At 38.0% G+C, this 115,664-nt stretch overlaps 7 protein-coding genes and 1 long non-coding RNA gene across 10 annotated transcripts; 4 read left to right on the top strand and 4 right to left on the bottom strand.

Annotated features, from left to right (window-relative positions):
* Positions 1 to 10,786: 10,786 nt before the first annotated feature.
* LOC116267127 (ethylene-responsive transcription factor ERF023-like) lies at positions 10,787 to 11,762 on the top strand. Its single transcript, XM_031648711.2, has one exon. The coding sequence runs from the start codon at positions 10,814 to 10,816 to the stop codon at positions 11,426 to 11,428; it is 615 nt and encodes a 204-aa protein (XP_031504571.1). The 5' UTR covers positions 10,787 to 10,813; the 3' UTR covers positions 11,429 to 11,762.
* A 2,553-nt stretch (positions 11,763 to 14,315) lies between these two features.
* LOC116267245 (uncharacterized) lies at positions 14,316 to 17,480 on the bottom strand. The gene is made up of 6 exons (XR_004175556.2): positions 16,904 to 17,480; positions 16,515 to 16,818; positions 16,317 to 16,450; positions 15,739 to 15,851; positions 14,666 to 15,583; positions 14,316 to 14,563 (listed from the first exon to the last, which is right to left on the bottom strand). It is a non-coding gene; the product is annotated as an uncharacterized LOC116267245 (long non-coding RNA).
* Positions 17,481 to 20,948: 3,468 nt separating this feature from the next.
* On the top strand, positions 20,949 to 39,510 carry LOC116266867 (PP2A regulatory subunit TAP46). The gene is given in 11 exon segments (XM_031648310.2): positions 20,949 to 21,101; positions 23,512 to 23,615; positions 26,730 to 26,852; positions 28,242 to 28,328; positions 28,494 to 28,595; positions 32,200 to 32,361; positions 35,170 to 35,205; positions 35,334 to 35,349; positions 35,352 to 35,404; positions 36,833 to 37,113; positions 38,964 to 39,510. Coding segments are annotated over 10 exon segments (1,197 nt in total). The 5' UTR covers positions 20,949 to 21,101; positions 23,512 to 23,519; the 3' UTR covers positions 39,205 to 39,510.
* Positions 39,511 to 42,887: 3,377 nt separating this feature from the next.
* On the bottom strand, positions 42,888 to 49,300 carry LOC116266900 (auxin response factor 9). Its single transcript, XM_031648359.2, has 14 exons — positions 49,019 to 49,300; positions 46,968 to 47,086; positions 46,744 to 46,839; positions 46,595 to 46,651; positions 46,356 to 46,508; positions 45,909 to 45,993; positions 45,670 to 45,760; positions 45,398 to 45,562; positions 45,156 to 45,269; positions 45,007 to 45,082; positions 44,760 to 44,913; positions 44,006 to 44,661; positions 43,739 to 43,929; positions 42,888 to 43,636 (listed from the first exon to the last, which is right to left on the bottom strand). The coding sequence occupies exons 2-14, from the start codon at positions 47,076 to 47,078 to the stop codon at positions 43,528 to 43,530; spliced, it is 2,058 nt and encodes a 685-aa protein (XP_031504219.1). The 5' UTR covers positions 47,079 to 47,086; positions 49,019 to 49,300; the 3' UTR covers positions 42,888 to 43,527.
* A 29,176-nt stretch (positions 49,301 to 78,476) lies between these two features.
* Positions 78,477 to 82,639, bottom strand: LOC116266904 (exportin-2). 2 transcript variants are annotated; one of them, XM_031648370.2, is made up of 2 exons: positions 79,554 to 82,639; positions 78,477 to 78,989 (listed from the first exon to the last, which is right to left on the bottom strand). In XM_031648370.2, the coding sequence occupies exon 1, from the start codon at positions 82,449 to 82,451 to the stop codon at positions 79,554 to 79,556; it is 2,898 nt and encodes a 965-aa protein (XP_031504230.1). In that variant the 5' UTR covers positions 82,452 to 82,639; the 3' UTR covers positions 78,477 to 78,989. The 2 variants fall into 2 exon arrangements, with proteins under 2 accessions (XP_031504230.1, XP_031504231.1); XM_031648371.2 differs by having other exon boundaries at positions 78,477 to 78,959.
* A 1,550-nt stretch (positions 82,640 to 84,189) lies between these two features.
* Positions 84,190 to 89,554, top strand: LOC116266599 (60S acidic ribosomal protein P2-like). The gene is made up of 3 exons (XM_031647870.2): positions 84,190 to 84,356; positions 88,987 to 89,219; positions 89,311 to 89,554. Exons 1-3 carry the CDS (start codon positions 84,269 to 84,271, stop codon positions 89,335 to 89,337), a joined length of 348 nt encoding a protein of 115 aa, XP_031503730.1. The 5' UTR covers positions 84,190 to 84,268; the 3' UTR covers positions 89,338 to 89,554.
* Positions 89,555 to 101,910: 12,356 nt separating this feature from the next.
* On the top strand, positions 101,911 to 104,383 carry LOC116266638 (uncharacterized). Of its 2 annotated transcripts, XM_031647939.2 has the most exons (3): positions 101,911 to 102,017; positions 102,110 to 102,872; positions 104,129 to 104,383. In XM_031647939.2, the coding sequence occupies exons 2-3, from the start codon at positions 102,153 to 102,155 to the stop codon at positions 104,267 to 104,269; spliced, it is 861 nt and encodes a 286-aa protein (XP_031503799.1). In that variant the 5' UTR covers positions 101,911 to 102,017; positions 102,110 to 102,152; the 3' UTR covers positions 104,270 to 104,383. The 2 variants fall into 2 exon arrangements, with proteins under 2 accessions (XP_031503799.1, XP_031503798.1); XM_031647938.2 differs by lacking the exon at positions 101,911 to 102,017 and having other exon boundaries at positions 102,032 to 102,872.
* A 1,047-nt stretch (positions 104,384 to 105,430) lies between these two features.
* LOC116266539 (uncharacterized) lies at positions 105,431 to 110,581 on the bottom strand. The gene is made up of 3 exons (XM_031647776.2): positions 110,381 to 110,581; positions 107,045 to 107,127; positions 105,431 to 105,627 (listed from the first exon to the last, which is right to left on the bottom strand). Exons 1-3 carry the CDS (start codon positions 110,457 to 110,459, stop codon positions 105,595 to 105,597), a joined length of 195 nt encoding a protein of 64 aa, XP_031503636.1. The 5' UTR covers positions 110,460 to 110,581; the 3' UTR covers positions 105,431 to 105,594.
* Between the last annotated feature and the right edge of the window lie 5,083 nt (positions 110,582 to 115,664).

The following is a 115,664-nucleotide window of genomic DNA, read 5'->3' as shown; positions in this document are numbered from 1 at the left end:
AACGCCTCTTAAAAGTAAAGGCGGCTGAAAAGTTTATTTTGGTATTAATACTAATCACGAAAAACGTTTGAATTTTTTTTTTATTGTGCAAATTAATTGGTGTTCAGCAGATTTACTCCAAAATGGAGCTCTCTCGATTTATTGAACTTTGGATACCATATAATAATATCTAGGGGTGTTTGGCAATGGAAACACTGAGGATTTAGCACGAGCCAGGAAAATTAAATTTGGTTATTTACTTTTTTTTTTGAAAGCAAAACTTATTTCCATTAAATTTGTGAGAGCAACTTCCCACATAGATTCCCACAAGTTCCTTAGTTATATATTAGTTATTCGCAGTTATCTGTCTATTTATGTAAATTCCATAAACTATTTTACTATATATTGAAGGGTTTTAGATTTTTTAAATCGGAGCCCCTCAGTTAAAAATTATAGCTTGCCTCATTTACTTCACCATTTTGGATGCCAAGCACATTATTTTCAAATTTTTCAAGAAATTACGAAAAAAAAAACTTCAACATTAACTAAGTTGTTACAGTTTGCATTAAAGTCATGCATGTTCAACAGTAAAACCTAATGTCATGTTTCTTAAAGAAAAGTAAATTACGACACTATGTTGCTAAGAGAACCATGAACTGTTGTTGTATCATAAATTGTTGCTGTGTGACAATATATATATATATATATATGTGTGTGTGTGTGTGTGTGTGTGTGTGTGTACTGGTAGCTGCTAAACCTCATATACCAGACTTAATTGGAATCATATATGATGTCAATTACAAGTAGATCAGATAGGGGAAATTAAGTTGCAAATATATAAGTCATATTATTTTTTCAAGAAACCAGAATACCCTTCAAATGAGGCAATGGATTTCTTTTAAGGGAACTCATTTATTTGTCACTCTCTTTTTTTCTCCCTCTTGATGGGTATTTTGAATCTTTAAAAACAACTTAGCTTCTATATTTGTAACTTAATCTATGTTTAATCTCATATATATATATATATATATATATATATATATATATATATATATATATAAGAAGTACCAGACTCTCATACATATTAGATCGACTTAATGAAAATCATATGAGTTATCGATTAAAATGAGATTAAACGTATATATATATATATATATAATTTTTTTTATAATTTCAAATTTAGAAGACCGCAAAAGATGGATCATGTTAGACGTTAATGTAGCTTTTTTAATGTGTGGTTTTTTTCTAATCGTTTCTATATTTCACATTTTTCATGAGAATCCCCATTATAACGCACATGCGCTGGACCACAAATACGGAAAAGTTGATTTTTTTCTTTCTTTGTTATGTTCTTCGAAGGCCATTTATGTATTCAAGGACAAAGAATGACACTATTGCATTTATAGTAAATTTTCGGAACCTTAATTTTGATTTTTTACTTCTTACCCAAGATGACTGATAGTTGGACAATGATGCACGAGCTGGCTGCTAATACATTATCGTTGTTGTTGTTATTTTTCTTGTCGTATTTGTTGTCCCTTTCAATCTCACTACCAAATGGAGAAACCTTACGTAAACCAAAGGTAAAAGTTCTCGATGAAAGTGTTTTGCAAAAACATGTTTCTTGTTTTTAATAAATTAAAACTCGTTTGGTTTCTGAAAGAATCCCAAATGAAAATATTAAGACTCATGTTTCAACAGTGCAAAATTAAACGCTTTAATTTATGAAGATATTACACTATATGGACAATTATATTAATTAAGTGAAATTTGTCTTACAAATGCTAAATCTTGTAGTATTAGCTTCATTTAGCCCATTGTGTGGTATCAATGATTACAAAATACTTTGATATTAAATAATACATGTGCATGTCAGTGTAAGGTAGGTCAGATGTTGTATTCAACTTAGAAAGAGAGATGAATGGTCACATGGTTGAGATCTTCTTGGTTCACAAACAACTTAACGTCGATTTGGTAGTACACCTATCTAGCTTCAGCCTTTATGGGAATTCAAAGGAGTTTCACATTTAGAACTCACATCACACGGGTTATTTGGCAAGTGAAACAGTAACAAATCTTTTCACTTGGAGCAGATACATGTAACAATTTGTTCTTATTCCCAATGTCAAATGGCCCCATAAAGTCGCACCAACTTGGTGACATTTATGAATTACTTCTAATGAGGGGGGCCGTAGGGGCTTGGGCCCTCCCTTAAAAAAATTACATGTACATTTTAGAAAATTTAAGTTGTCTTGTATAAAAATTTTAAAGAATAATATTTTGGCTCCTGTCAAAATTTATGAATTTTAATATGGTCCCCTTATAAAAAATTGATAACTCTCGCAGGTCAAACTGGGGACCTGCTGCATAACACATTCCCGCCCTCTCGTATGAGCTATGTCCCTTCCCTTGATGCCTTTACTTTGCATATTTTGGACAAGAATTGTGACTTTGATAAGAAAGAAGCGGACAATGTTGGTAGTACTTTTGGTTTCCTCTTTTTTTGCTTTGATCTTGTTCGTTTAGAATTATTTTGAATAAAGGTGGGGGGAGACTGATCTCCCACCAGCTTGCATTGAAAACCTTCTTTGAGGGACCAAAAGAAAGAAGAACCATGGGTTCTAGTGACATGTGGGTTTCTAAGAAAAGATGAATCATTTAAAAACGGAGAACCACGGGTTTTTTTTGTACGCGTGTTTCATTGCATAAAAGAATGTGGAGATGGCAACGGTTGGCCACAAGAATTTGTATGGCTCACGCACGCTGGGAAAAGTTATGTTCTTGATTATGGCACAGCGACCTTACTCCAACAAGATCATTTTCTTTTATTATTATTATTATTATTATTATTATTATTATTATTATTATAATGTGTTAAAAAATAACAGAATCAATTTTCACAGATGTGAAAATTTGCAATCATGTCTGTTGACATATGATTATGTTCTTTGGGTGAGTGAAAGCCACTCGAAAAAAGACTGAAGCCCTCTCCCTTCCCAACTGCCCTTTTCCCTTTGCTTCTAAAGTACACCTATCAACTAAAGTGTCATACTGTCGCAGATTGCAATTTAAAGGACTAGCACCTATAGGGATCAAACCTCTCATGGGCCCACCAACTCAATCAAATACGCTACACCCCTTTAGACTATGATTATGTTATTGAAATCCATGTTATTATGCGACATGTTCGAAATGATAATGTTTGTTCTTAAGACCCATGAAGTATTGTGTGGAAATATTGTGTCGTTATGTCTATTTTTTATTGTTGCCCTTATGAATAATGTTGATAATCACTCTATGTTTTAAAATTAAAACATGATGCTCTTGAAAAATGCATTTATTCTCGGTTCATTTATTTCAAGAGCCCATTGTTCTACTTATCAAACACCCTAGGTCAAGGAAATGGCCATGACTGTTTTACATGCCGGACAAGGGATTTAAAATCAAAACCAGAACTGATCTCCTAAGAGCAGCCAGTAAAAACGGTTAAGGGCGGTTTGATAGCCTCATGTTTGAAATCCATAGATCTGAAATCCATAGATCTGATTTGGATATCATGTAGCATGTTTTTACTGATGTGACAAAAGATACACAATAAAATTCATTTGTCCATGAAACTAAGGATCTTAGGACAAACCTAAGGTTTCACATTTAAGATCTTTATTGAGAAAAAGTCGGATTTAAGATCGGGGTAGGGAGAGTCTGATCTTAAATCAACGGTTCTCAAATATTGAGGATTTCAAATCTAAGGCTAACGGATATGGGGGAACAACGAATCAAGCTACTCTAGCTCGACTCATTAAAGCTCGGCTCTTGAACGAGTTTGAACCGAGTCATTTGCTTAATGAGTCGAGGTCGAGTTCATGAGTTGATTCAGTTCAAATAATCGAGTTGAGTTCGAGTTCAACACGTACCCGTCGAGTTGAGTTTGAGCCTTAATCAAGTTGATATATTAAAATGAGTTTACTCTAGCTCTACACGTAACGATGAATATCAATTCTATTCAAACGAGTTTGTCGAGCCTTAATTGAGTCGAGCTCGTGCTCAACACGTAACTACTGAGTCGAGCTCGAGCTGCTTCCATCGAGCTATTCTCGAGCTTGAGCTGACTAAACTCGGGCTCGACTCTGCTCGTGTTTGCCCCTACTAACTAATATTCCCTTAGTTCAACTACTAGCGGCTCCAAGAATTTCACCAAATTAGCTCAGGATATGCAACTAGTGATGCCAATGATAGTCAAATTACGACTGAGGGCAAATCTGACAGGCATAGCCTGCCCCATTACATGAGCTCCTTTGGACCTTGGGAAATCCATCACCTGAAAAATATTACAATGTTGACTAAGGGACTTAGAAATTAAGGCATTATTTTACAAAATCTAGAGGATCTTTCATATTAAATATATCATAAATAAGTCTTATGTTGGAAAACTAGCATACAGCTTTTCTTGGCTAATAACAAGTTCTGCTTGGTTACACTAATTAAAACATTGGGCAGTGTTTACAAGCATTTTGTGCATGTGACACTGTACCTCATCTTGCTGCTCAGCTCAGCTGGAAGAAAGAAACTTAAAAAATTCAGGCAGGCCACCTAATCTTTCCCTTAATTTCAGAAAGAGACATGTTTTTTATGGCTTCCCAGCTATATCCACTCTAAGTAACCTGAACTTCAGTTCTTCTCCAGCTTTTTCAAAATTGACTGGCAAACTTTAACCTGACACTGCACTTGTCAAACTTAAGAAAAGCAGTTGACGGTGATAGGAAATTAAAAGCAACGAGGATCTTTCATGCCTTTAACAGCAAAAGGAAGGCTGCCAGACAAAAAAAATTTACAAAGAAAAATTCTATAAACTGAGCCATAAATTTTGCTTCCTTGGTCTTAGACCATTGTTAGCTGTTAATGTATTTAACCAACTGACCCTTTTTTTTAACTTCTTTTTCTCTTGAAAGGTGTAGTGGAGATTCTTCCAAGAGGCGGAACGCCCAAAGCCCCCTCTCCATTCCCTTGCCTCTAAGGTCTAGAGCTACTTTAGGACTTAAGTAAACCTACAGTACCTCTATCAACCAGAGTATCACACTTTGCACCAGTTCCAATCCAGAACCTTAGCACCCACAAGAATCAAATGGCCAACAGAATCTTCACCTGCACAACCGCCCGACTAGCTACGTGAAGCCTCTTGGAGTATATATCAACACCTAGTCCCAAACTTTCTTACGATTTATGTAAGATGTTGAATTTTGGGGTTTACCCAAGATTTAACTATTAAGTTTTTCTATTTATTGGAGGACTAAATTCCTTGTAGTAGAAAAAAATTGAAACACACACACATATATATATATATATATAAAAGAATGGTGCCGTCGGTTGCGTGAAAATAGATTCAATTTCGATCATACTCTCCCTGACAGAAGAAGACGAAATCCGCATACGGAATCCAATCAGAATAAGATCCCGTGTGAATAAGATCTGTAACTGGTTTTAACGTAGTGCCTTTGCAAAGATGGGACATGATTGCACTATTGCCCATATTCATCATGCTCACGTGGTAGTGACAAAGCCGCCCTTTACTTCGACAGCCTCTTGCGGGAGGAAATTACAAGTGCTGAAGCATTATTAGACTTGGAAGCATGCATCACGCGATCGTTGATCGTACGACAAAATATGCAACTCATGCGGTCCTGCGACAAAGAATCACGACTTTGAAGGGTCCTTTCTTAGATGCATCCAAATTCATATATAGGATGATCTTTCCTTGTCTGCTTCGTTGTAATATTGTTGTCCAACTTCACAACCATGTATGTCATTTTCCCACATCAAATTATGTTTACAAAGACAAAATATCACTGGTTATTTTTTTACGTGTTTGAAAAAATGAATTTGCGTATGTGTAACACTTTACAAATCACCAAAGAAGTTGGTCCGAATGCTCATAAACAAGTGCATATGGTCCACATATTTGCTTTTTCAAATATTTTATGTCCATTTAATTCATATTTGTTCGTTTGTTTATTTATGGAAAGCTCCAACATTTAGAAAGTGTATCCTACATGAATCTGGACATCCAAAAAAGGTCTTCCGCAGTAAATTTGTAGCCTTAATGTGAATAGATTTTTCAATTTCATTTTCATGTAGTTGTGGCCTTTAATTTAAGTCAATTTATTCATCTTTAACGTCAATGATATAGCGTTTAATGTGCATTGATTCATGTCTTATTTAAAGACCACATCTTGTCCTTGAATATTATTTTTGTCCACATATATTTTGCCAATAAATTAGACATACTCACCATGCTCTCTCTCTCTCTCTCTCTCTCTCTCGCTATATATATATATATATATATATTTGACTAAATGTTCAATAATGGTGTCAACAACAAGAGACAAATATTGAAGCCAAGTTGTCAGTTATTTAATAAAGAGAAAAAAACAGCTAGACCTTGAGACTAATTAGACAATTTTTTTTATTATTCTATTTTCATCTCTTGGACATATATATGCTCATTATTGAATATTTAATTAACGGTGGGACTCAGAATTAAAATTAAATTGTCCAAGATGTGTAGACAGAAGTTTCCAATATATGTTATACATGCGCGTGTGTATAATTGTTTAGTTTGCTAATATAATGTAAAGTAACCGCTGATATTCTTTTTCACGTGGATCAGGATATTGAGATTATCAAGACGGGTGAAGAAGGGTCCAAATCTGTCGTTATTTGTCGCGGACGAAAAGATGGAAGCTGCCACCCCAAAGTAGTGTGGTCGCATCAAACTTACACCGAGCCTCGCCTCGAAACGAATCCAAAGCAATGAACTAAACAGCTACTTCTTTCAAAGATGTGATTGCATGTCGTTATAAGTCTGACATGATTGAAATTGTTGTTCGTTGTTGTCACATAATTAAAAATTAAATAAATTGTCACTAAAAGTACCATGAATCATTATTACATGATAAATTGCTAATACTAGTATAAAAGCATGTGTTAGGGACAATTCTTTTAAGACGCATATACTGCGTTCCACAATCGTGTAGAGACACGCGAGAATGAACAAATGAGTGTTCATCGTCGAGTAAGGCGATGGTCGGCCGCCTTACTTAATGACATATCGTCGTCAACTAGTTTCGGCTGGAGACTTCTTCTCAAGGGAAGTCTTCCCCCACCTAGATTTTGTGTGGAAATAGATAGGTACTTGAAAGAATGGCGACGTTCTGACAATGCCTCATGACAACAACTTATTGATGATTTACAAAAAAATAAATTTGGGTGATGATGGGTCGAGTGCTTTGCACTTCTCGTCTAATCCACAGTCTCAAAAGATTGATGAACACTTTAACAAACTTAAATTCTGAGGAAACCTTTGACGCAGCACGAGCCGAGCGAGCAAGGCTTAAAAAGTCAACCGGTGACATTTTAATGGTATTTTTTACTTTTAACCATGTTACAACTTCAACATGTGTCCAAACAAAGTTAAGTTCAGTTAAGTTCCTCTGAGCACTGTACTTTTTCATCCAACCAAAAAATATCACAAAGACGTGTCTGATCGGGTTCTTCCTCCTCCACCAGAAAGATGGATTGGAAAGGCTGAATAGACGGGTTAGACAGTGACGTTGAGATGACGTGAACATGGAACGGACTGGCCGATGAAGATCCAGCTTTCTTTTCACCGCAGTGATCTCGTTTGGATACTGCGGACAAACTGTCCTCAGTACTGCGGACAAAATTATTTTCGTTTTGTTTAACTGATGAGGTAAATGTGTCGTTACATATTTATTTTAACGTCTTTTCTTTTCTTTTTTTTTATGAAGTTCATGCGAATGTGACTGTTTCGGGTAATTGGTGCTTCAGAAGTACTCGCTGCAACGATGAAAATCATCCCCGTCCCCAGAAGCAGCTTCATTTTAACGATCCCATGAGTGTGGCTTCTCTTAAGAAGTACCATCAGATCAGTGAAGCTCAGGATGGTGGTAGGCGAGGGTGCCGATCATGGCACCACGACAGTGCTAAATCCATTCATCCATGAGTTTAAGGGAAGAAGAAAATGATTTGGGGAAGGAGAAAATCAAGCAATAGTTTTAGAGAAAGAAGGAATTCTGACCACAAACTCCCGCGCTAAGTGCACTTAAAGCCAATCTCCGAAAGATCCGGAGCGAGATCGAGATCAAATTAAAACAAGCAAACGCTAAGAATGTTTGAACATACAGCAAGTCCAGATCCAAGAGCTTCAAATGATAACTCGAATCAAATCAAATTAATATGCTTCACTGCATAGGTGGAGCCACATATGAGCATAGGTAGAGTTCAAATTTTTTTTATAAAGGGGGCCGAATTAAAGTTTCTAAATTTTAACTAAGGCCGAAAGATCATTTTTCAAAAATTTTTACGTAGAACAAGTGAAATTTTTTAAAAATTTACATGTAAATTTAAAAAAAAAAAAATCGAGGTGGGGCTAGAGCCCATTCAGGCCCTGCCTTCGCTCTGCCCCTGCATATCGGCACACCAGGCCATCAAAGGTTTTTTTTTTTTTCATTTTCAAACTAATATTTTTGAATATTTGCTAAATTATGTATATGAGTGCTCCATTTGATACGAAAATATGTGAAGAGTGTCCCTTTTCTAAAACTTTTTTCTGGCTTTGCCATTGATTTACTGTCCGACCTACTTCTTGTTCTCTATGAATCCATGCTCCCAATCTATGTATGGCTCCCGTTCGTCATGTTATTCAATCCTTTCCATTATCTTCACCTTTCTCTTACTCGGTAATGCCACATTCTACTTGTTTGAGCTGGGCTGCAAACTTCTTATGGACCAACACTGCTCCTCAGGTTGTAACGAGATCGAGTTGCCTGTTCCTGCAACAAATGTACACTCAAAGGAAACAGAGGGAAAAGTGGAGTATTTTAAAAATATTTTATGATGAAGTGTATCTTTTAAACTTTTAACCTTGTTTACAATTTTCCTTTTGTCCTTTTAAAACCCTCCGTTTTGCACTTCCTTAAGGATATTTTTTTATCATTTCACACTCCTGTGATGATGCAGCATATAACCTTCTTCTGCATACAGGGATAGAAGGAAAGGTGAAATTGGCAGAGAGTCATCACCCTCTCAAGTTTTAAACATTTAAATTTTACCCATTAAATTTTTCAAAAATTTTAGTTGTGCCTTAAAATATTTTAGAGAAAAGATGGCTTGACCCTTATTAAAAATTTTCAAAAAAAAAAATTATTTAGTGGCCATGGGACATTTTCAAACCTCAGCATATTGTACTATTTTGTGAGGACCAGCCAAAGGAGAGAATGACAGTACTGCGACGGTGTTTGCTGGGTTACTACAAGCTGTCACATGTCATGCACGTTTGACATGCACACGCCAAAAAAGTGTAACAACGACATTTCAAAGGTCTTTATTGCACTACATTCAAAACCGGTTATATTTAAGAATAATGTTGTCATCCTTGTGGCAAAACTTTGGATAATTTACTGAGTGCTGCATAATTAATTCATCCACTATTGATGAAAAGTCGAACACGGACTTACCTTTTGAAAGCTACAAGTTAGAGATGCAGTTGATCCATAAGTTTAGTACATTGATTTTGTGTTATTTTACCAAGATTGCCTTCTTCCTCACATCAATCAAAGAGAGGTCCTCCTTTTTCGTTCTGAAACAACCCGACTCACTTTTGAGCTCGGGCCCTTGGTTCAGTGGATCCCAACCCACCCCTAACATTTTCGGCTCTAACCACAACAAAACTATTAAGCACCAAGACAAGACAATCATCTTTTTGATGACCCTCTTTTATAAGCTCTTAAAGATTCCTCATAATCTTTAATACGGGATTAAATTTCTGACGTGTCTCTTTCTCTAAAATGTAAACTTATTTTTTCATTTTGGTTTATTAAAAAAACTCATCTCTCTGCTAATTTTAGTGGGTGTTTATAAAGAGCATATTCGCTTCAAATGAAACGTATGGAGTACTTCTTCGATTCGTCCAAGCAGCCGCTTTGCGTACCCAAGGAAACATCCCCAGCATATGGTTGAACATAATGACCTACAACATTTATAAACAATGAACAAGTTGTCTAAAGAAAATTATTCGTGGGGAGGCACATAAATACGCATGCATGCTCTTTAACTTACGTACTCACGGCTTTTAGGGTTCGTCACATGGCACGTAATGGGGAGTGTCAGTGCGTGCTAAGCAGTCCAGTAGATTAAGTAATCTCATCTGTCAAATCACATTTCCTTTAAAAAAAATAATACAAGAAGAAACTTACAGAATCAAAATATCTACCCTCCATTCATTTATTCGGTCATAAATTTGATGTACCTTTCGTTTGGATTGAGTGAGGAGAGGCGAAGGTTCCAGTCAAATTCTTATTCTTTTTATGGTAGGGGACTTGACTCGAGCTGGGCTCGACGACTTAGCCTGAAGTGAAGTGGGCTCGGCGGAAGGACACGTGAAGCCACGCACCACGTTTCTAAAGACCGAAAGGGTCGCTCTCACCACGTGCAATTACACAGGGTCCAAGGGACCAATAATGGATCGGGTCGGGTTTTTCATGATATGGATCCATAATCCCTCCTCTTACCTGGCAAGATCGTACTGGCAACCCAGCTGGAGCCCACGAGAGGAGGCTAGTGGGATTTTTTCTCCGTAGGATACAGAGGGCATCCTACGGCTGACATCATCCAACGTGTCCTATTAAACTGATTTGATTGGGCCACGTTTTAAATGTACTTTTTCCAGTTATCTTTGAAAGCGAGGCTTCAGTTTTCACGAGGAGCCATATATTGAGGATGGGGAGTGAGGAGGGAGCGAGCGGGGAACGGAAGGGAGATGAAGGCGTCCAGCGACCGGAGATCGGAAATTCCGGCGGATGAGAGGCGAAAGGCGGTGGGCGGCAGTAGCGGAGAAGCGACGAGGCATCCAGTGTTCAGGGGGGTAAGGAAGAGGCGGTGGGGAAGGTGGGTATCGGAGATCCGAGAGCCGCGGAAGAAGTCGAGGATTTGGCTGGGGTCGTTCCCGACTCCGGAGATGGCCGCGCGAGCATACGACGCGGCGGCGTTGTGCCTGAAGGGGAGGAAGGCAGCCCTCAACTTCCCGGACGAGGCGGAGCTTCTTCCACGTCCCGCCACCTCCTCCCCTAGGGACATCCAGGCCGCCGCTGCAGCGGCTGCCTCGTCTTTCGTGGGGAAGTCGGTGACGGGTTCCTGTGCGGATGGTGGAGCCGCCTTGGTGGTGGGGGTCGCCGAAGAGTTCGTCGTTGGTGGCGAAGGACGAGATGGCAACAAGGACGACTTCTGGGAGGAGTTGCCGGCATTGCTCAAGGGGAACATCAACGAGGAGTGGTGGTCGGGATTGGACTGCGGGCAGGCCGTGGGAGAGGTGGAAGAGTGGTCGCCGGATTGCGTTACGGATGTGTGCCTGTGGAACTTTTCCTGCGTCTCCTAGCGGATGAAGATGCCGGCCGGACTCTTGTCTCCCTCCCTCGTTTGCGGGTTGAAAGTCTCTTGCACCTTTTTGTGCTTATTTTTTCTTCTTCTTTTTTTCAGCACCTACGTAAATGTTCCATAACCGAGTCTCCACAGTCCACCCTCCTCCCCCATTCCTCTCTCTCTCTCTGAAAATCCCAAGGTCAACTCTGACGCGCATGCACACAGACCCACCATCTCTCTCTCTCTCTCTCAGTTGTAAACGCAGGCAATTAATGTACTCCAGCTGAATACGTTGGTCTGTTTTCCAATATTAGATACAATAAAAAAACGATTTGATTGTTTTCTTGTAATGAGGTAGAAAAAGTTTTACTGCAATATGAGACATTCGTTTTCGGAGAAAGATATCAACTAGTATTTAGGTGAGGTCCCCTGTCAAGTATCACATTTTTACCATTTACAATAGAAAGAAGTAACACCCATAACTAAACTTTCATTGATTTGTATGTCCAACCACCTATGTTATGTTCCTCAAAACACCTAAATTGAGTATATGGTGTATTGAAATCTACCAACAGCTGCATTTTAGAGTAAGTTTGGACATTGTTAAGGCTCATTTTCAGCAGTCTTTTAAAGAAAAAGACAGCAAATTAACGAGTGTTTTTTTTCATGTAAAAAAGTTGTTCTACATTGCGGTCCATTTACTTAAGAAAGCCTGTGATATCGGATTAGATAATTATATAAAAAAACTAATAGTATTTCATCACCAAATGTTCGATTCTATCAGTCACTTAATTGCACCTCTCTAGAAGCATGTACTGAACATTATAAAATACTGGATGTCGTACATATTTAACAATGAGTAATAAATAAGCACGTTCAACAACAAAAAGTCATTTTAAAACACTTAGAAGTATGTGTTGCAAGATTCCAATGGAATATTATACAAAAATTGTATCCCAAATCAACCCATTCTCGTCCGCATATATGAGTTCATGAGCACCAATTTTTTTTTTTTAAGATTTTTTTCCACAGCAGTCCACATCTTTCCAGCTCCAAGATTTTCCCCCCATTTCGGACAAATAAGTTCTGCTGTAGACAAATAGCTCTTTTGTATTACACAACGATGCGTAATGGATTTGACAAAAACTGGTCGGTGCTTCATGTATTTGACTATGGAGACAGAGAGAGACTCCAACGTTGTAAAAATCATTTGTTGGTTTTTCTTTTATATATTATATATGAGTTTTATATTGTCATGTGTCGAATGTTGCTGGATGACTAAAATTTAAAAATCTATTACTAACAATTAGTTCATGTATAAACATTAACAATATGGTACTTCTAGCAGTGGATTTTAATTTTTAGTTGTCCTCTTCAACATGACCAGTAATATAGAATTATCCCACATATATATAGATTCTGATTCTCCGAAAAACCTTGACAGCTATGTCACATGTGTACGGGGTGCGGGTGCCGATGTAAGATGTGGTAAGTTCTAAAAAAATTGGGTGCAGGTGAGGCGAGAGCATATATATATTTATAATTTATTATATAAGTAATTTTATTTATCTATATTTTTAAACTTTTTTTTGTCAATGTTACCTTAATTTGATATATCAATAAAAACTCAGTCAAAACATTTTTTAAAACGGCCAAAAATCATTTAACCTATGTTTCCTATCGAATCATTCCTAAGATCGTTGATATCTATAATGTTGTAATATTTCACAAATAAAAGTTAATTAATCAATTCAGGGGGCTGATTTCTATCTCGATCTAAGCAGTGCGAGAGAAAGTGACAGAATAAAGAATTTTCATTTTCACTGTCTTTGCCATTAGAAGCCAGATTTTGTGGCTGTGTATATAAACTTTATATGCATGTCAAAAGAAAAAATTGTTTCATACATACTTTTGGGTGAGCAAGAGGCTATTCCCACTGTTCTATGGTGATTTGAGGAGGCACCCTCATTATACTTCAACTTGCATATCGATTCCCTGCTTTTGCAGCACAGAGGGTTGAGGCCACAATAGTTCGAAATGAAGACTGACTGCCTATCACCTCGCCCCAACCGTTGCACCGACACTCTTGAGGATCTATTTTCACACACACTTTCAAGAACTAGTGTTAAAGGTCATTGTCTGCATTAAATCCAGACCTTGAATCTCGGTTGACTTGATAATTGAGAAGCCCTTCCAACTTAACAACCATTTATAAAAGGTTGAAAAAGTCATTATCAACATGATTAGGATGATCTAATTTATATACTGATCATAATAACCAGTACAAAATAGATATTGAGGAAGTTTCACTACAAGTTTAACTACTAACTCAAAATTCTTAACGATTTTTTTCTCCTTAAAACTCTTTTAAAATAAATTTCTACAATAATTTTAGCTTATAAAACTGCCTTTGAAAATCATGACACATGATAAGGCCTTCGAAATATTGGCAGGTTCTAAAGATGCTATACTTTAGCGTTGAAAAAGATCAAAATAAACGTCACAGAAGATAGTTGAGGTGATTTAGGTAGTCACTTTTTATTGACGCAGGAATCGTGTCAATGATAATTTAGAGTAACAGTGAGACAACTGCTGCGACTCAATGAAACTACCAGCTAGGGTTACTGCGAATGATCTTTCCGGTGAATTTCGCACCGCCATATCCTTGATAATTAAATTAAAAAATCTGAATGAAGCAAAATTTCATAAAATTACATATGAATTGCATGTTTAAATTTGAATCCTGGCATACCAAAAGAGTGAATATTAAATTATATATCAAAATCTGCCACAAAAACCCTCTTCTTAAGTTATCACATATATTTTTATATATGCTGTATATCAGTACAACAAAACCTGTACGTATAAAAAGGAGAAATTTGTGTAGAGACAAAGTATAGATTATTACTATAAAACATGCTCATAGCAGGACAGGAAACTATGAACTTATTGCGTTCGGTACTCAATACCAAGCCAATCTATGTTCATGTAGACACTGATCTACATCAATTCCATGTCATCTTCAAACCAGAACATGAAGACAGTTATGTTGAGTCGTATAACAAACATTTTCAAGAAATATCTATATCAATTCTGTTTTCTTATCAGCAAATCCACCAACAGCCACATTACATGGTGCACAAACCAAAACCTAGCAAGCGAGTGGTGACAATAATTAATGGAACAAAAACCTGGCAGATAAGATACAACGAAGTTGTTGGATAATGATAAAATATGTAAAACCATTACATACCAGGCTCTGTCTTTAGCCTCGTTTGGCCATGTGATATACAAGAGCAACAGAAGTAACAGTCTTTCCCTATGCTAGGATAAAGCTGATTGACTTCTACAAAACACTCTTAAAAGCAAAAACCTGAAAGTTGACCAGAGGGACCTACATTAAAACATCAAAAATATTGAAACCATCTTGACAATGTTATTAGCAGGGAAGAAAATGCAAAGCAAGAAGCATCACTGCTTAACAGATGCACCAACATCTTTATCTTCAGTGACTCCTAATGATAATAGCACAAAAAAAGCATGCACATGCCGCACAGGATGCAGTAAACAAGAGGTTACAGCAACACTTCATATCTAATTAGACAACAACAGTGCCAGGCAAAGATGCACGTGATATGTATCAGAACAGAGTAGAACCGACATGCATAAAGCTGGTGCATCAAAAAAAATTCTCTTGCAGAAGAGACAAACCAGTTGCCACTATTTACAGGGCAAAAATCCAGGGGAACCTACAACATCCCAATCAAGAAAATCATGGCAGAAAATTAAGAGGAAAGTTGCACAGACAAAAATTCAGACTAAAATGGCACAGAAACACAAGTCTAATTAAGGTGGATACTGTATGCAATTGATCAATATGAAATCCTTTATGTGCTTCATGTCTAGAGTTAGATCATGCAAATCAATTACATAGGCATTACGATGACCTAATTCTAATAGCAATAGCAAAACCAGAATATCTCTTAATCAGAAACTGTCATAAACAGTCTTCAGCAAGGAAAACACGGACAGGTGAGAGTCCATTGACCAATAGCTAGTTCATCATATATGTTTCTGCACTGACCATTTAACCCAACAAGAAAATGTCACTTGATAAACATCAAGTAACAAAAGCACAAGCACCTCCAGACCCAACAGCTTGTTAAATGCCCTGCACAAGTCCAATCAATAGAATAAGGTATCTATACAAGAAGGGGACAGAAAATGCTTTACCTTGAGAGAAATGGAAAATTGAAGAAAAAGTTATACGTATAAGAGCTGGTTAACTATCGACATAGCACAGTAGGACGATGGTTCCCAACATACTGTTATTGGTGAAAAGAAGATTATGGGAACTGGAAGATCCAAGCATCAGTGTAATTCAACGTTCCATTGCTCTGCCTTCATCAACTCTTCTTCGTACTCAAGTGAATCGATGCCTACAATCAGAACATGGCCACAGTTAGAAGAATAAGACATAAAGTTAATTCATTAATGTTGTCAGTCCCTTTTTTTCGGTTCCTTTCAGTCCACACATGTACGCGAAGGTGTGGTCCTTCTTGAGCAATTCCCATAATGACAAGGTGCTTTATGCATAGTGTCACATGTTGGAAACACAAACAAATCACAATAAACCAAATTCATATCTAATTGTCAAGAATTTCAGCTGAAATAACTGATGCAAAAAATAAGAGCCAACTATGCAAGAAAAGACGCGTTATCGTTTGATGATAATCATCATTAAGCAGCCACCAGAAAATAAAAAATCGAAAGGAACTAACCAAGCAAAAAGAAAACAGAGATATTCATAAGGCTCTCAAAATGTGCTCGGGAATGGAAAAAGATCATGTCTTTTAGAATTTCATTTTCAGCTTCAGAAGGACACCATGAGAGGAACTGCCTACCCAATGCCTTGAGTGGATCTGTCATCTGTCCGCCTGGATCTGCTCACGCACACTTCCAACCATCAAAAGAAGGTCCAAACCAGCACGATAAGGGTCACAAGCTACAAGGCCCCCATGTTTGCAACAGTTGCCACCTAAAAGGTAAAAACCGAGCATGATAATGAATAAAGAAGTAAGAAAAAAAAAGTGACGACCTACCTCATGATCACAATCAACAAGCTGCTGCTCGCGTAGGCTAAGGAGCTTTAAGGCGGCAAGATTCTGGTTATTTCTTTACGCAGACTCATGCTCACCTCCTCTGCTCTCTCACTGGCCCTCATGTAAAGATCGAGCGGTATTCGCAATCAGAATATTAGCAATCTCAGGAGTACGATTTCATGGTAAATCCGCGAATCCTCTTGAGGGAACTCGTAAACGTTGACGATGCATCAACAGTCGTAAGAATATTAGCTCATTTCAATGCACCGGTCGTGCTGAAGGCCCGGCAAGACCCCCCAAAAACCTACAAACAAAGATTAGAGATTTTGTTATCAAGGCAAAGCTACTTACTAGAGAAAGGGACTATGATACAAGTTTACTGATCTAACCTGGTCCTTTTACGCCCTGTTTGGTTGGAGGGAAAGGGATGGAGGGAAAGGGAAGGAAAGGAAAGGAATGAAAAGGGAAGGGAAGGGAAGAGAAAGGGAAGGGAAGTGAATGGAATGAAAAGAGGTGATTATAAAAGCTTGTTTGGATAAAAGTGAATGGAATGGAAAGGAAACAATACAATTTATAATAATACCCTCAATAGTCAAAAGTTGAGAGGCAAGGAGAAAAAAAACGTGGAGGGGTATTGTGGGCAGTCAACACTTTTGTACTTACTCCCTTTCCTTTCCCTCCCAATCCGTTCGATTTGGGAGGGATTGAATTTACACTATACAATCCTTTCCTTTCCTTTCCCTCCCCTCCCATCCAAACAGACTTTCTCTTTTTCCCTTCCTTTCCCTCCTTTCTAATTAGCCAATTAGCCAACTAAACACAGGAGGGATTGCTGAATCCCTCCCTTTCCTTTCAACCAAACAGGCCCTTAAGGGAGAGAGAGAGAGAAAGATTTAAGTTTTATAAGAAATTGCACCGTCATTGGATAGCTTCGAGATAAAGAGAAAAACCGCACCATCGAGGGAGGAAGAGAGCGCGCTTGGGAAGACGAAATCGGAGGGAAAAATGAAAAAGGGGGGGAAGGGGGACGTTTGTACGCGCCTTATGAGCCGAGGATCTCTCGCACGAAAGACAGCCACTAATTTTTGTACTTCACGCGTCAGTAATGTTGTGAAACGAAACTATTTGGTAACGATGCCAGGAATGCGTCAACAATTGTTCAATCATAGAAAGAAAAAACTACATTTCCGCTGCTGACGTCCAATAGATGACTTACCAACGATTTCTTTTCCATGACTGGTGCACTACAAAAATAGATAAAAAAAAGCATTACTGACACGAGAAACAGAAACCATCAGTAAATGGTTCATATTCAAATATGCTTTCAGTAACGCTTGTAAACAAACCGTTAGTAAATGATGATATAAAGTCATCGTCCAAGATGCTACCAACATCTATCACTAATGGTTCTATTTAGTTCAATTGACAGGGACCACTAGACGTCAGTAAAGGCACCATCATTATTGACATGGATGGGTGCCGTCAAAATTTTACTGACATATCCGCTGTGAGTCACTGAAAGTACAATATTTTTTTCTTTTTAACTTTCTTTGACGTAGAAGAAAGAACAGTACGTAAAATATATCTTTATTGATGCTGCCCACCTTGCGTCACTAATGGTTTTCCAGTTGCACTGGCGTGGGATCACCAAACGCATCATTACTGACATTTAGGTGGAGCATGTTCCCAGAGGATATTTGTTTCTTAACAATGTTAAATTTTAGATTCCTCTTTTTCCTTTAACACCTCGAGTGATGGCCTCTTAAGAAATGCCCATTTGTTTGTCTTAATAGGGAGACAGCGGGGATCATAGTAAAATATTTAACCCCATATATTAAAATGCACTCACTGACTCACATATCATGAAAGTTTGCCCCAACGTCTAGTTTTTTTATGGCACAAATGATGTGCATAATGCGCATGAGTGTTTGCCATGACCTTGCAAAGTAATGTATGTGTCCATCTGAAGAGTGTCCTATTAATTCTGTTTCTATTTCTTTGTTTCTATTTGATTTACAATTGTATCCTGAGGGGCACTCAAATCAGTTGGCATCTATAGTTTGGAAAAATGCAAAATGACATTTATAGTTTGAAGCATAGTCACAAAAAGCACATTTTAAAAAAAAACCCTCAAAAACGCAATTAAATTGCTGTTTAAAACATTTAAAAACACGTTTTTTCACTTTTTTTTTATTTTTTTAATGTCAAACAGGTTTTTTAAATTTTTAATTTTTTATTTGTTGCAAATATACTTACCGTTTCATGTTTGTGTTATTAGTTTCTCACTTTTCATTTTCAGTTTTTTTTTAATTTTTAAAAATTTACCATATTTTTTATTTTTTTTCAGGATTCTCGTATTATACATGAGAAAAACCTCACTGTTTAAAACTTCGAAACGTTATTTATAACTATGGTTTGAAGATCAATTGGGTACTGACTTAATTAGGCTCAGGCAGAGACACTAGTCCTATCCGCAGACTCTATTGATGGCATGCAGTGTGTGCTGCCGATTTCTTCAAATAGGGAGATTCATACCTCCCTTTTCTTAGGTAGTGTTTGATAATATGAGATCTCATATCTAAGGCTGCATTGTAAGATCATCAATTTAAACAAGCTGAGGATCTTAATAATGTGAACCTTAAATCCATATTACATGTAAAAAAACCGTGGATTTAAGGTTGGACCGGGGAGGTCCGACCTTAAAGCCATGGATTTCATATCATGGTAAAACAAACACACCCATTGTCAATTGGGTAAAAGTTGGTTGATCTATGGTATCTTTGTGTTTTCCAGAATGTTGGTTTCACTTTCATCCAGTGTTGCTTCTGGTTGTGTAATAGGCATTTCTATGATCGGATGGTATTCTGATATTTTACCAGCTTGTTGATTCAATATAATAACGTCTCTTGGAGGAACAGATTAAGAAGCACCAATTTCAGATAAGTATTCTGCAAACATCAAAAGGGTTTTGTGCAGGGGCCAGAAAATTCTGGCTAAAGAGCATTAAGTGTAAATTTTCAAATTTTTAAGTAACACCAACATGTAAATGAGAAAAATTGCTCACAAATATCAATATTGGAAATATTTTACGATAAAGAAGGAGCTGCTTCTTGCGCTTGTCATAAACTTAAAACAACTATTAATATGTTTTTTTTTTTGGGAAATACGGCTGCTAATTTGGTGTTTTTGTAAAATACTAGCAATTAAAAGATATTCGCTCAGGCAAAGGCATTGAAATTAGCCAGCTAGAGAATTTACCGGATGACAATTTATAATATTTTTAATAAAGGTTTATATTACATTTAACCGTAATTTTTAAATATTTAGCCATATAATAACATCCGCACAAAGATTCTCACTTTCCCTCTCAAGCATGGATGCCACATGCTTGTGTTCAACGGTTGATGCAACGTGGTCGATATCAACATTAAAACCGACATAAGACCCACGTTGCCACATTCAAGTTTAAACCATTTAAAAAAGTATGCAAAATTTTCTTTATATTGAATTATTAGATACGTATATATATAAATTTCTTTATATATATAGATATATATATATATTAATGTTGAACCGATGGATTCACTAAATTGTCATATTTCTGTTCGAGTTGAATTCGATTTTTATGGGCAGTAGATTAATAATTCTTTTGGTTCCTTCCATGTCGCATTTTTCAGCAATCTTGAGGCAATCTGGAGTCTCCGTTTGGTATTTGTAGATATAAAGTAGCCACTTGTTGCAAGCGAAAATTAACGGCTATATGGGCGAAAGACATGTACAAGAAAATAATATATTGCAAAAACCTTCACAAGTCGTTTCAGATCCGCCGGCGACCGTTGCTTGCTTAAACGAGAGGGACCAAAATGATGCGTCCATCGGGAGGGAAGCTAGGGGCTGTTGTTAGTTAACAGATTGGATTTGGATCCAATATCTGATATTCAATGAAAAGCTCTTATATTATATGTACAAGAAAAAGTTAACATTATATGAAATTCAGATTTAAGAAATGACGTTTGGAACATATACATGTTTGGATTCAGTTTTAAATACGTATTAAATCAGATAACCTATATCTATTAGAAGTCGGTTCTTAACACATCATAATGCGGTTTGGATTCGATTGTATACACTTTCAGATCTAGATTCAATGTGAAAATAACATTCCTATTAAAACTGAATCTAAATTGTGAATTTCAAAATTGGGTTAGGCTATGATATAGACCTTTTCATTCATATTTGCATCTGATAAATCACATATGATACAATTTGAATCGGATCCGTTAACATTCCTAAAATTCCGGATACTGAGACATCAACACATGCGTCATTGAGGGATGCTGAAGCGGATAATGGGTTGTGAGTGCCTCGATAGAGCGATCCGATCTGTGCCGGACAGTGTTATAACATTTTATAAAGAAGCTAAAAAATGAAAAGAAAAGGAAAACTCAAAAGGCGGTGGATGCCCGACGGTACTTGATGAGTTCATAGTTTCAGAGCCCCTGGTTACGTTCTGAGCCGTCTGCACTGCCGGGGATCGCTGGGGACGAATCTCTCCGAACTCTGCCTCGCTGAAGATCGCAGGCCACCGTACTTTATCTTTCGCTTCTGTTCTGAATTGTTTTTTGGAATCGGATTTCTGAATATTGATTCCGCTTGATGGTTTCTATTTTTTATTGTGCTATGCAATCAATTCCATTGCTAGTTCCGGCCTAAACTCTCTTCTGTTGATCCATGCGTGAGTTTTGGGCTTTTCATCGTTCGGCTAGTTGGAGTTAGGTTTCTCGGGATTGATCGCCGGGTGAAGCGTACGCCTCACCCAGGCCGTCCGCTTCAGGCACAACGTTTATTTTTATTAAAAATTCCCTATTTTGATGTGGTCTTTTAACTTCTTCAACTCGGTCGAAACTCTCTCTGTGTCAGCATTGAAGACTTGAAGCTGCCTCTTTCTGTCGATTCACGGTATACTTAACTGGACGGGGTCATTCGGTGTCGATTCCGGTCGGTCACCGCCTTTATCTTTCTCTCTCTCTCTCTCTCTCTCTCTCTCTCTCTCATCACCGCCGGCCAGAGTCTGTCTTTCTTGCCCAAGGAGCTTCTTTCCGTCGCCTCAGGCTCTCGATTGAGCGCCACTGGCCGGCCGGTAGCACTAGCCCCTGCCTTACTTTGTGTCTCTGAATATCTATTCTCTTTTCCTCTTCTGCAAACTAAGACTGCTGGCCAGCCGGCAGCCCCGGCCCTCCTCTTGCTCTCCATATCTCTCTCTCTTTCTAATGTTGCCTTCTCTCTCTCTCTCTCTCTCTCTTTATTTACAGCACAAGAGGGCTTCCGGCCAGCAATGGCCGGCCTGCAGCCCTCGCCCTACCTCTCTTTCTCTCTAATCATGTGTTGATTGTCAAATTGTTGATGCCGTGCAATGTGCAAATACAATACGAATCATATGATGCTGTATCTAGTATCTACATATGCATCAAGAAAATGAAGGGAGAGACATCATCTTTATCTATCCATCCGATATTAAAGATCCGTACAATTATTTAATTGATAACTTATTTGTTATCCTGTTGCGCTCTTTAAAAGTTTATATTCATCTCATGTGAATCTTAGATAAGCAAATCATGAACTTCGTAGATCATTCTTAACGTGGTTCTGTAAAGTGTAAACCAGCCTATGGTTTATCATCACTGTTATGCTGTTACCCACCAAGAAAGTTGATTTTCTATTCTTTTTTGTTCGTACAAATTTTTGTTGCCGTTCTATTCTTTATGCTGTTTTCAGAAAGCATTAGCTTCACATATTCCCTGTCCATTTTCTGATAATTTGTCAATTTGGCCTATTATCATACCAAGCAACGTATTTAGTCCTTTATTCAATGCAAATATACAGGTCCCAACAACATTCAATAATTTCAATATATACATGTGTCTCTTAGTTAAAAAAAAAAATTCATTATCTAAATTTCTTTATAATTGTGATGTGCTGTTACGCTGACCTGAAATTTCTGTATAATTCAAGATTACATATAAGTTGACAATTTTTTACTGCTTTTTTTCCTCTTTTGAACTCAAGTTGGCCTAATTTTTTCACTAAAAAATAGGGATTTGGATAACAAAATAGTGAAGTCAAAGTTTGAACGTGTAAGTTGTAAGTTGTAACACCTATGAAATTGTAGGTGGTCTCAGACGCTGATGTTATTTGAGCATTTTGCTGCAGCACTTTAATGTTATGCTGTTGAATTTTGAGTTTTTGCAGTGTTCAAATTGAGCATTTTGATCTTATTTTGAGTCTTATCATCTTATTTTTAAATTTTTTATTATTTTCATAAAATATTATATACTTCACAGTTTAGATCCTGAAGCTTATGCTTCAGCGCATTATTCGACAAATTGGCTGGATTGATCAGAGTTTTTGCTAGGATATAGCTGCAGAAGTATTTAGATTATTCACTCATCGCAAGGTAGATATGCCATCTGTTTGTAACAAAACTTGAGCTAGGATCTTCATCACCATTCGTCTAATTTTTTTTATGTTAAAAAAAAATATTAGGGTTTATTTAGAAATACATATTTAGATAGTTTCATAATCTTTAAATCATTTTTCTGCTTTTTCATGTAACTTTTGAATGATATATATGAGTGTGACATTAGTTTTCCCCGCATTAAGGAAAGTTGGTAAACTCCTCTTATATCATTTACTGTCATGGCAACGGCCCCCTTCCTCCCCCATCATTTACCCACTGCTTTCTTTTTCCTGGTCTAATTCCAGCCAGTTTTCTTTTCTCGTCAGAGAGCCTCTGACCTGTGAGTAATACCATTTGATTGCTTCTCCTCTTTCCAGGCAATCTTTCTCACTTGTGCAATCATTTCCTGTTTGTTTCTTCCCCCTTTTCTTTCTGGTAGTTTCAGTCTCGATTTTTTGATGCATCTCTTGTGGTTTCTTCTACAGTTCTTTTTCTATTTATGTTTAGGTTTTCTTTTTTTTCCCTTGATTTTGTTTGTAGGTTGACGGATGGTGGACGTGAAGATGGAGGAGATGTCTCTTCCTGCACTTTTCGAGCATGCTCGGAAGATGCACTCTGCAGCTGTGGATTCATCCATCGAACAGGTAAAATCTGATGCCTTCATCCTTTTCTTGGTGCAGTTTCTCTGAAGGAGAAACTGGGGTTTGTGGGTTTTCCCTTTTCTTTTGGATGTAGGAGGGTATATCAATAGTTTTTGTTAGTTTGTTCTATCACTGGTTTTGGTGTTCTATTGATAGCTGACTGGATTTAGTTCTTTTCCCATGGCCAGGCACCAACATCAGGATAGTAGTCATTGTGAAATATGGTTTCTGGCTTTTATGAAAACAAATCTGTTTTGTTTCTTCTTGACAATGACAGTTAACAATAGAATTGCTTGGATTTGTACAGGAAATAATGGAGGAGAAATGCTATTACTTTTTAATGTCATAATTTTTTTAGCTAAAGAGAACCATATTCCATGTGTTAGAGTCCAAAAACTTAATTTCGGGTTGGCATCATCCATAGTAAAATAAAATTAAGTAAAGATTTTAATCTCAATATTGTAACCAATAAGATATACCTTGTCGTGTGTGTAGCATTTGCTGTGATGTGTGACCGTGGTATGTGGGAAGCAGAACTTTTTCTTTGAGGCAATATATCAAAGGTTATGGTATGCAGGAAATGCATGTAGAAGCAAGTTGTAATGTGTTTGATGGGTTTCTAATAGAGAAGGTCCCCGTTGCTATTTGTAGAGGATTTTTGCATGTGGATTGTAAGACAGCCCTTTCCTAGAAATCAGAACTCATTTTTCTTTCCCTTTTGGTTTTTAAAGTCTTATCAGAATTTGAGGAGCAAAAACTGCCTCAAATTCATCCGTAAGTGCTGTCCTATCCTCCCTCCCCCTCTCTTTCTCTTTGTCTCTCTCCCATTGGGACAGTGTAGAGCATAGGCGTCAAGTTTGTGGTTTATTAGTTAAAAAAAAGGAGGAGAAAAAAAGCAAGGTGACACCTACTTGGCTAGCAGGCAGAAAACAATGAATGAAAGAAGAAAAGAGGAGGAGGAGGAAGAAGAGAAGGGAAAAAAAGAATAAAAATAATAAAGAAAGGCAAAATCAGAAGGAACAAAAGAGGAAACAAAGGGATTTTAAGGCAGTTCTTTAACTTAGGCTTCTAGGCAGCCCAGTGATACAAGCCTTCCCATGCAAGGCCTGAGATCTGGGGCAATGGATGAGTATGGGCATACTGAATGAACCTGACTGACCTTGGAGAGGCTAAACAGGGCCATGCGAAGGATGTTGCCAGGTCATGCAGAGCGGAGCATTGGCCATGAGTAGCACGTAGAGGCATTTCAGCAGCTTCAGGAAGCTGAGATCTGCAGTAGTGAAGCTTTCAGTTGACGAGTCTAGTGGGCAGATGAGAGGTGGTGGGGCTGCCACAATGGGGAGTTGCAGACAGCCACAGTTAGAGTGGTATAACATGTTGGTTCTGCATCGCTGAGAGCAAATGAGCAGGCATGTGTATGGTCACGTGCAAGGCGCGTGGATGGCCGCACATAGGACACAGTTAACATGACATAGGAGGTCCTGCAAGAGCAAGGTAGGCTGCAGCAGAGCACCTAGTACGCTTAGGGTTCCAAGATGTGGTCTGACCGACTTGAGCAGGGCCAACCATCTGCTTAATACTGTCAGTATGTTGACCTACTCTGGCCAATGGAGGCTAGGTTCTTGAAAATGACTGGGACATCCAGTTACAATAAAGCTTTGGGTGAGGGAGGTCAAGCCGTTGGAGGTCATTGTTGGCCAAGGGGAACTGGGCAGGTTAGGTGTATATGTCTATAAATGAGGCTTTATCCTCTTTGTAAAGATATTCAGACTTTTGGTAATAATATTTCATAGGGGTTAACTTTTTGATATTGTTCCAGGATCTGTGTGTCCTTAGCAGCCAAATACGTGAGAGTGTGAGGCGTGGCCAGTCTCAGTGCTTATCAGCATGGCTGAGCTACTTAAGTGCATAATTTGGGGGGTAATGCTGATTGTCGTTGTGTCCAGGGAAGGTCCAGCCTTACAATGTCGTATTTTCTTGCTACCTATTTTGAGTACTAGGTGCAGAGAAGTTAAACAAATGCTCTTGATCTTGAACATGAGGATCTTGTAAAGAAAGTCTGGCTCTTGGATGAGACAGGCTGCTACAGGCCTGCTGATACTAGAACCTGTTGCCTATCATAGAAGTGAGATTTCTAAGGCCATCACCTACCAGTTTCTTAGTCAGATTTTGACAACAGTTGGGGTTCATCCCATAGTTTTTTCCTTTCAACCTAGCCTCGAAAGGGGGGCTGAGAAAGTGGCATAGAGAAGGAGAGCACTGAGGGGATCGTGATAATTGGCCTGTTGAATATCTGATATCCGGGCAGGAGTTTTGTGCTGTAAGCTGTTGCTTGAGCTGGTGGATGGGTTAGATGGCTGTGAAATTGCGTCAGAACTCGAACTCTAGAGCTTGCAATTTTGGTTTTGAAGAATGCAACTCCTGCGGTGAGCACCCAAAGAATTAATACTCTTGAACATCAACAGTACTAGGAGCAATCTGTTGTTGGCTTGAAGACAGGTTCCAAAATAATATATTCGGTTAATGTGCAAGTAGGCTAGATGTTACTTAATTGGATAGGTCATGTTGTCATTGTGATGCAGGAGAGGAACGCAAGTAAATTGTGGACATGCTGTCCTGCATTCTATTCATGTGGATGTGGCAGTTGATTCTGCAATCAGCATTTTCTATGGACTTGATATAAGATGGAGATAGTGCAGGACAACAGGAGTCAAAATGGAAAATCGGCATATCATGGATTTGTTGAGGTCAGATCATCTCTAGAATCTTGGATAAGATTAATCATATTGATGCATTGAAAGAAATCCACAAGTCTGCTCGCAGTTCCTGGTTTGTGATTTCTTTGTCTGAAGAAGAATGAATTGTACAATTCTTAATTTCTTCAAAGCCGACTGTTGTTGATTGCACCCCCAACTATCAGACAAGGAAAAAGTTACTTGCAATTGCTTTTGCTACAAGCTATTAATTTGAATCATTAACTTCTTCTTCTTCCAAGTCCCACCATTTTACTTGAGCTAGTCTTCTTTTCTTTAAAAATTTAACTAGTTTAGTTTTAATAGCATGTCTGTGCCGTTGGTGCCTTTAAACATTTCTTTTCTTTTTTTGGATGGGTTGCAGGATACATTGAGGAAGACAATTGAAGCCTTGGAGAAATGTGAGGAAATGATCAACAAACTGGGTCTTTTTTCAGCAAATGAGTCAAAAGAAGATATTAGTACTGTAAATCTGAAGTATCTGCTGGTATTTCACAACTCGGATCTTTCGTTTTGTCTTTTGTGATGTTAGAGTTCTGTAACTCTACATTATTCACTTGTCAAGATATTCATCAAGAAATATGATCCATTGCCTCTGCTTTATTTGCTGAAAATTGTCAACTTTTTGGGGCTCATGTATGCTTTTTCTATTTAATGATATTAGTTTGATAGTTTGTTATGTGGACAGGGAACTTTCTTAGGCCTTAATTTTTTCCTTTCCTAGAAACTTATGAAATCCATTTCTTTGAGTGGAATTTGTGCTCTTAATGATATGCTTTAAGGTGTTACATCTTTTGTTACTCTGTGCTAAAAAAAATGGTGGTGATGGGATGGAATTGAGTCATAATTGACGTCGTATTCATGCGTAAAGAAACTGTTATACTTTAGATGTACATACTTCCCTTTTGAAAAAGTTCAGTCTATAATGGACATGTGCCTGAAGTGTGAGGCATACAAAAGAAAATAATCAAATATTCATTTGCATGTTCAGTGACGTTATTGAATATGGAATTGGACAGATCAGCTGACTGATTTTTTGCAAGACTGGTACCAAATATTAACATTCAATTCATCTGTTAAGACAATAATACAATAATACCTAATTCAGCTTTGAATAAAGGAAGTATGACTTTTTTGCTGCTTACATGACATGAATCAGTATGTACTATGTTTAGATTGGCAGTCACTTTGCTAGGAATGTTGGCAATCACTAGAACAATTTTTAATTGCAGATTATATGAAGAAACTTGGAACATTTAAAGAATGATTTTTCAAATATACCATTTTTTATCATGTTATTGATGCCAAAAAGTTTTCCTTTAGGCAACTAAGTGATCATGTACATGCATGTGTATTTGTGTCATGAAGGTAATGGCGATGACTGCATTGTACAAAATGCTGCAAGAACAGGTGTGAATGGCTGTCTACTTGCATGTGTAATTGTGTATATGTTATGAAGGCAATGGCAAGTTTGCTAGTGATGCTAGACTAATATCATAAGAATACTCTATCTTTGATTCTCTATTTTGTTATGTAGAAATTATACTTAGAAAAATATAGCAGTATCCCCATACTTTCAGATGTATTCCTGTGACAAAGTACAATACTCATTTTAGATTTTGCCAATTTGATGAGGTCCAAATAGGTTAACTTTTCTTTGTTTAAACTTTAGATAATTCAACTCGATTGTTGCAATATACATGTGCTATCCGGGTTTCTGGCCATATTGCCCGTTTGTTAGGAGGAAGAATATTTATTCACATTGCTAACTTTCTTTCCTCTTGGCTGTTTCTATTTTTATCATCTATACTACAGAATGAAGATTTCTTCATTAGTGGAGATGACTAGAATTAACAAGTAATCATGATATGTTCAGGTGCCCTTTTATTTGGGGGAATTGATGGAAAAAGTTACGGAAGGAGACAGGATCCAAGCACTCAAGGCTTCTCAAGAGCGGTTAAAGGTGAAACTGCAAACCGAATTGCGAATGGCTTCATGTTCAACAATAACTGTAACATGATGGGATCTTTTTCTATATATATATATATATATATATATATTCTGTATATTGTGGAGCTATTTATTTCGTCATTCTTAAACCTCTGACTTTTCTCTCTACCTATTTTAGGAATTCATTTCCTTCTGTGAGAAGCTAGAGCTTGTGCCTGAAGAGGAGTTGGATACTGCTCAAGTGGCCGCAGACACAGCTGTGAATAGAAGAGCTAAAAAGGTAGGGACCTAACGTACTGAGGAATATTCTGTTGGACATGTGCATATGACTTTAAGTTTAGGACAATTTAGGAGGACAAAATGAGGTAAGTTTACCTAGGCACTTATTTTGTTTCCATGTGGACAATGATAAATCTGGAAATATCAGTTGGAAATGACTTCCACGACCTGAATTTGTAGAAAAACGAAGAAAGGAGATAGAAACATGCGGAATGTTGGGGCACTGCAACAACAAACATGCCTCCAAACCCTAATCAATTATATTAAAAAATACTTTGACTTATGGCAAATATACCCTTTAACAAAAAAACATAATAGAATGTGCTATTAGTGAAAGAATTCAGCACATGTTAAAATAAAAAAAGCGCACCTGGATCAGACATGTCTGGATCTAGATCCAGGCACGTTAAACTCTATATTTTAACACCCCTCCCTCAAGTTGTACATGGTTTTGAATCATGTACAACTTGCTCTTCAATCACCAGAATTTGGTGTCCTGTCACCCTTCTGTCAACAAATCTGGCACCTGATCTTTTGTCCTTGCATGTACGATTCTATCTCCTTGAGTTCGACTTTCTGGCATATGAAATGTTGGTCAATGTCAATGTGTTTTGTCCTGCCACGTTGAATAGAACTGAAAACAATATTTATAGAATTCTGATTATCACACAGTAGTAATGACTGAGCAATCTCTTCTTCCAAATCAGCCACTAGATGTCTGATTCGTGTAACTTCTCCTGTCTCATTTGCCATCGGTCTATACTGCTGTCATACTAGCCGTGCCACTGCCTTCCGTTTTTCAACTACTGCATGATACAAGATTTTGTCCTATAAAAAATGTAGTACCCAAATGTGGATCTCTTCTCATCTGGGTCACCTGTGCAATCTGCATCTGTGTAAGAAGTAAGCTTATTGAAAAAGTTTATCTGTTATATATATATATATATATATATATATATATATATATATATATATAAATAGGTTGAAGAAGACTATATATGGTCTGAAGCAAAGTCCTTGTGCTTGGTTCTACAAATTTTGTGAAGTTGTGTCAGAGTGTGAGTTTAAGAGATCTCAGCTGGAGCATTCGTTGTTCATCAAGAAAGGATCTAGAGGTATAGTTGTGAACAACAGATAGCACTGACGAAATAGTTTCTCCAAAGACATTTTGTTACCAAGGATCTTGGCCGACTACGATATTTTATTGACATCGAGGTTGCTCGTAGTCATGAAGGTGTTGTGTTATCACAAAGAAAGTGTGTACTTGATCTTTTGCAAGACACAGGGATGTTGGGAGCAAAACCTGCAACTTTTCCTATGAACCCACGTATACACCTCTATGATGAATCCTACAGTTCGTTGATTGGTAAGCTTCTATATGTGACTGTAACTCGGCCAGCTATTAGTTTAGTTTTGTTGTGGGAAAACTAAGTCAATTCATGGAAAGACCAAAAGAGGCACATTGGGATGATGCAATGATGGTTGTCAAATATTTAAAATCCTCCCCTGGCAAAGATTTTTTCTTCAGAAAGGTTACATCTCTTGATGTTGAAGCGTACAGTGATGCAGACTATGTTGGCTCTATTGATAATAAGAAGTCTACTATGGGGTTTTTTGTTTTTGTGGGAGGAAATCTCATATTTTGGAGAAGCAAGAAACAAAATGTTGTTTCTAGGTCTAGTGCAGAGTCAGAGTATCGAGCTATGGCTCAAACAACTCAGAAATAACATGGTGTAAATCGTTACTTGAGTCTTGGTAGTCTTACTTCCATACCTATGAAGATATTCTGTGATTACAGGGCTGTCACCTACATCGCAAATAACCCTGTACTTCATGAGAGACCAAAGTACGTTGAAGTAGATTGTCGTTGCATGAGAGACATGGTCCAAGGAGCAATATATCTACCATACATGTAGTCTCAGAAGAGCAAGCGACTGATATTTTTACTAATGCTTTACCTATTACTGAGTTTTCTAGACGTTGTGACAAGTTGATCATGATTAACATCTATGCTCCAGCTTGAGGGGGAGTGTTGAATAATATTTACGTTAGGTAGTTCTTTAGAATATTAAATAGTTAGGAGCAGCTCTTTATTAATATTTGTTTTATTTTTGGACATACTGTGTAATTGTTCAGTTTTACCCTATTTTCTTAATAAGAGATTTGGACAGATTAATCTTACGATTTTCACTAGTCTTTCTCTCTCCTCATACCCACGACCAGCGTAACAATTTACATGGTTTAGAGGAAACCCTCCTATGTCCTTGGCTGCACCAGATTTTCTTTCTTCTTATTTTTTGTGGAACAAGTTACAAAAGATTTCTTGTTCTATTTATAATAGGAAATCCTGGTAAAAATTGCACATATGCCAAAAAAATCATGAAAATTTGAGAACATATAAACCAGGAATTGGACTTCATACGTCAAAACGGACGAAGGGGTGCAGTTGGCCAGTGCTCATCCATCAAATTGGATCTTCAAAGGGGAGACATAGGGAACCATGAAGCAGAAGTGGGTGGTGAGTTAGGGTAGTTGGAAGACGACATGGCAAAGAGGAGGAGGCAGTCCTAGTTGCAAAAGGAGGGTACTTGTCCCCTTCTTCTTAGGCTGGTGGATTTAAATAGAGAAAAGACTAGAGGGGGTCCTAGGATTGAGGTCTACGGTTGAGATTAGGGCTTTAGGGATAAGCAAGAGCTAGTTTGATGGGTCTAGATGGGAGGAGGCTTGGGTGTCTAGGAAATGGAAGAGACCATAAATTTGTGTGCCTACGGTTTTAGCCTTACTGGTGAACTAGTCTTTTTATAAGGATATTGCCACCTTCGAGGTGCCATGCAGCTTTGGATCACTGTAAAATCCAATCTTAATTTGAGATCGAAGTACTTCTATTTTAGGTCTTAGAACTCTTACCTTGTGGCTCTCTCTCTCTCTCTCTCTCAGCTGCTTGCAACAGCCTCCACTTTGAGGGAATGAATCCTTCCATTTCTTTTGCTACTTTTTCATGTATGATGGACTTTTGTGTTCACTTTAATTTGTCAGTTTTGTGTGCGTGTGTGTACATAGATGCATGTACCTGTGTGCTTACCTAAAAGTGTGAGTTATTTTGGGATGATCCTCTCTCTCTCTCTGTGTTTTATAGTCTTATAGGCACAACCTTTTTTAGCAGCTTGTTCCTTTGAGAAGTAAAAGGATACTTTAGTTTCTTCTGCATTCCTTTTGATGGACCTCTGTTAATTGTTACCTTATTCTGTCAGTTGTGTGCATGTATGTTTCTGTATGTGTGCTTGTCTGCAAGCTTGACCATCTTATGATGAGAACGTTTGGAGTTTATTAAAAGTTTTTTTTCGCCAATATGGTGATTTATATGCATTGCGTCTATTGTTTACTTCTGATACAAGTAATTGTTTATGTAATTTCTGACTGAAGGTATGCAATGGAAAAGATTTTGAAATTTGCAAAATGGATAGCATTCCATAGTTGATGATTGCATCTATTGCTCCATTAAAGAGGCAAACACACAGGAATTTTTTAATATGCTGCAGGCTGATTTGTTATAGTTAGTGATGGGTTAGTAGCTATCTTATTATTTTCATGATTTTTTTTGACAGATTGCTCGTTTCAAGCGTCAGAAGGCTGCAGAATCCAAGCTGCAGGATATTAAAGAGAGGAGGGAACGGAGGGGGAGGTCTTCTAGAGCGACTGCTTTGACCACCACAGTTGAAGTTGGAGAGGAGGATGCACTTGATGATGATGGTGAGGAAGAAAGGGAGGTTAGCATATGACCCCTGATGAAAGAATGTGGCTCCTTGCATCTACTGTTATGATGTTCAGTGAGTGCACCATAGAATACTCTAATATGTACATCACTGTAGGAGTTTTGGCTATGTATTGGGTATATAATATGTTACATTTCCACATTCAAACCGTAGAACTTTATGACAAAAAACATGGAAAATGGACGCTATGATGCATATATATTGAACTTTAAAGAAAAAATTTTAACTAAGATGTTTGTGCATTTTTTTTTTCTTGAAGCTTTAGCCTTCACATGGTATGTAAAAGTAGAACATTTTGCAAAATATGTATGCAGTCCCATATAAATGGAACACAAAATAAGACATGTGCATAACATATGAAGCCATCATGGTTGCCAATGTCAGTTCTTGACAAATTCTGGACGTGGTTTTTCCCAGGAGCCTTTTTCAGGGTATTTTTTAATTGAAGAATATGCAGAAATTCTTGTGGGTTCCGAAATATCGAAACTTCAAAAATATAAAAGAAGGGACTGAGATAATAGGTTTTTTAGGATTTTTGGGTGCATCTTAGGATAATATTATTATATTGGCCTATGGAACATGGTTCAGGGTAGCAAGGTGCCACACCTGTGTCAACACAGCCAAACATGGGTGTAGGTACGAGTGTGACTCTAGACTTGCCATGGGCACAGTCAATGCCATGCGAGGTGCGGTCCTTCTGTGGGAGTCATTCAAAATGGACATAGTTAACTTTGATCTAGTCTATTTCTGCCATGAGTTAATTTACGTTAATTTTGCTATGTTTATTAGTTTGCTGTTTGTCAGTTTATGATTATAAATTTATGACCCCACACTCATTTTTCCTTGAAAATACTCCATGCCCATTTCTCTCACTCTTGTATACACGCATGCCCACAGCCATATCAATTACTTTTTGGGTGCATTTCGAAAATATTGTGATATTTTGCTGATTTTGTTCTCTAGATTCAATAAAATAATATTGGGATATTTTTTAAATATTGGAGATATTTGTGACTATGCATACCATGAATGTCATAATTTTTTCAAAAGAGTTCTAAAAAATTCTGAAAAGTAAAGAGACCATAAATGTGAATAAAAAGCATAGCCACAGAAAGCCTGCTGTTTCAAAAAAAAAAATGCTATAACAACGTTAAAAACAATGAAACAAAAACCCATCTTTTTTCCCTTTTCTGAAAAAAAAAATGAAATGAAATTTTTATGTCTTTTTTGCTTTTTTGTCATTATTTTTATGTTATTTTTGCTCTAAAATTTTAAACATAAGCCAAATTATTTATCTTCATTTCTGTCATTACTAGATCGTCATCTTTTATCATTTTATCAAGTTAATTTTTATGTTATCTTGTTAGTTTTGCATTTATTTAACTTTTTTCCTATGTCACACGGACGCGGCTAAAGAGGCTGCGTACCCATGTCGACTCGCCGACACGGCGATTCCGACACGGGACTCGGCTAGGACACGGCAAAATATAAAAATTAAACATTTAATGTTTTTTTTTTCATTTTATCAATTTTTTGTGATGCATCCAATTATTTCCATGAACAATCCTTTCAGATATTCAGTACTTTTGTGATAAAACACATTTTCTTTCAAGATTGTAAGAGTGAACTATTAATTTAATGTTTCTTTTTAATCTTATCATTTTTTAGAATATTTAATGTAGCCGTGTCCGCGTATCTGAAAATTTTGAAAATTGCCGTATCCGCACCCGTATCCCCGTATCGCATCCGCACCCGTGTGACATAGCTTTTTTCTAATTTTTAGGACTTCTCTTTTTTAAAAAAGTTGCTGAACTTTTCCTGAGATTCTCAGCATTGCTGAAAAATATCTGAGAAAAACCTCGCCACTTAAAACCTGTTGACGATATTTGTGACTATGATAAAAAGTAAAATAATAATGTTTCAAGATATTATTTATGAAAAACACACAATAAACAAGAATCTATGCCGTAAAGGCATGTGCATCTAAAGACAACTTAAGATTTCATTGTTGACGTCGTCAGAAGCTGACAGCTTGACTGTTTACATGCTACTCACAAATGTCAGCTTATTTTCTAAAGGTTAGTACTTGAAATTTTCAAGATTTCAAGCACCAATACTAATGTTAAAGAAACATCATATTTTTTGAAATCTCTTGGCTTGAAATTGTTTCTAAATGCTATTAGCACAACGAACTTGTTCCTTTCTATGTTGTGACAAGAACTCTGTTCATGATTTTAATTGTGACTACTGACTATATTGCTAACAAAATTAATAACGACGTCAGATAGATCAAGATGTATCCGATATATGTTGTGAAACTAACATATTACTTTTTAGCCAGTTTTCGTGCATGCGTCAGTGTATTTGTATGTCATCTTCTTTTGCCATTAGAGTGAAGGCCTCTTTCCATTTTGTGAATTTGAACTATTGCCCTCTGTTATTTGTTGCACCAGCGTGATTTCAATTTTAAAATTTGTGGAACACGATGCTTGTGAGGTTCTTGTGTCTTCATCTTTTATGTAGTTATTATATATCGGATGGATTTTTTTCTTAAATTGCCGACTAAACAAGTTAAAAGAGCCTGAGGTTCACGTATCCTTTACAAGTTATCTATTTGTCATTTCTTTAAGGCCAATATATGATGCTTTAATGCCTCATTTACCTTCATATGTTCTTCACAGTTAAAAAGGATTTGGGTAATGGACTAAGCTACCTTGAGATTTAGACCTTGGATGGGTGTACACTCACTCTGTTATTCAGACACGGTTGTTCTCAATGTCTTGACATGTTCGTGTTTTGCAGGCATGGCTTACAACTATTTCATTGGCTCTGTGTAAGGTTGGTTTGCTGAAGATTCTTGGTTTGAGTGGGTGTCAATGCATTATCCATCAATTGCAGAAAGCAAAAGTATCACTTGTTCCTTCTTGATTACACGACAAGATGTTAATTGAAATTATATTGGACAGGCTTTTGACTTGTTAGAAATGTTCAAAAAGAGGAAGAAATGCTCACCGTCATAAAAGAGAAGCAATTACAGGTCTCTCTCTCTCTCTCTCTCTCTCTTTTTCTCTCTTTCTTTCTCTCTCTCCCTCTCTCTCACTATAATGTGGCAGGTTTATAAATTATAGACTAGTAGTAATGTGGCAGGTTTATAAATTATAGACTAGTAGTCGGTGCTAATGCTACCATATTTTAAGAGTTAAGATTCAAGAACTTAATGCATGTCTATTTGACTTGTAAGGCTGTAACTAAGCATCTTAAGAGCCGAAAAGTAGCAGTAATGGATCCTTAAGCACAACATATCGCACAAGATAACCATGGATAACACACAAGGCTATCTCTTGATGCTTCTGGGAGCTATGTCTTCAAATCCAAGTTTCCCTTTAAATCATGGTCCCAAATTTCTATCGTTTCTAATTGTTTCCACATTCACCCTTTTGTTTTGCCATAAGTTCCTTCTTGCAGGCCTGTTTCTATGACTTGTTTATGTGGGTTGAGATCAGAGTCACAAATATCGGTGATATTTTCAAAATACTGCAACAGGAACACCAAAAGAGGACAAATGAAATGAAAAAGTAATTTGTCATCATATTTCAAAAAGTTTGTGATATTTTTCTATATAGATATATATATGAAACTTTTTGGATTTAATGGCTATTTTTAATTTTTAGAAATGTTTTTTAAGAAAATTAGCAGAAAACTCAATTTAATCATTCCATTACAGTTTACATATTTTTAATTGTTAAATTCCCATGGTTTCTCGAGGAAAATAAAATTTCTGGTGAATACTTGCATATAAGCTCGTTGATGAAACTGAAGAATGAGATTTGTGATTATGGTGAAGGCAAGCCTATGTTAGATAAATGTCACATGTCTATGTATTCCCTGTTACAGGTAGTCCATGTCTTTCTTTCTTTTTGTTGCTTGAGTGCATGCATGCACTGTTAAAGCTCTTCTTCACTGCTAGAGGTTTCTACGCCTATTTTACTATAATGGACCGAGCAAAGATTAGTAAGGACGGGATGGAAGCCCTTGCCTAATTCAGGGGCTCCATTTCTCCCACACGACTCCCATTGCTTTTTCTGGACTAACAGCTGAGCAGTACACTTCTGGCTTTTGACTGCAAACTGTAGGTCCTTTCTTCCACCCCAAGTGTTTTGTCTTTCTCACCTTCCTTCGACATGCAATAGCCTTCACAGGAATGGAAGGTTGATTGCCTCAATGCACATTCGAGTTCATTGAAAGATGGAGTTTTGGGTTGCATCACAGGGCAAATAGTAGGTTTGGATACTACTTTTGAATTTTGATGGATTGTGTATATTCTTGATTTCTTGTGCATTGTGAGATCTAGAAGGTTACAGCACTATAGTCTATATGGTTATGTGCACACATACACACATTTACACACATTTAGTATAATGTCACTTTTCATTGTAAAACATCATATTGTGAAATGCATATGCAGGAGGGGAATACAGAATTTACACATTCTTTCCTTGATGATCGAGTAAAGAAAGCAGAAGCATGGCACAAACAAGCTGCTCTTCGGTCTCAGTTTTCAAAACCAGCACAGCCTATAATGTGCGCTACATTTGCTCAGGATGTTCTGGAAGGCCGTGCAAAGGCTTCTCAGGTGCACGAACACAAACATCAGCCCTTTATATTTGGGCCTGCTAGTGTCATAGGTGGGAACCTGAGTACTGAGAGGGAGAGAATGACTGCACAAGTGTTCCAACCTAGTCACAGGTAAATACAGCTACGTCTCTCTCTCGATACACATGCAAACGCATAATATATGTTTACTGTTGATGTAATGTAGGCCTTTTTATGTTCAATGGCATGTTTAGTATATAAAAGGTACTTTTGGTGCATTGAGTAGCTTATGCTCTAGTGATTTTAAGCATGAACATAAAAAGCTTCTGAACTTTTCGAGGTATTCATGCTCTCCTACAGAAACAGCAGCTTATTCCTCCGAAAGCTGCTTTAGAAAAATGTCTATTAAGTGTTTCTGGAGTTCATTTCCCATGTTAGGGGAACAGTGCTTCCACAGATGTGGTATTTTAGCACAGTGCTTCTGTTTTTGAAGTGAAATTCCTACAGTATTGAACTTTGTTGGACTTTATAACTATAATGGAGGTTGACTTCTTTAAGGTGTGAAGATAGCATTTTTGAAAAACACAAAGGTCTCTAGGTAGTTGAAAAGTTAAATCTAGCCAAAAGCATTCCCAATTTGTTTCTTTTTTTATGAGAAATGTAAGCTGTTGTTACATTTTTTGGGTACAAGTCTCTAACTTTACAGCAAAATTAATGTCATCAACTTATTTATGCTATTGATTTTATAAAATGGCTATTATTGTTTTTTTTCTTCTGTTTGTGGAATGTGGATATATTTTTAGACATATCCAGTAACTATACAGAATATTTCAGATTACCTAACACTTTTCAAGGAGGCAATCAAGTTGGCTGATTAAGATGGTGGAAGCATTAGTACCACCATATTGTGATTATTTTGCCTCCTTCCTTGCATTATGAAAAAATTCTGCCTACATTTTATATATTTTGCCATCTTTTGCATTATGAAAAGTTTTTGCTCAATCTTTTATGTTTGTTGTCAACCACTTATTTTCCAGAATTGCTTCTCCATTGTATCTCCCAACGTCATGTTAACCTTATGCTCTAGCTCCGTTCATTCACAAAATGATTGTACTTTGGGAGGTACCTTTCTGCTCAGTGCTATTAAACCTGCTGAGATATCGGACCATCACTGTGGTGTACCTTCCTGCCCCTTGCTGCATGAATATATACGGGTCGGCAATGGAATAAAGCCTTTATGATCTTATCCAAAAAGCAGAGGAAGCTTTGCCTAAGCTGACATGAAGCTCCACATACACAGAGACAACGTTTTTTCCACGAAATTATTTTCGTGGCCTTTGTCTCATTAGTCATGTTGGTTAATATACTATGTTGAGTTGGGCAAGATGCTGCAAGAAGAATGATGCGAGATAAAGGACAGTTTTGTCCCGGGTAACTATTTGGGATACTGCCAAGCTAATAGAAGCCTTAGTGCCATGTACCAGTAAAATAAAATTAGTTTCTGGTTACTATTTTCAAGCTTGAAAAGACCCGAGGCTAATTTGGGGGGTGGTAAATGATATTAATCTAAAGGTAAAAACTGTAAATGTGGGTAATGGTTGAGGGGCTTGAATGGAAATAATTACGTATGTCATCACTGATTGCTCGAAAAGATGTTTGAGCTATGCTGTTGTTTTCGGTGTTCAGGAAAGAGATTTCATGAAAAGCTCTAGTCTATTCGTTCTTCTCTCCAGGGCTGACATTGATATTGAGAGATGACAGGTGGGGAATGGATGGGGATTAGCCACAAAAAGAGGTGCAACAAAGCATATAGCACTGAAAATGAAGTGTTCCGTTATTTAGATATCATTTTAATGTTGAATTAATAATTTTTTATTGTAGAATATGAAAGTAGAAAATCATTTCTTTCCGATCTGAATTTGCCTTCATGGTGTTTCAGCTTCTTCATTTCTTTATTCTTCATTGAGCGCTCCACCTGCATAGCATTGTTGTTTGAAATGCAGGTTGCCTACCATGAGCATTGAAGAAGCAGGCTTGTGGGAAATGGACATGATGAAGAAATGGCAAGAGAGAAACGCCAAAATGGTGGAAGAAGCCACGTCTTCATGGCACAAAGACAATCGAAATGGACCGATTGATGAAGAAGATGATGATGCTGCACAAGAGAAGGCACGAGCTTGGGATGACTGGAAAGATGATAACCCTCGTGGGGCAGGTAACAAAAAGCTCACGCCATGTGGGTAGGCTTTTGCCATTCTTGATCTGTTTATTTTTGTTTGGAGTCTTCGAAGCTTGTATGTGCTGGCCCTTGGTTGTGGTTGATTTGCTATAATATACGTACTTGATGCGGTAATCTAGAAGTACCTTAGTCGTTTTGTGTGTGTTGAGTATCTTGGTGCGTTTGGTGGGGTTCGGAATTTTTATTATCAATTGGGGGAGGTTTATTTTGTGGTGTATCATGTATGTTGCTGGTCAACATCTTAGACATTGAACTATTTAGATGACATATTCTCATTGTGAACATTAAAGTTATTTGCTTTGAAAGCCAAATCTGCCAATATTCGTGAAATTTGAACTTATGATGTGGCAAAAAACACTAAAAAATGATAGCAGAATTCGAGTTTCAAGTATTTGATTTTGGTGGCTGGTCAGCAAGTGGGATGCTTGGAATTTGGATAATTGGCTTGTGTTTCTTGAACAGAGTGCCAGAAAAGATGGTTATTTGGGTTCGAAGGTATTCACAATCTATGCATTGTGGCTTTCGTGCACATAGGATTGCATGCTTGGGGGCTGTTTGGGGATAGTAACAATCTGGTACTGTTCCATGCATCTGCCTCCAAAAGTAGGGCAGATTCATGGAACATTTTTTTTTTTTACCAAAGTGGACGATGAATTTAAGCAATCTTTTGGGTTAGATGCGTGGAAGATGTTATGTGATCCCCTGGGGCAAAGGCAAATAGCTTTCACATGATCCCTGGGGCCGAGGCAAAGGTGCACTGTTGTATGCACTGTTGACTACAAAGCCTTTTGAGGACTTACAAATTGGTAACGTTGACTCATTCATTCTTTTGCCCTCTGTAGTGAGTTAAATGTATTATTTTGTCAAAACCATGGCTCAACAAGAATTTAGACATTGAAATTGCAAACTCGTGCTTCCCTATTCAACTTGCCACAAGAAAGCGAGGTTGTCTTGGGATTTATATGTGCAAGCTGTTTCATAATGGGGCATGGGCTTGTGTGGCCTCTTGTCCTTTCCAAATTGAAAATTGTAAAGTTAATTAGCGAAACACGAGCTAGCTCTCTGGGACTGGTATCTGAGATTAAATTTGAAACTTAAATCAGGATTGCTAATCAAGAGCTATTAGTGAGCTGTTAACTTGTGTGTTACAAAGAGGGAGAGAGATTCTCCAAGTATTAAATTAATTTTCAGAGAGGGAGATCAAGTCAAAGTCCTCTGTTATTCACTTACAAAAATCATGTCAATTTGTATAGAATTGTAAGCAAAAATTAACTTAGAATTTCAAAATCAACATTGTTCGTATACGATCTCGTGAGAATTAAATTGCACTCACAACCTCGAGTTTGAGCGTGAAGTGAACTAAAACATGGCTTGTTATATCAATATAGCAGCTCACGGGACAAGCTCAAACAATCCATGTTTGTTAGGAACCGACTTGCTTGCTTCTTATGAGGAATATGAGCTGAGTTTGGGTTACTTGAATAAATTAATGAATTGTACGTCTTGTTCAATTGTTCCAACTCTATCCAAATCATGCGCTTTTTGAGTAGTTATCCAATAAAAAAAACTTCCATGATTTTGAATTGAAAACTTTCTCGGATGTCCCCAATGAATTTGCTTGTGCATCTGTAGGATTTGACATTGCAGTACAAAAGTATCGATTTCTGGGTACGCATTCATGCTAGTGTACAAAATGGAAACAGATTTAACGAGTTTCTCCTTTATTTTGGGTGTCTGAACTGAGATTTTGGTAAGAGGAAATGCAGAATTCCCGTCTTCTTTCTCGTTTTCATCATGGAAAAAACTCTTGATATTCAACTTGAAAGTTCCTAATTGAATTCTGGTCCAATGGGATCGGAGTTGGCAGGTGAACAGCAAAGCCTCCACTTAGATTTTTCAATGACCAACTCTCTTGCTGCGAACTCAGCGTCATTGATGCGTAAGTTGAATTGTGGCGGAGGTGACATTTTGACGCATTGGCACAAGCCCTGTACCTTGAAAAATTGAGTTCCGCACCCCTATCGCGGTGGCCTCTGCACATCAAGAGGGCCATTTTCTTTTTCTTTTTTCATTTTTCTCTCTCTTCGGTTTTTCAGTGTAAAGAATTAAAAAAAAAAGGACCCACGTCTGTGCGGAGGTTTTTTCCTGAGATCTTTAAAGTTTTGCTTTTCAAACATACAGATAACCTTCAACTTGGCTTTTGTTTTTCGCGGGAAAGACCTTTTAGGTGATGGTGACATGGTCTGTCTCCAAATTCGAGGTCCTCACGGTATACAAGGTTTTTGATGATTGAAAGATCCACACATTTTTTTATGGAAAACGAACCACCAAGCAAGCCTTTAGTCGACAAGGCTGGCACCAATTTCCAGCTTTCATAAAGCCGCCAGGCCCCGAACAACAGTCTAACCCCAAACTAAGCTCAAGAGTTTCCAGGACATGTGCTCTTTTACATTTGCCTCTGCAAATTGAAAGCTGGTGATGGCTTTTGGGCTCTGGCCTTCCTGTGGTGCTGATAAATGATTTTGGATTCAAGGTATTTTCAATGAGGTTGGTGCAATGGCCTGAACAGAAGTTAATAGGCAGTCATTTCTCGTTTCGAGTGGCTCAATTACCTATACTGCAAAAGTGCGCCACCCTACAGCATTGAATAACCTCCCGCTCACCTGAAAATATTAGATTCAAGGCTTGAAAAAGTAAAGAGTTCATTTGAATAATAATTGAATGAAAAAACAGACTATGATTGTGTGTCGTTTAATAGGATCTAGGACATTGGCCTCCAAAATTTATTGTTTAGCCTGTTATTTCACATTGATAGCGAAATAACTATTGTACGAATCTCTCTTTGTTTCTCTTTTTCGGGTGGCATCAAGTTTTCCGAAGATAACAAGAAAAAAATCTGAAAATAAAATGGCATGGCTGAGACACGATTCAGTGTCGATGCCCTTCACATCCTCCTCTTACCATCTGCTCTTTCATTCACTTGCCGTTAATCCTCATCACTTTAATGTCATAACAGAAAATATATAACGAGAGATTAAACGAGAAAGTGAGGTGATTTTTCTGACGCGTACTATGTTGCTTATCTGATTGTCGGACTAAACGCTCCTTTCACGCCAGAAAGAAACAAGTGAAATCTAGTAGACAAATAGTACCTACAGCCGATAACTTATGGCAGATTACAGTAGCTGTACTATTAAAAAATTCTTGCTCCCATGAAAAGGCCTTCAGCAAGATTAAAAAAGGTTTGTCTTCGGCGTTACAATCCCGAACACCTGATCAGATAGAGGCATGTCGGATCATATCAAGGATGTCAAAGGGCATTTACAAAATCGAAGTTCAGTCCTGCCCTCTTGCCGAAAGGAGAGTCACACAGTGGCAATGATGGAAGAAACATTAACAAAGTCCAGAGAACCAAGCTCCTCATCAAAAGAAATTCTTAAGCTTTTCGCAAGTGTTAGGGCAAGGAGACATTTACAACTCCATGAGAGGATTCATCTGCAAGACTGCAACGAAGAACATTTCCTTTCTAATCTTCGAAATTTTACTGCACTAAAATCTGACCTTCAACAGGAATCTAACAACATTTCCAGCCCAGCGACTGTGATTAGTGTACAGAATATTAAGAATAATAATAAATGCTCCATCTTGATCAGCACCTCACTACTCTGAGAGAGAGAGAGAGAGGGAGAGAGAGAGTCAACTGGAAATACAATATACGCAACACATATGTACAAATGATGGTGGAAAAGTAAATTTTTCCTTTCCCCATCCATCATCAGCCGCAACCCTTATCAATATCCTATAAACCTCCTACGCCTCCCTTCCACTATGACCAGATATTCACAGATCTCTACAGATTTAAATCAATGTCCGTTGCAGTTCGCTACGACACTCTTGAGCACTAGCCTTTTAGCTTCTAGCCACAGTAGGCATAAAAAGAAAATTGAGCCACAAGCTTTAGCTTCCATATGGATCTAGACTACGATCTTCTGCAACATGTTAGCACCATCCCTCATTCTCCCCCCTCCCCCCACCCCAATCACGAAGAAAAATGAGAAAAAGAAAAACCTGAAATGACTAGCCCACTCCCTTTTGTTCCAGAAACCGACAGAAAAGGTAAATTCAGAACTTGAACAGAGACCACCACCACCACTTTCAGTTTTTGGCCATCGAACATTCACGGCATTCATTCACTCACTCCACCACCTCCACCAAATGTAGAAAAAGGTCAATTGCGTTGCCGTTGCTCCAAAAAGGCAATGAGACTTCAAAGCCTGCAGCTGTAATCTCCCACCACCCTTCATCACTGTCCGCAACATGAGTATGTTTTAAGGTTCATGCTTGATCTCTGACGCCTTGTTCACAGGTCCAAGTTTCAAGCTTTTAAGTTCTTCACATGTACAGATGAAGATCTTCCTCACCGTTCTGCAGAACTCTCTGACAAAATGTGAAGAATCAAATGTGAATTACAAGAGAAACAAATAGAGAAATACATCTATTAGGTGTCTCCTAATCTGAAATTGTCTCTTGAACACTTACTCCCATGGATAATCAGCAACTAACATCATGTCACCTTCGTCATCAGTAAAAACAACCACCCGTTTCTTGTATGGATGTCGTAGCTCTCCTTTGATGTCAAATCTTTGTTCTAGCTCCGCTATGAGCTCTTCGTAGCTATCCAAAGTGGCCAGATCGACTGCTCTTCCGACAGCAATTCCATGCATGTGCACCTACATGAGGAACAAAACGTTTGAAGGAGCCAATACAAAAAAATTGGGACAAATACAGTATTATACCAAAACATACTTTAGTTCGGCTTCTTGTTGGGACACTCTGGCTGTTCTGAATTTCCTTGAACGGTTGATGCGTTGTCACCTTTGCATCCTTGGTTTTCTTCGAGGATTGGTCTGACTCAGCACACTTTGGTTGGACATGTACTTCCTCAACAGGGGAAGAAGTGCGTGAAGACTGCAAAGGTGAATCATCTGCAGCACCACAATTTTCAATCAACTGAAACCCAAACAATCTACATCCTTCAGGCTTGGCCTTCTTCTGGACAGACTGTTCAGAATAAGCTGAAGACATGTTTGAGTTTGTTGCTGGGTAAATGTCAGTAGCTACTTCAACATGAGGATGGGAGTTTGCAGTCCTACACAATTTCATTGGGAGGTCACTAGTAGGTAAGCAAGTGACAGAAGACCACATTGTCTCTGTTTTATTCTCTTCTGACTGGAAGACAGGCAATGATGTTTGCACTCTTGGCGATGACAAGGCATCTGGTTGGTTCATGAAAACATTGTGACCATCTCCAGCCATGGAGTCTTTCCTCTTGGAACACCAGGTAATTTGAGTTTGATTAGCATCCAAATCTGTTGCGCCACTTAATGAGGTCAGTTCATGGCTTTGAGAAACACCAGGATACCAATATGAAGAAACAGATTCAGCTTGGCTCTTGCAGGTTCCTAACAACCATAATGCAGCAGTAAACGAATCAGCTCAATACAACTCCCCTTTTAAGCAAAATGAAAGAACTAACAAAAGCCAAGGAAATAGGCATTACTGAGAAGAGAGAAATCAACTGGTGAATGAGGTCGCTTATTTTTCTGCGCCACTGGCAAGGGTATAGCAGGAACAGTTGAACCAACAACAGGTTCAATCTCCCATGGAGATACTCTGTCTGGTCGTGGTATGGTAGATGCTTCATCCCATTGTACCTGAAGCAATACGCAACCAAGTTAATTAGGAAAGCCAAATTAGGGGCCGCACAGTAACCCCAGAACCAAGCAAATTCGATCAAGATACTGAACCTTGAGTGTTCTCCATTTTGAGTCGGCCCATTGTGAAGCCACAGGTTCAGCAAATCCAACAATAGTCCCAGTATACCTGACAGAAGAAGGTACAAATTAAGCAAGGAAAGCATATCATGCTAAAATTGCCCACAACTGCACAAAAATACCTTCTCTCAGGAGATTCATCCCCTTCAAATACCATCTTGAACCTATTGCCCACTGTAAACCCATGATTTATTGACTCCAAGTACTTGTTTACACCAATTATAAATTGACTAGTCCTGCAGGATAACGTTATAAAGAGCATGGAGAAAGCAAGCATCAAACATGGGAAATCGGGAAACTCAAATCCATATCTTTTCAAGATTACAAAACCAAGAGCTATATTCACATGTGGAAAAAAAGTTACCTTGGCTTGTAATAAACTGTAAAGAGTGTCCGAGAAACAACAGCATGGGATGCAGTTGCAAGAACACCAAGATGCATGCTCTGGCTGGAGATCACTGAGGTAGGCATGGAACTTGATTGTTTGACAAGCCGCCTGATCCCAACTCGAAGCTCTTCATTTTCACCCCTGAACAAGTAAGACCGTATTAATCATAAACAGAACAGACACAAGCATTATTTGAAAGAACAAAGCTGCAAAGGTGAAAACCCAGATCACAGGAGAATCACAGGCACCTCAGAAATATAAAGGCATCTCCTGCGACAAGCCTCTTGGATGTAACAAATGTGCTCCAACCAGTGGTCAAAAGATGCCTACGGGGTTGACCTGTTGAAATTATGTCAAGTATTAACAAAAGGACATCTTCTAACCAGGTAATCAAAATTTGATATAATCAACATCTGTGAGCAATAGACATTTCTATGCACATTTTTATTAAATACATCCAACTTTGCAAAACAAAAATTTTATATACCCCTAAATATATGCTTAAAGCGCCACTCATAACCGTGTAGATCCTTGGCAACCAATTCCTGTGTTGGCGTCGGCTGAGACATGTCCTAAACAAGAGGATAGCCAAAAAAAAGTTTAATCACATCAACAGATAGAAGAATTGTTTGCACGTGAAAAATGTACAACATCCCGATAGCCAGCTTCAACATGTCAAGCTAACAAAAATAATAAAATGAATTATTATAACACAAAGGGCCATCAAAAGAACAGAAAGATTTCCTCTTTATCAACCAAGGGAAAATACTTTAACTTTCACAATTATTTTAGCTAAAAAATTTTTGAGTTCAAAATTCTTCACATTAGGGTAAGCTCTTTTTTTATCTTCCTCAAAGCAAAAAGAGAGTAAAAGGAAATCAGGGGAAACAGCTGAACGAGCATTCATCCACTGAACAAAGAAACATTAACTAACCAGAGGAGGAAGACAGTCATTGGCATGCCTTCTAAGAACAGAAAACCCTCCATGGGTGCTAGTATCAGAAGCTGTGAGAATCTTGCAGAAGGAACGGACATTAGGCTTGGAAATTTCAGGTAGGGAAGGATCTGGACTAGAAAGTTCAGCTTGCTGAAACAAACAAAGAAATGTACAGTCACCAACTAGCCCATACTAGAAGACAACAATGTGAAAGCATGGATGAGAAAATAATGCACCTCAGGTTCTGGCAGCAAAGTAATCTGTGCATATACTTCATCTGTTTCAGCCTCGGCCTTCAAATATAGTATCCATAAGACATCAGTTGAACAGTTGGAGGAATCATGATGCCACACCAAAGTAGAAATTACTATTTAAGGTAGCTTACCTGCAGCCTAATATTGATAACACGGCACAGTATCTTTGAGGGGAGATCAAAGAGTGGAATCTGCTGATCTAGACCCTGGTTTGTTGAAGCCTCAAGCTAAGATCAAACAAAGGATTTTACACCACATTAGGCTGCTTTCTGGAAACAATGAATCTAAAAGACAAAATACGTGTAGAAAAAATTTATATTGTGAAAAGCCAGGAAATGGGGTTGTGGTCACAAACCTGCTCCATGTGGCCTTGGGGAAAGTAGTAGACCCGCTCTGTTTCACGAGGTATTGTAACAAGTGGACCAGCACAAGCATGCCATAATTCTTTGTAAAGCAGATCGTCCATGGAGTTGCCTGCATCAACCAAAAGGAAACCTTGGGAATTTTTGCAGAATGAAAGAAAAGGTATTGGAAAAGGTAGAAAACACTGTGAAAGGCACTCTTGAACAAAGATGAAAACCAAATCACAGGTATAAAACCAAGAAGGCTTCTCATTTTCAAATGCCAAGAGAAAAAGGCTAGGTTGTGAGTATTCGAAAACCAAAGAGGTTGGTAGAAAAGATGGGAGGAGGCCCTTTCCTAAACTCCACTAAAAATGTTATACAGGGCAGATTAACCATATTGTTGATGACCACATAAAATTCAATCTTAGAAGTTCACTTGACATGTGCCAATCTCTAAGCCGTTTATGGTGAAACATGACTTACACGAAGGCACACTAATGCTTACATTCTTTGTATGCTCATATCCCAGAAACCTTGTTTCTGTGCGTTACAAAACTCAGACACCATAAGAATCGGTATCTTGCTGGAGCCTGGCCTAGCTATAATGATTGGATTGAGCCCGACTCTTTTTGAGCCTTAGTAGGGCCTTCGCCCCAACCAAGTCCAGTACGGAGCTACAGGGTTGGGCTTGTGGCCCATCGCCCATCCTTGCTTTCATTAACATGCTAGAACCAACAGGCTACATAACTGTGCGAGGTTGATTGGTCGCTGCAAAAGAACTACCAGATAGTCTCACGGCTCCCACTTTCTCTCTCTCTCTCTCTCTCTCTCTATATATATATATATATATATATATATATATATATATATATATACACTCCTGGATTTCTCCATCCAGGTTTGGATGGATAAATCCTCCGGCCTCTTCCAGTGCCGTCTGCCCTATGCACAAGAGAACCATCTTTATATGGTAACCAACAAAATCAGCAGCCAAAGTTAGGAATTTTGCTGATGAGAAGAGAATGGCGAATATCAAGATAAAAACAAAACCAGCAGAACCTGCACGCCAGAAATTCCTAGTGCGATGATATAATCCCTGTGGCAGATGCATAATTCAAGTATTTTACCAAAAATCAGGCCCGCCGAATTTATCTAGAAGTAACAGCACTGCCGTGAGCTACATCTGCAACTGGATGTCAAAAAAGAAGAAACTTTCTTGGCCTCCTTAAGCATAAAATGCACAATTGAACTGTCCTTCAAAATTCTATGATTCCATGCCCAAGATCTCCCCCAATAGACGTTGCGGCGCAATATTTTTTATGGTCACCATAAGAACTTCGATTTCAACACTTTGATGGAGATTGAAACTCGTGCCTCTCAAGAATTTCATCCTTATTCACTCCGAGTCCCTGCACGTCTCCAGTCGAATCATGATAACCGTAAAAATTGGGCTCGCGCCGATTCCTCAATACTCAATATCTTCCTTATATTTAGATGCCCATTTTGTAATTTACTTCCGGATTCAGAGATGCTCGATCCACAATCAAGTTCCAAATAATCTTTCTTTTTAAAAAAAAAAAAAAAATTCTGCACCATGGTATGTATTCCGACTTCATTATCACCATTGACTAAATTCTCGACTAAAATTCCTTTCTCAAAGTTCTGTAAAAAAGAAGCTCCTGAGCAAGAACATCTAACCTATATAACTTGTCTACCCGGCTAAGCTTCTTCCTCGACAAGCACCGACGGCTTGAAGAGATTTACGACATGGGTATCCGTCGATTCTAATTTTTCAGCGAATTCTGACCCGGGCTCCTTCCGAGGATGAAGGTTGTAAAAGCTGGACAATTTTGTCATGGGAATTTTGAGTCTAGTCTAGGAGAATTTCCAGAAGTTTGGATTCTGAAGGAAGGGAGATCAGAGAGCTTCTATCTTAAGCAAAGCCCCAATTCACAGAGAAGGTCGATGATGAAGAATCATCTGAAAGGAAGGCAGACTTAAGGTTCCACAGCTCTCTGAGAGAGAGAGAGCGAAGAAGAAGAAGAAGAAAGACGATAGATACCTCAGAAATCTCAGATTCTGCTGATGGCTCCCAGATGCTGCCCGCTGCCGTCAACAATGCTGTTCCGTTGCAATTTGCCGAGGACAAGCACTCCCGCCGGTTCAAAAACTCGACCTGCCCTTCAGCCCTAGCACCGGTTCAAAAGCGCCACCACCATCGCTCCTCCGCTTGGCTTCACAGTCGATTCAAAGAACGTTATAACTGTGATTCAAAGGCTTAGCTTACCCCGACTTTTTCTCCTCCTCCCTTTTCCCTTCCTCCTACTGTTGATCAAAGACAACGTGATTTCATATGTAAAAGTCCGAGCTACACGTTGCCAAATTTTCCTCCGCCAAGAGCCGACGCTTCCGCTGCACGTACAGGCTCCAACATGACCATCATGTCCTTTGACTGCCGGCACTTCCCCCAGTCAACGGTTTCAGATTCCCCGTCAAGCCTCCGCCCCTTTCGTCCTGTTCCCCCAGTCAGAGGGGCAACTCCGTCATCTCGCCACTCCCAGCGAATGTCTCGTCTCGTGAGCATTGTCTGTTCGCGTGAAGACAAAGAGCAAGAAGAGAACCACGCGGGCCCCGGACCTCCCGAAACCTAAAAAGTCAGACCCCTTTTCGGACCCTTCAGGCAGCCATCGGGGGTATTCCAGTAATTTACTCAGAACAGCAACGGGGACGTTTAGGTAATAAGGCCCACCTCGAAGGTCGTTCATCGGTGCCCCCGAAAGCGTGTTGAACTGCGGAAGCGAACAATTAACATTCTTTGGGTTTCGTGACGTTTATCTTAGTCACTAATTAAATATTTTAAACCTCTAAAAGTTTCTGGCCACTCCATATTAGCGCAAAAAGAATAATATTATAATATTAATAAACTTATTAAATTAAATGTTTTTTTTTATATATATATTAACGTGAGTGAATGAGAGGAGAGGGAATGGCAATCACGCTTGATATAATTAGGTCAAAAAAATTAATAGAGAGAGGGTGGTGGGGGCGTTGTCCGGCGCGTAGACTGAGCTTTGCTTTTGATTGTCCAACAGAAGCAAGGAGTGTTTGTGGGCTCACAGGCAGGAAAAGGATGGACGAATGCAATTACGGTTCTAGGCATGCACGTTTGTCGATATAACTACGTCGCCCTATATTCTTTTCATGGAATGACGGAAGTATCCCCCACTTGGGTGGGGGACTAGAGCTACAAAATTCGGTCAATGCTTGCTTAGGTCTTAAAGAAATCTTAAAGGCGAGTGAAATTGAGGCACCAATAATAAATTTGTTAGTATCTAGTGAAACTGTTTTATTGATTGAGCAAAACATAATATTTTATGAATCAAACTTAAATTTTAAGGTAGAATCATTAGACGTAGCCATGGCGTTTGGCACCAGTAATAAATTGTTACTGTCTAGTAAAACTGCCTTATATAGATTGAGCAGGTTGGTTTTATGACATAGTGTTCCATGAATCAAACTTAAATCACTAAACTTAGCCTTAACATTTGGCACTAGTAATAAATTATTACTATCTAGTGAAACTGCCTTATAGATTAAACTGGTTGGTTTTATGACATAGTGATCTATCAATCCAACTTAAATTTAAAGGTAGAATAACTAGACTTAATAATCTAATATGTGGTGCCAAGCAGATCTTATGGAAACCACGATAGATTCAAAAAAAATTTATTCTTTGTTTTTTTTGGCTTTTTATTGCGATGATGGTTGTATTTTAAGCTTAGAGTTTTTTTTTTGTGGTTGATGCTGGAATTTTTTTACCGTCTTGGTCAATATGATTTTACTGTGGAATCGACTGTTGCAATTGTTTTTTAGCACCTAGCTTCGAATATGATGGCAGACAGCATTGTTTTATGCACATGGTGCGATATATTGTAATAGAAATGGACGTAAAATGTAGAATCAATGAAGTCCATGCTCTCCGCTTTGGGAAAACCTAGCATGAAATTATGAGCAAACTAAATCCCTATTATAAGTAACCTATTCCCAGCCAAGTGAGTTGCGGTTGGAACATTTCTGGGTGGTAGTTTTTATCCCCAGATAATGTAAATCACGTGTTTGCTAGTGGATTTACAGAGCAATAATTCCAACTGATAAATGAAGACCAAAAGTCTTTTGTTAGCTGTTGGATCTTCCATTGTGTTGAAGTTTTGGAAAGAAGTACTGCACAGTGTATTGGTTGATAGTTAAAAAAGGAAAACAAACATAAGCTGGTTAAGAGACCAAGAAGCGACTGTTGCGCCTAGTGGCCGAGTCAGAAAATTTTTTTGGAGGGGCACTGATTCATAAGTTTTCATACTTAAAGGGGCACTTACATGTATAACAAAGTAAATATTAAACAATACTAATGTAAAAATGAAAGAAATTTGAGAAGCTGGTATGGGCAACTGCCCACACCAGCCTATGTGTGGCTCCGCCACTGGTTGCTCCTCCAATTTGGTGCTTTGTAGTAAGGATAGCTTTTCTTTTGCTTTTGGGGATATGGGTAGTTTAATTAATCCCCTAAAGCTTGGAATAATCCACGCAACAAACCCAGCTTTTGGAGGACTATGGCAATATTGGATGGCCTTCCTTCTTGCTCTTCACTCTTGCACACTAAGCAACACTCTCCCTTTGGAGTCTTTCAAAGATGCTCTGGATGGCACCATCGCCCTTAAACATTTGTTTATGATGAGCACCATAAACTTTTTCCAAAACAATATATAATGTTTGCGCCTGGAAAACCTTTCTCTCCACAAGTGGAGTGTGGCTTTGCTGCACCCACCAAAACCCCTAAAGACTAAACCAATGCAATTCGTTTTAAATTAAACAAGAGAAGGATTACTCCAAGCATATCTTGTCTCAAACACAATTAAGAATAAGCAACCGGTGGTGGAGCCAGAAGCTTTTAGCTGAAGGGTGTCAGAAATAGCTTCGTTGAGGCCTATGAGTCTTGAGGGAAGGGGAGCACTTGGTTCATGTCTTCGGCTAAATCGGTCAGCTTGATCCGTCGTTGATCACTGAAAGGGGGCCGAGGGCTCAGCCAACCAATGGGGGATTGAGACTCAGCAGATCGACCACACACTACTGAAAAGGCGTCCCATATAGCTGGATCTCGGCCTCCTATAGGAAATGGACTGGTATATGTGGGCAGCTGCCCACACATGCTCCCACTTGAACAAACTTGCACACAAATTCATTGAGCTGGTAGTTATAGTGCTTAAATAGAGCATAATCAGGTTTGAGATTAGCTTCGTTGCGGCCGCCGAACCAAAGAGAGGGATCAAATGTGGCTTTTCTTCCTAAAGTTTTTTCAAGGTATCTGGAGATTAATTTGAACTAATTATGTGCCCATGACTATCAGAGTCATTCAGCAATTTTGAGCATTGGAGTTTTACAGATCAAAAGTGGCCTCATTTTGGGACCTTATGATTAGAACAGCTCTTACAAATTGCTTTTGAATAATCCTAGGACCGCTTTTGTCTTCCTTAAAGGAGCACTGTCAGGCCAGGTAGAACCCAATGGATGCTGAGAGAGATCAGCTTCCCATGTGTTCATGGTGATGCAACATGTAAAGTTAAAACATTCATGGAAGGGAGAGAAATGATTGGTTGGAGTGAATTAAGATTGCAGACCCACATCCAGCATGGTGGACAATTAGGGTTTCATTTAATGACAACAAATGCACAAGCCTCTCTTTTCCTTCCTTGTTTTTTTTTTTTCATTTCTTTTCTTTCGGGTAGCACGCCCCTTTCGAATGATTTGGCCCCTCCAATTTCTTATTCATTTGTTTTTATTTTATAGTTCTTCCTTGCTTTCCCCTGCACAACCTGCAATGTATATGTTTGATGAGGATATGTTTAAGAACGTATGATTGGGAGTGGAGTCCAAGTTATTAAATGTGGAAATAATGAACAGGACGCTCATCATGAATTTTAAAGCATCAGTGGAGTCCTTCTCGACTGTCTCCATGTTAGATTAAAGTTCACTTCCTTTTTCCCTTTCCCAGCTTGTTCTCTCTCTCTCTCTCTCTCTCTCTGATCGATCCAAGATCAGTATATCAGACCCAATGACAGATTTAAGTGAGAGATTTTCGATGTTTGATAATGTGATTTGAGTTATTGTTAGTTGAAAATCAATGGGAACAAAAAGAAAATCTTCTACACATTAGATCTAATCTCTAGCATCATCTATAGGTGCCAATTGTCAATATTTGGATGTTGGATGGTAAAAACTATTTCCACCAGTCATCCATCTTTCAGGTGAGCTAGAGGAAGCCTCTCCTTCCCCCCTTACCCCCGAGGTCCATAGATACTTCGGAACCTAGGTGGCCCTGTTCAACTTGAATGTCGTTCGTACCACTGTTTTGTAGTATAGTGGAATAGCACTTATAAGATACAAACTGGGGATGCATCGACTCTATACCACTCAGGCCAACCAGCTGTGTTACACCCATGGAGGCTTCCTACAAGTCATCACTCAAAGCTAATGTATACAAACCTGGTTCTATGTGCCATATTGGTGCATGAATTTTTGTGTGTCGGTATGATTAAAGACTAAAATACCTTAGTTCACTCTAAAAAATAAAGCTTTTTATAATGACAAAATTAAAAATATAAAAAAAAACTATGGAGAACATTTCTTTTTAATAAATTACCAAAATATCCTTCTCTCCTTTACTGCATATGCGACTTTCATGATGCAACTTTGCATATGCGACTTTCATGATGCAACTTTCCCTTGATGCTCATTAGACCAATGCTAGAGTCGGAGGGCTCATGCTCAAGACAAGCAGTACTCCCTATAGGACGCCATTTCGAATCCTTTGATTTGGCATTTCACTAAAATGAAGGAACATTGAATCACAGATTCACAGCATTGTAGTTAAGGCGTGTGTCTCATGCATGTGGTGCCATTCGTAGAATGCCAGGAAACTGTATTCGCACATCCCAATAATGAGAATCAAATATAATCTAAGGCGCTCGTCTATCAATGAGCTCTAGTTATTCGGTTGTTTAGCTTGGATGTAATTGCTTTGGCAGTCATATATTATATATTAAGTGACAGCGAATCTATTCTTGAAGCGCAAAAACGGTCGGCCGTGCTGGTTTCACTGTCACCTGCTATCAGTGTATGAGAGTGTGTGTCTCTGTAAGAAATATAAGGTGAACCAGTCTTGATCAATGGCGTGATCTCTTCTGTATACAAACATGCACTCGGTCAGTACCAATATAGCTCCTGTTTGTTGCCATTTGGTGTACAAACAAAAATCTTCCTCAGATGCAATGCACTTGCAGAGTTGCTGCTGATCCATCACATGAGCAACATTCCTAAGGAGAAGATAAAGACATTCAATTACTACCCGTTATTGGATTCAGGGGTGAAGCGAGGATTTTTTTTAGAAGCGGGCCGACAGTCCAACCTCTGAATCAAGGTAGGGCCAACTGAATTTAAATCCAAAAAATACATTGCGTAATTAAAAATTTTTATTTTTTTCAATGTAATTTTTTTTTATTGGCCGAGGTGAGGTCATGGCGTAGGCGGGCCCCACCTCCCTTTGCCCCTGATTGGATTCGTCTTCTCGAAAGGTTACCGCACTATCAAAACGAGACCCAAGCCCTAAGTTCAGAGCTGCGCGTTAGTACCAGGCGATGAGATATCCACATACTTCTTCAACTAGCATACTTCAACTTGCATGTAGAATCCAAGACGTGCCCCATAGTGCATCCCAGCGTGCCGTTTGAGTTATGGGAATTCATCTTCCTTTATGAATCTAACTAATGGGAGATAAAACTTGGGATTCAACGTTGATAATCTTCCTTTACTGAATTCAACCAATGAGATCAAATTAGTAATCGATGGATCCAAATTCCTGCTTAGAGTCCCTTCTCTAGGGTTGACTGTGGATGGAATAGCGAGAGAGTTTAGCACAGGCGGGCTTGGGGCATGTGTAAAGGCAGGCCAGAGCCGGAAAACAATGCTTCCTCTAATCTTTTCTCGGTCTTCAAAAAGGCAGTGAGAAGCAATTGACTGCATCACTTTGGCTAATCAAAAGCACAAATAATTAAGTGGGCCTTTATCTCTCACAGGTTCCATGATCTACCTACTCTCCACCTTTAATTAGTAGATTGTACATTGCCCACATAAGATCATCACATGGCACTCACCAAGCGGGCCAATGATTATATTTTGCGGCCCTAGCAAGTGGGACCCGAAAGGTGATATTCATGATAGTTTCTAAAGCTGGATGGTCTGTCTATTATATCTTGCATGCGCGCAGTGCGTGTGTATGTGTGTGTGTGTGTCTTTATTGGACTAAATTTTTTGTTAGGTGAATTGTTAGCGGGGGAGGAGTCACATGTGGGTATGTGTGGGAAATTGCCCACAAATCCCAATAAAAATTCCTATATGATCTTTACATATTGGTTAATACCAAACGTTTGCATATTTACATATAAAATGCCCCTCAATTATTTGGTGAGTACCTCTCGACCAACTTGTAAGGCCCTCAAAAGACCAAAATGTTAAGACACATGCCTTCATCATTGACAACTAATTAAATGAGAACAATAATGTTTGTGGAAATGTGGAAAGCATTGGCCGAAGATTGCACCAAACTTTTGAAAATAGAGAACTTCAACTCCTCTCGCAATGAATTCAATCCATGTAGGTCGTAAAGTGAACATAGGATACCTCCTCCAATGTCCAAAGAATGTGTTCTACTATGTCTTCTCCAAGGAACTAACATGGGCTTAGAAAAAATAGGTCCCCATTTCAGTATGGATATTATATATAATGTTGGAAAATGCAGCATTCACATAAACTATGCGCACGTAGTGCAAAAAAAAAATTATCATATAGGTTTCACGATGAAGCCTTATGATGCAATATCTTTTGATTTGGATGGATTCTCTGGGCCAAAGAGATCTAAATAATGGGACATAATAGGAATATACTGCTATCCCCTTGAATATTGATTATAATACACTGTTACATTGCTTATCAAGACGCGGACAATGCTTTTAAGATCATCGAATGCGTTCATATTAAATGACACAAGTTGTCATGCATAGCAACTCCTACCCACTGTGGTTTAATTCTTTTGCAAGAATTGATTGTATCAATGCAACCTGCAGCTTGGTTTTGCAGTAATATTAAAAGGCGTTGAGAAGCCATAAACACACACACACAGGTGGTGCAGATGCATTCTGAAATGGCATAATGTAGTAGGGTCTGCCTAAGTTCAGCCTGCTAATAATAAATAAATGAATGAATGCTCATTGACGACGATCGATGAAATGACGTTTTTTCAGCTTTATGCAAGCTATACTTTCTTATCAGCAATCATAGGTACTTTAATTAGCATATTTCGTCAATAGAAATTAGAGGTTTTTTTGAGGTTTATCTGGCTAAGACAAACAGAGAAAGCCTAGTGTAAAAATATCTTGATCAAGGAGACAATGCAATAAGCAATAGAACTTCACTATCTCCATCAAGAGCACAGAATTGTGAGAGATGACTAGAGATAGGGTTGACTAGAGAGAGAGAGAGAGAGAGAGCACTAGGGGTCAAGAGAGAGCATGTCTTGCTAGCAAGTCAAATTTCTACAGCGACTTTACCTGCATGCCTTTTGCTTTTGCTTTCTAATCATTAGTATATTAACCGTTCGGCATTACTGACACATTATTATTGTCCAATTAATGTGACAAAAAAATGAGATAGATTCAAGTAACAATGTGTTATGGGGTGACATGAATCTGCCATACTTATTGAGATAGATTAATTTGACATTAATAGTGTATTATTGTTACCAAACGGCCTCTTACAGACTATTTAGCAAAGAATAGTTTGTAACTGTTTTATAAACATACTCCAAAAATTGGTACAAATTCATGGATCATGGAACACTTTTTAAGGTATTTTATGAATCTATTTCAATCTTTGATACAGATTTATGAAACAGTACCAAGTTTATCGCTCATACTTGCTTTAGAAATTTTTTGAAAAACTGTAGTAGATAATTCAACGTACAGCTATTTCTTTCGTATTGTTGTTCGAGGTTATTTGAGTTATTAAGCTATTGTCTCCGTTGAAAAAACAAGTCAATGCGAGTGCATTCAGATATTCAAGACAACAACAATAAGCGTGTGAATCTATCTATGGTCGTCCGCCTGCACAACAAGTCGGCAGCTTCCTAAAGATCTCTTGTCATTCTTAGAAAAAAGTTGACGAGTGGAAAATTATACTCCATTCTTATTTTGACATGAAAATCATATGCTTTTAAGAAGTCTATTCTCATTGTTTAGTCTATTTCTGGGGCGAAAGACTTTAAGGACGAGAGAGAGAGAGAGAGAGAGACTTTTTTGCCAACTTGAAAAATTTTAAGTCCAATGTTAAGGTCTGAGATGCTAAGCGGCAGGACTGACATCAGATGTGGCAATGGCGGAGCCACTGCTGTGGGCAATTGCCCAAATCAACCCATGAAATTTGATTTCTTTTCAAAATTTTCATTTTTGTACATATATCTGCCTCTTAAAATTTGAAATTTAATATAACACTGCCCATTGTCAAAAATTTCTGGCTTCACTAACTTGGGTCTCTCACCCACATGTGATCAATTGCATTGTAAGATCAAAATTGAGAGAAATATATATATATATATATGTGTGTGTGTGTAAGTGAATGGTGACTAATTATTTACACGACAAAGTCATTCAGCTAGTCACCAGAAACGTCCATTTAAAGTAGATAAATTATTGAAAGAAAAACAATAAAAGAAATATATGAAGTAATAACATATGATAAAAATGCTCATCAACAGATCAGACAAATGCTTAAGCGACACTGACTTTTCAGAGTATTATATATACATTGTCGCTCTCTTCTTGTTTCTTGAAACGAGTCACACTCTCGGAAGGGAGATGAAACCCTTGCCGGATTCTGTGTTGAAATGGTCACGGCGCTGTCTTGAGTCGTCGGTGTTGCTTCCAGGCAGAAATATTATTGTCTTTAGTCGATGGTCTTCCTTTTCTGGGCAGCCCCGCGTTTCCGTGTGTTCAGGACAAGGGACGGCACCACGTCCACGGCCCTCACCTCATCTACTTCTGGGCGAGCGGGACCATCCGAACCACCCGTCGCCAGCGATCGACGGTGCAGACACGGGGAGAGGCATCCCGCGACCCACAGGTCAGTGGGGGACAAGACGGTAAAAAAGGAGAACTCTGGTGGTACAAGGAAAAGGCGATGCCCACATAGATAAGGACTAAACGCAGTTGAGGGGTGTGGGTCCCACGGAATAGGTGGAGTTGTACACGCGTCCGACTCGTGCTCTTCAAATGTGGTCCTCACATCTTGATTGGTCCTTCTTTACTTCGCACCCGCAACCGTTAACAGCCGGTCGCTGCTCACATCGCCACGTGAAAACCACGTCGTCTATGGCTATGTTAAAATAAAAAAATATGTTTTAATATAGATATAATTCATTGTAATAAAATTTATATAATTATATATACATTAATAAAATAATATTAAAAAAAATTCTAATCAAATCAAATTCAGTCAGAATGACTTCACTTTACCTGATTAGTTAGTTGATTAAACAAGATCTGGTTAAACCCGATCCAAAGTGCCTGAGCTTTCTATTTTTGTTTGAAGTTATAAAATGCATGAAAAAATCATAAAACTCGAGGATTTTAGAGTATAAATTAGATCATAGAAAACAAAATACGATTTTCTAATTAATAACATATATCACAATATATATATATAAAGAAATATATTTTAAAAATTCTTCCAAGCTCCCTCCTTATTAAAGGCGAGAGCTAACAGGGACTAAAAGGATGGACCGGTCGAATTACCATTTTGGACATAAAGGTTCCTTCATATAACTCGCTCGACCTAGATTCTTTTAACCGAGTGACGAAAATAACCCTGACTTGGTTGGGTGGCTAGTAAGAATAGGCATTGGCCCGGGCGGGCTTTTGGGTACTCACCCGGGTTCGGATTGGTCTGTAAAAAAGGGCTTTGGACTTTGGAATGACCCGACCATTTCTCCGATCCGGCCCAACAATACATATAAAAAATTATTTTCTATCCAGTCTCACAAAATGCTTGACCATGTTTCTTTTCCATAAATGTGGGTGAAAAAGAAATTATGTACATTAGTAGATATTGTATTTAAACGTGCCAATTTAATTATTACAAAAATATCTATTAAAACGATAATATTTAGGGAATTATATACAATTTTCAAAAGGTAGCAATTTGTTGAACTTATATTTTTTTATTAGTTTTTCACGACCTGCTAAATATAAAGGTAATTCATCTTTGTAGCGAAACGAAAATTTTGGGCATCACACCTGACACACGAACAAACAAAATGTGAAAGTTAGCCTCAATACGAATCTTTATTTTTTTTCTTTGTTTTTCTTCGATTTCATGCAGACACCCTTACTGATGGCAGAGAATCCCCAAGAGGGTTGGTATAATAGACGGGACAGAAGTTGATAGGCGTCAGTGCTGGAGTCGGCCCTTTCAATTGTTTCAAAATAATTTAAAATTCTTTTGGATCTTTTCTGTTTTTTTTTCTAACAATGGCGGAGCTAGAAATTTCTCTCACATTCTCACTTTAAAGTTCACTTTAACGGGTCATTTGGCATGCATAACATATTCTTACTGTCTAATACTGAGAGTAAATTCATAAAACATTATGTTACATAGTTATATCAATCTACCTCAATTTTTAAGATAGTTTCATTGGATGGTAACAATTTGTTACTAGTGCCAAGCGACCTTTAAAGAGCATTCACATGTAAAAAAGGTGAAAACTAATCGCTATGTTTAAATGAAGAAAATTTTGTGGGCTGATGTGGGCAATTGCCCATAGCAACCATAATGTGGTTCCACCGCTGGTTGATAGGTCGGATTTATATAAGGAAGCTGCGACCTTTTCAAAATTCATGTTTCAATTTGTGATGAATTTTGAAATTTTATCCATTGAAGTCCGATTTAGACGTATGGAAAGGAAATTGCATCTATATTAATCCAATTCTATGGACGCCATTTGTTTGATGATAAAAACCATTTTCCTCAACTCAGTTTCTAACAGCGTGTTTGGTTGCAGATACATAAATAGGTAACTATATGCCAAACTCTCATATATATATATATATATATATATATATATATATATATATATATATATATATATAAAAGACAAATCATCTGAGCCATCGACTTCAAAGAGTTTAAGTAGTGAAAATTAAGTTGCAAATTGAAGTTTCTTCAAAGGTTTCAAATGCTCCTCAAAGGCGACAGGGGGTTTCTTTTATGGATACTTATTTTTTTCTTTCTTTCTCTCTCTTTCTCTCTTATATCATATGAGGGTACTTTGTACTCTTAAGAAAAAGTTTGATTTCCATATTTACAACTTAATTTTCACTGACATAGATGATCTCTTTAAAACCGATCACCATGAATGATTCCCATCAAGTCTGATATATAATGGTTTGATATATATATATATATCCACCACATTTTTTAGATGAGACCAGATTCTCTTGCAGTTGCTTGTGATCAATCACACAAACCAACATCCGGAGAAGACAAAAAGACACTTTGTGACGCACCCGGAACCAGCGAGCTTGGATTCCGTCGGGTGGGTTCTCTGTAGCTGAAGAGCCATCAATCGCTTCCCTGATAAGTTCAAATCGGTGCTTAGAGGCCAGCATTCTATGATGTCTCAAAAAGGAGTGAAGCTTTGTCATACCAGTGCATGAAATTTTTGTGTGCCAAATATGTATGGTTAATGACAAAATTTTAGAAAAAAAAAATATAAGGACAAAAAAATATTAAAAAAACTGAAAATATTAAAAAAGACATTTTTAAAAAAATAATGACCAAAATATCCTTCCACCGTATATGGGTTGTGTGCACTACCTAACTATTGATGCAACGGTGAGGGTGGAAAAGGAATCCGTGCCTATAGTGCTGAGGCTCATGGTGCATATGCTGGCCAGTCCAGGCCAGCAAAGCTGGGCTGTTCTCTTTACGTGGTCTCCACAAAGGCAAAGAGAAGTGACTGATGCCACCACTTTGGCTAATAAAAAGCACAAATAATTGAGTAGGCCTTTTATCTCTCACAGGCTTCATGATTTACCTACTCTCCACCTTTAATTAGTATACATTAATGCCCACATTTCTTCACATGCACTTGCCAGAAAAACACAATTAGAAACAGTTGGACACATTTTTGGATTGATTACAATAGTTAGATGTGTTCATCATTGACAACTTATTAGAGAACATATATGTGATAGAGCCATTGTCATATATATCGTGTACCAGTGTTATACAGTGATGAATTTATCAGGTATAATATGACAAAGTTGTATGTCTCAGATTTTTCCTAGGGTGAACTAAGTGTATTTTAGTTATTAATCATATCGGTGCATGAACATTCGTACACCAATATGGCACATGTAACCAGGTTCGCCCTAATACATGCAACTCTATGGCTACATGTCCTAAAGTGAACAAACAAAGTATATATACCTCTTATTATGTCTTCACGAGGGGCTTAACATGAACTCAGCAAAATAGGTCGACCTCTGCGACCCGTTTCATCATAGATATTGTATAATGCTGAAAAATGCAGCATTCGCATAAATTGATTGATGGGCACGTAATCCAAAAAAAATTATAACATAGGTTGCATGATGAAGCCTTATAATGAATGCCATATGTGTTTATTAGAATGGATTCTCTGGGCCAAAGAGATCTAGATATTAAGATATAAGAGGAATATACTGCTATTCCCTTCAATTTTTGTTAAAATAGACAGGTACGTTATATATCAAGAATGGAACACTGCATTTATCATGTGATATAATTCCATACTTTGATTCTTTTCTAATAATCGATCGTATCCGTCTAACCAGCTAAGATTTTCAATGAGAACGTTATGCACAAGAAATTGGTGCATCTTTTTAAAGGGGCAGCATAGTTTAGGTCCTCTAGTACAGCTTCTAGATCTAGTGATCTTTAAGCAAACAAAGAAAACCTACTGTGAAAAGATCTAGACCAAGGGAACATGAAATATGCAAAAGATAATCTTCATCGTTCACTATCTGCAGATGCATATTTTATTGGCCAAAAAGGTCTTATGAGGGACAAGAACTTCGGCGATGCATCGAAAGCAAAAGGATGATCACGAAGTGGTTGATACAGTCATGCTGATCCCAATCTGATGCTTAAAATAGCTATATAGTGTAAAGACCCACCTTACTTACAACAACTCAGCAAGTTGAATCCTAGCCATGGTGGTTTTGCTGGCTATTATGACTATGTTTGATGATCAGATCATTATAATTGACATTTTGTTAACACATAAAATGTCAGATTTGAAGGCCGTGGATCAACTTCCAACTTTTCAATCACGTTACTGAGATTTTAATTTCTTGGTGTTGATCATGTCGGAAAGGTAGAAGAAGCCAAGATGAAAGCTGCCTATAATTGCCGTCAAATGCTAAATAGAAGAATCTGCTGACCGACAAGGAAGATCAGAAGTTCGGCAAGATCTCGTCGATTACAATAACAAGACATAATAGTGCCAAGCATGGCCGCTAATGGCTCATAAATGCGTCGAATTTTCTTTTGATTGCATATCTTTGTGTGTGTGTTCGTGGACTGTCAGAGAGAGAGATGCCTTTTTCGGATTCCTTGGAATATTAAACTGATCCAATATGGTTGCTTCGTGATCTTTTATTTACCGACATCCATATAATAGTATATATTGGATTAACTGTTTCACCATTAATCTATATCTGAAACTAATTAAATTTGGGTTAGCAGTAGTTCTTATAAATGTGTTCCTCTTACCGAGATCGGAAGTCTTATCATTAGAATATTGCTGAACGTTCATCTACAATAAATTACGAGAAGCCTAGGACTAGTTGTTCTCCAAGTTAAGGTGCATTTTTTAGCCATAGATTTGTTTTAATGTTTTCTCGCATCTTTCTTCCCACTGTGAGTGGTGGAAAAGCCACGGAATAATGCATGGAAATAGCTCCATAAGATATTTTTATGTATTCTTTTGCGTCCATCGTTTGATAGAGCTAGCATCTACTTTGCACATGTTTCTTTGTATGTCTCCCGACATTGGAGACTCTTTACCATAATTAGTTTGCCTCTTGTCGGCAAAACTTGAAATAGTCTCGAGTGAACAGGAAAAGTATTTCATCTTACCACCCAAAAAAGAGAAACAAAGTCATCACCCTTCTCCTATTCCACAAGGTATGAGGCCTATTTTCGGTGTGCATCTGATGATGCATTCACTCTACTGTGACTTGTATATCAGTGTCTTCATTTTTGTGACATAGGAGATTGCATTGTGAATTCGAAACAAAAATTAGCTACCAACCAACTTCCACTTTGTCAATTGTGCCAACCTCTTCGAGAATGAAAACTTGAAATCATCTAGATATTTTATTGAAAGAAATGTCACGATTTATTGAAGCTTCAAGCCTTCACCAATTTCCAAATATTGATTTTCAAACGCTTTAAAAGAACGGCCTACTACGTGTTATTTTATAATCTGGTATTGCGAGAACATGTAAGATGTAATTTGGAGATATATCATTATGAAACGAAGCATGATATCATCCGTGTCATTTTTTTTTCTCTAGTTGGAGGAGCAAGAAGAGTTCATGTAAACTCCGACTTGTCTACTACAAGCACAACGTGACTGCATATAGCTAGGAACAAAGCTGCCAATTTAGGAGACTCAATGTCCAACCACGCAAACTTCTTGTTCGATATCCAGTTTTCTAAGCATTCAAGCACGCCTATCTATGAGGAACTATACATGGCATGCATATTGGCCTAACCAAGAGCCTGAAATGACATGAAACACCCTATATTATCACACAAACATATCTCATATTATTTGGTGCATTAATTACTTGGCAACATTGTGAAATACTGTTCAGACCATTGATTTCCTTGTCAGTTAAAGAACATAATTAGTTAGTTATTAAAATGGTCGTGGATATACATGAAAAAATTGCAACCCGAGTAATTTAAATAACCTGATCTCATTTTTTATTAAAATATATAGAAGAGACATGACGCGTAATATAAGTTCATTCCTATGAGATTAACATATATACAAAGACTTCTTCCTTTTTTAACAAAAGAACCATATGCATAACAAGTAAACCGTTTAATTGGAGCAAGTTATTTGTTATGACATTTCACCTGATAACGGTGGCATGTACGAGCCACTTGATGACAGGTGTCACCTGTCTGTGAATGGTTTTTACATTTTACACCTACAATCATGTGATTTAACATCTACCGTTGTAGGTAAAATACTGTAACAATAAAGTCACCCCTCTGCACTCTTCCACCTACTTAATGGACCTGCCTGAGGCTCATGCTTAATGAGCTTGGCCAGCTACGTAGACGTGCACGGTGCAAACAGTACATGTCACAGCTCAAGGTGAAAATGGCTAAATCAACCTTATTATGCCATTCCACGCATCGGTGCACCCACGCTTTTTTGTAGCACGCTGTAGCTGGTCAATAGCTAAGTTGCGCTGAATAAAGTGAACTTGTTGACAAATTTGACAAAAATAATAATGCACCTATAAAGCAAATGGACATAATGCTATGAGAATCAATAAGCAATTGGTTCAAGTCTTCATTCCAATAAAAAGACAACATGTCTCCACAAATACATAGCACACGTTAAGCGTGGTATAACAAAGTGAGCAATGGCCTTCAAGCAAATTAACTTACCACAAGTGCCAGTCAAGGTTAGGTAAGATGGGAATTGATTGATGAATAATTACTATGTGCATAATATTACTTGTAGAAAGTCTTAATTTGTTTTCAATTTATATTATGAACCAAACCGGCCGATATTGTGGAAAGGTGCAGCTGGACTAAGGGCATAAGGCATGAGGTCAGCAGGAAAGAGAGAGAATTAATGCACGCATGCGCATGTGTGAGAGAGAGAGAGAGAGAGAGGGAGAGAGAGAGAGAGAGAGAACTTTTGTGTATAACACATTACGTCGCAGCACACACGTCACGACCAACTTATGGGAGTCCGTTCATTCAAGTTCTAGGTGAGCAGAAAGATTATTTCATCTTATCACTTAACTGACAACCAAAGTCGTTTTTAAAACAAATAAAATAAACGATGCTTTTTGCTTTGTGGGTAAGCTGCCCATTAAAAGGCACTAGATTCCTTTCCAACAGGAGAGGCAAAACTACTACTTTGAGTAGCAATTAAAGGATATGAACTGTACAGTTCCAACTCCGATCGACATTATCTCTCAGTGAATCTTGATCTGTTAAGTGAGATTTGACAGCAAAATCGACGGATCGTTCAGGCTTCAATGCCAAGTTCTGAGTTTAAACTCGAATTGAATCTGAATGACTCAAATCTGGATCGAATACATCATGCTCTTGTAGAAGATAGATATGACAACTTTAGGGCCTTTAGTATGAAGCTATAAATGTTAAGGGTTTAGAACTAAAAGTAGTATGAAATTGATATAGTTGCTTTTCCCACAGATACAGGAGTTTAACGTGGTTTAATTTTGTGTCAACCAAATGAAATTGACTATCTTTCTTTTCTCTCTCTCTCTCTCTCACTTTTTTTCTTGCTTTCTTACAAGCATCCGCTTCACATAAAATTGGTGAAATATCTCTGAAAGCAAAAAATATGTTCGCACCTGCACACATATTGATCAATCTCAGATGTTATAAGATGACTAAAGATTAAAAATCTGTGGCTAAAAATACCACAAACCATTGCTAAAAGTGCTATGAATTGTTGCATGCTGGATTATAAATGCTTGCTAATGCTCCTATGGCGGCTTCTTCCTAGTAATAGATTTTTTCTTTTTAGCCATGTAGCAATATCCAATATCCATCAAATATTACTAGCTCATAAATTGGTGGACTTGTTAAGCCGTTAGAAATTAAGAAGTGGATTTCTCGAGATAAACTTTTCCAAGATCGATGGCAAAGTTTTGTGGTGTTTCTTGAAGAATTATATAATTGCTTTGATTAAGTTGGAGATGAAATGCATTTCTTCTACCTCTTTCTCTGTTCTAGTCAGTGGAGAAGAGGGGAGAAAAATTTTTAGCAGTTCAATACCCAGTTTCAAACAAGAATGAGCTCTATAATGCTTGCAGATGATCTTCTACTAATCAGTAATATGTCCCACTCTTCTATTACACGAGTTGAGTCTTCCCGACGATTTGAAGTGTAACATAGACTTGAAATTCAATAAAGGAAAGTCGATGCATGTTGTTCTCTTTTTAAACAGCAAAGAATAAAATGATCCAACTTTCTACCATCCTTGAATAGCGCATGGGACATCTCACATATCTTAACTTGGCATTCCCTTTTTTACATGTGAAATTCTTCACGAAGCACAAATAATTATTAGTAAAAAGATATTGGTCTGCTTTCTGTTGGATGCCCTTCGCGTCGCCCAAATTACCACTATTTCTCAATAATGTCCTTGTCATTTTATCCAACAGCATTTCGTAGTTAGATAGTTAGATATGAATAGATTTGATAAATGCTGATAGCTCTCAAATAGAGTTATACTGGATAGATCCATTAAATAATGAACTATTAGTATTAGTTCTAAGCCATTTCCAGTGATGAATCAACAATTCAAAGTGTTTTTCTTGCATATTCTTGATCAACCAACGTCTATATATAGATGTAGGAGAATTTGTTAGGGTTGTTGTTCCAAAAAACATTGAAAATGTTCAACATATGGGTGAATTAAGAACACCTACCATAAATACTAATGCAATCCATAATAACGTCCTAAAAAATGCAACATTTTTATTACTTGACCAACTATCAGGAGACAAAAATACAATGGATACACTAATCAATAAGATTGATGAAGTAGCAATTAATGCAAAAACGGCCAATTAAAAAGTAATGGTCATGGTTGTAATCCAAAAAAGCTACCGGCAAATAAATTATTGTACAATTTGACCCTCTTGCGGACGGAATTGTAAAGTATAAGAAAATGCATCATAGGCGTATTTGGCCATGAACCCATATTGAGCCTTTAGAACTCATTCAAATCGTACATAGTATTGAGGGTCCGGTTTTATTTACTTTAGAAATGACAGGCATGATGGGTCATGTGCTCTCTCTCTCTCTTTCTATATATATATATATATATATATATATCCAAATATAGAATAGGTAATATCGCACCTGAGATGTCTCTACAAGGAGTTGCGGTATCAATGAATCACAGGGATAATGTAGCTTAGTTCCTTTGGGCTAATCCATAGAACGGAAAAAATATTGCATCTTGTGGCCTATAAATCTAAAGCTAACGGTAGAAGGGGATAGGTATCCAGCAGGCTCTGTTGCATCTTCTACCAAAACTCAGTGTAGAATTAGCTTCAAGTTAAGCATACAAAACCTTCGAGAAACCCATGGGTAACTAAAAGATCATTGAAAGGATGCAAGGGGATGAAGAAGCAAGAGGTTTGCTAGAAACTAATATAGAAAAAGGTTACTGGAAAGGTCAGGATTAGCCAAAAAGCCAAGTTATAGATATGGTGGAATCTTGATGAATGAGATAAGAGACGCAAATTACAAGGTGATCATCCAAGACCTTGAGATGAACAAGGTTGAAGCTTGAATAAAGCATGCCACTACCATTGATATCAGAAACAACACAGAGCTACATAATTTGGCTTAAAGTTTCTAAATTTTGACACGAGCCAAAATATCATTTTTCAAAAATTTTATATAGGATAAGTAAAATTTTCTAAATTTAAAAAAAAAAAAAGTTGAGTTGGGGCCATGGCCCATGCGTGCCCCCCTGGCTCCGCCCGTGGCTACTAGGAATAAAAAAAAACGGATGAGTGATGGAGGGAAAATGTCTAGAAGCGGTATTTACTGGCCAGAGTTTGTTGGTTTCTCTTAATGGCTTATAAGGGTGTGTTGTCTACTGATGACAGGTTGCTGGGGATGGGTGCCTCATTTGTGAACTATTACATCCTCTACCAAGAGGAAGACAAAAGTAAGAGACACCTTATAATCAGATGCATGTAGAGATGTCAATGGGTTGGATTCAAATCTGATAACAACCTTAACCGCTTCCACTTTTGCAGATATTCACATATTTGGATTTGAATTTGAATACAAACGAAGAAAAATCATGTCTGAACCCAAATGAAATTTGATGTCACAATTCAAATCCGACTGGAATTTGATCTCTACAATCATATTTGAATCCAATTTTGAAAAGAAAGTGGCCGATTTTCAAATGTAAGAGCATTGTACATGGGATATTTATTTAAAACAAAATCTAATCTAAATCAGAATCTGACTTTGATCTGATATTTAGATATAACTGAATCCAAACTCGATCTGATATTTATAAATATCTGAATCTGAATCCAATTGGATGTTATTTTTTTAAATATAAATCTTATCTGATTTCTTAATTGAATGTTAATCTCTTTTCCATATCTAATTTTTTTTGGAATAGTTTGGTCGGGTAACCAATCCAAATTGAATATATTGACACCGCTAGCTCCAATAGGGTCAAAATTTTTTCCACCAACATTTCTTTAACATGTTAGGGTAATAGTGCTTGCATGTATTCAAAGCATCCCTTTGCTCTTATTTCTTGTGTGAAGCTAGATAGCAAACTGAACCAGCCACCTTCATCACCTTTGTTCACCTACATAGCTCTGTGTTAGGAACGAGGCTCTCTCACTCTCTCTCTCTTAACATGCCAAGCGAAGAAAACCAAATAAGGGAAAGAAGAATAAAACACAATGATTTACGTGGTTTTGAGATAGAGTTCTCCCATGTCCACAGACCACAGTTGCACAATGTTTTTCACTATCACAGAAAACCAAGAATAAAAGAGCCCAATCCCAACCACACCCCTCTTACCCCTTCATAAAGATGGTGATTAGGGCAAACCCGTAAAACATAGAATTACATGAATGTCCTGGAAATTAATGGAGCCTAGTAAGTATGGATCAGGCTCCACACTCAAGCTACTTCCTGCTCTAGGGAGTCCTCCTACTTGCTTACCCAATCCTCTGCCACTACACAAGCTTGTCCTTCAGTTTTCCCTCTCACTCTCACTGCCATTTCATCAATACATTGACTTATTTTCTGTGTTTCTCATTTCCCCTATTTCATTTCCTTAATTTGGCTACCCACTTGGGTGATCCGGTAAATATATCTACTCTTAGTATTCATGCATCTCTTTACTGCCATCATCTTCCATCTCATCAATTATCATTTCTCGCTACACTCGGTGTCTCTTTGATATGTAACAGAGGTTGTATTGTATAAAGAGATGATTGTTCAAGGCAAGTTGTGTAGTTTCAGTTTCAGATACCAAGTGTTGCAGATTGTTTGATGGTCTAAGATACAGAGAGTTGGATCATGCCCATCGCTCTTTCGGACCCAATTACAGGGGCAAAGAAAAGCCGTGGAGCTAAGCTGGAATGAATTGGGCTTTGTTCAATCACTGAGAGCACCTTGATAGCTTTCCTGCTAGTGCTCATGTTTGCTAAGGCATCAGAGTTGGCCATTAAGGGCCCTACTCCTCTTTCAGGTAGTTCTTCCACTACTTTCTCTCTCATCAGATGTCTCTGTAATAGGCATAGTGGAGGTTAGACTTCCAAATGAGAAAATTGGTGGCCTTGTTTGCTCAAATTTTGGTAGAACAGACCACAAAAAGAAGAATATGCTTTATCAACTCTCATTTATGAACCTCTTGAGTACGTTTTGAATATACATCTAAAAATGAAAATGTTGGTTTAATTTGTCTGTTCTTCCTTCCACAGATAACGTTTTTGAACTAGGTGCCAAGTCTGGTTTAGTTATGTTTTTAGACTCACTAATCCTTTCTCCATGGTTAGCTTTATTTCATTTGGTGTTCCAACTTTCATGATCTTCCTTTATTAGTTTTTCCATGATACCATCTGATCTAGCTTTTTTTAATCATTTGTTTGTGGGTGCTGCTTTGGAAATTTTTCTTCATGCCAATTGGAGTTTGCTCCTGATGTGCATCTTTTTAAGTTGTGGATCCTGTGATGTTGGTGAAACCTAAGAATCTGTTGATTGCAAAGATTTCCAACCTTCTTGTTCGTTGTTGGTTTATCACTGACTTGTTTAACTGTCCAAGTTCAGTCCCTTTTATGCTTGATTGGCTTTTAACTAGCTATGGGCAACAAGATAGTCACAGAAGAGGTTTTTTTATGCAATAATTCAGTGGCTTTTTTGATAAACCTAACTACATAGTGTCACAGAAGGGAGCATAATGATACAAACGGGTGCATATATAATGCATGTTACTGGTGTAACGTTTTAATTGTCTAGCTTTTTAGACTATCTTACCATACTTTATGCCATAATTAGGTTCAGGTTTCCAGTTGCTGTATTTCTTCTCTTTGTTTAAGTTTTACTGTGGTTCAGCAGGTGTATGCATCAGGTAGCTGCCCTTGAATTTAAAAATGCATTTAATATTGTTCATTACTACTTTGCATTATCTTGCAAGATAATGCCCAAAAATTATAGTGCTGTAGTTTTAAAACCAGTTGTTGGTAGCCCATACTTCTTTGTTCTGTATTTGAGAGCATGCACATTTGTGTCTTTTTGTGGATTGCATGATGGAGCCATTTAGTTATTGCTATGCAAATTTCAATTGTTCATTTTTTGTTATTGACTTTACTGTCATTATGGGTCTTTTGTGTTCATTGATGCTGGAATTCTGCCCTTGCCTTTCATCCTTGTTGTTCAATGGCAGCAAGCGCTTCTTAATCAACGAGGACTGTGAATCCACAAGCTTCAGTGCCTTGAGCAAGAAGTTAAGATTCTGAAGGCAAGACTTCAGTCGCAAAGTCTCTCAAGCAAAGAAGCTCAAAGAACAACAAGCTTCAAAATGTTCAACATGGGAAGCAGGTCAATAGATAAGATAGAGAGGCCATTGAACCATGTTAGTGGCAATTACATTGCATCTGCTACTAGGTCTTCGCAAGGAAAGTATGCTAGAAGGATACTTAAAGTCTTTCATAAATCTTCCCACTTGTATAATGTAAGGGAGATTTCTTGATCTGGTTTATAGGGGGCTTCGGTTAAAAGAAAAAACAAAAAAAAAGGTCTGCAGCGGTGAAATAATCACCCCTACAGCCGTGCAGCCAAGCCTATGGCGATGAACACATTCACCGTTATAGCCTTCGTTAAGGGTTCACCACACACGTTTCCAACGGGCGTGGCCTTTGCGTATTTAGAGCAGTCCCAACGGCCTAAAGCGTCGGGACAGACGATCGTCTTTCTAACGGCCGGGACCTTCGTCAAGGTTCATGCCCACGGAAATTTTCCAGACAAACTGTTTTGGCGACGGTTATTTTAAAATTTTGCCGGCTTTAGCCGTTGCCATATTTCAAGATTGTTGTAGTGGTTGTTTTGCTGGTTCCAAATTCTATTTGATTTAGCAAAATATCCTTCTTTCTTTCTTTTTTGCATTTTTTAGCCACAATTGGGCACCTCAAAATGAAACATGCTCCCTAGTTGCTCTACCAAAATCCATGACTTCCATTTCCATATCAGCTTGGGTATCTGACTAGGAAATTTTGGTAACACCACTTTATTTTCCTACTCTATCTTTGGGTTCTCATTTGCAAGATTGAGGAAGAGATGCTCATTTCTTTATCTCGCTTTCGGGATTTCTGAGAATCAATTTGGCACAAGCTAAAAGTGAGATTTTCATTGAGAAAGCTATACTACTTTCTTTCAGTGGGATGTTTTCTCTGGGGTTTTAGATCTACTATGCAGAGGCCTCTATATGAAACATGGATCATTATCTTCTTTGTTTGGGATACCTGTAACCTGTGCCCCAAGAGAAATTAGTTGAATTAGTGGAGCAATCTGATTACCTTGTCATTTAGTGGTCTCTCATTTCTCATTGCTGAAACTTGGGCCATCCTAAACATTGTGTATAGAATTTATTCGTTGTTTGCTTCTTTCTAACTTGTTGCCCTTTTCGTGGGTTAGAATTTGCTCCCTTCTATTTTTCCTTTTGTTTTCTTAATGGCAATCTCTTGCTTTCAAGGTGTAAGTATTTCAACCATAAAATATATAGCATCATCATAAACAGATGATGAATTAGAGTGCTTTGGAACCATCAATTAAAGGCCTCAAATTTCACTGATAATCGCAGTTTTGGATGGCAGCTGGTTGAGTGAACCACGCAGATTTCATTCAGAAGTTGCTTCGCCTACTTGCGATCCATCAAACTGCTATTCCTAAAATGAAGGAAGAATCCAACAGTCTCCAAATGAGGCTGCTGTTGTGATTGCAGCAAGGGAAGTGGGCTGCAGCAGATGTAGCTTGAGAACTCCGGTACTCGCATGGAACTGCATGAAGCAGAACATAGGAATTTTATTGAGGTGCTTCTTCGAGCTAAGAACTCAGCAAGTGCAGATCGAGATGGGAGCTTTGATGAGGAGGCTGACAACTCTAATAATTTAGATCTTTCCTCCATAATCACAAATATCATTTAGAGGTTTTAAATGACGAGGTTTATTGGGTATAATAAGGCAGTGTGGCTTTTCTCAGGAAAATCTCGAGAAAATGTCAACAAACTAAAAATTAGGATCTTAAAATTAAAATGTGGTAGTAAAAAATGTAAAATAAAATGTGACAAATGCAAATATATATATATATATATATATATATATATATATATATATATATATATATATATATATATATATAAGTGAAAAATGAAAAAAAAATGGAAAAACGTCCAAAATGGAAAAAAAAAATGGCTTTCACTTTTTTTTTTTGCATTTTTTTAACATGTTGTTTTGGCTGTCTTTTTTTACTGACTTATTTTCTGCATTTTTAACGCATCTTTTGTGAGCATGCTTTCCTCAGAATCATTCACCGCTCATCCTTTACTTCGTCTGCGCTTTAATGTGCAAGATTAGCCTTTATTTATGGACGCTTCTGCTGGTAAAACTTTAACAGCCACTGGTGATGGAAAATGTAAAACATAAGTAAGGTCGGAGTGGCGCTTGCTATGGCATTATAAAGTACATTAGCAAGAAATTGCACAATATTTGAAAGTTAAAGCAGGTAATTTCTGTAAAGAGGTTTCAAAAAAAAGTAGGCTTCAAAAGCTTTTCGTTAGAAGTTCACGGCGCCCATAAAAACCATTCAACCACTTCACGATGAAGTTGGCAGATAGAGGGGAAAAAGGAACAAGGACAGAGAAGAGTCCGACAGAGAGAGAAGGAACATGGAGCTTGAGATAATTGATGGCTGCATGGGAATGTTTTTGTAGAGGCAACCTCGAACACGCTGTGCTTAGGTTGAGAATTGAGCTATTCAGATGAGTGCTGATCATTTGTGTGTGTTTGTGTGCGATGCATGCTTGTCTACGGACATGTTCTGCTTCTCTTCATGCACGCATCCATTCATCTTGATGTGCATTTTTTCATGCGGGAATATTTATCAAGGAATATTTGACAATGTTTCACAAATGAATTCTTCACTCTGCTCATGTCATAGAACGCATGAGTTCAAACAGTTTAAACTTGTCTCTCTGCTAATAGATATTTTGGACTGGATTTTGATGTCAAAATTGTGAAATCGCCGCTATTAAGGTGTGCTGCACTCCAATTGACCGATGCCCTACTTCCCACCCAAGTCTCCAAACAGCTCCAGACCCCAAGAGTAAGGGAAGGAGTCGCTTTGGCTACCTCCATCAAACAGCAGCAAACAGTTACTCGTATAAAAATTGCAGCCATCAGACACATTCGATAACCTGGAAACGTTGTGTAGTTACAACCTAATTCAAGAAACATTATTCTAGGGTGTCAAACAGGCCACTAGGTTTTTCTTGTCTGCCATCTCTCCGTAGCTATTATCGTCCTCACATTATTAGGCACGTACATAGAACATATTGTCCATGTAAACATTGCAGAAAAATGTGGTTGGATATAAATCTATTATCTAGTTTACAAGGAGATTTTGTGCTTGATACACAAATATACACACACCGCTACATCCGTCCCCATTTCACCACATGGACGGAGTTTAGTTTATAAGTTCCAAGCACCGGAGGTAGGTAAGCTGAAGGAGTGAATCAAATCTGAAACATATACTAGTCGTTCCAAATCAAAACCGTTTTTTTCAGGCGTAGAGGACGAATGAGTCTGAAGTCTGACTACATGCAATCAAGACCATTTAAAATTTAAAGTTCAGCAAACATCATGCACTGGTAACTGGTAAGTCCATAATTTAAAACTTCACAAACATAAACTAGCACAACTATGCACAGCCTTTAACCTGACTTGCACCGACGGATCCGCATCTTAAAGCATAAATCACGAGATGCACAAGTAGATCTCATCAACTAGAAATGATAAAAAGTACCTAATGCAACCCCATACTATGAGATGCCTCTTCTATTTCCCGTTTCGGGACATAACGTCCCTGATAAGAAAGAAGATATCTATATACGCCTCCAACTGATAGAAAATCAACCAACCTATAGAAACAAAGGGCTGAGACTAACCACCAAAAGGGTTTGCAGCCAGCTTACTCCCAATTGCAAGATAATGCTGTGCTCTTGCCAAAACGAAATTGGCTGCATACCCATAACTACTGGCAGAAAAGTGCTTTGGGTATTTAAAGTAAACACCATACAATACTTTCTGCTGGTTGCCATTTAACTCAAGTAGACCTGTATTGCCAATGCATTTGGGGTCAAACACACTTGTACTGCCAATGCAAGCTATCACTAATCTATAGAATCTGAACCTCATATACAAGTGTATATATTAGTCTGATCATTCTCACAAATAACCTCACGCAAAATAAATCTATGGTATAATGACTTTGAATGCTAAAGCCAAACAATTAAGAGAGATGTCTAATTCCATTTTGAGGTATTATGGGTATTATTATAAACAAACCCTTTTTCCCTTTGCTTTCCATTATATAGCTAAACAAACATGACTTCATAATTCCTTTCATTTCTTTCCTTCCTATACAAACAAGCATTCTTAATAGGTCTTTTCCTTTCTTTTCTTTCCTTTTTTTTTCCTGTTCTCGAACCCTTCCCTTCCTTTTCATTTCATCCTTCAGTATCCTTTACTTTGTCACCATCCAAACATAGTGTAAAACTCGAGGTCATGTATTTACAATGTATTTATAACCAGTGATGCTTATTACAGTATCAAGATTCTACCGGACTGCTAAAAATCATTAACGATGGCCCAAAAAGTTACATGCACAAAAAATGAAATACTGCCAAAACTGAATGATTCAGAAAGCAATCAGTAAGATGCATTTATGAAACTAAACAAGATAATCCTTCAAAAAATGCATATCAATCATTACATTCCCTGTCACCCATGGGAAGGGTTAACCTGTTTTGACTTCCTAAATTAACGGGCAAACACTAGGCTGCCTGCACCTATGTCCCTAGGTGAGTTAAATAAAATTGCCACGCTAACCATCTATAATGAGTCCGTTACTTAGATGGAGCATAACAGATTGGGTTGGTAACAGTCGGTGGGAACACACAAAACAAGGGGTGTAGCTCAGATGGGGATGTTAGGTCAACCGGTATAAACTCAAGTCTTTTAAGTCGTCTGGGTGTAAACTCAAGTAACATTCACATTCTCTTGCAAGCACCTGCAAGGAAAGTGTATACTGGTGCTTTAACTGGAAGGGAACAAGATGAAAAGGATTTGGAATTCAGGCCAAGGGACTGCAACACTCTTGAAGAAGGTCCAACTATTCTCGTGGGCAAAATATGGTTTACAGATCTGGTCGTAGTTCAGTAAACCAATGGCTCAGTGATCAACATTATCAGAGAATATTCGACCTCCATAAATCAAGTTCAAGTCTTGTTTGCTATAGGTTTGATCCATTCAATAAAAGGGATCTTGCAGACTCCCCAACATCTAGGCTGTGCCTTGCCCCATCTCTTCTGAAGCAAGAAACCACATGACCATCATCAATATTCCACGCATAAAGGATTACAGATATCAAACCTAGCATCTAAGATCAAGGTTGAACATAACCACATGCACAGAAAGAGACTTGAATACGGGATGTGACAGCCACCCCTTCAGTTCAAAGCTTCATGAATCTAATATTATTTAAGTATCCACGTTCTCAAAAGGATGAAGTTAACATGGGTGATGAATCAAAAGAAACATTCAACTTGCACGTAGTTCTTAATTGCTGACATGAACAGAATCAATCTGCTCATGCTGCATTAGAACACACGCACCATTATCATCACATTCATTCTGACATAGTTGATCTACTCAAGCTTTTAAGAATAATCTTTACAATCAAGTGACCATCACATTGAAATACTTACCTTGTCATGAGTCCATTTATCAAATAACTCCAAAATTTAAACATCGAAACCAATTGTCCATTAATGATCCAAATTCTTTCTACCCAGTAATGGACATGCAAATATATATGCATGGCATAACACGGTTATATGAAACTAAGATGCAAGTTTTAAGTATCCTCCTGTCAATTGTACACAGGAACTTGTAACTAGTCAGGTATAAACATCAGTCTGAATCCTTGCAAGTCAATTAGATAATTAATGTATCCAAAAGTTGATTATGCCCATAAAGTATCACCTGTGTCCCTGTTCACAACATTAGCAACACATGCTAACAAAAATGTCCTTTCACATTATTTACAAACCTTCATTCTTCACATTCTTTTCCACATTTCATAAATTTATGGAGTATAACAACTGTATCTCATTAATAATACTTTATGGAGTCTGTCATCACAAATACATTTAAGTTTGTGTTCTTTAATGGTGTTTGTTAGTTACTTCGCAAGTGAAATAAGGTGAATATAATATCCTGTTATATTTTTCTTTATATGCTAGGTATCTTCATTTACATCCTTTGCATTTTTCCCAACTACGGTCCAGCGTTTGCTGGAGCTGGAATGAAATGTCAAAAATTGAATTGTAATTCCGCAACTACAGTGAAATTCCGGGCAATGAAACAGGCCCTTAGAGCAATGAAGAACAAAGCTAGGTCCACCATGAGATGTTTACCCAAGAAACTGAAACCAACAAAGTTGTACTAATTATGCAACTAGAAGGATCAACCACATAGTACAAAGAATCTGGCTGCACCATGGTTGTCCCAGAATGTAAACAGATCAGAGAATGAGTTCAAACAATAGGTGAGGAGTGAGGACAACATCGTCAATTCTCCGAATATTGTTTAACCTGGTTAGTTCGCACACTAACGATCAAATGAAATAACAATTTTTTTCTACTATATACAAGATTGAAATTATCAAATTCCAACTGTAAATTAATTGGGATGTAGAGCATAAAACCCATAATTAGCTTGCAAAAGCTAACAACTTCAAGCATTAAGCTCTGGAGAAACAATAACCTTTAAGCACATTTTAGTTGGTCCAAGAAGCATCATGTAACATCTAATATTTACATTCATGTTATGAAGTTACGAACATACAAAAATAATCTAGGACCCGGACGAGATAACTTTGGAACAACTTGAGACGGGGGAAACCATCCATTTCTGATGTTCATTGTAATTGTTTCATGAATACTCAACACTGAGGTTTGTGTATATGATTCGCTGAGCCAACAGTAATATACATGCCAAAGTATTTGCAAGATATTACTTTCAAAGATTCTGAGAAAAGAGTGAAATAACATTCTTAGTAGCTAAAATCTTGAGTAGTCAGCTGACTAGCCTGTCTTAGTCGTCTCAACGAAGTAGCAAACAGTTGGTCAGACTAGTGAACGTGTCAACCTAGTGTCTGGTCAACCTATTAGTATTAATCAGGGGCGGAGCCAATTACATGTAAATTTTAGAAAATTTCACTTGTCCTATATAAAAATTTTGAAAAATGATATTTCAGCCCGTCAAAATTTAGAAACTTTAATTCGGCTGTCCTCATGAAAAATTTCTGGCTCCGCCTCTGGTATTAATCCCTGACCGACAAATATATATGTGCACTCTTTGTATAGATATACTATTTAGTTATTTATTTATTTCCACATACATATATATGTAACTATACGTATTACTTTATAGTTGACTGACTTTGACTGGGTTGAATTGATTAGTCCCAATTGGTCTTTTCAGGATCATGAAATGGCATGTTTTCTGAATTCTGATTTTGATGAGTTAAATTATATTACTGATGACTACATCAGTCAAACAATGTCTTAGCTTGCTGGTCAAATATATTAAATTGCAATAAAAGTTTACAAGAACAATATTGCTGGTTTAGAGCATCTAAAGAGAACCACCATTAGTACAAGCGCAAAGCATTAGTTTCATACTAAAACGTAATGGTTGCTGTGCTAAATCTCAAAGGAATTGTAATGGGTCTTAAACAAGATTAACACTATGATATAAAAATGTCACCTCCATAAAATGTTATAACCATAATCAGCAAAAAAAACAGTGATACCAACTTCCATCAACTTAAGGCCAGACTCTATGATATACCCAAAACTGAGCCGAAAATTATGCAGTGAAAATACATCTTAATAAATAAAAGACCATTTACAACTCCTTCAACAACAAAAAATTTGTGACTCACTCAAGCAGGCTCAACAAACACTATGACAGTCCAACTGTTCTGGGCTGAAATATGCACCCGCCTGACAATACACAACTTGTTCCCAAGTGGACTGGGACTACTTGATGGATAACGTCACCTCAACTCCAGGCACTTAAAAGATGTGCTACATATAATAGACCATCAGACGAAACATAGGAGATTCAAAGCAGTCCAGCTAGTGGCGCTCCAATACCAGATTCCAGACCAACCAGCAACTAAGACACTCACATTATGCATTTCTAAGAGGAATCTTTCGTCTTCAAATTCTCAATCTGACAAAACACATTACACCACACAGTGACCTGTTCCCATCAGTAACAACCATTATTTGAGAAGTAAAATATATTTAGTAATTTGCACAATTACTGGATACAATTATCTAAACGCATCACCAAATTACTTAAACATTGAATGAGGTTATTACTATGTTTACAAACTCAGAGTTTAAGCAAGGTTCAGCATTCTTCGTCATAAAATAGAAAGCATGCTGAGTTTATGAGATTGAAAGATCAAAGATTGCAACTAGAATAAATCTTCAGACGGCAACCACATCTAGTAAATCTTCAGACGGCAACCACATCTAGAGTCAAGAGTCCTAGAAGAAGAAATAAGAACATGATAATTGCTAAGTACTTAAATTATAACGAAAAAGGAGCAAAAATTTATGCTAAGGTTCCGTCCCCCAAAATAAAATCAAGCATTATGTAAGAAGCAGTAAGGTTGCCTTCTTGTGTGCATACTGCCTCATAAACTAGGTGAACTTAGTGAAAGCACGTGAATCATTAGCAGTATCACACATCTCAAAGCAGAAATATTAGACAAAATGAATGCTACGCTAGGAATAAAAAGGAAATTAAATTGATTACCTAGACAATGGAGCAGTTATACATGCCGCAGAGCTGGAGTAGTGCGGCCTGATTGGCTGAATCCAGTGACCCTTGAATAATTGCTGGATACTTTCCTGGTGAAAGAGCTGAAAGCCTTGCCAAACTTGTTATTACATATTCCTTTGGATCCTTAACGTCCTTTACAAGGTCCTCTTCTTTCTTTCCAGCGTTATAAAGATTTACAAAAGAGGCAGTATAGCCAACAGCTTCGCCTATATCTGGAACTTCTGGCTCATCTTCCACTCTTTCTTGCTCTGGTCGTGACAGCAATGTAACAATGCTATCAAGCATTTTGCCCCACAAAACCAGGATAGGTGGTGAATCCTGCAACAGACTAGGAGATTCACACAATAGTCTAGTTGATGCAACCAGGCATAGTTTAACCTCTATAGAACCTGTGATTAATTTCAGATTCGGAATCCAAAACTGTTCTAAAATCACTCCAAAAATGTTCTCCTGAACTGCATTTATGGTGTTGACTAGAGGCGCGTGCCCATGTTTCACCAGGAAGAGGGACATGAATATGACCAGGGACTTTATGAATTTTATGGTCCTCTGCTTATGCAAGCGCGTAAACAAGGCATTCCAAATGTGAAGCACATACGGAGATATGACATCGTAGCTTAAGTTTTCTATCACCGTATTGACAATATAAAAACCATACTCCTCCGTGCGACCAGAATCGATAAGCTTCTGGAATATACCAAGAACCTCACTTAGCCGCTGTTTCAACTCCATGGGAGCCTTTTGAAGGTACGCCTGCAGCAGCCTCACCAGTGCAGGAACGTTCGCCTGTCTTACCCACAATTCTGGAGAAAGAAGAGGGCCAAAAAGCTGCATATAAGTTCCTGGTAGAGGTGGCCTGTTAATGTCTATCATCTGAGCAAAAATTTGAAGTGCATAAGGCAGAAATTCGGCAATGTCTTCAACCAATATCTTCTGAAGAATATCGAACAGGCTTGCTTCTAAAGTCTTTATCAGCGAAGGATCCTTCTCGCAGGTTCGCCTCACCAATGCGGCCACCGATTCAAAGAGGTAATGGTTAAAGACTGGGTTCTTCGGATTCTTGCAGACCTCATTGAGTCTAGTCTTCAGCCCGGCAATGCAGGCTGCAGCAACGTCTGCATTGAACTCTGCAACTCCAAAAACACGCATAATGCATTTCATGGCATACTGATTCTCCTCAGATTCTGGCAATTCAAACACGTGATACAGGTTAGTCATCAAGGGAATCAAGAAAGGGGATATGTCAGAAGCAGTGTATCGTGGCCTTCCGTCATCTTTGACAAGCAAAAGCTTCTCTATACAATTGGCCGCATATGAGTGAACCACATTGGATTCAGCAGTCAAAAACCTAACCACGTGGGGAACGAGCTCGAGCGCCAGACTTTTCGGTATCCTGCTGCGGAACGTAGTGAAGAACTTCAATGCATCAGCTTTCAGCATCGGCTGCGAGTTCACGTCTCCGCACTTCAGCTCAGGATCGATTACCGCCTTAAAGAAGCTCTCCACGTCCACCAGATCGTTGCTGGCGAGTGAGACCACCAAGAATATAGCACAGTCTTTATCTTTCCAGTTCTCCGCCGGGTTTGCAGCATACTTCTCCATCATACTCTGCACCTCAGCAGACACCAAAACCCTTACCTGCTCACGGTAGTTCGTCACCAACCCCTTTACAAGCTCGCACGCTATCCTCCTCCTTGTGTCCATATCGCTCCCCTCAATGTCTCTCCTTATGTATTCAACGTAATTCATCTCGAACAACTCCTCATCGTCCTCACGAACCCGGACATTGGGGATCACAATGCTTTCACATATCAGCCGAAGCGTATCGGGGCTTGCAAACAAAGAATGATCAACACTGGTGCTAATGGTGGTCAAGAACTTAATAGCGGTAACTGTAAGCCTGTCCCGATTGGGCTTCGCCGAGACGGAGACCAACAAACTCCACACCGCAGAAGCAAAACCCGAGAGAAACGGGCGGAATTCCTCTTCATTCTTCTCCATGTAAAGGTTGATGTTCTCACAGACGGCCGCCCGGAGCTCGTCCGCAACCTCGCGGCCGCCGCCAGACTCGTCATTGTCGAGGAGGGGATAGGCCGTGGTAAGGTACTTCTGGAATTCTCCCATCCATTCCTTCATGTGATCCTCAAAGAATTCCGGAAGCTCCTGGAAGTTAAGGGAGAAGAATATGCGGCAACAGAGACGCTGGCTCTCGAACCACCGGCGGAAGAGAACGGCGTCTCCGCCGCCGCCCCCTGCAACCACGGCGTCAATTAGGCGTCCAGTCTGGAGGAAGAGTTCGAGAAGCGGCGCGGCAAACCCGTCGATACAGTACTTGAGGTCAAGGAGGAGGTCATTTGTCTTGTACTGGAACCGGAACTTCTTAAAGATTGAGTTCGCGGTGGCCAGGACGCCGTTGACGGCCGAGTAGTCCGAGGCGGCAGCAGCCGAGCGGAGGCTGGCCACGAGCTCAGGAAGAAGGCTCGGCCACGCCTTCGGGAAGTCGGACTTGCCGATGACGGCGAGCGACTCGCTCAGCTGGCCCTGGATCGGGTGCTGAGACGATAGCATGATGCGGACGATCAGGGTCTTGATCTGCTCCTTCTCGGCATCGGCGACGGCGGAAATTGCGGAGTCAGGAGTCGGCGACCAGCGGGAGCGAAGGTGGTTCTTGAAGGCGACGGACGCCGCGAGACGGGCCTGGTCAGGAGCGGAGGCGTCGGATAGGAGGCGGAGGACCGCGAGAGCATACCCGGGCCTTTCAGCCGCCGAGGCGAGGTACTCCTCCGCCTGCCGCCGGGGCTGGCGGTCCGGCGACAGGGTTTGGAGGAAGCACCGGGTGAGGGTTTCTAGGGTTTCCGGAGAGGCTTCCATCTAGCCGAAGATCGGAGAGAAAGCGAGAAACACGCGACCTACCGTCCTCCCGATCTAGGGCAAGGCAACGCAACGCCGACCACTTTGCAGCGGGCACAGCGAGAGAGAGGGAGAGAGCGAGAGCGAGCGAGAGACTGGGAGAGATTTTGAACGAGGGGGAAAATGGAGAGGGAGTGAGGGAGATTGTATTTGTGAGAGATTTTGAATGAGGGAAGGATGGCAAACTATCCGATCCGACTCAACCTAGTTTCCTAATATCGCTCACTGAGTCACTCAAATCGGTCACGAGCCAAGGTTTCAATCATCGAGTCGGATAAAATTATCATTTTACTAACTACATAATTTCTTTTTACCATGCATGCCATCACTAAATAAATTTGTTTGTTATTTTTTTAATTCTGAAATATTACAAACTTTATTACATACGCCTGAATACTTATATAAGTAATGCAATTTTAATTGATAAAAAAATCAAATATGTCGTCTTATAAAAATTTATGACCTAACCAAACCGAGTCACCAACAAGCGAAGGGCCGTATACTCGGGATCTAGGCTTTTAGAGTTTAAACTGGGTCCGATATCCGACGGGATCTGAACTGGTGTGAGTTGGAGTCCGGATCTGGGTCCCGTTTAGGGTTGGGCTTCTCTGAATTCAGACAGAAGATTTCCAACCGTATGAATCAAGAAGAAGGAAATCTTCTGTCAAAACTTTTCCCATTTTTGATGCAGAAACTTGGGCTTTACTAATGTAGATAAGTTGTTCAACTAAGAAGTTATGGAAAACTCACAATGCAAATGGATAACCAGTTGAGAACACAATGCAAAAAACTCACTTTACTAATGCATTTGCTTACCATGGATCACAAATCCACAATGACCTGAGATCATCGAGGATCACAAATCCATGGTTTTAAGGTTGGACCACCCTAGATCTGATCTTATGTCCATGAACTTTTTTTTTTTTGTATATAGCATGAATTTGAGATCCATGATATTGAGGTTATTTGTTTGTTTAAACTGGGGATCTAGGTAGCACAACTTTTCAACCAGTCTCGGATTTGAGATCTAAAGCTATCAAACATGACCGTAATGTAATGCTCTAAGGGTTGATTTTTACTATTATCACAACAAGATCCACAAATGAACTCTAATCACCAAGCAAGACTATGACATATCCAAACGGATGTCAAATCTCTAGGACAATAAAACTCACGGATATAACTACAACATGACTCACAATTCATCAAACAAGACAACATGCACAAAAATACACGTCAAAAGGTGCATGATTCTTCAGTGTCAAGCTCTGAAAGTTCAAACAAATTCAAATGCATGTTCCTTGATGCAAAGCCAGACTAGAGGCACGTTTGTAGATTACTAGTGACATAACAAAAGAACGAAAATTTGTAAATTAAGATTTCAACTTCTAAATAAAGTCCTTATATTGGGCAAAAACTAATCGTCTAATCGGGAGTTTCAGATTAAAATCTATCAAATTTGAGAAGTATGGAGGCTTGCAATTATTTTCTACGGTTTTTTTTTTTTTTTTGGGTTTGCTCACGGAATAAAAGAGTATCACTGTCGTATTTTGTTCACAAAAGTCAATCACAACAAAAGCGACCAAGTGTGCCCGTATCAGAGAATTCAGGAAAGCGAGTGCTCCTCCTGAGATTTTGGGCAAAGGAGTGGGCTCTTAAATAAAAAGTTCCCAAGCGGAAACCTGAAGGTAGGAAAAACCCTAGAAGGTCGGACGTCGTCTTGTTTTTCCGATTCCGCGCGCACTTTTCTGCCGAGAGAGAGCGAGAGAGAGAGAGAGATGAAGATCGTTGCAGCTTACTTGCTCGCCGTATTGGGCGGAAATGCCAACCCATCAGTCGGCGATCTAAAGTCCATCCTTGGTTCAGGTATTCCGTGCGCGTGTGTTGTTCGTTCAGTTCTGGAATTCTCATTGCTGGTACTCGTAATTAATCAGTTTTTGTTCACGTTGGTTCTGATGCATTTTTATCTAATTGAGTTTTTTTGTGGTTCAACTTGGTTCTTGTAATACTTTATTGCGTGGAGCATTTGTTTCCTATATTGGTATCACATTGGTTCTCGTCGCACTTGAGGTTTCATAGCTGTCTCTCTTTTTGGTGCGATTAATATTCGTTGTTGGGGTTTTCGATTGGTATACTTGATGGCATTTGTTTCAGGTTTCTGCTGCGTTTGCTACATTGCTCCCTTTGTTCTTCGTACTTCCTTCACTCTTCCATCGTTCTTGCCTTAAAAGATGGGGTGTTGTTATATTTTATTTTTTCAGTCATCAGTCACAATAATAATCTTTACCGTTTTAATTTACTAAAAGAAATTAGGGCCTTACCCAAGTCGAAGATGCAGATTCAGGTGCGTTTGGATATCAAGGTAGAAATGTTCCTGCACGAGGTTTCTCACTTAGCCGGAGAACCTTATCAGTTGCACGCTATGCAATCAAAAGATTGGTGGTTTCAGGCGGTAGACCTTCAAACAGGCTTAGTCTGGGGCCTAGTTGAAGGCTACGCGGGCTGAAAAGAACAAGCAAAAGCTGATGCACCATTTTCGCCAATGTTATGTTTCAATGTAACGTTCGCAGTTTGGGAGAAACATACGTATGCCCGACATAATATTCATAGTATTTACATATATTCAGATATTCAACAATAATGAAATTAGAAAAAGAATGATACTCTTCCTAGGTATTGTGGCCTATGCAAAAACCAAGGTGCCCACTGCCTGGTGCTCTTATGCACGAGTCCAAGCATGTATTCATCTACGAAGATTGCATTGATGGAGAAAACGAGTTGGTTCACTTCAGGAACTCCTTTTGCAACTCATTGGCTGACTATGTTGTGTTGCAATTTTGGCATACATGCAGGCTGTTTTTATGCTTACTGGAATTGCGGAGTCATGATTTTTCTTCTTCTATGCAGTTATGACAATTATACTTACCTAGCCAATTATGTGCCCTACACCTCAACATTCTTGTATTTTCCAGATGCGTTAGTTTTTAGGGAAGAGTGTGTACTGTTTGTGTCTGGGACCATCATCTTTTGATTACTCTAAAACTTTAGTTGGGAATGTAGGTGATATTTTCCTGTGAGAAATGTCAACCTTGGGGTGCCTATCTTTGTTCTCATGGACAGCTTGGAATGACAAATCTCGTTACTTCTTCATTCTTGGTTGTTACCCATGGACTATACTCTTCATGGATAAAAATAAATTTATGGTAGTAATTGTTCATATCAGAGAAGACTGGTTCAGTGAGATTAAAGTGCCTAGTTTTTTTGCTTTCTAATTTTTTTATTATATGATGACCATTCTTCTGTGGAGGTCTGCATAGGAAATGTGGTGCTGGGAAGTTGCATGATGGGCTGCACGTATCTGCTAGCCTTGTTACTTTTATGTATTTGAAGCAACTTGTCCTATGTAACAAGCTCCTTTCGGGGTAAGATAGTGAGACCATTCACTATGTTAATTGAATGAGGGTGCAATAGGTTCCAGAAGGATTATGGATGCATATTTAAGATCTCATTGGTGAATTGTGTTTGCATAACATCTGGAGAATCTATCACTTTGCATCGCTTTCAAGTAGTTTATGCAGTTCGCTTGGGTTTCTGAGAGCCTGGTGCTTATTTTGACTATGGTTTTTAAGTTTTTAACAATGATCCGTTTTTCAAAAGCGCTAGGCACAGACTAGGTGGTGAGTTGAGCTTAGAGCCTATGTGAGACCAGGCAGGACCTATGTAATCTGAAGCAGTGTGGGCCTATTGGGTGCCTGGGTATTACAGCCTAGGTGAAAAGGTTCCTATGACCTGTCTAGGGCCTAGGCACTATTTTGACTACATAGGGCTGGATTAGGAGCTTAAGGGATCCAAAAAAGATGACAATGAAATACAGTATTAATTTTTAAAATTTACCTAAAACAGAAGCATTTATCAATGATGGAGCTATGGTTATCAGCGTATAATAACAAAAAGTTTCACAATATCACTAGCATATTATACATGATAGGAAACATGATCTAAAGTTTGAAACAACAAATTTAATAAAATTGTATCATTGACTTTTAAATCGTGTATAGCATAAAGACAATGTAATTATAAAGCACACAAAATCTTCTTATTTCTTAAATGCCAATTGTTAATCTCTAATTCTAATTTGTAAAATCTAAAAACCCAAATAAATTTTAAAATTACTAATCTGATTAAAAATGGGGCATAAATGCTCAATATAGTTTCAACTTCAATGCTGTTGCATGTTATTAACTGTAACGATCAAGAAAAAATAATAGGAAGTTTTATATCAAACACGTGCGTGCTGGTGTCGCATCTTTCAAAAAGACTTGAGTGGGATGTGGCTTTGTTTTGTGTGTCTGTGTGTGTTTGTGTCATACAAAAATGGTTAACGGACAACAAAATTGACAATTAACAAGTTATCGATGTTTCAACAGATAAAATCAAAAAAGAGTGTAGCACACATACCATGATACAAAATATATTATCAGACTGGTTAAGATAATCAATTAATGGAGTTTTCATTTTTCAGTTTAGTATGTTTTGTTCTACCAATATCTTCCATGTTTTCGATGCCATTGTTCAGATCATCAAAAGAAGGAATTACGGGCCTGACCAAAATCATTTTAAAGAGAGTTGAAGTCGTGCTCCCCTAGAGAGGGCACAAGGAATTGTGGTGGGACTTGTGAGAAAGGAAGTGTCTCAACAGGAGGAGAGAGAGAGAGAGAGAGAGAGAGAACTGCTTGCTGAGCACTGGTTGCCTGTCACTGCAGCTAGTCGGCAGCTGTTGCTATTGAGTCAAGAGAGAGAGAGAGAGAGAGCCAAGAGTAAAAAACCTGAAAGAAAAGAAGGGTGGAGAGCGCCTGCTGGGGGGGAAGGGGGGGGGGGGCGAAGAGGCGGATGGTTGTGTCCTAACACCTTAGTTTTTCTTGTTTTCCTTAATTGGCAGTGAGACGGGAAATTTTGATACCACTGTGAATTGAACCACAATTTCAGAAAAAGCATCGCAGTGTGCACCCTGATCATTTTTACTGCTCCCAACTTGCTGATGATTTGAGTTAGGTGTGCACTGAGTTTTGAATGAATAGTGTGGTGCATCTAACAGCATGGGACTAGTGTTGGTCAAGTCCTATGCCACATGTGACTCAGGTACAGCCTCTCATTTGTCAAGTCCATGGGACTTGCAGGAAGAAGTACATAAATAACCAGACAAGTTAAATCCCAAACAAATTCAAAGTATAATGTGTATGAACTATAACTGTGATTATCATCATAAAAACATACCTACGTATGTATGTGCTTATATATACTTCTGATGTAAAATCACATGCACTGTCAAAACAAAATCCAAAATGAAAATCTGCATAAAATCAGAAGAAAAAGGAAAAGGAATACTTCAAATGGATGAAGAAAAAGAAGAGAGAACAAGAAAAACAGTTTCCTTAGATGGCAGAAGGGGTAGAATCATATCTGTTGCAGAGAAGAACTTAGGCTATTGAGTGTTACTTGAACTTAGGCACCTCAGTCTATGGCCTAGGTACTTTCAAATGGCAGGTGGGTTAGGAACAAGCAGCTCAATTGACCAGCCAACTCTAGAGTCCTAGAATCTAGATAAGTCTACACGCAGCTTTGACAAAATACACCAGGTATTTGAAAGCGCAGCCTAGTCCACTGAGTTGACTCTGTCCTTAACCTGGTTAAAAAACTGGAAGACCAGGGGTTAACATGAGTAAGCTGAGTCATAGCAATGAACAGGCCATGTCATTGGACTTCTCTCTGTGTCTGCAGAGTTATAGGCTGGTTTAATGAGTCATTCACCTATATAATGTGAGTGTGTATGTCACACAACATGCTACGTAGATGATATTAAATTTTGTATGTTATTTGTGTACTCTATCAAATTTTTACTATATTACACATGGAAGATGCATATAGTTACAGTGAAGCATAATTTTAGTTTCTAACCTTTCCTTTTTATATACAGTAAAGCATAATTTTAGTTTCTAAAGTTTGCTTTTTATGTATGCATATGCATTATTGTATTCATTATATATAATATATCAATGTCATAACTCATAATGAATTAAAAACACTACAATGTACACATCAAGTACATTTCATGGAAAAATAAATCTGTCAAAACCAGGCCAATGTCACCGAGTTGACCCAACGAGTCATGAATCGATCGACTCTGAATGAAACTCTTGAGTCACTGGGTTATAAAAGCCTTGCTTAAACCATGATAGAAATCACATTTCTATATCTGGAAGAATAAGAAAGGTCTAAAGAAAGAGCTCTTTTGTCTTTCTTCCTATGTTGGTTTTACAAGAGATAAATTGGGTTTATCTAAAGATCTGCAATGCAATTTATTATGCTTTTGCATAGCAGATGTGGGAATGGAGATCCTACCTGTTGTGCTTTATTTACTCTTTCTGCTAGTTGATGGCCTCTCATGTCATTTTGCCTCGTTATTTGTTTTGACGTGGTATATCTACCTTTTGAACAGTTGGTGCAGAAGCTGAAGACGATAGAATAGATTTTCTATTGAGTGAAGTGAAAGGCCATGATATAACTGAACTTATAGCTTCTGGAAGGGAAAAGTTTGCTTCTGTCCCATCAGGTGGTGGTGTTGCTGTTGCAGTGACTTCTAGTGGTGGTGGTGGTGGAGCAGCTGCAACTCCTGCAGCTGCAGAGCCAAAGAAGGAAGAGAAGGTTGAAGAGAAAGAGGAATCCGATGAGGTTAGGACTCCCACCGATCTAAGTTGGTTGTTGCTTATGGCCTCGTTGAGATTTGTCTTTCTGACAGTTCAATGATGTTGCAATTTTGCAGGATATGGGCTTCAGCTTGTTTGACTAGGTTGCTTCCTTGATAATTTGAAGGAAAAGCTAAAAGATTGGGATCAGATGTTCCTGCGAGTTTAATTGTTAACTAATGGAAGCTTGAGTTTGCTTTTTCTTCGTTTTCTTTTTCTCCCTTTCCTCCATTTTTTTTTCTGTTGAGCAGCTTTGAGGCACTGATGAAAGATTGAATACTGCAGTGTTTCTAATCCAATTTTTTTAGCCTTCTTTCGAAATGCTTGTTCTGCATGAACACACATAGACTCTCTCTCTCTCTCTCTCTCTCTCTCTCTGTGCATCTGCATTTATGCATTTGGAGTTTACACTGCTGAATTGTGGCTGGTCCTGTGAACGAAGACTTAGTTGTTTTCCCTCTCCTTGGGGTTCATGGACTTAAGGTGGAGAGAATGGTTGTGAAATGGAAAAACAGAAAGCGGGAGATGAATAATCAATCAGCCACTTACCTATTCCAATCAAGAAGGCATTGTGTAACACAAGTTTTACTCTGAAACTGTCTTCGAAGTATCTGGGCCTGACAGGATTGGAAAAGTTTGAATATCTTGTCTGAAACAATTTATCTTGCGTCTTTGGTTGCATTTGTCAACAGATATGAAAATGAAAGACTCGGAGATTTTCCTGGGAAACTCAGTAACATTTTTTTGGCAGAATCTTAAAGCGTTCGCTAAAATTGCTTCATCTAAAGAAAAGCATTTCCTTGTGTGTCAAAATTTTGCAAATACAGCAGTTTCTCAATGTAAATAGCTTTTAGTCGATGGAAATGAGCATTTTATTGGGATTCAACTTCCAAATACAAGTGATCAGGTCTAAAACTATAATCAAATGTCAACTAATTGACACTAGACATCAGATAGACCTGGTGCTCCATACTCCCTACCTGCATTGTCAATGTAATCACACTTGGATACCTTGTTACGCCCCAAAGGAGCTGACAATGTGACTCATAAGTTGATATTTCCATAGCCCTCACTCCTTATGCAACCCAAAGGTAAATTGACAGCAAACTTTAAAAAAAGGGTAGATCAGCTTGAGAGTTTTACTGCATTCCCCAAGAGGACTTTTACTTCAAACTTTTTTACTTTCTGAAGCTGACAAGGACGATGACTGGGTCCAACTACTTTTTTCTCAAAAAGCCTAAGAAATGGGGGGTACATCTTGCCATGGGCCCCAGAGGTGATCTACTCCTGATCTGCATGTCTAAGGATTTTAAGAAAGGAAGAGTTAGAACATAGATTCAAAAGAGTTAGGTGGAGTGGAAGCAGGCTGGTACTGTTAGAGTGGAGTCAGTGGGGGGCGATCACCGCTTGATACCAACACAACTCTGTACCTCGAGGGTAAGAGAAAGGGGAAGTGGAGAGTTTCGGCTCTTGTTTGGGCAGTGGGATAACGGGCAGTGGGATAACGTCCCGTTCATCCGAAAACTCAAGGGGAGTCATGGTCCCTGCCCATAGTTTTCGGCTATCTGTATTAGCGAAAGCAGGCCTAAGCCTTGAGGGCGAGCTTACCAGCGACCTGATTATAGGCAGCTGTAAAAGCTGAACAGGAAAGTCTTCCTACGGCTGTTGAAAGACTTGAGGAAAGCTAGACCACTTACCTATGAAGCAATGCAATATACGAAACAGTGTCTGAGAGTGTGACAATACGAATGATAGGCGCTGAAGAATATCTGCTAGGCGTGGCGTGCGTCTCTTGCCATGTATCTATCCTCATAATACTAATTCAACCTCAATCACAATTTCTGCAACAGTTCACGAAGAGAACGATCATTTGCCTGTCATTGTTTTTTCAGATTTTCCCCACTTTTTTCTAGTGGTAGCGTCGGTGCTTTTAATGTGGCTTCTTATTCAACGTGTAAGTCGGGTCACCGGCATTGTACCTTGTCGGTGCAGAACACCACCGCCAGCCGTCGCCTCTCTTGATTCAGCCGATAATTAACCCTACAAATGTAAGCTGATTCGGCTTTGCACCCACCTTTTTTTTTTCCTTATAGTAACAAGAAAGCTTTCAATTTTTTTAAAAAGTAAAAGTAATTGTAGTGATGTTGATTAAAAGGGCAATAAAAGGCCCTATTTCGCGATATCTTTAACCAGATAGTGATATGATCGGTGCATGTAATATGTTATGCTTTGAAGGGCTCCCGTCGTTTGGCGTTAGGAATACTACGTGGGCGTTTCATAATCTGCTGCAAAATTAAAGTAGATTCATGAAACACCGAACAAGTTTTATATAAACCTACAACAATTTTGAAGCATATTCATAAAACATTAACACATTCTTTCTAGTGCCAAACGATCATGAAACACTGAACAAGTTTTATATAAACCTACAATAATTTTGAAACATATTCACAGAACACCAACACACTCTTTCTAGTGCCAAACGGCTTCATAGTCTCTCAAATCATAAAATTTTGGTATCTCTTGTTCAGCTAAGTTTGGAACGTAGTTGAAAGTTGAAATGATTACTGTATGGAGCATTTAGCAATGAGAACACTAACATGGTTAATAAGAAAAACACTAACACATGATTGCTTTGTTAATGTCTTTATTGCCAAATGCTCCCAATAAAATTGGGTCTGCTTCAACTACCAATCTTAAATGAAACATTGTGTTAGTATTCCTGTTGTCAAACACCCCCAAACAAAATTGGTTTCGTCCCAACCGCAAAATCGAAGAGACCTGGCCCCGGCCTACTGACTGATTGGGCGATCATTTCTAGGCACATGTCATTGCCTTACCCGCCCATACTGGGCATGCCCAACTTGGTCCTCTGCCGGCAATTCCAGGCAACCCTACTTAAAAGAGCCAATTGTTTTGGTTTACTTGCTTCATTTTAACAGTACAATTTACTGAGAGAAAGTTGAGTGCATTGTGCAAGGAGGGAAGTACATTTTGATAATTTGTTAAAAAGAAATGTCTTTTATAATCTTTTAATTTTTTTTATTTTTATTTTTGTCTTTATAAAAGTTTTTTTTTTTCAATGTAAACTAAGGGTATTTTAAGTATTAACGATACTGGTGCATATAACGAGGTTCCAAGTTACTAATAAAATTGGGACCGGCACAAATAAAAGATTGTATCAATTCCAAATTTAAAGCTTGATTCTGTCGGTAAAAGGAACATTAATGATATCCGGACACAATCCGATCTATGGCCCATCCATCACACACACCTAAACTGAAAAGAAAGCGGTTAATTCGTACTCCAGATTCGGACTCACAAGCTACTTGTACTCCACTCTTATAAAGGCATGGCAATATATTTTACATTTAGGTATGTCAATAAATTCGATTTAAATCAGATAAAAATCTGACTTAACAACATAAAAAGTTGGGACATAGAAAAAAATTTTGTATTCAATTAAGAACTTAGATCACATTCGAATATAAGAAATGGCATAAGATCTGATTTAGATTTGTGTAAATATTGTCCAGATTCAGATTCACATCAGATATAATTTTAAATAAATATCATATACTCAATATCTATAATATTGTTTGGATTCCGTTTAAAAAATCTTATACAAATGTTAATCTAAAAATCAGATGAAGGTCGTGAATTCAGATTTCAGATATGGTATTAGATTTTTTCTTCAGAATTCAAGTTCTGAAAAGCATATATGAACTCGAACAGAAAGACACTGAAACGTGATAGTAATCACATGATTCAAAATTGTCGGGCTATAAAGTTGTTGGAAGAGTTCATGTCGGCAGGGGAATTCGCTGAGAACGTTGGGAATATTTCTCTTTCACATTTCAACGATCTTTAAGTGTTAGGAGCTTTCAAAGATTGTCTAGACAAATAACAAGCGTCTTTTAGAAAGGCTTTGATGGAAAAAAAAAATGTTGTTAGAAAACAAGTTCTAAGAATGCTATGAAGAATATGGAATGACTATGCCTTATGTTCGAAAGATGTGCTTTAGAATGATATATTACAAGAATATGGTTTGAAACGTACGTTTTACAAATATATATTTTAAGAACACACTGTTTTCTCTGGCACTATATAAAAGTACAACCATTTTAATAATGCCCAAGACACAATCTCTTGAAAATATTGGACATAAAATGGCCCTAGAAAAAAAACTTGGATCCTTCCTATCCAATGAAAAACATTCCCATTTCTCAATTGATTTATTTCGGCCTATTAGTCAACTTTCTATTATTTGTGCCATTTTATCTTATACTCAAGAGAGTGGCGGAGACAGAAATTTTTGGCTGAAAGGAACTTGAATCATACATTCATGTCAGGCGCTGACCCCACCTCAAATTTATATGTAAATTTGAAAAAAATTTACTTGTCATATGTAAAAATTTTAAAAAAATGATATTTCGACTGGTGTTAAAATTTATAAACTTTAATTCATCCCCTGTCATGAATTTTTTTTGGCGCTGCTCCTGTTCATATCTGGTGCAAACACCACATACAGCCTTCCTTCAACTGGGTTGCGCCTACGGCCTAACCCAGCTAATAGTCTGCACCGAGCCTACCTCCTTTTGTATGAAGGCAAGAAGAAGCTTGTTTGCCTGGAAATTGGTTGGAAAATTTGGACGCATGAAGGAGCATCTAGACGACGTAGAGACCTGTATTATATCAAATGAGTTGCGTGCACACACCCCAGAAAAGAACGAAGAGAGGCGGTCACATTTTAGATTTATTTTTTTATAAATAAATCTATGTGCATTTTAGTCTTTTAATATTTTTATCATTTTCTTTTCGTCTTTTAATCTATGTGATCTATCTTTCATGCACCACCTCCATATTCTTTCTTTCTTTTGTTATTAGATCCTTACGCATGCTAAGAGTCGACGAGACTTTGTTTGTGAGTGTCAGATGAATTTACTTCAATATTCATTGGACATTAAAATGATTATTTTACAAAATTAGCTAAAAAATGATAGATTTATTGAAAACTCACAACATACAAAATGCTTGACTACAAAACGAAAACATTTTCTTATTCAAGAAAAAGGAAAATTCCACGGTGATTTGACAGACCACTACCAAATCCACGCACCTTGTCCACCATAAGATCCTTACGTATGAAAAAAAGTGTAAGCTGAAAAGACTGGGGATCGAGCAAGGCCCTTGATGTGAATTCAATGTCCTTTCCTATTTCTACAGTGTTTACTGCTAGCTAAAGCTGCTTTCAATAACTTCAATGAAATGAAAATGATATTTTTTAGTGAAGATGCATCCCTTCTTCCTGCGAAAGATGAATTGAAACGAAGCATGGCCTTAATGATGATGCTATTTGTCCACCAACTAGAATGCAACAAGCTCGTCCTTCTTATGAAAGCATTCAATAGTTCTAGTGAACCAACGTCACTCCAGTATTGCTTATCAAAAATATTTAAGAGAAGGGCAGATGTGCTCAAAATGTGCTGATAAAAGTAAAATTTTTCTCAAACGAAGGATCTTATCCAGATATTCTTGGGTGATGAGAAGGAGTATCGCCATCCTACCACCAATAAAAGAGTTGAAGCTTTCACCGAACCTCTCATCCATGTATGGTTCGTGGCTTTCTTATGGTATCTCGAGCAAAGAGTAGACACCTCGATGATTCAAAAATAGAGATCGGCTACTTACCAACCCTCACCCTGCACCAACCGCTCGGAGGCATTCTATTTAGATTTTTTTTTATTCTTTTGATTTGAAGTTTTCAGTTAGTCAACATGATTCATTGTCACAGTGATTTTTTCATAATTATTTATTTGAAAGTTTTCTCCGACATACTTGCGCTTGTCATTAATTATGAGAACAAACATTTTTCTTTCTCCTTTTTTCTTCCAGGAGTAAGAAGCTTGTCTTCTACAACACTTGGCGAATTACATGAAGCACTTTGATCATTTAGAACTTCAGACTAAATGCTCCCGTGATTGTGCAGTTTCAAGGATCTCAGATCTATAGTTGAATTTAGTTGCCACACTTTGAGGGGCAGAGATGGGATTTTATTTTTTTGGTGCAAAAAATTTTAATAAAGGATTCTAAAACTTTTTATATGGCCCAAATATGAGGTATTTCAAACTCTTGAAAAATCACCTTGACTTTTATATTTACAATTTTAATTTTTACCACATGATTTCTTTGAAATCAACAACCCAAATGATTCTCACAAAATCTCGTAGTCTGATAGCTATGTAACACACACACACATATATAAGGTTGAGTTACAAGTTTGGCATGAAATTTGATAAGCTATAACAAGCTGCATGTGCTAATTAGAATGACACTTAGGGGGCGTTTCATATGTCTAGCATCATGGAATTTTAGAATCGAAATACTCATTTTTTAAGAAATTAGATTTTATCAAACAAACAGAGTATTTTGTTTTCAGAATTAGCAAAATGGAACATGGAATTTTGATTTCATTCCAGTTTAAAGAGGAATTATGATTCTGAAATTTTCATTTTTGAATCAAAATACCAAACCATCAAACGCCCCTTCAATGTTTTTCTTCAAAAAGTAGTGCAAGTGGGACCAAAGATGTAGCAAAATTTGGATCCCTCCAAATGAGAAACTGTGTAATCTTTCATGGGCCACCAAAAGGGAAAAAAAAAATGAATAACAACAAACCCTAGTCTTTTTTTTGGTGGACATCTTTTACTAGTAAAGCCTATGGTTGTGAAATGCAAACAAGTTGTGTTTGGGACACCAACTTCAAACAGTTTGCTAGGATTTAGAAAGGGAAAACCTCTGCGCAAACCTGATATTGTTTGGAATCCTCTCGAAAGACATGGCGTGCTAATAATGCCCTTTATATATATATATATATATACACACACTATTGGGGACGAATGTCCTTGCTGTCTTATATAGGGTGTTTGATAACAAGAACATTGTGTTCTTAAAATACATGCTTTTATAATAATAGATCATTAAACACCATGTTTTTGTTCTATGAAATATGATGTCATTATGGATATCGCGTTTATATTCAACAACCAAACGGTAGGTGCATAATCACATTATATTTCTTCAAGAAAAACATAAGAGTTATAATATGCTCTTCTAAGGACTCAGGTTCGAGTCTTGGAATGATAAGTGTCACGTCTCAGTGCACTTTACCTCTAAAAATTACCAATATTGACTCTTGGACTCCACTACAAAATTAAAGTTGAAGCAAAATCAGCATTTTTTAAAAGGGCAACCGCATTGCTTTTCCAAATATTCTTATACTCAAATTCAAATTCAAATAAACAAAAGGCATATCTGAATCCGAAACCAAAATCCAATTTCTCAATCTAAATCTGATTTTTATATTTATATCCCAAACCAAATTTGGAACCGAATCCAACAAATTTTCAAAATATAAGAGCATTGGATATAGGATTTTCTAAAAAAAAAAAGCTAAATCAGATGGAATATTTATGTACATCAAGTCTGAATTCACTTGGATGTCATTTCTTAAATCCGAAACTAATCTCTTTTCTTAATCGGATATTGAATTTCTTTTCTCATATCTGATTTTTTGGGAACGAGATACCAAATTCAAATATAATATATTGACGTATGAAATCCCAAATCCCCGCTAAACTAATGCCGGGCTCCAGGATTCTCTGTAATTAGGCTTCGATTTCTTCATCTCAAACTTATGTTAACACAAAAAAAAAAAAAAAAAGGGAAATGCACATCAAAAAATGGAAGTATCACGAAACTGTTAATGAATGAGGCCGCCCTCTGACACTTTTGGTCCGGTCTTGTCCTGACCCATGCAGATCCATATGTTCATGTGCCGACAACTCTACGTACAAGACAAGCAAGGACTGATCAATAAAATAAAATGAAAGAAGATATAGAAATGAAAAAAAAAAGAGATATCTCGACTTTTGTTTCTTTTACGATGAATTCGAGTGATGCAACCCTGAATTAAGTTTCAAGTTTTGTAAAGAAATGCTTTGATGTTTAGAAAGAGAACGAACTTTGTAAATCACGAGCCAGCCTTTGCTAAACGGGTTGAGCTCGAGTTGATAGGCGGAGCTCTCGTTCGCTTAGTTGAGTCGAGTAGGGTTCAAGTTTACTGAACTTAACTTGGCTAACTCCACTAGCTCAGCCTTAAATGTGTAAAAAAACCGATTAGGTGATTCTTCCATTTTAATTCCTGATTGGGCTCATTTTTTGGCTTGTTGTTATTCTTAACAATATGTATGATTAGGCTACTCATAAGGTTTGTCGAAGGGTTTGTAGTCTCTTTGTTTGTTTGTAATTCTTTGATTTGTTGGCAATAAAAGGGAAGAGAGTAGGGCTGTTCATGAGCGAGTTCGAGCCGAGTTGAGCCAGCTGGAACTCGGCTCGTTTGTCTTGAAAGGAACTCGAACTCAGCTCGAGTTTGATTTCATTAACTCAAACTCGACTCGGCTTGAGTTCTTAAAACTCAAACTCGGCTTGATTCAACTGGTTAAGGTCGAGCCAAAGATTGTCTTGAGCAAAGAGCTCGACATTTCATTAAAAAATTTATTTTTTTAAAAAAAAGACAACTTATAAACTTAACATGAAACTTCCCATATACCAATCATGTATACACATTTGGGCAATCTATTTTTTTTTTTTCGATAATTTTTTAAGATGTATTTCATATATTTTCTGTCTCGAGCTTAACCGAGCCGAGCTCACTTAACTCTAGCTCGATTCGTCGAGCTCACTTAACTCTAGCTCGATTCGTTTCGACTAGTTGAACAGCCTTAAAAATCCGCCCATTTCGGAGCCGATTTGTGCCTCATCCAAGTTTCATAAAGTTTAATTTTTTTTTATATTTTTATACAATACTTTTCGAGTGAACGAGTGGATCGATTACACCACCCAAAGCGAAGCCCGAATGACCATGTTCGTGACATCGTATATAATTTCACGGCATGGATTAACGGCGCAATTATTTGGCGCGTCAACCTCACCTAGAGCCCGCAAATCATGTAAGCGAAAAAAAAAAGGAGAAAACTTTCTACCGCAGAAATTGTCGGCGACATGGTGAGAGAAAAACCTTCCTTCCTCAAAAGGAAAAGTTGGATGCCACGGCATCTCCAAAGAGCCTCCAAGATTGCTGATGCAAGCACGAGGACTTTCTGTCCGTAGTTGTTAAGCGCATGGACTTCACCTCTCCACCACTAATTAATCTCTCCCTTTGCCCTTCCATTTTTTTTACATAATTAAATTAAGTATTAAATAAAATTAATAAAAAGGTTCCTCCGACGTATGTAAGAAGAGTAATTAAATCGAAGGAAACAACAAGGCCAAAACAAAATATATATATATTGTAAAGATGAATTCTGAAAAAAAAAAACTTGGCCGACCTTTGTCATGAAATTAATTTTAATTAGAAAAGGTAATTGGTGATCTCTGGTGTGCCATTGTCTTTTAAGCCATCCCAAAAAGACTATACAAACACAGACACACAGGAACATGAGAAGTAGTTGTTTAGTTTATCTGATATCTAATTTTTTATCTTTTAAATGAAATGAAGAAAGGGTGATTTGATCGCTCTGCGTACCCTATGACCCACCGGGTATCTTCTTTCACAGTCGTAAAAAACCCTGTCTTCAAAAAAAAAAAATTGTTTTACATTTAAAAATACATCAGCCATACAAAATTGCAAAAGAGAAAAAAAAAACCAATAAACACGAAAAAACCGTGTTTATTGACTTCTTCCTTTCCCAAATTTTACACTTTATTTTAGAGTTTTTATTTTCAATTTTTTAAAATTTGCGGTGATTTTTACGCTATTTTCTAAAAAAAACAACTTTACCGTATCATATCCAAGAAAACCATCATTTAAACTCATAAACAATATTTATGACTATTGTTTCCATGGATTTTAGTTTTTAATTTTTTGTTTAAAGTATGCAATATTTTTTTTTTTGGTAAATGAAGCTGCTAAATTAATGTAAAAATTTGTTGGGCTCTCTTATTGTCTGCAAAAATAAAGACAAACAACATTTGTTTTTTTCTTGTAAGACAATAGTGAGGGTCTTACAACCCGAGCAATATCTTACAATTTAGGTAAAAATCCAAGCCGTTTTATTTTTCATTACAATTAGGGTTAGGGTTCAGGACTGCATCGGTACCTCTGTACGGCTAACGACATGCAAACTAGGGACACAAGAGAAAAAAGGAAAGAGAAAAACTCAATTCATAATGGTCAGGTCTTAGTACAATAATTTAAGCAGCAAAGTGGGGTCAATGCGGCCGGACAGTAATTAAAATAAAAACAAACAAGATCTTATTAAATATTAAAATAGTGATAACAATGTCAAACCAAATGTAATCTTTGTACAAAAAAGAAGAGAAGAAGTAAAAGGTTGTTTGGCAGCAGAAACATTTTATGCGGTGTATATCACAAAATGCGTTCACTATGATGCTTAGAAACTATTGGTTAACTTGATGAATAGTTTATAAGGTAGTATTTACGAAACACTTTTTCAAATAACTTAATAAATACTTTTATTTGACTTCAAAAATAATTTTATGTGTGTCGCAATGGTAACCAACAATTAAAATACATTACGAACTCCCAAATCAGTGCATACAATCTTCGTGTCTATTTAATCCTTGTATACATATTATCACACAAATCAAACTATGTAGATAGAGACCAAATATCCAAAATCTTTTATGGGATTGGTTTAAATTATGAAAATTATATGCCAATTGTTTTTTATACAATAATTTAAAAATAATGATAGTAACATGTTTCACTTATAAAATTCAATTTATATATCAAAAGTTCACAACGTTTTGCATTGTTGTATGCTCTTCTATGCGCTTAATCTTATTAAAATTGTGAAAACAGTGCACGAAGGCACTCATGATCTCCTTGTATGTGCAAATCACACGGTATCCTAGATCTCCTTTTCTTCAGAGAGGTAGGTGGAAGTTATAATAATAATTTCGAGGTCCAAAATACTGGAGCAATAAACTTAGGTTTATATATATATATGAGTTGCATAGTGACTTACAGAGTCAAAATTTTCTTTCTTACGCGCATTTTCAATGGGGAGAGAATACTGATAGAAAATGTTCACCGAAATCTGATATATATATATATATATATATATATATATATATATATATATATATATATATATATATATATATATATATATATATATATATATATATATGTTTGTGTCCCAACAACCACTATTCTACCAACTGTGATTTCTATTCTTCATTAATTCTAAATTAATTAATAAGGTGAAAATAAGGAGATTGGTAGGATTAGAAGATATTGGTCAAGTTTTAGTTCCCTTTCATTCAGCGCTTTCTTTCCCTAGCATTTAATAATGAAAAAGATGGAAGGGATTGTAGTGCTGTAGTGTATATGAAATCATCAGTATCTAATTTCCCATATATATTTTAAGCAGAATTAACGTGTTGGTTTAATACCTATATTATTTATAAAAAAAAGAATTAAAAAATCATGTTTGCTAACGAACAAAACTTGTTGTATAAGACCTTGAATATAAATTTCTTGATCCTTTCCATCTTATTAAATTCTATTTTTATTTAGAAAAAAACCGTTTTTTTTTGTAGTCCCAGTTTCTTAAGCATAGAGACTACATGTCTATAATTATTCTTTCCAAATTTGAAGGTTAAAAGGTACGTACAAAATCCTTAGGTGCTAGACTCATGAGGTGGTTGATTTTTTAAGATGGAAGGTTGAAAAAAAAAAACAAAGAGGAAAAGAAGATAAGATATTTTAGTCATATAATATTAATGATCAACTTTTCTCTTTATGTTTCTTTGAACCATTTATTTCTGGCAAATCAACAATGAAGATGATTCCGTAAGAATTTAATACAGGTTTAGTACCTATTGTTTTTGGACACTTTATTGATTTTATTTTACCTTTCTCTAGCAAGCACTCTGGGTAGGTCTAGGTCTGCTCCCAACTTGACCTATCAATTATCTTCAAGAGAGTTGGCACAATAATAGGATTGAGAGCTGGTAGGCGATCGGTTTTTATTTTAAATCCCCATAGCATCAATTCTCTATGTTGTAAAAAAAGGACACCAACGTGTAAGCCTCAACATTCTGAAGCACCAAAAGTAGACTATGTACCTTAAAAAATAAAGGATTGGGTAGAAGTTTTGGCATTTTGCCGGGCACCAACGTGTAAGCCTCAACATTCTGAAGCACCAAAAGTAGACTATGTACCTTAAGAAATAAAGGATTGGGTAGAAGTTTTGGCATTTTGCCGGGCGATGAGAAACCCCCTCTCATGCCATATCAGTTTCTTTAGTTAAACTTCAACTACATGAAAATGTCAAGTTAAACTTCAACTACATGAAAATGTCAAAAAAATTTAATGGAACATGAAACATGATTTTTAACTATATTTACCGTCACTGCGGAGAGGGGTATAACAAATATTCGATGACTATCTACTACACTTGAGGCCCATGCGTGAAAGGACCCAGGCCAACCCTGTCTTTACCGTGTTTGATTAACCCACGAACGTGGTAATATATATCAGATTTTAACATATTCATCCAGTTGGATGTTGTACCATTATATGGCTCTATAGTTCAGTACATGTGATGTTTTTCTCCAAAAGATGCAAGGAGGAGTGCCATTAATTGACACCAACCTTGGAATTTCATGAGCTTTCTCCAAAGCCTCTTGAATATAACAAAATAAGGACAAGCTCTCTCCCCACTCTTCCTCGTGACACGGAGGAATTATGAAGGTAAAGAGCCTGTGTGGAGCGTCATATCCACGTTCACTGCGGCCCTTCTTAATATATCTCACTCCTTTCCTTTTATTGCCTCTTGTCTTCAGTCTTCACCATTGAGAATTGGAGAGCGAGAGAAGGGAGGCAGTCATGGCTGCAGATGGGAAGCAGCATGGTCCTGAGTTCGCCCCAAGGCTTCCAATCTATAGTCTCCCTACCCAAAAGCTAATGGAAATAAGCAGCATTCCTGCGGGCATGGTGACGCCCCCACTGCACCCACCAGTCTCGGTGCCGTTCCAGTGGGAGGAGGAGCCCGGCCGGCCCAGGCCGTGGGTCGCCAGGGCCAGCAGCGTCGCCAGGCGCTGCCTGGTCCTCGATCTGCCGCCAAGACTCATGAACAACAGCAGCAGCGGCGGCGGCAGCAACAGCCAGAGGAAGAACCTCCGTGCTCCATCTTTCAGCCAAGGGGACGTCGTCCTCGACGATGACAACTCCCCAACCAGCGTCCTCCTTGATCCTTACGAGGGAGGGCCCTCTGCCGAGTCCCCCACGGCGTTTGCCGCCGTGGACGGAGACCCATATGGCGCATCGAGAGCCAAGGCGCTCGATTGTGGCAGTGGCCGTGGGGGCGGCGGTAAGGGCGGCGGGAGGATCGATCAGTGGTTGATGGGTCTGTGGCTGAGACGGAATTGGGCCGGCAAGGGGGAGAAGGCGGCGGCGGTAGCGGCAGGAGGCGAGGATGCAAGGTTTCGGTTGGTGGGTGGTGGTGGAGATGCTGCTGCTTCTGCTGCTGGTGAAAATGATGGTGGTAACAAGGCTAAGATCACAAGGTTCTCGAGAAAACGCAGCTTCACCGCTTCTCAGTTTGTGGTACGTACTCATAAACATTTCCCACTCCCTCTCTGTCTCTGTTGAATAATTCTGCTTGCTTCTCCTCTGTATCTGTGTTTTGGGATTCTTGACCCCTTCTTCATTTGAATACTTGAAACGAATCCATGATATAATAGAGAGATCTTTCATGTCTCACAACACAAGTTCTTATCAGAAACGAATTAAAGGCTTAAATGAATCGGCTGGTGAGATAGCTGTACAAATTTAAGAGTAACTGAGTTAAATTTTTTTCTTCGTGTTTATTACAAGGGGAAAGCACGGTACCTAGAATGGGAGAAGGGGCGACCAAATCTCTGTGACTGCAAAACCCAGATGCTAATTAAAGGAATCCGATCTCACTGACATGAAATTTGCAGCTAATATACAATCTTTTTATGTTTTGCTGTATATTATAACTTAAATGAAACTTGGTATGTATTAAATATCAAAAGTTAGGAAATTGGAAAAAGGAAAAGTCGTGTTCTTTTATGCTCATGTCTTGTTGTCGGGTTCCACATGTTTTTCGGTCGTATACATCTACGTTCTGGACATCTCTTGTCGTATGTGTCAATGTTATCAAGATCGTCCGGCCGATACATCATACATGTATGAGTCCCTGACTTATGCGATACAAGGTCGATATAAGTTCTCAATTTTCTATTTTTAGAATTAATTCGTGATATTTTAATTTATTTCTTGAATCCACAAAATCCAAAGAAAAGGTGGTACAGGCCAACAGGCCATAATTATTGGCTGATACGATAAGCAACCTGCGTGTAAATAAGAAAACTCTCCCTAAAATACCAAAAATAAAAAAATTTGTGGGTATGTGTGGGCAATTGCCCACACATTGCTCACACCTGCCTCTGTCCTTGGCGCATAGAGAGACTGAGAAATGTAGGAAATTTTGACAAGGTAGAACAGCCCAAACAGCTACTTATTCAACTTGTGATGATTAGTAAAAGATGTTAGAATCTAATTTTTAAATCTAAAATGTGGTCTTTTCACAAAATTTCGTGTCCGGCGCACCATAGTGCCACCCACATGAATTTTCTGACTGAGCTCCTGCCGATGATCAACTTACCCGTAAACTCGACCTTTGAAAGGTAAAATTTGAGTAAAGTTGGTGGAACCTGCGTACCTTTCACCAGCAGTACTAAAAAATAGATGAATGGTACCGATGATTTCGTTCTTTCACTCGTTTTTCTTTCTGCTTTCATTTTGGTATAAAAATTAGGATTGGTTGTTTGTCTCAGGCAAGCATATACGGGAGCTTCAAGCATATGGTTAGCCCGAGGAGAAGGAAGGCGACGACCAATTCCAAAGTGCCACACGCACCTCTTCTCTTGCCATCTATTGAAGCCAATGAGCAGGAAAAATCATACAACAAATTGTAACGGGTTATGTTTATATTGTTAGCGTTTTCACTTTTTCTCTTTGGCCGTGATGCCGTATGGTTTATCACCTTTCTGTACCTAATGGTTATAAGTATCATGCTGTTTTGGTTGGTAGATGTCTTCTTAGTAGATGTCTCCTTTTCTTGGTCATTAACAAGCATTTATCAACTTGTAAATGTGAAACAGTCGGCTACCGGTACCATACACGTTTTGGCGTTTCCGATAGTGACATAAAGCGGCCCCTAGTGATCAGTAGGTGTTTGAAGCTCAACTTTTTTTTACATGATCATGACGTATTGAAAGAAATCATGCCTCCCAATCACAGCAAAGCTGTGATGTATCATCAGGGGTGGAGAGATCTGGTTGGTATCCAATAGCCTGTTAAGCATTTGCCAGGTTACTGTTTATTGAGGTAAACGATGAGACAGTATTTACTGAATAGCAGTGAAGAAAACATCCATCAAAGATGATCATTGATCAATTCTGGGGTTAAGAGGAAACATATCAAGGCCTTTTAAAGCTATGCATTTAAGATCTCAGCAATTGTCAAATCTAAAGGTCCATATTCCAACCAACCCTCTGACCTGGTAATAATGGATTTTGTTGGCTTGGTCAGATTCATCAAATGCCTACATCTCAGCCAAAATCCATTCTGGTTACATCCCTTTCTCTTCTTCTCCAACAAATATAAAGAGAAGGCGACTCCTTTTTTGGGGCAGTTTTTCATTCTGTGTACATCCCTTCCAGTCGGGACTCATTCTATTTTCCAATTACAGGAATCAAATAAGAAAAGTAGTTTCTCACACCGATGATTAAATACAAAAGAAGCCAGAGAAAATTTTATCTTTTCTATAATCGTCACTTCAGTAGTTTCTAGTCAATGCACCTAGATTTCTGTAATGGAGCGAACCCATGATTCATGTCATGATGGCAACCTTAAATACGCCTAAGGCGACCGGTCTTCAACTGAACACTGAAATATTATTAGAAGTCACCGTCAAAAGGAAATTTTTTGCCATTTCCAGCACAACGGGTCAGTGCAAATCTAATTTCCCATCCACGCTACAAGTTTGTTCTCCCTTGTGTAGCAGTTGTTTCTTGCAGACGGGCCTTTCGCCGTTGTGACAAATTACAGATGCCCATATCACGTAAGACGATCAATAAGAAAGACAATAAGTTGCATACGGAGTTCTATATTCCTGAATGGAGATATCAAATCTCTAGTAACGCTGAGTTCCCAATCAAGCATAACAGGAAAGAGAAAAACAATTATTGCAAGTGAGGAGCAAAAAATGTCCAGCAGCAGATGATATTCTAGCCATTCTTCACGGTTTTTTTCCAGTCATTCCAGCAACAACCTGTGGTTGATAAAAACACAGAGTCAGTACAATCATTAGAAATCAGGAGAATCAGGCAGATCATCTAGCTGTCAAGCACAAAGTTGTATTCTGTTTATTTTAGATGACGCAAGTCCTTCACCAAAGAGTTCAAGTTAAATTGACGTGTGGAAATTTTGGCAACCAAAAGTCGATGCTAGAATGGGTTTCGGAGACACTCCAGTGTACAATTAGAAAATGGAGAGAATCAAGCAGATCGTCCATCAAGCAAGTAGTTCCATGTTGGCATTTTATTTTACACTAAGCAAGCACTTCAAAAAGAGTTTCAAGTTACATTGACCTGTGAAAACTGTAAATGAAACCTGCTAATCAGATATATTTTAGAAAAGGTCAATATGACAAGACAGCCAGAAGCTGGATCACCAAGGAAAATTTTTGAGCAGTGACCTAGGCATATTTTTCCAGCCAAGAAATGCTGAAGCTAGTATCAGCCAGGCAGACAAGCTATGTTGCATGGACACTTCAAAATATGAAGTGTGTGTCCGGCCGTGTCCAATACTGACATTCGTCGACACTTCTGAAACTCTATTTTTGAACCATAATACTGTCCAGCAGCCCTATCGCTTTTATCGCTCTTCCTTTTTCCTTTTCCCCCCTCACGTCCCCATTTCTTTTCTTCTCATTTCCCTCTCTCTCTCTCTCTCTCTCTCTCTCTCTTTCTCTACAGCTCCTAAAGGACAACAGGGGGTCTGTCGTCCTTTTCAAAAGGACATCGGTTCTCTCTCTACACCCCCTGTCATCCCTGATAGGGGTCTGTCATCCTGTAAAAAGATGAGAAGACCTCGTCTTTTAAAAACAATTTTCTGAAAAACTTTATTTCATTTAATCATTAGACTAAAGCAACCTTAATATAAAAAAATAAAAATGTGAACAAACAAAGCTATTACATGGTTAGTTAATTATATATAAAAGATCTTAAATTAGTATTTTGTCAATTTTTTCTTGTAAAACTTTATGTATATATATAGGTCAGTGCAAATGGGTAATTTTTTATGGCTTTCACTGTGTCTGACAATTGTACCGATGTCTGACTGTGAACACCATGTCTGTGTCCATGCAACATAACAGACAAGACACTAGTGTATACCTGTCATTAATCTAGTAACTCTTCAGAGACAAACCAAGGGGTCATTCATATCTAAATAACCTCATGTTGGTTGATAAGCATGAGAAATTATGGTTTTCTTCCAAAATTACTTCGAACTCCATCAACTATGATATTCCATCAACAAGATATGTGTGCATAGCTGGACAAGCCGTTAGGCCATGAGACATGAATCTTGTACTAATATAAGCATCAGTGCATCACACTCCAAAACAAAGTAACATGCCATAGAAGAGATGAAAAACTTAAGCGTCAATCAGGATAGAGACATACATCCCTCAAAGCCGGCTGAGGAACTTGTTTTGATGTCTCCATGGAGTCCAGGATAGGCCTGACAACAGCTGGGAGAAATAAGCCTGTAAATTACATGAGAGAACACTAACGTAAGCGTCTTCATGAAAATTGATTCAAAGGAACAATTATGTTATTGTTCCGTTCTCAAAATTTATGAACATTTCCAGCAGGCCTAAAAGTAAAAAAAGATTCTTTTCTAGTATCTTCTAGAGAAGATGGAGAACTACACAAAACAACCAAATACATCAGATGCACGAGCATTTCTCAAAGTAAAAATGACTTCTGAAATTCATTCATTGTACAGTCAGATGATCCTTATATGAAGATATACATATATAATAGTTCTCCAAGCGACCAAAGTAAACAGTAACGCACAACCTCAAACTGGGGATATCACACACATCCAAACACCTGGATTACATGACAGGAACTAAGAAGAACAGATAAAAAATTGCATGCTCTTTGTTCACACCTGAAACGCTGGGTACGATGGCTGGAAGGGGTTAATAGTTTTCTGAACTTTAAGAAGACATGCTAGATTTGTGTTTTTAAAACTCGAGCAGAAACCAACCAACAAAAACTCCACTTACGTAGCTAGTGGTTTAGACTTTAGACTTAAGGTCTTGAAGTCAAAGGAAGTTAAGGGTTCAACAGCCAAGGTGCATCCCATGGCATAGACTAGCAGGCGTCTTCCCAACCCCAGCTTGGCCTATACAAAAACAATGCACTACAAGATACAGTCTTAGTTGTTTCAAGCGACTATTTCTTTTTCTAAAATCCAGTACAAGATACTTCCTTTGAAACCATTTAATTTCATTTAAAACACTATTTTGCAAGATGAAGGAAAATGGGACCACAACATACAATATTTGAGACTTGTTTGAAGTTGTAAAATTACATGTTTAGACCTGCATGAAGAAACACTGAGATGATGAAACACGTCTTAACCATAAAAAGGGATGGGATCTAATATTAAAGTTAAGGGGATTAGTTGGGAGGAGTCAATGTTCTCTAATTCTTGTAAACAGAAAATTTGGAAGAAGGGTATGTAAGCCCATGTCCAAGATCACGAGAAAGTAAGCTACTTCAAGGACAAAAACTAATGTTTGCGAGGAGTTATTTCACATCCAGCTCTGTTCCGAGGGCTTTGAAGTAGGTTTTTAACACCCAAGTGTGTAGATTACGATTTGAAAATAGTCCAAAAATTTAAATTTGGAAAAACCTGCAGAAGCTCATATACCTATGTGTCATTCAGTTGTCCTGGTTCACAACCCTTTTAGGGTACAAACCAAAGGTGAGTATGGGGCTTGTTGAGATCTGACATATCAAGCACTCAATTTAGTTTTGGTTGGTTTGTTACAATTGAGAGCTTAAAAAGAGATGATCCAGTCAGTCCAAGATGGTTGGACAGGTAAATGTGAATCTTCCTTTAATAAAGAAAGTAAACATAGGTACACTTCAAAAATTTGTGTAGTGTGAACAGGAAAAATAAAAGATTGTGGACTATAAAAAATACAGAACATAGAGAAGGTCCACTTGATTATTCAAATTGAGGGTCCAACTTTTAATGTTGCTTGATGACTATATAAATGGCACAAGAATTTGGACAACATGGTAATATAGTACACAAGGTGATTCAAGGCAAAGGCAGAAAGAAACATTTGGACGTGGAGCTAGTGAAAAATGGCTCAAGAAGAACCAGCTCCATTCGTTTGATCAAGACGTTATGGAAATTATGATGCCTACCTTGGACAATTCAAAATGACAGTACCTTCCCCTCAATTGCAAATGATTGATTCCAAGCATACCACTTATATCATACTTTCATATAAATCGAAAGGATCAAGGTGGCCCATATTCAGGATAAAGGTACTAGCTCAATTGTGTCAAGAGGATCTAGCTTGTGGTTATCAGAAGAAGAAATGCTTCAACTGGATAAACTCCAGGGCCAATAGTTAAACCATTAGCCGTAAATGGTTCTCAACTCCTCTAATTGACCTAGATCCTGAGGACTAGAAACCCTTCTCTGATCATTAAATGTAGTGATCATTAAATGTAGTGACTGGGACTTTATGATGAGAATAAATTTTAGAATATTTTAGCATTAGTAGTTTGTGCTTAACATCAAGGTTTGCAAATTTAGACTTGATATAAACAAAATAATTGTTTATGATAGACGTTGACTACATAAAAGGAAAAACAGCCCTAACGATAACCATAATGAGGAGCAAAACAATTAGCAAACCAACAAAATTTCATTATGCAAACAACTGATACAACAGCCACATTCATGCAAATCTATCATGACCAGACGGACATATGAGACTTGGGCAATAGAACAACCAAAGTGGCCTAGCAAATTAGGCCAATTAAACACAAAACATTTCAAAATTATTTTTGTTTCTAGTAGAAAAATTAAGGTTACTACACTGGCGATTAAGCAAGTAAGGTTCAAATCCAAATCCTCCATTCTAAAGTATGAAAACATTTGGTATGGTCAGAGCTTTGGCTTCATGTTGCTATGTCTAGCGTAGGACATGTTTGTCAGCTCCTGTATTCGAATGCCTTGTTACCAAAAATTCATGAGATATCCCCTGGTCGCAGCATATCAAAAGGAAAGAGCTGCAACACATGGTTGCTGAACATGTTAAATAGTGTGGGTAGTGCAAAGCTTCTAATGAATCACTTAATTTGCAGCAATTCAATGACATGATTTTCCTTGCGCAGGAAAGATAATAAAGATATACCCCACTTGACTATCAAAAGAAAATAATGTTATACTACTGGGAGATAAAACGGAAACAAATTGGAGTATCCCTGATCCCTACGTTGAATTGAATGAATCCTTTCTCTTTCACTATACCAATATAAGAAGTGAATCAAGAACAGTTATGCATCATCTTCCCCCCAAATTATAACCCAAAAGATGAGAAGAGCAAAGGCAGGGAGGCGGTAACAGAGCAACCAAAGCGGACACACCCAGAATAATTTAACGCACGAAAATGGATGGAGCGCTCGTTCCAGGCATAAAATGATGCATGTGATCCTTACCCAACACATACAATTTAAACAGATGAAGAATCCAAAACTACCACTCAGCATAGACAGGAACAAGGAACAAGATAAAAATAAGATGAATTAAACCCTCAAAGAAAGAATAACGATTTACCAGTTCACCGTTTTCTGCAAAACTCAATCTATCCTTCCGCCGAAACGCGAGTTACCAATGTGGACAAGAGAACCCCCAAAATCACCCAAGTACGATCTTCTAAGATCATATAAGTCTTATAATGAGAGAGAGAGAGAGAAACTTACCAACTCCGGCAATCAAGCAAGAGGCGGCCACGACGGGCTCCTGAACAACGAATACCTTCAGTCTCTCCATGACACCCATCTCTCTTCCTCCCCACTTCTCCCGGACCTTGTCCTTTCCTCTTCTCCTTTTCTTCCCAATCTCACCGGAACGATGGATGGTCTTCACGAAGCCTCCCCAAAGAAAAGGCCCGAGTCAGTTTCGGAAACGGGAAGGCAGTTCTAAGATACATATCTCCAGGGATCCGGTTCGATTTTTCAACAATGACGTCATTTCCGTCACACAGCACTCAAAGTGCAGTTAGCGTAGCCATGAACAAGCATGTGTCGCTGCACCATTTTTTTGGTTGAATTTAGCTAATTGAATTGATGGGTTGGTGAAAGTTTAATCGGCAGTTTAGTTTTTATAATATATTCTTTTAGATTTGTGATACTTTAGTTAGCAAGTTTCTGATCTTCACTCAAGTCTGGAAAATGTCCTATCGTGATTTGATCTAGATCAATACTTGGTATACCTTTACCTTTTAATTTAATTAATAGACCTTAAAATACGAAAATAATTGAAGCCCCATTCCTTATAACGAGGCCAAGACAAAAAAAAATGTACGTATGTTGTTTTATAAACACCACAGCGTCTGAATAACAATTTAATACATTTTTTACAAATTGTCAAAAAATTCAAACATTTTTCTCAATACTTCAATAGCGTTATCCCATTTAATATCAAGCATCAACAAACAGTTGTTTTATTTACTAAGATTTTATGCAGAAACTGTTTCTCTTAGACATACGCAACAGAGAACTCGACTAGGACACCATCTGCTGGTGAAATTCATTGGATCAAGAATTGAGAAGGTGGACGAAAATCAAGATGTGGTAGAGGAGGAAAGGACGGCGGCCATGCATCCGACTTCGTTCACAAATGAAATTCTCGGTCATGGAAAACTTTGGAATATATGTAGAAAGAAGAATTTGATCTTAAATTATTCTAACGTGGATCATTTTTGCTTCCGAATTGTGGTATATTTTGGATGAACTGATAATCATTCAAGATCAAATACCAGCGAACCATGGGATATAGAGAAATCAGAATCAACCCAGCTTGATCATGAGTTTCTCATTCAAGATCAAATACCAGCTATTTGATTTATTTTATGCACTATGGTGATGAATAAAACGACAGATGAAGTGTTGGTTAGATTCCAAAGTATGAACCCCATGACCAAAGCATGGTTTGGATAGATTTGCTGCGGGGATAGGAAGTATGTGGTTTTCTTCAAATATGATTAACGAATATGATTGGATGTATCTCTTTGCAAATATGACTTCATGTTAAATCAGGACTTGATTACTGAGCATGTTCTACAAGTTTTTTTCATAACCGAATGTGGATCCAAGTCCATTACCCAACTGGGATCCGATAAATATATCGCCAATTAGATGTACATGGCCATGGCCCCACCCCAACCAAATGAAAAAAAAAATGTAAAAATTGATTTTTTTTTTTTTCTTTCATGTATTTTTTGAATGGTAGTTCAGTTTTGCCCTACCTAAATCCAACCCACAAAACATAGTCCCCATTTGGCCCGCCTGTGAAAAAAATTCTGGCTCTGTCCCTGGTTATTATGGTAGTCAGATCCCAATTTGGTTTTAAAGAACAATAACTAAATACAAATCTCGTAAGTTTAAGTTGAATCCAATTAAGGTGAGGTCGGATTGAAGCTTAATGAATCTACCACAATCTATGGGCTGCACTGTCACGGGCTTACTTTCTTTGGCCCCTGTGGCGCAACGGTCGCCTATCCATAAGCTTTTGGGGCAAAACAGTGCACAGATTTTTGTTTTTTTTTGTGTTTTTTTTTTTTCTAAAAGAGAAGAACTGTTGAATGTTGAATGAAGAAATTGGCATATTCCATAGGTGAAAGTGGAAAGCTCAAATTTCACACATGAAGACAATAAACTTTAGTTAAACTGAATCTCTAATGTGTTTATCACAATTTACTTATCATAAAACATCTTCTTGTTCAAGTTGATTCTATAGTAACTCTTGATTTTGCAATAACTATTTTGGTGTTATAAGGGCCACTAATTTTTTGAATTGCTTCGAAGAAGCACATTTAAACCTGAAAATGACGGTTTAATATGTTTTTCATACTAATCAATGAGCCATATTTTACAAGGTTAGGTTACACAAACGATCTTACTCACATATTGGTTCATATCAGCCCATTTTCTGAATAAAAAAAAAACTATTTAAATTTAATTAATGATAAAAGGCATTTCCAACATATCGGCCTGTATGGGCAGCAGATCCACAACCATACTGATTGCACCAGTTGAGACTTTACTCATGGAGTTAGTGTTTAAGAACCATCTATTCAACTCAAATAGTTACTTAGAGCATTTATTATCTGCCTGTTAATTTATGATAGAGAAATCTGGTTTTTATCAGTCTTAGCAATGAGATTGATAACAAGAGTTATATTTTTGTCTTAGAGGGCTAGATGACTCATACAATTGAATTTTTGAAGGCTGCTACTTTGAGTTCCGATGCTGATGATAGGTAGCGGCACAGCCAGAACATTTTGGCTAAGGGGCACTAGCGAGTCTCTGGCGTAGTAGGATCAGTACATGTGGGGCACTAGCGAGCCTCTGGCATAGTAGGATAACTACATGTGGGGCACCTACCTAATTTTGGTGTAGACACAATGTATGGCCGAACCTAGGTTCAGCTCAGTTTGAATAAGATATTCGAGGCCTAGTGTGGGCAGTGGCCCACACCAGTTACACAGTAGCTCTGCTACTGATGGACTAGCAAGCCTATGACGTAGTAGGATGAGTATATGTAGGGCACTAACCTAATTCTGGCGTAGACTCAACATATGGTTGAACCTAGGTTCAGCTCAATCACAATAAGATATTTCGAGGCCTGGTGTGGGCATTGGCCTACACCAGTTACACAGTAGCTCTGCTATTGATGGACTAGTAAGCCTATGATGTAGTAGGATGAGTATATGTAGGGCACTAACCTAATTCTGACGTAGACTCAACATATGGCTGAACCTAGGTTCAGCTCAATCACAATAAGATATTTCGAGGCCTGGTGTGGGCACACCAGTTACACAGTAGCTCTGCTATTGATGGGCTAGCCAGCTTGTGGCGTAGTGGGATGAGTACATGTGGGGCACTGACCTAATTTTGGCGTAGACACAACATATGGCTGAACCTTGGTTCAGCTACGTCACAATAAGATATTCCAAGGGCTGGTGTGGGCATTGGCCCACACCACTTACAAGAGCTACTGATGGTAGTGAGGAAGTATTGACCACGGATTGTGGGAAATGAGAGAAATTTTCAGTTCTTTCAGATGGGACCGGAGCTGTACGATTCCTTTTTGAGTCATAATCAAAAGTTAGTGTTAACATAAAAAGGAGCTTTATAATCTAGTATTAGTTGGACTAAACAGATGTGACGAAGTTAATTAACTATGACCCAGTGACGCTTATAGTCAATAATGAAGCTAGGGCTGCATTCAACTCAAAAAACTCGAGTTCGAGTCGAGCTCGATAGAGCAGGTTCGAGCTCAACTCGACTATACAGCATCGAGCTCGACTCACTTAATCCATTTAACTCATTTCTGTTAACTCATTTAATTGGTTTCTTTGAAACAGAAAATCCAGAGAAAGAACACACATAATTTGCATTCTAATATCGTCTAAAGAAAAACTTGCCACTTCTTATTATATTTCAGCATTGATGACACGGTATAAGTATAAAAGATGAGACATTGGCACCTTGTTCATGACACAAGATAAGCCCATAAGATGAACGAGATGGTGACTCGATGAACAGTAAACAAAAATTATAATACATGTTTTACCTTATTTTGGTGAACCGGCTTCAGTTACTAGGTGAACCGGTTTTATGTCATAGAGCCGAGCGAGTCTAAATGAGTATCCGATCCGGATCCGGATCCGGATCCGGATCCAGATTTAGTATGATAACTGTCCTCTGCATCCGATCGAACAAAAATATGTACCATGATACCAAAAAGGTCAGGCAGAAAAACGAGAGAGAGAGAGAGAGAGGACATCTGGACTATGGCCCAGAGTTGCCAGATCGCTAGGTTTTATGACTCAGCCGTAGGTCCTTGTTTGATTTTCTCATTCTTTACACGTATCAGTTAAGGATCCAGGTCCAGATCCAGATCTTAAATCAGATCTGGGCCGCATGCTGGTGGGCTCCAGGTTGTTAACGACTTGATGCTTCCTGCGTTGAGCTGGGGAGCACGTCACATGGGTGGGAGATCGAAAGCATAAATGTCTTGGATTTGGTTTAGATGTGGGAATTTATTGAGTCTAACACGACCGGATCTTGATTCGGATTCTCAAACCAGTGGGTCTTCTGCATGAGCGAGATCTGGATCACGTTTCATGCATGGGAATCCAAATTTGAACCTGGTTCAGATGTGAGAATTTATTGAGTCTAACGCGACCGGATCTTGATTCGGATTCTCAAACCAGTGGGTCTTCTGCATGAGCGAGAGCTGGATCACGTTTCATGCATGGGAATCCAAATTTGAACCTGGTTCAGATGTGAGAATTTATTGAGTCTAACGCGACCGGATCTTGATTCGGATTCTCAAACCAGTGGGTCTTTCCATGAGCGAGATCTGGATCATGTTTCATGCATGGGAATCCAAATTTGACCCGCTTCCTGACGGGGCCGGCCAGTGAATGCGGTTTGAATTTGATTCCCCACCAGTTTATGCATGAAAGTGAAGGAGTTGGGGTCCGCAGACGACTTTGGAGTATGAATTAGGAATTAATGTTGATGTTTTTGGTAGCTAAGAGTCGTGAACATTTTTTAGTTTAGTCACCAAAAAAAAAAAAAAAAAAATCAGCCATATCAGTTCTCAATCGGTAAAAAGGTTACTTCAAAAGGTCCTTCTGACTAATAAAAAAATATAAAAAATAATTAAAATAAAAATCTTAAATTCATCTGGCAAGAGTTCATCCTAACTAGCATGAAAGACATATGTTGATCATTTGCCTTCTCAACTTGGCTCACTCTCATACCTTGGGAATTTCTAAGTTGGTGGATCCATCTCTACCATTTCTTTATAAGCTTCTTTTTGATAACTCCAAAAAAAAAAGAACTAATACAATCACTCACTTAATCAATTCTCTTATATCCTTAAACATTTTCCGTAATCTTCTACCCCATATTGAATTTTTATTATATTTTTAAATATTTACTTAAGGAGAACTGCCGTCATCGTAAAACT

This window comes from Nymphaea colorata, chromosome 13 (genome assembly GCF_008831285.2).
Source record: "Nymphaea colorata isolate Beijing-Zhang1983 chromosome 13, ASM883128v2, whole genome shotgun sequence".
In the NCBI taxonomy this organism is placed as follows: Eukaryota; Viridiplantae; Streptophyta; class Magnoliopsida; order Nymphaeales; family Nymphaeaceae; genus Nymphaea; species Nymphaea colorata.
The sequence above is the reverse complement of the archived record's forward strand: the minus strand, read 5'-3'. Positions and strand labels throughout refer to the sequence as shown.

Coding starts and splice junctions, on each gene's coding strand:
- LOC116266638 (XM_031647939.2), top strand. CDS start 102,153: ATGGCTGCAGATGGGAAGCAGCATGGTCCTGAGTTCGCCCCAAGGCTT. Junction 102,873..104,128: donor TCACCGCTTCTCAGTTTGTG/GTACGTACTCAT, acceptor TGTTTGTCTCAG/GCAAGCATATACGGGAGCTT.
- LOC116267127 (XM_031648711.2), top strand. CDS start 10,814: ATGAAGGCGTCCAGCGACCGGAGATCGGAAATTCCGGCGGATGAGAGG.
- LOC116266904 (XM_031648370.2), bottom strand. CDS start 82,451: ATGGAAGCCTCTCCGGAAACCCTAGAAACCCTCACCCGGTGCTTCCTC.
- LOC116266599 (XM_031647870.2), top strand. CDS start 84,269: ATGAAGATCGTTGCAGCTTACTTGCTCGCCGTATTGGGCGGAAATGCC. Junction 84,357..88,986: donor AAAGTCCATCCTTGGTTCAG/GTATTCCGTGCG, acceptor CCTTTTGAACAG/TTGGTGCAGAAGCTGAAGAC. Junction 89,220..89,310: donor AGAAAGAGGAATCCGATGAG/GTTAGGACTCCC, acceptor GCAATTTTGCAG/GATATGGGCTTCAGCTTGTT.
- LOC116266539 (XM_031647776.2), bottom strand. CDS start 110,459: ATGGGTGTCATGGAGAGACTGAAGGTATTCGTTGTTCAGGAGCCCGTC. Junction 107,128..110,380: donor TTGCTTGATTGCCGGAGTTG/GTAAGTTTCTCT, acceptor TGTAATTTACAG/GCTTATTTCTCCCAGCTGTT. Junction 105,628..107,044: donor CTCAGCCGGCTTTGAGGGAT/GTATGTCTCTAT, acceptor TATCAACCACAG/GTTGTTGCTGGAATGACTGG.
- LOC116266900 (XM_031648359.2), bottom strand. CDS start 47,078: ATGGACGATCTGCTTTACAAAGAATTATGGCATGCTTGTGCTGGTCCA. Junction 44,914..45,006: donor CAAAATGGAGAACACTCAAG/GTTCAGTATCTT, acceptor GTATTGCTTCAG/GTACAATGGGATGAAGCATC. Junction 44,662..44,759: donor AGTTGATTTCTCTCTTCTCA/GTAATGCCTATT, acceptor TATGGTTGTTAG/GAACCTGCAAGAGCCAAGCT.